This window comes from Puma concolor, chromosome C1, assembly GCF_028749965.1.
Source record: "Puma concolor isolate L17-30 chromosome C1, mPumCon1.1.hap2, whole genome shotgun sequence".
In the NCBI taxonomy this organism is placed as follows: Eukaryota; Metazoa; Chordata; class Mammalia; order Carnivora; family Felidae; genus Puma; species Puma concolor.
Window position 1 is genome coordinate 62841173 of NC_141674.1, and position 144179 is coordinate 62985351.

At 36.4% G+C, this 144179-nt stretch overlaps 1 long non-coding RNA gene across 2 annotated transcripts; it reads right to left on the reverse strand.

Annotated features, from left to right (window-relative positions):
- Positions 1-7707: 7707 nt before the first annotated feature.
- LOC147578102 (uncharacterized) lies at positions 7708-105659 on the reverse strand. Of its 2 annotated transcripts, none has more exons than XR_015254198.1 (4): positions 105324-105659; positions 65246-65328; positions 48995-49103; positions 7708-7874 (listed from the first exon to the last, which is right to left on the reverse strand). It is a non-coding gene; the product is annotated as an uncharacterized LOC147578102 (long non-coding RNA). The 2 variants fall into 2 exon arrangements; XR_015254197.1 differs by having other exon boundaries at positions 7834-7874; positions 48948-49103.
- Between the last annotated feature and the right edge of the window lie 38520 nt (positions 105660-144179).

Consider the following 144179-nt stretch of genomic DNA (forward strand, 5'->3'; position numbering starts at 1 on the left):
ATAATTAGGTCTACGCAGAAAGAAATCTACATGACATAGAGGGGTAGGAATTGAAATAAGCCAGATAATGAAGATACTAAGAATTGAAAAGAGGATGGACCTACCTGTACTAAAGTCAGAGTTCTTATTAAAAATGAAACAAAACAAAATGAACGAACAAAAACAAAATTCATGAAGTATGCTCTGACTAGATAACACTGATGGAGGACTTAATAAAGGATATTAGGTGAAGGATTCTCAAGGCTAAGGAATAAAGCCCACCAGTTTCTCCATCAAACCCCACCAACACCAGGAACTTGACTTCACTGAAATCACTGAAATCAGCCAGTGATACTCATGTCTCAGAAACCCTACAAATCCAGGAAAATTATCACCACTCCTGCTCCTACCACCTTCACCAGAAAAACCGTAAGCTTCATTTACAGCATCTCACTCAAAAGCCTAAGTCAAAGGTAACTTAAGTGCAAGGGAAATTTGGCATTTAAGTTATGATATATCCCTTAGGGAAGAAGCAAAAAGGGGGGCTCAAACTAGACCAAAGTGAACAATAGAACAAATGGATCAGAGAGGAAAAAAAAGGGATTGTACTTTTGAGACAGAAAGAGATTTTTAACTCTATGGAGGGGGTTAGTGAACATAATAATAAAAACAATCTATTCAATCTATTCAATATGACTTGATCTAATCAAATCTATTTTATCAATTATTATATACCACACACTCTATATACACTATTTCTAAGCTTCATAAAAATGCTTTATGGCAGGTGCTACTATCTCCATGTTATAAATGACAAAAGAAGAATCACCGAAGTGAAACAACCACTATCACAGAGCTAGTAAATGGCTAAGCCAAGACTTGAGTGTAAGTCAGTCTGATTTATTACCCCCTCTATGCTCTTCTGTCAGAATGCTATCTACATAGAATACCTGTAGTTAGGTAAACATTTATATATGAGTAGTGTCATAAATTTATTTACACTTTAACTGTAAATTTTAGGGTTTTTTTTTCCTAAACAATTACTTTGATTCTATAAACCACAGTCAGCGACATCTGTCTTGGATACTACTGTAAAAAAGTGTCTAAGCCCAAGTGAATGCCAATGAACAAGAAATCAAGAAATGTTTCCATTCAGAGATGGCCACAGGGTAGACAATGTCACACAAGTGACTCTAGACATGGAGGTACATGGAGATTTGGCCTAGGAAGGCTACAGAACTACATCCTCCTATGAATGGGAACATTGAACCAGGCCATCATCCCACTCTTTTGTACTCCTACAACAAAGAAGATTTTTCCTGACCAAGGAAGGCCCTTCTGATAATACACAATAAAATGGTCCTGCCATTTTTAAAACTTCCAACAAGTTTATCATCAGAATATTTTTTTACCTTCTGAACCTGCATTAGTTTTTTTCTGCCAAAGAGTTAAAAGATATGCTTCTGTGTTCTGGCTGAAATATAATTTTGAGAAGGTTTATCATGAGAGTAAATCCACATGTGGGAGAATATGAAGGCAGCAAGATAATTCCCTGGTCTGATTCTGCCACATTTAAATTTTTCTAATCATCCTTGAAGATTTCAATAATGTGGACTTATTTCTGTATAATGTGTGTGTGGTAAAAATGATTCAGTTCACATGAACAACCTTTTCTTTATTATCAAAATAAAAGCATACTTGATGTGCCTCTATGTTTATTGCAACATTATTTACAATAGCCAAATTATGGAAACAGCCCAAGTTTCCATCAACTGAAGAATGGATAAGGAGGATGTGGTATATACATACAATGGAATATTATTCAGTCATAAAAAAAGAATGAAATCTAGCCATTTGCATAGATCTAAAGAGTATAATGCTATGCGAAATAAGCCAGTCAGAGAAAGACAACTGATTTCACTCATATGTGGAATTTAAGAAACAAAGCAAAGGAACAAAGGGGAAAAAAAGAGACAAACCAAAAAAACAGCCTCTTACCTATAGGGAAAAACAAATGGTTACCAGAGGAGAGGTGGGAGGGGGGATGGGTAAAATAGGGGAAGGGGATTAAGAGTACACTTATCTTGATGAACACTGAGTAATGTATGGGACTATTGAATCATTATATTGTACAACCAAAACTAATATAACATTATATGTTAGCTACACTGGTATTAAATTTTTTTTAGAAAATAAAAAAGCATACTGGAGTGATATATTTAAAAGTTAAATTGGATCGTGTGACACCCTGCTTAAATCCCTTTCATTGCTTTTGTAAGAGAATCCAAACTCTTTGCCACAATGAAAAAGGCCCTACATGCTCTGACTCCTGCCAACCTCTCTAACCTCTTCTGGCATCACACCATGCTTTAGCTCTATAGGTCTCCTTTTGATTTCTCAAAAGCACCAAGCCCTTCCCCACTCTAGGCTTTTACATTTATTTTCTCTCTACTTACAGTGCTCTTAGCCACCTCTCTGCATGACTGCCTTTTTCTCAGCCTTTGGGATTCATCTCAGATGCTGCCTGCTCAAAAGGCCCTTCCTTTATCACCCTATCCCTAATGTTCTACTCCCTGTCTTCAACATCACCTAAACTCTCCATTACTTAGACATTTCAACAATAATACCTGGACATTTCTCCTGAAGAACTTATCTCAATAGATTTATTTGTGTATTTGTCTGTTTATCACCTCTCTCACCCAACAGAATACAGATCCATGACAACAGGGATATCACATATTTGCACTGTTGCATCCTCAGTACACCTGGCAAGTAGCAGTCACTCAATAAATGTTCACTAATGGAATAAATGAAGCAATGAAAGAAAAGAATCAGTGTGGTTTGTGCTATGCACCCTTCCTTAAAGTTGTATAGCTTTTTATTCTATGCCACAGCTTATTATCCTAGTCACAGCTAATAAATGTTCTTATACTTCCTGGTTGGTTTTTAAGCCCTGTTTCTTCTATCAGTAAGAACATCTATCCTGGTTTGACTCTTTTCCTCAAGGCTTGCAACTCAAAAGCTACTGAATCCCTATTCTACCCTCAGCTGTTTGGAGAACTTGGGAATTTATTCTATGGTCTACCCTTTGTGCCAGCTAGAATTTAATGCACTCTGTGATGTGATCTGTTACTTCAACGTAGCCATTGTTAGTCACTGGCAAGGCAGTAAGACTTCCCCAAAGTCATTTCATATGTAGCCTTGGTACCAAAAAAATGTCTCAGGAGTGCTGAGGAATTATTTCAGAGGCTCCTTATAGCCACAGATTTGGGAGTACCTTGCTTATTTATTCTGAATAAATTAGTTCCTTGGGATATGAAATCATCTAACAATGAAAATACAGATTTATTCATACAGGTAAGGATTTTTCTTTTCAATAGTTGGGCAAGAAATTCCTTTTCATAAGTCCTACTCCCTTAAAAATTAACCACTGTGCCCACAATGCCAACTATGAAAATTCCCATCAGGTAATTATAGCTTTAAAAAAATCTCAAATGTTATGAGGGAGAAGCTAAACTAAAGAGTGCAGAGCAGAGAATGCAGAGCAGAGCATTCTTGTGCATGTGCTTAATGGCACTTAGGGGCATGGCTTTTCATGTAGTATAAAGCTTATTTTCAAAATAATTTCCTTAATTGTACTTCTACTTGAAGGGACAAATTATATTTGATAAATGATCTTCTTGTGCAAAACATCCCAGGATAGGTATTCAATATCATATAGCACTCACTCTCATGGTATCCACTCTTTACAAAATAGACTAAAACAGTATTTGAAAGAAACACCTCCTCATCATGGCTGAGAGTGATTTTAAAATGGCTACCAGACAACCAAAATCTGTTCTTTCTAAAGAAACTCAGTGTTTGCTATGTAAGATAAACGTTCAAAGTTCCTAATCATAAGATACATATTCTTCAGGTATATAAAATCCTCATTTTTTACTTAAGTATGTTTGTAATGGATAACAAGTGTTGTATGTTGTATACTTTACGATTAAAATATACAATAATGATTTCCAGTACTGTCACATCAAAACATCCCTGTCCTTAGTCTAGCTACTGTGAAAACACAACATATATCTAGCTTAAAAACTAAAAATCACTTAAGGCCTTTCGTTCCTCAACCCCCACATGTCCCCAATCATTTACTGACCCCTTAATATTCCAAATGCAGTTGCAATTCACAGCAGTGTGTGTGCATGTGTGTGCACACACGCGCGCGCGCGCGTGTGTGTGTGTGTGTGTGTGTGTGTGTGTGTGTGGTGTCTGGCTGGATAATGATGAGCTAAGCTTAATTACATCATTAGGCAGGAGGCCGCAGATCTCCTGCTGCCTTAAGGGACTGATTGGAATTTTAAAATATTATTTTCACTTAGTGGAATTTAAATTAAATAAATAAGTTCCATTAAAAGAGAACCATGGTACATTTGTTGTTGATTTTTGTCCGTTTACAATTGTGCTAGAGGCTGAGGTACCCAAAGCGGTATACAGTTATCGTCTTACAAACTCCTAATTACACCCTTTAAAATATAACTGACAAGACTTTTTCTGTTGTGCCAGAATAAACTTATATTTTAAAGTATCTTCCTTTTATTTCATTCTAATGTATTTCCCTAACATTATTCTGTACCTCCCAAATTGCTGTTTAATGTAAGTCATTACTGTATGATGAATGTGTTATGTTTTTTTACATTTTTACATATTTATTTCATGGTGCCATTTATGGCCCTATCCCGCCAACCACTGCAATCTGAAGAACACAGAGAGCTAACTGTTTTGTGCTGAGTTATTTCTAGGTAAGTCATGAGAAAGGTGAAAAGATAGGAGAACTTAGAAATCTGACTTTTGGTCCTGAAAAGCTGAAAGCATTAGATAAGTTCCCTTAGTACTCCCATTCAGAGTCAGACTACTTCTCCTTCATGTAAGCAAGGTTATAAAATTGTCTCTATCCTTCCTAATTAAAGACCTGAGAAACATGAATTTTAGGTTACTTAGAGAGTCGGGGTCGGGTTTGAGGCACCACAGGCCACCCAAGGAAAATCCAGCTGCATCGCATTTGAAGCTGTCCTATCATAGTCTGGAAAAAATGTTCCAATCTTAAAAATATGTCTAGACCACTTTATTTCACCCCTATGTGACTCCCAGGTGAAGTGAGGGTGGGGTGGGGATGGATGGGTAAGATAAGGGTGGCAAATGAGCATTCTACATGAAAAGTCTTTTCCAAAAGGAACCCATCAGTCTCTAAGAAAGCTGACTTATATTTAAAAAAAAAAAAACCCCTGACATTACAGATCATGTGTGTAATCCCTTCATCAGTCTGTGGTAGGGAGTTTCATACCCTGCCTACAAATGAAGCATATGGCAAAGGTCCTCCTCTCACTCAGGGATTCAGGAACGGCTCCAGGCACGCTGGGGGCAGAATGTCTTTACAGTGGCCTCACTTCCCCATAGGCATGCCCCTCCTTTTCAAAGCCTGTGCCCCTATGATCCCCAGATCTTCAGATTCTCATGTGCAGCAATTTGCGTGGGTCTGTTCTCCCCAGCAAAACTACCCCCAATTTAGGATACATCGATTCTCTATGATGTCTTATGAAAACTTAACTGCATTCACTTAAGATCCTACTTAGATAAACTTAACCTTTCTGTTTAGGGACAAAAATGGGTCTTGGCTAAAAATGCCTTAGAATCTTGGACTTTTGGGGAATGGGACCTCAAATGTTATTTTACAGATGAGGAAGCCAAATTCCCAGATAAGGTGTCTAATTTCCCCAAGGTCACACAGTTACTTAATAATTTAGCTGGGGCTAACATCTCTGTTTCTCAATTCCTAATCTGTTGTTTTTAATCCATGGCATCAAGCTTCTTAATTTTTCGGCCTTCTAGGGAAATCTTATCATCTATAGAAAGGTTTTCTAATTCCTTGACCAAATGAATATGAGATGGGAGATTTAGGCTCTGATACACACCCTTAAGAGGTAATGTAACCAATCCTCTGAGAAATTGTCTCTCTACAACAAATCTTTACACCACACAACTTATTTAAATGAATTGCTTTGCATTCCTTTTCATTTGTGGCTGGCAATGCCATCCCTTAATCACAGGAGAGGAGGGAGGGACTGCAGGAGTTTCTTCTAGAAATACTGGTAAAAGTCACTCCCTGAGAAGCAGGGAAGAAACACTGACTCTGCTGTTTGGTTAAGTGGGTCACTTAATGGCCGAGGTAGGGACTACCTACATATCCCCTTATGCCATCCCATTAACACACAAGAGTGTGCATGAGTGCAGGAGGGTGTCATTAGGGTAAATGAACGGGGTTTAGGGATTAGTGCTGTTAACGCTGCTGCCTGCTGATAGGAAGACAAGGCAATCTCAACCTGTTAAACAACCTACCACCTGGGAAGTTGAACTGCCCACTGTCAGCAGAGACCGGCATGGTATTGAGAATGAGTTTCAAAAAAAAAAAAAAAAAATCTGAACCACAGGGATATCATTTAAAAAAAAAAAAAAAAAGGATGCAGAGATATTTTTCAAGGAAGAAAGAAAAGATGGGAAAACCAACAGAATTAACATATTAAGCTATTTATAAGACTTAAGAGTACTGTGATATGATTTGGTCCTAAAGAAAGTATTTGATACAGATATGAAGTATTTCAGCTTTTCTAATATTTCTATTATATAATTTGAGAAGGTCACCTTGTTTGGGGGTTTCAAGTAGTTTTTAATTGGTAGTTTATTCCAAAATATCTCTGTACTACCATTCTTACGAATATATTCATAAAATATATATGTGGCTTCCCAACAAGATGGTGTAACACCAGAATGTGAAGTCCTTTCCCCAAAATCAACCCTGGGGAAACATGGGTCAGAATAACTATTATAAAAACAATGAGGAAACTCCTAGGGAGAAAGCTGTAGAAACTGGTGTATAGGGTTGCAGCACCCTGGGGCAAAGGCTACTGTGTCACAGCATTAAAGACTGGTTTAGGGAGGGTTTTAAAACTTTGTTCTTATCTCTGGATGGTCACCATCTGCCCCTTCACCAAAGAATCCACAACAGCAGTTCAGGTCATTACCATGGGGTAATATCAGGGCAAGATAAAAGTCCTGCTAGAGTGAAACTACAGTCCCACCAACCAGTCACATGACATGAATCCCTCCTCTACTTCTTCCCTGTCTAAACTCCCTAAGGGGATTGCTCTTCCCCAGGAATATAAAGCAGATGCATGGTGGAGTGCCAGTTAACCAAAATGTTCTGTAAAAATAAATCCTAATAGTGATTACCATAAATTTAAGTGGGTTTAATACTACTTAAAAGGCAAAAGATTCTCATACTAATTTTTAAATTAAAAAAAAAACATTTAATAACATGATGTTCATAAGAAGTACCATTTAAATAAAATGATACAAAAAGGATGGCATAAGGTAATCTGTCAATTGTTCAAAATTCCAAAGAAAGCTGGAATTGCACTTTAACATCCAACAAGATGAAAGTTTATGGGAAAAAAATCATAACAAAGAGGATGATTATATGTTGATATAGGGAATAATAGACCAAGAAGATTTAGGTATCATGAACTTAAATGTACCTAATAATACAGGTACATTGCACTGAGGGGAAAAATAGGTAAATCAAAAAGTATAGCTGGAGACTTTTTTTTTTTTAACGTTTTATTTATTTTTGAGACAGAGAGAGACAGAGCATGAACAGGGGAGGGTGAGTGAGAGGGAGACACAGAATCTGAAACAGGCTCCAGGCTCTGAGCTGTCAGCACAGAGCCCCACGCGGGGCTCGAACTCACGGACCGCGAGATCATGACCTGAGCCGAAGTCGGACGCTTAACCCACTGAGCCACCCAGGCGCCCCAAAAGCTGGAGACTTTTACACACACCTCCTGAAACTGATAGATCAAAATAAATAAATAAATAAATAAATAAATAAATAAATAAATAAATAAGATTATCTTCTAGCTTCTTAATTGGATTGCAATAAAACTAGAAGTTTAATAAAATTTTCAATCTCATATGTCTTAAATTTACAAAATAGGTACTAAATAGCCTATGGAAATCATAAAAGAAATAACAAAGTATTTAGAAATGAACAATGAAATTAGTACTATATGTCAAAATTTGTGGGGCACATCTGAAGCAGTATTTATGGAGAAATTTGTAATTTTGAATACACTTATTAAAGCACAAGAAAGATTGAAGAAAAATAGAGCTAAGCAAGAAGATGAAAGAAAGAAAATATCATCCAAAAGGAAACAAATAATTTTCTTAAAAGTAAGAGAATTCAAATAAATAAAAAATTTAAAAGAAAATAGAATGGATCATAACACTAAAACATTATTTTAAAAGATCAATAATGATCTTCCTCAACCAGGACTAACTGAAAAAAAAAAAAAAAGAAAGATGAGATATAAATCATACACAATATAAAAAGAGAAATAACTATAAAATCAACACAGATTTATAATAGTAATAATGAAATAGTATTATGAAATGTGAAAATTTCAATAAAATGGATGTTTCTGAAGAAATATAAAATGCAAAAGTACAACCAGAAATAGAAAATGTGAATAGAAAAACTGGCATTAAAGAAATTTAAGTGGTGAGCAAAGACTTTCCACAAAAGTCTCCCTCCCATGTTTACAGTTGAGTTCCACCAAACTTTCAAAACTTATAAAATAGAAAGGGAAATAAGACTGACCAGTTCATTTTATGAGGCTAGTGTAATCTTTATTCAAAAACTAGGTAAGGATTAACCAGGAAAATAAAATTATATATCATTTCACTTTTAAGTACAGATGGAAAAATTCAAAACAAAACATTATCTCATGAATCCAACATTGTATTATTTAAGTGCCGTATTATCAGGTAGAGTTTATTTCAAAAATGCAGCAATGTTTAACAGAAAAAAAAATCTATCAATGATATATATATATATATATATATATATATATATAACCAAATTAATAGACTAAACAATACAATCATATATTTTTAAAGAAAGAAAGAAAACTGAAGGTTCAACATGTTATAAAAGGAATTAGCAGAAACTTCCCTAACTAGGTAAAGGTTATGTATACAAACCCTTCAACTTTCAATACGTTCCCTTGAAGCTTAGAAAAAAGACCAAAATACCTATTGTTTATGCTATTGTTTAATCTCCTACAGTAAAGTATTCAAAGCAAAGAAAAAACTCTCATTATTTGAAGACTTTCTATACAAGAAAAACAAATACAAAGCAACATATAAATGATACTATTAAGAGAGTTCAGGAGGTAGCCAGATTCAAATTCAATCTACACAAAATCAATACTATTTCTCTGTATCAGCAATAAGCATCCAGAAAATATAATAAAATGAAGACACCATTCATGAGAGTAATAAAGACTATACAATTTCTATGCATTAAAAAGTACCCAAGGTTTTATAGAGATAAATTTAAACTCTATTGAATACCATAAAAAATAGAGGGATATTTATTCTCTACAGTTGGAAGAGATAATAGTTTAAAGATCCAGTTCTTTTCCATATTAATTCATAAATTTAATTAATTCACAAATTCATAAATTAATTCATAAATTTAAGAGGCTTCAGGTTCCAGGCTCCAAGCTGTCAGCACAGAGCCCGATGCAGGGCTCAAACTCATGGACCGTGAGATCATGACCTGAGCCAAAGTCAGATGCTTAACCAACTGAGCCATCCAGGTGCCCCACAAGTAGATAATTTTAAAGTAAATCATTTTAAAATTGGTTTCAAGGAATAAAAATCTATGATCAGTTTAAGGTAACTTTGGAAAAGAAGAGTAAATAAAAGAGACAGTATAACAAAGTATGGGAAAAATAGATCATAGAACATAATGGAAAACTCAAGACAGACACATACAAATGTGAGAACATTATATATAATAAAGTTGGCCCTACAAATCGTGGTTAGGAAAATGCATAGATCAGAGTTTCTGTTGCAGAAACATAATTGATTGATGGCCCCAGATGCTCTCCCTCTGCATCCACAACCACATTTAAGCCAAGGCCACTTCCTGGAGGGTGTTCCCAGCCAATGACTGAGCACATGGGCATATTAATTCCCACAAGATGTGATACTCCTATGAAAGGCAGCTTTGGTTTGAGGACTCCCCACTGGCCTGGCCAAAACTTTCTTAGAACTCTACGGTAGTTTGAGACTCTTCCTATCTAATCCACCTTCTGGCTTTCTCTCCTTCACAAGTGTTAGACATATAGGAGTGGTCTTCTGGGCACTCCCCTTTATCCTTCACAGGTGTTTCCCCCAATTAATCTCTTGCACATCTAAATCCATTCTGGCATCTGCTTCTAGGAAGACCTGAACTAACATATAAAAAAATGATGAAAAGATAGATTGTTGAATAGATGTTATTGGGAAAATTGCCTCCTACATAAAGAAACATATAATGCATCCCTGTCTTATACCATAATTGCAGATGAATTCCAGATAGATTTAAACTTATATACAAAATGTATAACTAAAAATTAAAAGATGTTAGTCATCTAGTGGTAGTGAAAGATTCCTCAAACAAAACTCCAAAAGCACAAATAAAGCAAAAGTATTAATTTGAGAATATTGAAATTCAGGATTTCTGTTCACTAAAGACCAATGTGGTATGATGGACTGCTGTCTCCCAAATTCACTTGCCCGTCTCTAAACCTAACAGGACTCCTTAATTTTTGGTGGAAGCATGGTCACCTGGGTAAAAGACTACATTGCTTAGCCTTCCTTATAGGTAGGTATGGCCCTGTCACTACTCTCTGGCCAATGAAATGTGAGCAGACTTCCAACAAATGCATGTAGCATTTATGTCATGCCCTTAAAACAAAGGGACTTACTACACTCTTATCCTTCCTTTCTCCTTCTCAACAAGCTGATAAGAACCACCTTGCATCATGCTGAGAAACCACCTTGCATCATCCTACAAATGGTAGAATAGTAAGACAGAAGGATCACCTCCTCCAGACTACTACTTGAGAGAGAAATAAACCTCTTTCTTGTCAGAGCCATTGTTAATATGGGGCTCTACTACAAATGCCAAAGTTACCTCCTAAATAATATAAACACCATGGACAAAGTTAGTGGACAGAGGACAAACTGGGAAATTATATTGGCAATGTCTAAAATAAAAAAGGTATAACAACTAAAATAAAAAAAAAAACAAAACCTCATTTAACCAAGCAAACAAAAAATGAAAATCAGAAATGTTTAAAGCTATTAACATGCAATAAGAGGAAACCCAAAAGACTAAAAAGCATATTAGGAGATGCTAAATTTTACTAGTAATTAGAGAAATTAAAATTTAAATAATGACATATCACTTACACTCATCAAAATAGCCAATATTGAGTAATGCCAAGAATTAAGGATATAGGTATGTAATGTAAGGATATAGAGATATTCTTGAACTTTTGGTGGGAATGTAAATAAATACAATTTGGAAAGCAGTTTGACAGAACCTAGTTAAATTAGGTATATATATATATATATATACCCTTTGGCCCAGCAATCTTACTCCTGGGTAGATATCCCAAGATATCCTTATACAGATCCAGAAGAAGATACATAAAAAACCATTTATTACAGGGCTATTTCTGGTCGTAAAGAAATGGAGATATTGTAGCTCTCCTAAAGTCAACAGAAACAACATATATCTAATATACATTACATAGATATTAAAAGCACAGTGCTAAATAAAACAAATGAGAAACAGAATGAAATTTATAGCACTGGATCATTATAGACATAAAAAATGTGTGAACATAAAAATAATAAAAATAATAGATATTTATAATAAATAGATAATAAAATTTATATTTTACAAAAACACAAAACACACATAAAACAAACCACATTAGAATGGTTAAGAAATAAGAATGAAGGGGAAAACAAATAAATAAAACAAGCGAGAGTCAAGGGTGACTTGGTGGCTTGGTCAGTTGAGCATCTGACTCTTGATTTTAGCTCAGGTCATGATCTCATGGTCCATGAGTTCGAGCCCCACATTGGGCTCTGCACTGACTGTGTGGAGTCTGCTTGGGATTCTCTGCCCCTCCCACATTCTCTCTCTCTCTCTTAAAATAAATAAACTTAAAATAAATAAATTAATAAAAACAAGAGAGAGTCATTGCATGGACTGGTGACAACAGTGTGCCATGCCCTAATATAACTCAGACTTCTGCACTCCAAGAATGAGAAAAATGATAATAAAACAATATAAAATGCACACAAATATTCTGCTACGAAATTAAGTCTGCTTTTATTACATATATTATTGCTTCCTTTGTATACTCCTTAAAGTATTTTTCTAATATAATAAGCAATCCTGGGAATCTTGTGAAAATTAACTTTCACAAGTCACTAATCTAGGAAGTTGGCCAGAGGGTAGGGGTAACAGGAATATGGGAGATACAGAGAAAGTAACTGTGTTATCTACTTACCTCTGAAAATGTGAGATAGTCTTTTTTTTTTTTTAAGACAATTTAACATTTTTTTAATTTTTATTTTTGAGACAGGGAGAGACAGAGCATGAACAGGGGAGGGTCAGAGAGAGGGAAACACAGAATCTGAAACAGGCTCCAGGCTCTGAGCTGTCAGCCCAGAGCCCTACGCGGGGCTTGAACTCACGGGCCGCGAAATCATGACCTGAGCCGAAGTCGGCTGCTCAACCGACTGAGCCACCCAGGCGCCCCGAAAATGTGAGATATTCTAATACTAGGTCCTGGTGTTATCTTCCTTCATCACCTTAGGCTCAGTAATACAAATCTGTTTCCTAGTGAACCTCTCTGTATTCGCAATTACCAAGCCAAAAAGGAAATGGAAAGGAGGTTGACAGGAGAATCAGAAAAGCACCAGAAGAGAGGTGAAAAAAATATATATGACTAGCGAAATAAGTATCTGGCTCCACTCAATGTAGAGTCCTATGTCTTCAAAGTTAGGAGAATAAAAGGAAAGAACTGAGTAGTGTAGAGCTTGGTCTTTGCATCAGTGAGACCCCCAGCCATTCAACAGAACCCTTTTATGTTTGATCGCCTTTTTAGCCAGCTAACTTTTCTGCTCTATACAGTTCTCAATGGCTGCAAGAGAAAATTGGGTTTTTTCCTCCATGTTCAATAATACTATTGATACCCATACTTATTTCCTATCAGAAATGAGGACATAGCTGTATTTTCAAAACCAGATTTGGCCTTTTTTGAGTCTCACTTTGACAATTCTTTACTCTAAAAAATTGAACTTCAGGGCACCTGGGTGGTTCAGTTGGTTAAGCACCCGACTTCAGCCTAGGACAGATCTCCCCATTCCTGAGTTCAAGCCATGCCTAGGGTCTGTGCTGACAGCTCAGAGACTGAAGCCTCTTTCAGATTCTGTATCTCTTTATCTCTCTCTGCCCCTCCCCACTCATTCTCTGTCTCTCTCTCTCAAAAATAAGTAAACATTAAAAAAAATTAAAAACAAACAAACAAAAAAACCCCTGAGCCTTGGCTTGCTAACAGGACACCCTCCAGGCCATACGACAGGATCTGTGTTCTTCTGTAGTGAAAATCAGTTCTCCTACAATGACGTGTTCTATCAGTTATCTTGTAAAAAGAAAATCTAAAACTAATCCTTGCTTCAGGTGAATAAGCACTAATCCTTCACTCTACTAGGGCAAATATAAAAAGTAAACAACTATGCTTGTTTACTATGCCACAAAAAATGCTTAGGGAAAGAGGGTCAGGGCCACAATGTGGATATAAAGGTCTACTATGCCCTCTTTAATCAAATATATCCTACTTTCAGGACCAGCTTCATGGGATGTGCAACTGGTGAAGTCTCACAGGGTCTCATGCTCAGAAGGCCCCTGCTTGGGTTTAATGCTCTAAGGTGGCTATCTTGAAACTCTCCCAGCTCTGGCCCTCAGCCACTGCCACCCTCTATCTAAGATATAGTTTGAACTGGCTAAAGGAGGTCACATCCCCTTTGTCCAACCACCCTCCCTATTCCTTTGCATGGAGTTGGGCTCAGGGAGGTTCTGGGTCAGGTATGTGCCTGCTGAGTCTCTGGCTGGCAGAGAGGCAGTGCCTTCAGGGGTGACTCCATGCACTCTTTCCCAATTCCACAGAGGTATCAAGTAAGGCCTGGTGCTGGACCCCAGTTGCAGTAAATTGAGCAGCAGCAGATATGTGCCAAAGGGAGATTGATTTTCTTGTCCCTGGCTGGGGCCCTACATTTTCATTTTGCCATTTGCCCTGGGCCCTGCAACTTATATAGCCAGTTCTGCCTAAATCCCTCCAGGATCGGTACTGAAAGGAAACTTTTCTGATGAGAAAAAGCAGCTTAACAAGTAATATGACTCTGTTCCTGTGCGTCTGACCTTCTTGGTGAAGGTCTCTCACTGGGGGCCCTGGTGCCACCATCACATTGGTGCACACCTCTCTTAAATACTCTGCAGATTCAAGTAATCCTCATTATACCACTTTATGCAACTGAACCAAGCCAGAAATTTCAGATAGGTTTATTAAATAGTAAAGAAAACAAGAAGGAAAATAAATGCACATTACACAAGGAATAGAAATAGTAAATCTGACAGAATAAAGACTGTGGTCCTAGGATAGCGAACTCGTTCTTAGGAACCCCATGACTCAACCACATAACAGTCCTTTCTACTCCCTTACCTCTCTAACTTTCCTTTTAAACAGTTTTTACTTCTATCAGATAGTCATAGTTTCCTTTAGAGAGACTTACCTCTTCCATGGATGACTAATAACAGGAATTAAGTCAGACTTGAAAGGAAATGCTTTCTCCTCAAAAAAATAAATAAATAAATAAAATAAAGGTAGGTTTAGCTTTGTAGGCCTACCAGAATAGCCAAATCTTAGTAAAGCATAAAATTAGTTCATTCCTACACTGGGAAATAAGTGATATAGTAGCAAGGACATCATTCTCTAATGTTGGAAATGTTAGGATTATTTTTGTTTTCATTTTAAATCCTTTCTATTCAAACAATGATGTGTTCTATAGGTTCCACTAAAAAAATAACATGGATATAGTGGTAATGAAAATAAAGTACCATGTTTAAGCTTCTTTCTAGAGCTCTGACCTTCACTGTTTCTAAAAGTTTTCTTCTATTGTTTTAATTCCTGATTATTATTATTAGAGAGAGAGTGTGTGCATGCATGCGTGTGGTGGGGGACGGACAGAGGAAGAGTGAGAGAGAATCACAACAAGCTCCATTCTCTGTGTGGAGCCAGATGTGGGCTCCATCCCACGACCCTGGGATCATGACCTGAGCTGAAATCAAGAGTTGGACGCTCAAGCAACTGAGCTACCCAGGTGCCCCAATTATTTTTTTCTAAAACGTGGGACATAATTGTAAGACTATTTGATAATTTCTTTACTTGTGGTGTCATAGCTTGCTAATTGCCACCCCCCTACTTCTTCCTCGTGTAATTGGTTGATGTGTGGCTATGACAGACTCTTTGTACCAGCTTAAATAATAAAAGGGAAATTCTGCTAATTTCTAAGTTCTCTTAAGCTAGCAGATGGCTAACTTTTGGATTTCACAGGATATTTTTAAAGTGAAGGTGAAACCCATAAATGCCAATTTTTAAAAGTTTTACCAAGTAGAGATTTTTAAAAGTAAAACATACTAATAGTATTATTTCATAAAAGAAAGGACATTTTAATTCTGAAGGAAGTCCTTTCACTGAACAAACTGAGCAACGAACTCACTGAATTCTCATTTCTCTGAGGAACACTTAAGAAGACCATAGAGGGGCGCCTGGGTGGCCCAGTCGGTTAAGCGTCCGACTTCAGCTCAGGTCATGATCTCGCGGTTCATGAGTTCAAGCCCCGCGTCAGGCATCTGTGCTGATGGCTCAGAGCCTGGAGCCTGTTTCAGATTCTGTGTCTCCCTCTCTCTCTGACCCTCCCCCGTTCATACTCTGTCTCTCTCTGTCTCAAAAATAAATAAACCTTTAAAAAAATGTTTAAAAAAAAAAAAAAGAAGACCATAGAGATCATTACCAGATAACCTCCTGAGTCAGAGGTTGGCAAAATTTTTAAATTATTAATAAATATTTCCCTGCAAACTTTTCAACTATTTTGAATATTTCTATCAGTTTTATGAACTTTTATGATGACCATGTATGAGATTCAGCAGTATGTACTCTGTGGGTTTTCAAAGCCACCCTAAATTTAAAAACCTCTGAAGTAAGCATTTCATTATGCTTTTTTTTTTTATTACTAAGAACACGAAACAGAAAGCGCTGTAAAGTGCTATTGTCTTCTCTTGAATTGCTCCTTACACCAAAAATTTCAATTATAAAACAATAGAATACCACATATTACATGATTGAGATATGCCATGGGTATTTTTAACACCAAGGACATAACTTTATAACTGATAGCCTGTTTTGATAAAGTAGGCCTGTAGTCTTGTCACTTGTTATCAATATAAACATCTTCATTCTTAAGAGGCTCTCTTCTATATCTAATTCCTCTTGGAAAACATACTTTAGATACATTCACATAGATAAAAATGTGTTAGGAATTTAAAAACTTCTGATGAAGATATTTGCTTAATAAATGTTGCATTAGCATGGCTGTTTAGAATTTTTTCATTAACTGCATAGAAAACGGAACACTATATAGAATTAATAAACCCTCACCCTTCATTGCATAATAATCAATGTAAGGATGTTATAAGGAAGTATTTATTATATTAAAACAAAGGACATTATTCTGATAGCTGTTGGGTCTAAAATGTAACATTTGACTTTCAAAGCAAGTAAATCAGCAGAGCTCCAAATAGGGAGACTCAACCAACAAAGGATCATAAAGTTAAAAAGTCTCTGTTAATCAATGACAAATTTAGTACTTGTTGCTACAATTACAAAGATAATAGTTCCTTTATGTCAGTGCCTTTGGTTTTGCAGCTGTAAAATAGCTTTGAAATTCAGCATTTCAAGGAATAGAAATTAATAGGAGGTCATTTCTACCAGAGAAATTTTAGGGGCCCATCCTCTCTAATCATCATTAAAAACTAAATCCGTAGGAGAAGAGGCACTTTACTGATTGTCAAGTGGAAGCTATTATTCATTTGATGAAGCTCTTGGCACTGTGCCATTGATTCTGCACTACAGCCTGCTGCTTGTTCGCCTTCATCTCGTGCAATCAGAGTTGTTTCTGCCTGCCAGGAGCTATTTATAGAGCAAAGGGTGGGGGGAGAAAAGCTGATATGTTCTCCTTCTTGAAAAACAACTTTCAAACTTTGTAAGTACAAATCTGTTTTTCTTGTCATCAGACTGTCTGCTTTTTCCTTCAGTGTAGAAGATAAGGAAGCTGACTTCAAGACAACTGCCCTTCCTAATAATGACTGTGAATTTGGTGGAGTCGCAGGCTACAATCACACTGAGTCTGACTCCCTTGGATTAATGTTCCTCAAAACTACATACACCGTCATATGTCTACAGTAATGCTTTCATTTCTATACTTCTATGTCCATTCCAGTTTTCTATCTTAAAAATTTCTAAAAGATACCCCCTGCTTTCTTATACTTATTAAAAGCAAATATATCTTGCAAAAAAAAAAAAAACCACTAAAAAAGAAACCTCAAAATATAAGTATAGGAAAATATTTGGGGGCTCAATTATTTAGGAGTTGATTCAAAGTGAATTAAGTGTTGGTGAAATTGTTTTTCCTATAATTGCAAAAGAAGTTGGATTTTCATAAGTTTTACTTAGAAGATTCATTGTCCCACAGCAATATAAATCTCTGTTAAAAGTTATCCACATGATATGAACATGGCATTCTCAAAGTTATTTGCAACTCTCATTGTCTTGGGTTGCAGTTGTGAACACATTTTAAAACCTAAACTATTCAGAATCTTTATTTTTGGAAAAGTTTCAGGCTTTATCTCAGCAGTTGCAAAATCCACTTAAAATGTTTCATCCTCTAAAACAATAAATAGAGAAAATTAAAAAAAATAGTATGCACTTAAAATACTTCAGGATAGCAATAGCAATACTTCTGATTGCTAAAATTTAATATAATGGAAAGGAATTGTATTTGTTGAAATGCAAAACAACAAAACCAAAACCTGAACCTTTAAAACATATGGAAATAAAATCATATGGCTATGAATTGCCTGATGTAATTTTTTTTGAGAAATTTAGTGTCAAATGTTTTAACAAAGTGAACTTTTTTCTTTTTTTTTTTTTAATGTTATTTATTTTTGAAAGAGAGACAGAGAGAGAGAAAGACAGAGTGTGAGCAGGGGAGGGGCAGAGAGAGAGGGAGACACAGACTCCGAAGCAGGCTCCAGGCTCTGAGCTGTCAGCACAGAGCCTGATGCAGGGCTCGAACTCACAAACTGTGAGATCATGACCTGAGCTGAATTTGGATGCTTAACCAACTGAGCCATCCAGGTGCCTCACAAAGTGAAATTTTTTAAAAAGTAGCCACAGAGCCACAGCATTGCCAGTAAATGTTTGATTTTAAATAGAACTCAAAATACAACCTTAATCAATTGAAAATACAATAAAAGATCAGCCAAAGTAGTTAGCAAAACAACTTGAGTTAGCAGGGTGGAAAACAGACCATGGATTTGTTTTGTTTTGCTTTAACTTCATAGAAGACCCATATTTCAGCACACCTTTTAGATTGTGGTATTTTCAGAGCCCTGGCTTGCAGCAGGAACCAGAAAGGTATATTTACCAGGGATTCTATAGTGTCTTTTCTCCTGAAACTTACATGCCTTACCACTAAGACATTTACCTAGAAGAAGCTAAGATTAGATGAAACGCTCTGTTTCAAACAAACCTATAGGATATCAAGTGGAATTAAGTATTGTGGATCCAGGTATTTTAGAAAGTCAAATGGAATAAGAAAATTAAAAATCCATTTGATTCTGAATTGCCCAGAGTAACTCTGCATAGCCTGAACTTCTGAATAATTTTCAGCTCTTCCTCCCCTTCACTTTTAGTTATCAAAATTTTCTTATAGTCTTTCATTCCAAACCATAAAAAATTGAGGCATTTTTTAGAATAGTATTTTGAAGGGAACCTGGGTGGCTCAGTCATTGAGTGTCCAACTCTTATCTCAGCTTAGGTCATGATCTCACAGTTCGTGAGATTGAGTCCCTTGCTAGGCTCTGCACTGACAGCAAGGAGCCTGTTTGAGATTCTCTCTTTTCCCTCTCTCTCTGCACTGCCCCCCACCCACCCACTTGCACTCTCTGTCTCTCAAAGTAAATAAACAAATTTTAAGAAAAATAAATATAATAGTATTTTGAAATCTCTGCCATTAATTCAACAGATTACACTGGGCTCAGAAGGTTAGGTTTGTGGAGCTAATCTCCCTCTTGCACATTCAATAATTCACTCAACAAACAATTTATTGAGTACCTATTATTTCCCGGCACCATCCTAGTTGTCAAGATATATTTAGGAACATAAAACATGCAAAGTTCCTACCTTTATTTAATTTATATTACAATGGAGCTTCAGCTACGAAAAAACAGAAATCAACCTCAAAAGACATCTTTCTTTCGTGAACATGGTCCTATATTTCTCAAAATTGCACAACATTCAACTGAAGGGCAACAACTACATAGCAGTTACAAGTTTTTGAGCACTGACCATATATGACGGATACTGTGTTGAACACTTTTTCATGCATTATCCCTCTTAATTAGTGCCTTTTAATCTTCAAAAAAAATTTCCCATATTGATAAAAGAAATGAATGAATAAAGAAATGAATACTTAGAAAAGTTAAATAACTTATTAAGCTTGCACAATTAAAAGGGCAAACAGAGGTCTCTCCCGTCTATAAAAATAATTTCAGGCAAGTCTTCTACTGAGGACTTAGTAGCACTTATTCATTCATTCATTCATTCATTTGGCATTTATTCAACAAATATTAAGACCGTCTCATATGTGCCAGGCACTGTTTTAAATACATGGGATACATTAATGAGCCAAAGAGGTAAAGATCCCTGTCCTTAGGGAGCTTAAATCTTAGTGAGAGGAGACATACAATAAAAACAAACATAATAAATAAGGAAATACATAATACATTAGAAGGTTAACATCCATTCATTGGGAATTATATAAAGTCTAACTTGTTTTTCCTAACAATTTGAGTTCTTAAGTTAGAAATAAAGATAACTTTTAAAATGAAAATAAAAAAGGGGGCGCCTGGGTGGCTCAGTCAGTTAAGCGGCTGACTTTGGCTCAGGCCGTGATCTCACGATTCGTGAGTTCGAGCCCCGCAACAGGCTCTGTTCTGACAGCTCAGATCCTGGAGCCTGGAGCCTGCTTCGGATTCTGTGTCTCCTTCTTTCTCTGACCCTCCCCCACTCACACTCTGTGTGTGTCTCTCTCTCAAAAATAAATATTTAAAATTTTTTAATTTAAAAAAAGAGCTCAGGAGACCAATGACAAGCACCCCAAGAAGGAAATGCTACAGCAGAACAGTGTTGAAGAAATGACTTCATACTGGGGAAACTGACACCTTTTTGCCACCACTGTAGAGTTGAACTTGTTCTAAGTCTTCGTTATTTTGATCATCAGATGCTTGGAAATAAAGGGCAGAGCAGGGCATCAGTAATTGCCCATCTGGAGTACAACAAACACACGTAAATCACTGGAAAATCACGTGCGGTTCGATGACACTTATCCACTTTGGTTTCCACAGACTGGTATGCCAAACCCCAGACACCAAAATGACTAAGGTTGGAGAATAAATACCCATCATTAAATTTCCAGTGGTTTAATAATTATCCCTCTTCCTGGGGACATGATTAAACCTCACACAGCAGCAAAACAAGAAACTAAGTTGCTGGGCATCAGAGGTGAAGAGAAAGTAAATGAGAAAGAGAGAGTGAGAGTAACAAGGGAAGTGAGAGAAGACGGGGGAGAGGGAGGAAGAGCATAGAAGGGAAAAACCTCTTTGGTGATTACTCTCAACTATCCTTGCGCTTAAGACAACCACCCACAGGCACTAAACAAGTGATTGAGCTGCAAGCTGGATGTGTCCCTCGTTCTCATAATTCCAGGGGCTGGGGCACGTTGCTCCACCAATGGGAGCAGAAAGTGCAGTAATACGGGAAACATCATCCCACTCCAGTCAATGCTTTTCTCCTCGGGGTAAGGCTGAGCTTGATCCCTTTAACACAAAAATGGTGAATCTTCTCTCTTACTGGAGTACTGACTTTCAATATTGCTTTCTTAAGAGGGAAAAAATGGAAGCTTTCTTTTAATAGTATGTTAAGTGGTCCCAGAGTTATAACTGACGTAAACCTCAGTCAAAGCTCCTTGTAATGGTTAAAAAACCCAGCATACCTTCCTATCCATGGAGTTTCCAGGCACAGACTAAGGAAAAATTCCCAATTGCTGACTGGAACTAAGAGAAATCAGTTGGATACGAGATGACGATAAATCCCATTTGAGATAATGGTACCAGGTGTTATATATAGTAACTAAGATCAAAGTCAATGCTCCTTAAGTAGTTTACTTCCAAATTTTTCCTTTTATAAACTGAAAATATTCTAGCAGGCCAACTCCAGAAACATGTCTATATTACTCACCTCTGTATCTCTAGTACCTTGCACAGAACTTAGCAAATGATAGCACTCAATAAATGTTTTGACCAAAAACAGTACAAATATATGAATATATTATTATTATTATTTTACCTGGAGTACAGCTGAGAAACAATGTTACATTAGTTTCAGGTGTACAACATAGTGATTTGACAACTCTGTGCATTATGCTATGCTCACCACAAGTGTAGCTATCATCTCTCACCATACCATTGACCATCTTCCCTACGTTGTACGTTTTATCTCCATGAATAATTCATTCTTTAAGTCTATGCCTCCACTCCCCTTTATCCTTTGCTCATCCCCATGCTTTTCCCCTCTGACAACCCTCAGTTGTTCCCCTCAGTTTGTTCTCTGTATTTACAGGTCTGCTTCTGCTTTTTTTGGTTCATTTGTTTTTTAGATTCTACATACAAGTGAAATTATATGGTATTTGTCTTTCTCTGGCTTATTTCACTTAGCTTAATACCTCCTAGGTTCACCCATGTTGTTGCAAATGGCAAGATCTCATTCTTTTTTATAGCTGAGTAATATTCCATTGTGTATATATGTACCACTTCTTTATCCATTCATCTATTGATGGACACTTGGGTTGCTTCCATATCTTGGCTATTGTAAATAATGGTGCAATAAACACAGAAGCGCATATATCTTTTCGAATTGATGTTTTTTTTTTTTTTAATTTCTTTGGGTAAGTATCCTATAGTGGAATTACTGGATCATATGGCATTTCTATTTTTTAATTTTTTTTTTTTTGGAAACCCTCAAACTGTTTTCCACAGTGGATGCACCAAGTTACATCCCCACCAACAGTGCACAAGAGTTCCTTTTTCTCCACATCTTTGCCAACACTTGTTGTTTCTTGTCTTTTTGATACTACTAGACATTCTGACTGGTGTGAGGTGATAGCTCATTGTGGTTTTGATTTGCATTTCCCTAATTATAATGATGTTGAGCATCATTTTTTTTCCTGTGTCTGCTGGCCATCTATATGTCTTCTTTGGAAAAATTTCTATTTGTTTTTCAGTTTTGAGTTATATAAGTTCTTGGTATATATTGGATATTAACCCCTTATAGACAAATCACTTACAAATACTTCCTCTCATTCAGTAGGTTGCTTTGTCCTTTTGTTGATTGTTTCCTTTGCTGTGCACAAGCTTTTTATTTTGGTGTAGTCTCAATAGTTTGTTTTTGCCTTTGTTCTTATTTTTCTATCTTACAAGAACATGGTAGCAATTTATATATAATTATTGGGTTCCCTGTGTTAATTAGGCACCCTACAAAGTATAAAATGACTCTTAAATTTTATTATATTTGTATGCCTCATTTTTTACTTTTATATATGTTATTTTATTTTATCTTATTAAGCCAAAATTCCAGATAACTCTCTGGCCAACATATGACAGGAAGGGAAAGTAGCTAATATTTATTAAGAATTCATTAAGACTCACATGTACCACACGTCTTCATTTGCATTTTCTCATTTCTTAATTTTTTTTTACATTTATTTTTGAGAGAAAGAGAGACAGAGCACAAGTGGGGAGGGGCAGAGAGAGGAGACAGAATCTGAATCAGGCTCCAGGCTCTGAGCTGTCAGCACATAGCCCGACGCACGGCTCGAACTCACAAACCGTGAGATCATGACCTGAGCCAAAGTTGGATGCTCAACCAACTGAGCCACCCAGGCGCCCCTTTCTCATTTATTTCTTGAGTCACTCTGATAAGTTAGACATTATTAGTCTCCTCTAACAGGGAAAGAAGTATAGGCTTAGAGAGGTTAATTAATTTGCCCAAGGTTATACAACAGTAAGCAGCAGATGCAGATTCCAATCTAGGCCCTTTTGACTTGAAAGTTCATACTCCTTCTTTCTATCAAACTGCCAAAGGAAAACATATGCAAAAACATATTTAAACTGCAAAATCAAGCACCTATCTATCAAAAGAGAAGCTTGGGGTGTGCCTGTGCTGGCATGGGTGTGTTTCCATTATGATAAACAATTTCAATAAAGGAGAAAAGTGTCAATTGCCTCCTACCACCAAAATATCTTTTACTTAGAGATTTTATTTTATAGTAGTAGATTAAGAAATTATTCTTCTTTCTCAGGGGTTATTTCATTAAAAATATTTATTTCCCTCTTGTGTTTTAGTTTGACTTACCTTTAGTCAGATCAATAGGGAAAAATGTAATTCAAAGAAAGTCACAGATGGAAGCAAAAAACACAGAAGAGAATTGGAGAGACCCTGAGCAGCATGCCTATAAATCCACTAATGTCCACCCGGAAAGACATGAAAAGCAAAACTTTCTTGATGAATACCAGTTTCCTGGAAAAGGGCAATTATGCTCTTCTCTTCCAGAAAGTTACTTAGAAAAGCCAGCATGACCTCTGCTTAAGTCTCCTGTGAATAAGTTCTGGAAGACATCCATGGAAGTGTAATCCTATATAAAACTGAATAATCTTGAGGCAATTAGACTGATAGTGAATTTGAGTCTTAGTGGAAAGAGTCCTACAATGGTAAGTGAAGTAAACATTATTGGTGTCTTCCCCACTCATATCACCTGCACATATACATTGACACAGCACACTGAATTAATAATTACCAGAGTTCAAAAGATGTTTGTTTGTGTATGTCTGTGTATCTCTTGAGAAGAGAAAACTAATCCTTAGGAGGGAAAAAGGCTCATTTTTCAACTGACTTAATATGGAAAACTCCCTGCAATAAACATGTGTTGAGTTAAACAGGAAATCAGCAAAATTTATAAAGAAAAATCAGTTTGATAAACCTCTGGCAGCCTCAGATTCAAAGTGCTCTGATTATCTGATCAAAGTTTCAGCACTGAGTATTGGAAACGTCTGTAAGTGAGACCCTGTCAAAAGCAGATATTAGACCATAACCATTAATAATCAGAATCTTAACCTATCAAATACACAGTACTGTACCTCACTTTCCAGTCGCCCTAAAATAGAGTCTATAACAGGCAATTCCTTTATAAAAGAAGATATAAACAACATCAGTTCTAGGCATAAGAAAATATCTGTGGTTTATTTTGAAGGATAGCAAAAGGTCTACATGTCCTCAAAATGTACCATCCTTTGCCACACACTACTTGTCTCAAGTAAGAAATTCACCTTTAATGACATTTCTTTGGACTAGAACATAATATATGTTAATTATCCATTCACACACATGCCCTTTCCTCTGAGAGTAGAGTATGAGGGAATAGACAGAAACCAGGTTTATTTCATAGCGGAAAGAGAACAATTTGGAACATCCATGGAAAAAATCAGATCATTAAATACCAGTAAGTAAAGATGCCAGAAGATATGACAATAGAAAGAGTGAAGGTAAATTTTTCTAATATAATAACATAATTCATCTAGCTCACCTTACCCAGGAAGATTAAATCATGTATGCAGAGCTCTCTGAACTCCTTGAAAAAGAAGCACAGACATACAGAGAATAATTATAGCTGCATTTTCTAGTACCTAAACAAGTCTTGGCTGAATGCCCCATTAGGTCATGCATATCATCAGACTACCATTAAGTAAGCCAAAAGAAAAACTCCTACATGCTAGTCAAGGAGCCAAAGAGTAAAATGCAGCCTTCAACAGCTCTGATTCCAACTAGAGTTCAACTTGGGCTCCAAGAATAAGAATCTGGTTCACATATTTTTAATGGGCATCTTTCAGATACTTAAGGAAGAAAGAAATTAGTAAGTTCCCTCCAAAACCTATCCCTAACATGTAAGGAATGAAGACTGCCACCTGTCTAGGATTTGAGTTTCACAGGCATGTTCACTACATCAAAGCATCAAGGGACAGGCTTTGAGTGAAGGCAGACAAGATCAAGAGACTTGCATATTTTAAATAAGACACAGAAATTACAACATAAAAAAAGGATCAAAACCCCTCTTTATTCAAATTCAGAAATCTGAGGGTCCTTACTGGGTTAGGCTTAAATTTACTATATGTCCTAGAAAAAGTACCTTGTTTAAAAAGGAAATTTAAGGAGAAACAAATGTATTTCATGGAGTTTTATAAATTAATAAAAGTATTCTACAAGGTGCTTTGAGATTCAGAGATTAAAGAAAACTGTGAAGCCTAATAAAGCATTCACTTTCCCTAATGCTGTGAGACTGAGTGGCTTTTCTCAGCTGTTGTCAAAGAATTTTTCCATATTTATTATTTCCTGATGCTATCTATACCAATAGCTATACCAAGAGCAACAATGTCTTACTTTTAATTAATTAAGCTTTAAAAATTGAAAAGGAATATTATATATGGTATCTTTTAAGATTCTTAGGTATATTGTGGAGATAGTTATTTTTACCTCAATTTTACAGAAAAAGCAACTAAGATTAAAAAAAGAAATTACCAATTTACTCAAGGTTACACAAGAGCTAAGTAGTAGAACTGAGTGTCAAACCCATGTTTTTGGACTCCAAATCTATGACATTTCCTCCCACCAACCTAGATTTTCCTACCAACTAATGATATAGACAATTCTTGTTTTTATTCACTGCTAATTTCACAAGGAAGACCTTCTAATCAGACCTGTTAAAATAGTTGATCTTATTATTAAGGCAAAATTATAGTAATTTTCATCACTGAGAGCATAGTGAAGGCGCAAATTACAACTCTTTTACATGACCCACTCTAAGCAAATAGATCGGAGACTTCAGATTATTCTCAGATCAACCTAATGCAAGGGGATTTCTTTATTCTGGACCTTAACTTGTGAAACTGAGTCTCCAAAGTGTTGATGCAATCCACATGTAGTGTTATGAAAGTCTGCCTGAGCCCCAGCCCCAGGGGCAGGTGGTTCGTTTGATCTTTATAGTTGTAAAGGAAACATTTGGTAATCAGACTGAAAAAGTACTCTAGAGAAAAACAGGAAGGCATTTGTACAGACATGAAATTCTTCTTTTTCTGCCTAAATCTCATTCTGCCAGCAGTAAAAGAATCTGAAGAAGAAACCTAGGAGAATAGAAAGAGTTTTAGAAGCACTTATTAGAGTGGTTCTTGCAATAGCAATAAAAATAGAGGTAAAGAAAAAAATCCAAAATAGTTCTTTTTGTCATAGTTTATTACAGAAAGCCTCCATAATAGTGTATTTCAATTGGACTTTGCTGGGTAACAAACCACCCCTAAGCCAAATGGCTTAAAACCTTTTTTTATTACTTTTCACTCCTCTGAGGTGGTTCCTCTTCTGACCTCACCTGTAACTTAGTCACGTGTTGTATTCACCTAGAGAATCAGCTATAGTGAAGGCGGGGAAATAGACTCCATCTGTTAATGGGAGAAGTCACATTGCAAAAGCTTATGGACACAGGAAGGCATAATTCTTTGGTGTCCATTATGACAACAATCAATTACTCGGCGGTCTTTAATTCCAGCTGTATATAGAATCATCTGGGATAATTTTAAACAAATACAATTGACTGGGTCTCACTCCTAGAAATTCTGATTTAAGTGGTCAGAGGTAAATCCCGGTCATCAGCAATTTTTAAAGCTCTCCAGGTGATTAACACTAAGCAAGATTTAAGAACAACTGTTTTCTATTCCAATGACTGAATTATAGTAGTTGCAGAATAAATGAGAGTATTTCACAATAAGAATTTCATTCTCAGGTAAATGATCAAGGGTAATAAAAATAGAAGACAGAAAAGTATTGGATCACAGTCAATAACAGAACCAAAACAAAGACACTAACTCAGTCAAAACTAGCTATGGATTTTTATCAATACCCTAATGAAGGGAGATAGATAATTAACACCAGACAAAAACTGATGAGCCATATAGCTATGTGTTATATCTGTAATTTGTTATATACATATTTATAGATATGCTTAACTATTTAAAACTTAGTGCACAGTTCATTCATTGGTATTGTTTTAGTTTTCACCAATTAACTTTTAATTTTCCTTCTAACACACCAGTTCTCAACATAAGTTGAAGCTAGTATAGTTTTAAAGAATAATGATGCAAAAGCCCAAATCCAAGTATTCTGATTTAATTGCCCTGGAACAGTACCAGGCATCAGATACCTGGTGATTCTAATGTAAAACCTAGCTTGAGAACTATTGCCGTAAGATATCATTTTTTTTTTAATTTTTTTAACATTTATTTTTGAGAGACAGAGAGAGACAGAGCATGAGTGGGGGAAGAGGCAGAGAGAGAGGGAGACACAGAATCTGAAGCAAGCTCCAGGCCCCGAGCTGCCAGCACAGAGCCTGACATGGGGCCCAAACCCCTGAACCGTGAGATCATGACCTGAGCCAAAGTTGGACGCTCAATTGACTGAGCCACCCAGGCGCCCCAAGATATCATTTTAAACAAAACTTTTCAAGTATTGTTAAGGAAAGTTTGGCATTAACTCTGACAGACCAATCTATATAATATTTTCCCTTAGGGTTGAACATAGTTCTCTGAAGACAGGACCTATATCTTGTTCAACTCTGTATATCAGTAGCCTGGCATATGTGTGGCATAAGACATAGAATGATAACTGTCTTACAGAATGAGTACCTCAACCTACTGTTGTGTAAATTTGGATGAGAGCTAAATATACTACAGTTTCTAGAAACATCAAATACCTTGATTCATTAAAAAAAAAAAAAAAAAAAAAAAAATACTGGGGCGTCTGGGTGGCTCTGTCGGTTAAGTATCTGACTCCAACTCAGGTCATGATCTCACAGTTTGTGGGTTCAAGCCCCACTTTGGGCTCTGTGCCAACAGCTCAAAGCCTAGAGCCTGCTTCAGATTCTGTGTTTCCCTCTCTCTCTGCCCCTCTCCTGCTCTCCTCTCTCTCTCTCTCTCAAAAATGAATAAAAGTTAAAAAAAAAAATTTAAATACAAATGCACAGTGATAAAGCACTGTGCCAGTTACTTAATGTATGTATTCATTGTATTAATTCCAGGCCATTGAAAATATTTTTTAATGCAATTGGCAGTTATATCTAAGGTAAGCTAGTGATTAGAAAACCTCCTATTATTTGAATACCCAAAGATTAACTGAAATAGTCCTTTCCATCAGAGACAAAACTTAAAACAGAACCCATTAACAGTCAATATTCCTATACTCCAGAGCCTCTAATACAGTAAACTGGCATCCCCAGAGACAACAGACTTGGCACGCCCACTCTATACTACACAATTATCTTTTAAACTTTTGATACTTATCTTTAATCCTTGCTCTTTACTCCTTACTCTGCTCTTGCATTTATCCAACTCCTAAATCTTTCTGGCTTAACCTTCTTTCCTGACTGACCATTTAGTCTTTGGAGTTTGATTTTTCTAGTTTCAACCCTCCATCCTCTCTAGAATACAACTGAGACTGACTCTGACTTTTCTTACTCTCAGCCGATATCAGAAAATCATGTCAGTGGATCTTCAGTCATGGGGCACCATCCATGATGTTCCATTGGCCTATGCCCTTTGTAGGCTTCACCCTCCTTCCCAACCCACATACTTCCAGGTCAACCACACACTGAGACTGGCCCTCTCAAATCCCTATTTAGGATACGTGGACTTAGGGGACTTTAGAAATCAGAGATCACAAACTAATATTGGTCATTATCCTAGAGAAATATATATATATATATATATATATATATATATATGAGAAATTCTGGATTTAGGAAAATCAAGTAGATTTCTTTAGTGGAAGTCTTCATAGAGCTTTTATATACATTGCATTTCCAGCACTGGTAACTTGAAAAATTCTGATAATTCTCACTATCTCAAATTTGGAGACAACTAAATTGAGATGAGATGATACTCCTTCTCAACCTCTGTCTCTCGCACACACATACACACACAATTAGCTTGGAAGAAAGGGTAGGAGGTTGGTATGGAGAGGGATGGATTAGAGACTGGTGAAATTAGAGAAATTTTTAGGGCTATCTGTTGGAAACAAAGGCTCTGGAGCTCCATACTGAATTAAAAGAGTTACTTCAAGCCCTAAGGTATCTCCTCACTATGGGAATGGGATATGTTCATGATAAAATAGAGTGAATTTTGATATACTATAGTTTGCAATGCCTCAGAAGATCAAATCTCAGAGTATTACAGTACTTCATATAATTTTATCTTAGCTCTAACCAATTCCAGAAATACTCCCATACTCTCAAGCTACAGTAAAATGGATGGAATACAAATTGTCCAGCCTAAAAATTTAGGTTTAGAGAGAATAATGAACCAAATCAAGAGAAATCATCTATGTTATATCAAAACAAACAGAATGTCTCGAAAAGTTATACCTACATTAGACATAAACAACATTTTGGAGAGGAAAATGGCATAGCAACTATAGCATATTGCACTATAGAAAAAAACCAGTGGACAATAAGGGTGTGCAAAATGGAATCCAATAGTCTATTCTGAAACAAAAACCTAAATAATGGAAAAAATCCATTATGAATGCATTGAATAGAAGAGCATAATAAAAAAGATTAAATTTAATAAAAGTAAGCTTTTCATCAACCTAAAAATGATATAAAAAAGCAGTAAGATGAGAAGAAATAGGAGATTGAAGCATTAAAAAAAATAGCACTTTAAAAGACCTACTAAAAAAAATAAGGGCACCTGGATGACTCGGTTGGTTAAGCGTTCGACTTCATGATCTTACGGTTGTGAGCTTGAGTCCCACATTTCTGCTGTCAGTGGAGAGCCTGCTTTGGATCTTCTCTCGCCCTTTCTCTCTGTCCCTCCCCTGCTGGTTTTCTCTCTGTCAGAATAAAATAAATAAACTTTAAAAAAATAAAATAAAGACCTACTAAATAACTTAGAAGAAGCAAGAAACAAAATAGAATTACTAATACAGAGGAAATGCTTGAGATAATTATGCAAACATGGAGGAAAAAGCCAAAACAATTAAAGCAATTAGAGAAAAGGTAATGGATATGAAGGCCAACCTGAGACAATAAAGATATAATGAATTATTTTGAGTTCTATAACCCCAGAACTATATGCAAATACATATCCAAAGATACAATACAACTATGCACAAAGGACAACCTAAGTTTGCATATCAAAAAGACATTCTGTTTGAAATAAAACAAACACAATGATCAGCAAAAAGGTACATCTGATAGTTACTGAATTTCAAAAATAAGAAAAAAATTTTTAGAAATTCCCTGCAAGGGGGAGAAAAAAAGTCATATTGGTTTCAGACTTCCCAAAACAATGATTTCCAAAAAACCTTGGAGCAATAGCTCTAAAGTTCTGAGAGAAACAGAGTATGGTCCAAAAGTATTACATCCAGCTAAGACATCTTACCAAAATTAAAAAAAGATAACTATTTTAAAATGAAAAACTCAGAGAATACAGTAGCCACAAACTACTTTTTAAAAAACACAAAAATATCTAGATCATTAGTAGGATAGAAATGTTATAATAAATATATAAATAAATGCATAGATTAAACAAACAAATAAATGGAAATACTTATTTGAAGTTGAGGGAGCAGCAACATACACTTGTGAAGAATTTTCATTGCCCAAATTCAAGGAGCACCATTCATGTTCTAAACTAAAACACTCAATGTGGTGGCTATAAAGTTTCAATTTAGATTTACTTTTATTAAAATCAAAGACAAAATTAAATTATCTTATTTATAAGAACATGAAATTTATGACTAGTATATTTACCAAATTATTTCTACCTGTCTGCCTATCTATGCCTTTACCAATAGGTATGCATAAGAATAGATCGTTGTTTACTTGTTCTTAAAGATTATTATGGAAGAACGTTTGGATTTAACTATTCAGTAATGATTAATTTAATTACATATAGATATGGAGCAATTTATAAGTAATATTTGGTATTACGGGGAAACTATGTAATTGTCCTAGTCCTGGATTTTATCACATATCCTTTTCTCTGGTCAACCTGATTATTTTTCATCCTTTTTACTCCTTTTTTTTTTTAAAGTTGATTTATTGGGCGGGGGGGGGGCGGCGGGTAGAGAGAGGAGATAGAGAGAATCCCAAGCAGGTTCTGCACTGTTACCATGGAGTCTGATGGGAAGCTCAAACCCAAGAACTGTGAGATCATGACCTGAGCTGAAACCAAGAGTCAGACACTTAGTCAACTGAGCCACCCGGGCACCCCCATTTTACCCTTTTAACATTCCATTCTGTCCACATATGTCTTAATCCTCAAGAATAACCCAGCCTAGGTAGGTGTTATGAAGATATCAAGTCCCACATACCTAATTCATTTTTCTGGATTTAATTTCCCTCTTAGAGAGCCTGAAAGGAGCTTTCCTATATGCCATATGTCCATAGCACCATGACTACCACACCTTGTTAGAGAAGCATGGACACCAGTTCCAAGACCAATTCTTTGCTTAGCCACAAATAAATGAAAAATAAATACACACTGTAGTAATTAGTGATAGGACTTGAATTACATAATCAGGGCCAGGACAGTCATGTTGGACCATGTAAAAGATTAATAAGACAAAAATCTGGTTGCTGCAGAGAGGAAATAATTAGACATGTTTACAGAAGCAAAAAGAAGTATATGCCACTGCTCTAGAAAGAAAGATTCCACCTTCAGTTTGGGGGAAAGGAAAAAGAAGGAATAGATAAGGATTTAGGAAATAAGTTAGGGAAGAATTTAAGAAAAGGTAGCAAGGAGTCTTATTTTGGCCTTAGTCTCAACCATGTGCCCCAGCTTAGTTCAACCCATATTTAGGGATATATGATACTTAAAGATAAATCAATATATTCATACTTTATTCCTTGATGAGCTGCTATTAACTCTGTATAATTCCTTTAGAGAAAAGAATAATAAGTGATAGCCTTCAGGTAACTGAATCTTTAAATAAGTAATAGTCATGGCCCCTGACCTTTAAGGGGTTGAAAAGTTGGTATGCACAAAATTAAAGCCCTCCTAAATTAAAAAGTCTATGTTATAAGAAAGAGGAAAAGTATAGAACTGAATTGTCCACCTTATGTAAAATGAGCAAACACCAAAAAGGGAAAAAAGAGAGAGAGAGAGAGAGAGAGAGAGAATGTGTGTGCACAGAGATAAAAAGAACATCTTTCAGGGCCACCTGGGTGTCTCAGTCGGTTAAGCATGTGACTTCAGCTCAGGTCATGATCTCACCACTCGTGGCTTTGAGCCCCACATCAGGCTCTTTGCTGACAGCTCAGAGCCTGGAACCTGCTTCATATTCTGTATCTCCCCATCTCTCTGCCCCTGCCCTGCTCATGCTGTCTTTCTCTCTCTCTCTCTCCGAAATAAACATTTAAAAAAATGTTTTTTAAATACCTTTTACTGCTAAGACATATGGAAGCAGGCTGTTTTTCATTTCTTGTTTTTAAATGTTCCTAAAATCACCCTCTATATCCTCACAACAACTCTCCTTTATTTGGGCTAGCTTGAGTTGGTTTGTTTCTTCACAAACCAAAGAGCTTTGTTTGGACAAGTAAAGGGTAATTCATGATGGCCTATTATGTTGTTTGGGTTCCAGAAACACCTGTGTGGCCTGTGATTACCAGTAAAGGTAGTGAGGAATAGGTATAACAGACACATGAATCCAAGCCTAAGATTTTAGAAAATGTGAAGATTAAACCAGGAAAACTGAGATGAGTAGACAAGATTAAAGTGCAAGAATAGGGACACATGGGTAGCTCAGTCAGTTGGGCATCCAATTCTTGATCTCAGCTCAGGTCTTGATATTGGGGTCATGAGTTGGGGCCCTTCTGAGCATGAAGCCTACTTAAAAAAATAAAAATAAAGTGGAAGGGAGTAAAGAGCAGGACTGAGCCTAGGAAGAACTGAGTTACACTAATGGCATTAGCTGACAAGGCTGGTTAGGTCAACCTTAATGCCAAGAACAACTAGAAAAAAGGGAAACAATTTTTAATATCAATTAGAGAAGAGACTTCCAGTTTTTAGGTCCAGATACAAGGAGTGTGGGACTTGTCATTCTTCCCTAACAACAAGTAAAAGTCTGAATGAACTGAAGAATCAACAACTCTTCTTGAATTCACAGAGAGGGGAAAACACAGAACAAACTGCTGTCCCCAAAACTGAAGAAACAGGCAAATACAGACAGTCACAGTTACCAGAGTAGAATTTACAAGCAGAAACTGCCTCAAGCACCAGTGCCAGGGTAGGAAACCTGTATTGTAATTGATGAATTACTGAAAGCTAACTATCGACAACTCTGAGAGTCAAAAACTCAGGGGAACCCAGTCAGAGTAGGGCCCCCACAGTATTGTGAGATTTACCTCCAAGAGCTCAACCAGATTCCCACAGTGAACATCAGAGAAAAATCCCCTTGGGCAGGGGAAGGGGAAAAGGAACCATTTTGGAATATACCAGCTCCCTCTGTTCTCAGTAAGGCCTGCCCTCTGGGAAATCTAGTTTACCAGAGCATGAGTTGCTGGGGTATTATGAGAGCCTAACTGACCTGGGAGAAAGAAAATACCCAAATCCAGTCAGCTGTAGCCCTCCACATGGAAGAAAGGAAATACCCAACTCCAGCCTACTGTAACCTTCCCTTCCTACCTAAGGGGGAAGAAAAAATCCAGAAGCATGTGTGATGTTCATAGTCCAGAAGCACAGAATCACTGAAAGACTGAGACTTAATCATAAGACTATAAAATGCTTCTCTCCCCCTCACCACTAAATTACTGAAGGCCTATTTATAGAGATTCCTTTTTTAAATTATTTTAGAGAAATAGAGAGAGAACATGGGAGGGGAGAGGGGCAGAGGGAGAAAGAGAGGGGGAGAGAGATAGAGAGAGAAAGAGAAAGAGAGAGAAAGAGAGAACCTTAAGCAGGCTCCATGCTTAGCATAGAGCCTGATGTGGGGCTGGATCCCACGACCGTGGGATCATGACCTGAGCAGAAATCAAGAGTTGGACATTCAACTGACAGAGCCACCCAGAAACTCCTATAGAGGTTCCTTTTACCTGATACATCACGTCTGGCTATCCAGAAGAAATTACAGGGAATATCAAAGGGGAAAGGCATAGTTGCAAGACACATAGCAAATATCAGAACCAGACAGGAAGTTGGCATTATCAAGCTGAGAATTTAAACAGCAATGATTAATATGCTGTAGGCTCTAATGTATAAAGTGGATAACATGCAAAAACTGATGAATAGAAAAATATAAACAGAGGGATAGAAATTCTAAGAAAGAACCAAAAAGAAATGCTAGAGACCAAAAACACTACAACAGAATTGAAGAACACATCTGATGGGCTTATTATAAGCTGGACATGGCTGAGGAAAGAATCTCTGAGCTTGAGAATGTATCAACAGAAAACTCCAAAACCAAAAACCAAACAGAACAAAGACTGAAAAAACAAAAACAAAAACAACAGATTATCCAGGGACTGTGAGACAACTACAAAATATACACATAATGGAAATACCAGAAGAAATATAGAAAGGAAAAGAAGAAATATTTGAAATAATAATTACAGAATTTCTCCAAATTAATGTCAGAAACCAACATATCCAGGAAGCCAAAAGAATATCAAGCAAGATAAATGTAAAAAACAAAAACACAGAAAAAAAAGAAAACAAAAACAATAAAACAAACAAAAAAAAACTATAACTAGAAGTATAAGTTTCAAACTATACAAAACCAAAGGTAAAGAAAAAATCCTTAGAGTAGCCAGGGGAAATAAACACCTTACCTATAGTAGAACAAAGATAAAAATAATATCCAACTTCTCAGAAACCAAACAAAGAAGAAGAAAGTGGAGTGAAATAATCAGTATTGAGAGGGGAAAACCCCACCAACCTAGAATTCTTTACTCTGTGAAATTATTCTTCAAAATGAAAGAGAAAGAAAGGCTTTCTCAGACAGGAACTGACAAAATATGTTGCCAGTAGACCTGGCTTTTAAGAAATGTTAGAAGAGTTCTTTAAAGAGAAGGAAAATAATATAGATAAGACACTCATATCTACATAAAGAAAGGAAGAGCACCAGAAAAGGATTGGTAAGTGAAGGTAAAAGGAAAAAAAACATCATTCTCATTCTTAATAGATCTGTTTGTTCAAAATAATAGCAGCTACACTACATTTGATTATGTATATAATATATATATATATATTGCATATATACATATATACATACTAATGTATGCAAGTGAAATACCTATATCCTACAGATAGATATATAGATACATGCAGTGATACAAATGGCAGGAGGGAGGAATTAGGATTATTTTATTAATAAGGTATTCACACTACCTACTAAGTGGTTTAGTGTTATTCAGAAATGTCATTGGATTAGTTATAAATGTATATTGCAAATTCTAGGGAAACCACTAAAACAGGTTAAAAAAGTAAGTGATATGCTAACAAATATGATAACCGATAGCTAAGAAAGAAAATAGAATCACATTAAATTGTCAATGAAATATCAGTTAGACAGTATTAGAGACCAAGGCAGTGAGGATTTGTGGAACACTAAGAAGAAGAGAGAAGCCAAGAAAAGGGAGCATAGATATTAGTCACTTTTTGCCACAAGTGAATATTAACATCAAACAATAGCCCAGTGGCTAAGAGGCTGAGCAGCTGAGCAAAGCTTTCAGCACTTTCATGATTCAGAGAACCAGCTAATGGTTCCAGGACTTCTAAAAAAGTGTGGCCCTGTTAAAACACCTCTAGTGGGGCGCCTGGGTGGCGCAGTCGGTTAAGCGTCCGACTTCAACCAGGTCACGATCTCACGATCCGTGAGTTTGAGCCCCGCGTCGGGCTCTGGGCTAATGGCTCAGAGCCTGGAGCCTGTTTCCAATTCTGTGTCTCCCTCTCTCTCTGCCCCTCGCCCGTTCATGCTGTCTCTCTCTGTCCCAAAAATAAATAAACGTTGAAAAAAAAAAAAAAAAAAAAAACACCTCTAGCATTTGGTTAGGAATCTGAAGGGCTACGTGGTAAAGAGTAAGAAGTAGATCAGTCCTCAAAAAAAGTAAAGCCCAGCTTTGAATCATTTCAGCTTTTACTGGATTATGGTGATCTTCCCTGAACTTGATTTTCTGCCAGAAGTAAAATTAAATTGTCTCTGGAAGAAGATACCATCTAGAGCTTGAACTAGTTTGTCATTTTTCATGCACAAATAACAAACAGAAAATAGAAACATACAGGATACCTCGATACTGATATTTTCAATACATGCTATAAAATCACTATGATTAATATGTTCAAGTAATTTACTAAGAACATTCCATGAGAATGTTGGAGAATTCCATGAGATAAATGGAAATTATGGAAAAAGAATCATATAAATTCTAGAACAAAAATTAAGTTTTTGAAACACTTGGTGATGGGCATCAACATAGCTGTAAAGAGTATTAGTCAATGACATGACATGGCATAAAAAGGAATCCAGTCTGAAACATAGAAAAAAAGAGAGATGGAATACAGTGTAAAGTTTAATATATCTGTGACTGGAATCTCAGAAGACAAAGGGAGAGAATGAGAGCTAGTTAGAGAGAAGAGAGGGAAGAGATAAAAGCAACATTTATAGATACAATGTTCAAGAATTTTTTTTTTGAAATTGATTAAAGATCTCAAGTTACAGATTCAAGAAGCAATCCAAACTCTATCCAAAATAAATAAAGAAAACCAAATCCAAGCCTATCTTATTCAAAATGCTAAAAACCAAACATTAGGAGAAAATCTTAAAGGCAGATAGGAAAAAAAAATGTTAATACTTTAAACAGCAACAGTAAGACTTACAATAGACCTTTTCAATGGAAATAGTGTTCAGTTTTTATGTTTTCTTATTATTCACTGGATTTTTTTTAAGAGGAATATTCTGAATTCTGAATTCTCTGTTAGACTGTTCATGTTATCTCCATTTCTTTAGGGTCTGTCATTGAAACTTTATTAGTTTCCTTTGTTGGTGACACCTTTCTTTGATTATTCATGACCCTTGTAGCCTGAGGCCAAGGAGCCAGCCTAAAGTCTAACTCCGTGGGGCCTGACACTGGGGCTTGCCAGAAGCCTGGGGCCACAACAACTGGCCCAGTGATAGGGAGGGGTCAGGAGCCCACAAAAGGTGGTCTGGAGTCTAGGTCAAGGGGGCCAGCCTGAAGGTGGAGTAGGCTGGAAGCCTGTGGGCATGATAGCTGCCTAGGCTTGCAGGAAGTGGTCAAGCATGGCTGGTAGACTAATGCTGTCAGTCACTTACTTTACATTTCAACCCCTCTCTTTGCTGGGCTGCCCAGGCTTCTGGGAGGGGTGATGGGGTAATATGAAACTGCCTTTCCTACTCTCTTCAATGCATCTTGTCTTATTTCTGTGTAGGTTCTGTTAACCCTCACCTGGAATCATTAGCTCTTATGAAGGTATTTTTATGCCTGGATAGTTGTTCAAACTGATGTTTCTGGGAAGGGAAGAGCTCTAGAAACTCCTATACAGTCATGTTGCCAATGTGACTCTTAATAACTAAATAATTTAAGGAGAACTAGAATTCAGTTCTGCAGAAAGTGGCTCATTAAAACCCAATAAGAAATTTAGAATCTCCAGCCTCCTGGCTAGGATTTAAAGTTAGACTTCATATTCCATGAAAGAAGAAGCAAAGGGAAAGTTGGTAGAAGATCCAAATTTCAGATCATGGGCCAGGGTTGATAAAGCAGACTAGTCATATGTAATGGAGGTTATGGAAGTTACTGAAGCACAAGACAGTGAATTCTAATGCATTAATTACTCTCCAGGTCCTTATATAACTGTGAAAAATGCTGGAATAGTCTCTTTTCAGGTCCTATTTGTAAGTGGGGAGAGAGAGAATCAGAGAGAGAGAGAGAGAGAGAGAGAGAGAGAGAGACTGAATCTCACTGGACCGTGAACAGCCTGCAAATGATATACATAATTATAAACCATGGGTGGAAGTAGGGCAGGCAGGTCCTGACCAAAGTAGTATTTCTTCTGAGCTAAGTGCTACCTGGAAGACTTTCTCCTCATAACTTGAAATTCTTTTTTTCTAAGGTGGTTTCTTGTCTCTTAATTTTCAAGTTTTTCTCAACCATCTCATCCCCACCTGAGGTCTCTTCTCTTTAACCACTTAATTCCCACAACTTATAGGCTACAGAATTTGTGTTAAGGCTAAGAAAGAAGGGAAAAAGAGAGCTGAGCAGGCTCTAAGCATAAGAATACAGAGCCCAGAGAGAAACACAGATTAACTAGCCATTAGAATCCGATAGAAAGAAAAATAGAAACTGACCACAAGGGGATCAGGTGGTAGAAACCCTGACTATGGAAACCTGAACTATGAAAGATACTGGATATATAAGTGCATATCATAAGCTCTAAGAATTTAGCAAATGCTGGCTTATTTTGGAAGAATGATCAAGAAAAGGAAAAAATGTGAAAGTTGGCTGGACTTATACCAGTAAGCCTAATAAGAATCAAGAACTTTCACATACTATTTAGAAATCCATGGTTATGTGGTTAGAGAAAGCTTAAAATGCTACATGTCAGTCATGTGAAATTTTGGATAAATTTTTCCTGTGGGTAGGGAATTTAAGTTCAAGCTGAACTTTTATGAGGAGAAATTGGCTGGAATTCTTTACCCTGCAGCCAAGAGAGGAACTTCAGATATGCTAGGCAGTGATGTATTTATGAAAAATTTGAATCTAAGGAATTTTAGCCGGTCTTCATAAGCTAAAGTCACAGATAGAGCTTAGTTTGAGCAAAAACGTAAGTTTGAGTTTTATAACCCCTCACTTCTTGTATGTCCGCACCCTATCTCCCATTACCTTTCTTCTCTATCCTGAATATCCAGGCCCTTCATACTTCAGTTCAAAGCTGAATTCTGTAAAGGCCTGGATTCTTTCCAAGTGTCCTACATACTTAACTTCTAATCTCTGGTTGTCAGGTGAAAAAAAATGCTCAGAGTGGTTAAGTGACTAGCTCAAGAAAATACAGATTATGGGGCACCTGACTGGCTCAGTCAGTTAAGTGTCTGACTTTGAGTCAGATCATGATCTCACAGTCCGTGAGTTCGAGCCCCGCGTCAGGCTCTGTGGCTAACAACTCAGAGCCTGGAGCCTGCTTTGGATTCTGTGTCTCCCTCTCTCTCCGCCCCTCCCCTGTTCACACTCTGTCTCTCTCTCTCTCTCTCTCTCTCTCTCTCTCTCTCTCTCAAAAATAAACATTAAAAAAAATTTTTTTAAGAAAAAAAAGGAAAATACAGATTAAAAGTTGTAGTGTTAACGTCCAGGTATTTTGACTTCTTTCCATCTTTGGTGAATCCATTAATTCATTTATTCATTTCTTTAACAAATATTTACAGAGATCATTCTATGCACAAAACACCCAACTTTTACACAAAATGTCATAACTTTTTTATATACTTTTCATTTAATCTCCATAGTAACTCTCTAAGACAGATAAGTTGTTATCTGCATTTTACACGACATGGTCAAGGTTCAAAGAGGCCAAGTAATATATGTAATTAGCTCAACAGACTTATTTAGTTCCAGTGCTATGATTTGAATTGGGGTCCTCTGATACAAAGTTCAGTGAACTTCCCCTTAAACAGTGCCAATGACACAAAGATGATAAAAACATATTTTTCCTACCTTCACAAATTGTGTCTAGTTGAAAAACAAAGACAGATTAAATAACAACATAAAGCAATATAGTCACACAAAAACAGTGTTTTAAGTGCCAACTAAATTATGTAGGCACTAAGTGCCAAAGATTCAGAGAAGAGTCGCTGATAACTGAGGGATCCTGGAAAGCTTCACAAAAGGGGCAGACACTGAGATGGCCTTGAAAGTTTAAGATTTTTGGCCTCCACAGATACCTTCTTAGGTGGCTGCAGGTCCCCTCGCACAAGAAACCAGCAAGGACCTTGCTGGCACCACAAACCCCGCCCCTGCCCTTCTTGTGGATTCACCCCTTTAATATGTCCTTAGCTGAACCCCATCCAAAGTGGTGTCACAAGTCTGGCAGTGTTCAACCAGCCATGACAGTAGGCAGCACCACTCCAAAGTGACTCCTGCCCTGAGGAAAGGGGAAGATAACCACAAGCACCAGTTTGACTGCAGCCCCTACAGTGTGCTGGAGGCAGACATAGGCTCTGACTGCAGGCCACCAACAAAAGCTTCACAGGGAACAACACCCGGAAAGTACCCTGCAGCTCCATGGTTCTGCATTTCTGGCAAATGCTTGGTCTGATTCAACTGAAGCCCAAATTGGTGCCAGACTGGCCTACTAACCAAACCCTGTCCACAACAAGCAAGAGAGCCATTGCAGACAACTGGACAGAGATCAAACATGGCTTAGCCACAATAGTAGGTACCTAACACATATAGGACATGCCCCTGAAGCACCAGGTTCTGGTAAACAGAGGACACTGCAGTGTGGGGCACTACAGGACCTCTTCTTCATAAGGCCATTACTTTCAAGAGCAAGAGATGTAGCTGACTTTCCTAACACATAGAAACAGACACAGAGATCTACACAAAATGAGGACAGAGGAATTTGTCCCAAACAAAAGAATGGGACAAAAATGACAGCAAGAGAGCTAAATGTAATGGAGATAAGAAATATATGTGCCTGACAGAGAATTTAAAGTAATGATCATAAGAAGCACCTGGATGGCTCTGTCAGTTAAACATCTGACTTTGGCTCAGGTCATGATCTCAGGGTTTGTGAGTTCAAGCCCCGTGTCCGACTCTGTGCTGACAGCTCAGAGCCTGGAGCCTGCTTCAGATTCTGTGTCTCCCTCTCTCTCTGCCCCTCCCCTGCTTGCACTCTGTCTCTCTCTCTCAAAAATAAATAAACATTTAAAAAAAATTTTAAGTAATGATCATAAAAATACTCACTGGACTTGAGAAAAGAGGGGAGGACTTCAGTGAGATGCTCAACAAAGAGAGGGAAAACATAAAAAAAGAATCAGAGATGAAAAACACAATAGACAAAATTAAAAATACACTAGAGGGAATAAACAGTAGACTAGAGGAAGCAAAAGAACGATGGATCAGTGACCAGGAGCACAGAGTAATGGAAAACAATCAAGGTGAACAGGAGAGAGAAAAAATAATAATGAAAATAGATTAAGGAAACTCAGTGACACCATCAAGCATAATAACATTTGCATTATAAGAATCCCTTAGAAAAAAGAAAAGAGAGGAAAGGGGGCAGAAAATTTATTTGAAGTAATAATAGCTGAAATTTTCCTAAATCTGGGGAAGAAACCAGAAATCTAGATCCAGGAGAGACAGAGTCCTCAACAAAATCAACCCAAGGAGGTCGACACCAAGACACATAGTAATTAAAGTGAAAGAAAGTAGTGATAAAGAAAGAATTTTAAAGGTTGCAAGATGGGGCCACTGGGTGGCTCAGTCAGTTGAGTATCCAACTTTGGCTCAGGTCATGATCTCGTGATTTATGGATTCGACCCCACGTCTGCTTTGCACTGGCAGTGGGGGACCTGCTTTGGATTCTCTGTCTTCCTAGCTCTCTGCCCCTCCCCCACTTCTACTCCCTCTCTCAAAAATAAATAAACACTAGAAAAAAAAATTTTTAAAAACCATAAAGGTTGCAAGAGAAAAAAAGACAGTTATATATAAGGGAAACTTCATAAGTTTATCAGCTGATTTTTCAGGAGAGCCTTTGCAGGCCACAAAGGAGTGGCATGATATATTCAAAATGCTGAAAGAGGGGTGCCTGGGTGGCTCAGTTGGTTGAGTGTCCAATTCTTGATTTCAGCTCAGGTCATTATCCCAGGATCATGGGATTCAGCCCTGCACCGTGCTTGCTTAAGATTGTCTCTCTCCCTCTTCCCCTTTCCCTGCTCCTCCTTTCTCTCTTAAAAAAAAAAAAAAAAAAAAATCCTGAAAGAAAAAGAAAAACCTGCAACCAAAAATACCTATCCAGCAAGGGTATTATTCAGAATAGAAGGAGAAAGAAAGAATTTCTCAAACAAACAAAAGTTAAAGGGCCACTAAACTAGCTCTACAAGAAATGTTAAAGGGGACACTTCGAGGGGAAAACAAAGAACATAAGAAGTAGTAAGAAAAGGAGGAAGAAAGCAGTAAAATTAAGCATATCTATAACAAATCAGTTAAGGGATCCACTAAATAAAAGGAAGTAAATTTAAAAAAAAACATATACATAAAACATGGGGAGGAGACAAGTAAAGCATGGGTTCAAACTTAAGTTCCCATCAACTTAATATAGAGCACTATATGCACAAAATAGTATATACATAGTGGTATATACCTAATTGTAACCACAAATCAAAAACAAGTTAAAAATGTGCAAAAAATACAGAAAAAGGAATCCAAGTATATCTCAAAAGAAAGCCAGCAAATCATAAAAGAAGAGAGCAAAAGAAGGAACAGAGGACAACTACTTAAACAACCATAAAATAAGTAACAAAATGGCAATAAATTACTATCAATAATTACTTTGAATGTAAATGGACTAAATGCTCCAATAAAAAGATACAGAGCAATGAAATGCATAAAAAAGCAAGACCCAGGGTGCCTGGATGGCTCAGTCATTTGAGCATCCAACTCTTGATTTTGGTTCATGTCATGATCCCAGGGTCATGAGGGAGCCTGCTTAAGATTCTCCCTCTCTCTCTCTCCTTCTTCTAGGCCTCTCCCCTGACCACATTCTCTCTTTCTATAAAATAAAATAAAATAAAATAAAATAAAATAAAATAAAATAAAATAAGTCAAACCCATATATATGCTGACTACGAGAGACTCATTTCAGACCTAAAAACACATGCAGATTGAAAGGGAAGGGATAGAAAAGTAGTCATCATGCAAACGTAAGTGAAAAGAAAGCCAGGGTAGGTATACTTATACTGGACAAAATAGACTTTAAAATAAAGACTAATGAGAGACAAAGAAGGACACTATATAATCATAAAGGGAACAATCCAGCAAGAAGGCATAATAATTGTAAATATTTATACACCCAACATGGAAATGCCCAAATACATAAGGTGGTTAATAACATAAAGGAAGTAATCAATAGTAATACAATAATAGAAGGGGAATTAACACCCCACTTACATCAATGGATAAACCATCAAAACAGAAAATTAGCAAGAAAGCTTTGAATGACACATTGGACTAACTGGCTCTAACAAATTTTTCAGAATATTCTATCCTAAAACAGCAGAATACATCTTCTTCTCAAGTACACATGGAACAGTCTCCGGAAGATATCACATGTTAGGCCACAAAACAAATCTCAACAAATTCAAAACGACTGAAATCATACCATGCATCTTTTCCAAACACAACTCTATGAAACTAGAAATAAACCACAAGAAAAAATCTGGAAAGAACACAAATACATAGAAGTTAAATAATATGGTACTAAACAATGAATGGGTCAACTAAGAAATCAGAGAGGAAATTAAAAAAAAAAATCAAAAAAGAAAAAAGGAGCACCTGGGTGGTTTATTTGGTTAAGTGTCCAACTTTGGCTCAAGTCATGATCTTGTGGTTCGTGAGTTCAAGCCCCACACTGAGCTCTGTGCTGACAGTTCAGAGCCTGGAGCCTGCTTCAGATTCTGTGTCTCCCTCTCTCTCTGCCCATCCCCTGCTCTCTCTCTCTCTCTCTCTCTCTCTTAAAAATAAATAAACATTAAACATTAAAAAAAAACAAAGAAAATAAAAAAAAAACATATGGAGACAAATAAAAATGAAAACACAATGGTCCAAAATCTTTGGGCTGCAGCAAAAGCTGTTCTAAGAAGCAAATTTATAACAATGAGAAGTGAGAAAAATCTCAAATAAATGACCTAACCTTACATCTAAAGGAGCTAGGAAAAGAAAAACAAAACCCAAAGCCAGAAGGAAATAAAAATTAGATCATAAATAAAAACAGAAACTAAAGCAAAACAAAACAAAACAAAACAAAAGAACAGATCAATGATACCAGGAGCTGGTTCTTTGAAAAGATCAACAAAATGCATAAACTTTATCAAACTCATCCAAAAAAAGTGAGAGGACTCAAATAAACAAAATCACAAATGAAAGAGGAGAAATAACAACTACTCCACAGAAATACAAAGAATTATAAGAGAATAGTATGAAAAATTAAATGTCAACAAATTGGACAATCAAAAAGAAATAGATAAATTCCTAGAAACATATAACCTCCCAAAACCAAATCAGAAATAAATAAAAACTTTGAACAGATTGATTACCAGCAATGAAGTTGAATCAGAAATCAAAAAACTCCCAATAAACAAAAGCCCAGGATCAGACAGCTTCATAGAATTCTAGCAAACATTTAAAGAAAATATATTCTTCTCAAAGTATTCCAAAAAAATAGAAAAGGAAGGAAAGCTTCCAAATTCATTCCATAAGGCTAGGATTAACTGATATTAAGACCAGATAAAGACACAACAAAAAAAAAGAGAGTACTGGCCAATATCTTTGAGGAACATATATGCAAAAACCTTCAACAAAATATTAGCAAACCAAATCCAACAATACATTAAAAAACTCATTCACCATGATCAAGTAGGATTTATTCCTGAGATTCAAGGGTGGTTCAATATTTGTAAATCAATCAACATGATACACCATATAAAGAGAAAGGATCAAAAACACATCATCATTTCCTGCTTCAGATTCTGGTGTCTCTCTGCCCCTTCCCTACTCATGCTCTGTCTCTTTCTGTCTCTCAAAAATGAATAAATGTTAAAAAAAATTTCAAAAACATATCATTTCAATAGATACAGAAAAAGTATTTGACAAAGTACAACATCCATTCATGATAAAAATCTTCCATAATGTAGGTTTAAAGGGAACATACTATACCATAATAAATTTCTAGAATATGAAATTCATATAAATATATGAATAATCCACAGCTTTTATCATAGTCAACAAAACTGAGAGCTTTTCCCTAACATCAGGAACAAGACAAAGATGTCCACTCTCAGTACTTTTATTCAACATAGTATTAGAAGTCTTGGGGCGCCTGGGTGGCGCAGTCGGTTAAGCGTCCGACTTCAGCCAGGTCACGATCTCGCGGTCCGGGAGTTCGAGCCCCGCGTCAGGCTCTGGGCTGATGGCTCAGAGCCTGGAGCCTGTTTCCGATTCTGTGTCTCCCTCTCTCTCTGCCCCTCCCCTGTTCATGCTCTGTCTCTCTCCGTCCCAAAAATAAATAAATGTTGAAAAAAAGAAGTCTTAGCCACAGCAATCAGATAAGAAAAAGAAATAAAAGGCATCCAAATTGGTAAACTTTCACGATTTGCAGATGACATGATACTCCAGATAGAAAACACTAATGACTCCATCAAAAAAACGAGTAGAACTAATAAGTGAATTCGGTAAGGTCACAGGATACACAATGAATAGACAGAAATCTACTGCATTTCTATACACTAATAATGAAGTAGCAGAAAGAGAAGAAAACAATCCCATTTTAAATTACATCCAAAAAACTAAAATACATAGGAATAAACTTAACCAAGGAAATGAAAGACCTGCAGAAAAAGAAAGAAAGAAAGAAAGAAAGAAAAAAAGGAAGGAAGAAAGAAAAAAGAAAAAGAAAGAAAGAAAAAAGAAAAAGAAAGAAAGAAAGAAAGAAAGAAAGAAAGAAAGAAAGAAAGAAAGAAAGAAAGAAAGAAAGAAAGGAAGAAAGGAAGAAAAGATCAAGATGATTTGTATAGAAAAGTGGAAAACACTTTCCTGGCATAGTGGAATGAAATGAATATCAGCAAGGAGGCAGAGATAAGCATTACGTGTTTAAGATATAGTAAGTAGAGTATTAATATAATAGTCACCATTTATTGAAAGGTAACATGGCTTAGTGATTAAAAGCATGGCCTCTGAAGACAGACTTCCTGGGTTTGAAATATACTACTACTTACTAGCCATTAAAATGGTAAGTTAATTAATTTCCCTATACCCCAGTTTTCTGTTCTCTAAAATTAAGATAATGATATTACCTATTTTAGAGGGTTGTTACAAGATCAAATGAGTTTACAAAGTATTTAGAACAGTATCCAAGCACTTTGTAAGTAGAGTTAGTTAAATGAAGTACTGAACGTATTGTAAATATATGGTATTCCAGGCACTGCACTAAGCACATAATGTTATTTCATTTAATCTTTATCATCTTATAAGATATATATTATTATGTCTGTGTTATTGGTGAGAAAACTAGAAGAGAGAGTTAAATTTCTTAAGATCACACAGTTGGTAGTTTTCAAAGCTATGATTCAAACAAATGCAAAGCTTGTGCTCTAAACCACTAACCTATATTTTCTGAATTTAGGTAGCAGTGGAAAAATAAAGCAAAACAGGTGAGGCCAAATTATGTAGGCCTTGAAAACATCAGGCTAAAATAATTATATCATCTACTATAGGCAGTGAGAAGTCACTGAAGGTTTCTGGGCAGTGATGTGTTTTAGAAAGATTTATCTGGCCACAGAATTCTGGATGGATTATAAATCCCTGGGTCATAAAAGTATCAAGCAAACACAAACATATCTGAAGTGAACTTGCAGAAAGTAGGCCATTTTTTTTTCCTTCAAACTCACCCTTAGATATTCATCCATCTACCTAATCCCATTTGGTCTCTAAACCATAATCAATACTAGCAGCAGCACCAAATAACCAAAGAAAAGTTGAGACTGCTATTGGCTGATTCCTAAATCCACCTACACCCAACAACAGTGTTCCATTCTACTGCCTAAATGCAGGTGCAGACATTCATGTATATCCATAGTCTCTTTGTAATCTACAACTGAAAGGTATTTAACAACTAGAAAATGAATCACATGTGTAATGCCTCTTGATTTAATAGCCCAACTCATCTCCCCAGATGCTATCCCCAACTATAAAGCATTGCTGGGGAAAATCACACAGCCAGGGTTGCTGCTACTACAAATTCATGATCTTCAACCTCAGCTGGGCCTGAAATACTGCCAGGCAGCTCTAATCAGACATTTCTCCTATTCCCTTCAGTGGCTGCTTCAAACTTTCACCACTTTTAAGCATTTTACACCTCTCCCCCCATCCTACCATCACTGACGCCTCCTATTCCACACACACATGCTCAACAGATGATTTTTTCTGTATTTTGCCGAGGAAATAAATTTAAGTGCAATAATGTAAGAATTCCTCAGCTCCTCACTTGCCACCACCAGGATATTTGTTTGTAAACCCACTTATTTCTATGTCTTTACCTCCTAGATCAGTAAAAAGGTGTCCTTCCCTGCATCTAGAGCTAATCATTTCATCTGTACTCTAGACTCCCTGCCAACTCTATGATATCACTCCACCAACCCATTTCTCTCATTTCTAAAGTTTCAGTCTTCCTTCTCTTCTGGTTCTTCCTTTTCTACTGCCTTTTCCCTTTATCACATTCCTGTAGGCAGCTCTATTATTTAAAATTCTCTTTTAACCCATATTCTCCCCTCCCCCAACCCCCTACCTACTCTTTTTCCATTCAAAGTCAGACTACTTGAAAGAAGAACTTTATATTCCTTGAATTCCTTCCTCTCTTCATCCATTCTTTTGATTTTTCCTTGGACCACATGTTCATAGAATGGGATTAGTCATAACCCTTGGTTCATGACACACTCATCACTGGTTCATGCATGGTCCACTTTTAATAATTAAGTTGGTAAAACTACTTGCTCTCTCCCCTTCTCCATCCTGCCTTCCACTTTCCCTTACAGGTTTTATCCTCAAGAAGAGCATTCCCTTAATGAATCTCATGACCTGAATCTTCATAAAAGACACTGCTTCTTGGAAGCCTGACCAAAGACACTAAGGATGATAGAACAGAAAGATAAAAAGAGCCTGAAACACTGGTGAAATCATGGAACTACCACACTAATTCTGGACTACTTAACTCTGGGCTCTTTTTACTTAAGAAAAATAACTATTTGGTTAAGCTCCTGTAGCTGAGTTTGTTAGACTTGCAGTTGAGCATAGTCCCTAAATAATCCACTCCTAAACCTCACTTCTCCAGTTCAGACCACTCTTAGAAGAAATTCCAGACACACGCATCTAAGTACTTTCCTAACACCTTCATTTAGTACCTCAATCCCAATTTGCCAAAAACTGGACTTCTAAATTTCTCCCAAAATAGGCATTTCTTTCTGTATCTCAAACAGTGGATGTCACCTCTAACTGTTCACTATCCCAAACAAAATTCTAAATGACAAACAGAGCCCTTCATCCCCTACCAATCTTTTCACACCTCTGCTCTATCATGTTCCCCTATACCATTGGCCCAGATTGATTTAGTCACTGAATCCACTCCTGAGGATTCCCTCTTTGAAATATATCTCACATATATTCTTCCCTCACCACTTCTCCTGCTAATGCCACTGCCTTACTTCAGGTCTTCAGCATTTTGCTCTTTGAAAATAGCTTCATACCTGGTGTACTTGCCTCTTATCTTGATGTTCTTCAATTTATTACTTACCCACACTTCCATCAGATGGACTTTGTTTTGCAGGAGGCAAAAAGTATTTTCCTCTCTTCCCACAAGTAGTCTTCATGGTAGAATAGGATAAATTTGAAGTGGTTGTTTCCTGAAAGAGAACAGAAACAAAAAGGAAAAAAAAAGGAACTAAGTTCTACATCTGTTTTTACACAATAAAGATTAAGAAAATGTGCAGGATAAGGAGAGAATCCATACAATAAACTAATTCAGCAGATGCAGATGCTTTGAACCAGAAGGGTCTATGAAATCCAACAACCCCCTTCTCTTCCCTGTTCTTCAACCAAATCTGTAGAGATTGGGAGGAACATGTGTGGTTCAAACTTCAAGCGAACTTCATCTTACTACCAAATGTCCTTATACTTTGCTGACTGCTGAGTTACTGCCCAAATCTGCTATCATTCCTCTTAGAATTTTTTAATGATTTTCTTCAGAAAAAAAATGTGAACATCTAAGTCAAACCCTATGATCTGGCTATAGTAAACTACCCAGAGTTTACTATACCAAACTAACCAAGTAACACTATTTCATGCTTCCACGCTTTTTTGCATCCTGTTCCCCCTACATGTCACACCATTTTATTCTACCCTTTGCTCTTAATTAATAAAGTTCTATTTATCCTACATGATGCAGTTCAAACCTTTCATAACCTACTAAGTCTAAGTCTAAATGCCCTGCAGATACTGGACTTCACTATCACTCTAGGTGAACTGTTGAAGCATTTCTTTTTTTCTTTTTTTTTAACATTTATTTATTTTTGAGAGACAGAGACAGAGTGCAAGTGGGGGAGGGGAAGACAGAGAGAGGGAGACCCAGGATCCGAAGCAGGCTCCAGGCTCTGAGCTATTAACACAGAGCCCTACACAGGGTTTGAACTCACAAACTGCAAGATCATGACCTGAGCTGAAGTCAGAGGCTTAACTGACTGAGCCACCCAGGCGCCCCTGTTGAAGCATTTCTAAAACTATGTAGTAATAGTTAGCAATGAACTCCTTAGGGGAAGAGACTACAATGTTGTAACTCAAGAATGAATCTGTCCCTCATACATAGTAAGTTCTTCCTCCCCAAAATTTGTTTAATGTGATACTTCAGAGAAGTATGTAATCTTCTCATGGGCACATAGCTGGGAACACAACAGGTCTTCTGACTAAATTTCATGTTTCTTCTTCTACATCACAACTGTGTCTCTTGAAAGATCAGTAAATACAAAACCCACAAGCACTCATATAAGCACACAAAATTATATAGCAGTTACTACTCTCATCAACCATTAACATGTAGGTCTCTTCCCTCTAAACGCTTTCCACCAGTTTTCCTAAATTCATTTCCCTCACAGGTCAGAGAATGGAATTTCCTAATTTCAAAAGTATTGGTCTTTACAAATACTATCACTTATTTAATAAAATATTTTCTTGCATTCTTCCTGAATTATGACCAACAGCAAGGCAACAAACTGAATCATGTGAAAATAATTTAGAAACAAAGTGTCTTTACCATGTCCACTAGAAGATAGCACCGTAAGTTCACTGAATACTTACTCTCTTATGTTTACAACCTGCACTACTGAAATTTAAATAAAGTGTGTTAATTTAGGGCAATGTAATCCATTTTAGAGATTAACTACCTAACAACTGTTATGATCCTCAATAAAGAGCCAAACAGACCTTTTGAACCAAACTGAAATATGGTTTAGATACTATTTTTCTGTGAAGGTGGGAATAAAAATGAAAATTTACAAGAGCTAGGAATGCAACCAAAAAAAAAATTTTTTTTTTAATGTGGTGTCTTGTTTTGCTGTTGTTGTTGCCATCATTAACTGATTAACTTTCTTTTTCTTTCTTTCTTTCTCTCTTCCTTTCTTTCTCTTCCTTCCTTTTCTCCTTTCTTTTACATCTTTCTCTTCTTTCTTTCTTTCTTTCTTTCTTTCTTTCTTTCTTTCTTTCTTTTTTTCTCTTTCTTTCCTTCTCTTCTTTCTCTTCTTTCTTTCTCTCCTTCCTTCCTTCCTCTCTTCTTTGCAGGTTCTGTTGCCTAATTTCCTTTGGACTACCATGATTTTACTCAGTCTTTGGGCATACATGTGAAAACTATTGCACATATCTCAATTGAAATTCTGCATAGTTTTGTTGGAAATCAGATACTTTCATATTTAAAAAAAATATAAGATACTTAGTGAAGTAAAAGGAAGAAAAAGAGAAAAACACAAAAAGAGTTCATCACACATGAAATATTTGGGGAAAATAAGTAGCCATGTTAGTTTACTAACCAGGAGAGCTAGAATAAATCAAAACTGAAAATAATTGTACCAAAATAAAAAACCAGGTAAATTTGAAGCTTCAGAACCCTAAATCCACTACTCAAAATAGCCCAACACCAACTGAAATGGATGTCCAGTCCAAATATACAGCAAGAAGTAGATGTATTCAAATAGCATTTAGTCTAAAGCTGAGTGTTCATTTGCCAGGCAGACAGCCCATTAAAAAACTGTGGTTTTGGGGTGTTTTCAACTGAACCTGAGTTTTAAGATGTATGAATTAGTTTACCTCCTTGGAAAGACATGATTTCCTGTTTTCAGGAGAAATGCAAGCCTCTAAAAGCTTATTTAAAAGGTTCAAAAGGCTACTTAGGCATCAAATAACTATTAGAAACAATATTTTGACTATTTAAGTGTAAACGAATCAGAAACATATGGATTAAATTTCCCTTAAATTGCACATGCTCCAAACTGAAGAGTATAAGCAATGGGTGAAACCTGTTTTGGATTTCAGTGAGCCCAAAACATTTGAAAAATCATATGAGATGTTCAGTGAACTCAAGAGTACAGCTGGATTCACCCATCCCTAATTCATTCCTATCCTATGCTTCTGGTCTTAATATAAGGAAGGGTGTTAAGTACACAAGTAGCTTACAGGTAAAACGTGTAGATCTAAATATAGATGTGATTTAAAAACAGAGAGAGAGAGAAGAACTTTTTAAAAAGTATTTTAAAAACCTGTGTGTTAAAAGAAAGTCTTCCAGGGGCGCCTGGGTGGCGCAGTCGGTTAAGCGTCCGACTTCAGCCAGGTCACGATCTCGCAGTCCGTGAGTTCGAGCCCCGCGTCGGGCTCTGGGCTGATGGCTCAGAGCCTGGAGCCTGTTTCCGATTCTGTGTCTCCCTCTCTCTCTGCCCCTCCCCGTTCATGCTCTGTCTCTCTCTGTCCCAAAAATAAATAAACGTTGAAAAAAAAAATTTAAAAAAAAAAAAAAAAGAAAGTCTTCCAGTTTTAAACAAAATCTAAAATAGCCTTTAGACTCTTCATACAATTTTATTTTGAGTCTTTTCCTAATTAAAGACAATTTATATAACTCTAAGATGGAGAATAAAATAAACTAAAATTTTTTTTAGCTTCCACTATGTTCCAGACACTGTGCTTGATATTTTTACACACATTATTTCTTCACCCAATCCCACAAACCAGTTTCATGTGCCTATGCACAGAGATAAGGCATTTGTATTTCACTCGATTATTTTTCTCTTCACCTTGAGCAAGCAGTCTGTTTACAATAAACAGCCAGAGTCTAATAAGCCAGCTGAAAAACATTATATTTCCTCATCAAATTAAACTGATAATATTAAGAATTAAAGTCCTTAGCTACCAGTTGAACTACATAAAACTGAATAAGAGCACATGTTTTGGGATAAAAAATTACTTTATATTTTTGTACCTTCTTTGTATAACTGGAAAAATAATACCTACCTTATAGGATCATTATGAGTATAGACTGGGGAGTTGTATGTAATATGCTTGAGAGTAATGTGTTCAATAAGTGATAACTATTACATAAGAAATATGTGTATATTGATGTATGTGCTCAAAACTTCTTTTCTCCAACAACCAGTCAGATCCAGACTGTGTAACTGCCTATCACCCTTATCAAAATGAATCCCTCTGATCTCTCTCCAGACTCTCTGTGATAAACAATTCACCATTCACTCAGTAGATTATGAATGGTCCCCACATATCCTGAAGAGGTTGCTTGAAACCACCTCCATCACAAGTTACAACTCTCCACAACATGTGTGGACCTAGAGGGTACTGTGCTAAGTGAAATAAGTCAGACAGAAAAATATAAATACCATATGATTTTACTTATATGTGGAGTCTAAAAAACAAAACAAATGAATAAACAAGCAAACAGAAGTAGACTCACAAATACAGAGAACAAACTGGTGGTTGCCAGAAGGGAGGCAGTTGGAAGGATGGATAAAATAGGAGGAGAAACAGGTATTAACTTCCAGTTATAAAATAAATAAGTCATGGGGGTGAAAAGTACAGTATAAGGAATATAGTCCATAATACTGTAATAACTCTGTACGGTGACAGAACTAAACTTACCACGGTGAGCATTTTATAATGTACATAATTGCTGAATCACTGTTTTACACCTGAAATAAATACAACGTTATATGCAAACTGTACTTCAATAAAAAGTAAAAATTAAAAGAAAAAAGTTACAGCTTTCCACCCCATGGTGCCCTGTAAAATGCCATGCTGGTATCTTGAAGATGGAGGCTATCCCCACACCTATCAGAAGTAACCTGTGTCAAACAGCAGGTCCTGCCATGACCCAGCTCCTGCTAACTGAGGTATAGCACTACTTTTACACGAGTCTTCCTTTCCCCATCAAAATCCAGCTGACTCCTCTTCCACCAGTTCAAGGAGTTTACTTGGGCTCCAAGAAGTCATAGCTCTTTCTTTGGTATACTTCAGCTCCAGCACTCTGCTCATCCACTCTGCCACCACTGGAGTAACTGGCACAACCCAATGTGCAGGCATATTCAGTGTAGCCCCAATGCTCAAACACACTATCTTTGAGAAAGAGAAGATATACTGACAGCCCTCTCCCTACATACCACTCATGCTGTCTTATCTGAGGGTCATGCCTCTGCCCCCTCATGACTTTTACTCAGAGAAACAGAAATGGGGTGGCTAGGAAGAGTTTCCAGAACCATATCACAATTCCACACAGAAAAATGACCATCAGACAGTTTTCGTTGACTGCTCCCCCACCTTTAACACCAGCTTGCATGCCTTTTTTTTTTTTTCCCTTGGAAAAAGATCTGATTCCATAGCATGGCAGCCTATGAGGTTTCCAAAAGTCCCTGTGCAGGTTTTAAACTTCTGAGTTATATTAAACCTTGTCACATTTGCTGGTTAGTCAACGTTCCATTGCCTGTCAGCAGTGAAAACCTTACCAGGTTTCACACCAAGAGGTGTTCTTGCCAGCAGGGATCTTTGAGTCACTTATCTCCATGAGGTTTAATGAGTTGCATTAAGTCAAGCACTCTGACAAATCTGTACATACGGTAATTGGTTTTAAATGCCTAGTGAGAGGTTGCACACGGAGCAAAGGTGTTGAATATTGTGTACTCACCACAGGTAATAATTTTAAGAGCGAACCTAATGGCTTAAGAGCCTTCTAATTTTTATTAGGTCTCTCTTTGGTTGGGTTGCTCTTTGTTTGAGGTTAACAGGACCAAAAACTAGTTTTAGATCATACCTAAGAAGATGAAAGTGACTGGCACTTAATAGAGGGCCCACCCTTCAGCTATGTGCTCTCTGGGAGAGGGAGAAAGGGAAATAATGGGAAAGTATAGTAGTCCTCCCTTATCTGTGGTTTTGCTTTCCCTGGTTTCAGTTACTCACAGTCAACTACAGTCCAGAAGCAGATGACTCTCCTTCTGATATATATCAGAAGGTTAATAGTAGCCTAAAGCAACATCACAATGCCTATGTCATTCACCTTATTTCATCTCATCACATAGGCATGTTATCACTTTATATCATCATCATCATCATCATCATCATCATCATCATCATCAGAAGGGTGAGTACCATACAATAAGACATTTTGAGAGAGATCACATTCACATAACTTTTATTATAATATATTATAATTGATCCATTTTATTATAAATTATCATTAATCTTTTAATATGCCTAATTCATAAGTAAACTTTATCTTAGTCATGTATACATAAGAAAAAACATAGTACATATAGGGTATAGTACTATCCATGGTTTCAGCACCCACTGGGGGTCTTGGAATATATCCCTTGGAGATAAGGGGGGACTACTGTGTACCCTTCCTTCCTGCAGCTTCAGTGATATTAAATAGTAGTTCATCTGTCAAAGACAGGGTTAGAGGTGGCAAAGTAGAATTCTGTGTGCTACTTAAGCTTCCAGGCCCCTTTTATCCATAGTGTCATCACTCAGGCCAGTTTGGGACAGGGCTATAGGGTTGTCAGCAGTATTGGGTTACCAAGGAAGGAGAAAATTCATTATTGGAGCTGCTGGCCTGGTAATAGAAGGTGAGTGAAGCGAAGCGAAGCGAAGCGAAGTGAAGTGAAGTGAAGTGAAGACATAGGTCAATGTCATACACCATCAGGCACAAGGCTCTCAGTACCAAGAGTACATTTGTCAGGCTTAGCATGGTAGAGAGGGATCTCAGCAGGAATTTACACTGATGTCCTGGTGTATTGTAACTGTGGTTCAAGGAATTCTGTCCATATCAGAGAGATCTCCAGGCCATGGAGGTGGTGACTGTGGGCTTGTGTCTAGGGGTACAGTTGTAGCCCTCAAGGAGACAAATGAGATTGTCAGGCCCCTGCAACAGTCTGAGTTCAGGGGGTGAGGGGAAGCTAGATCTCTAGGAAACTTGACTAGAATACTAAGAAGGGTAACCCTCAGACTCTTCTCTTTCCCATATTTCCCCCTCTTGTTACTTGCCTTAATATTTCAAATACCCAATCAGAAACCTAGGCACCATACATGATACTTCCTTCTCCCACTCCTTCATATCCAAACCAAATAACAATCCTTTGTTCCACATCCGTAACGTCTTTTAATTGTCACTTCTTTCCATCTCTACTGTCATTACCTTAGTTCAGGACATGATCATTTTTGACCTAGATTACTAGAGTAGTCTCCTAACTATTCGTCTTGCCTTCCCACCAATCCCCATTTCCTACCACTACCTCCCTTACAGTCGTGCTCTAGCCCTCCCTAGTTACTTGTAGCTCCTTGCATGTGCCAAGTTCCCTCTTATTTCTAGGGTTTGCACATCTTCATTTGGTTAATTCTTACACTTTTACTTTCTCAAAGAGGGTTCCCAATTCCTCAGGAATGGCCTCAGTGCTCCACCCCCATGAAACCACAGAACCCTGTAATAAGGGCTATTAATACCATACTGCAGTGTCTCTTTTCTTGCTTTTGTCTTTTTGATCAACTCTGTACCACCAGCTATTAGTGCATTGCCTGAAACACAATATGCAATCAGTGAATATTTAATTAGTAGACTGGATTCTGTGACTGGTGGCTATACTCCTGACGTATCTGATTGTGAATCTAAATGATATTATAAAAATATATATATATATAAAGATATTACAAAAACAAATTAGACAAAAAGTTAAAAATAGAACTACCATATGGTCCAGCAACTCTATATATAGGAAATTAATCATTATCTTGGATATATCTGCACTCCCCTGCTCATTGTAGCATTATTTACCATAGCTAAGACATGAAAACAACCTGTATCCATTGACGTATTAATAGATAAGAAGAATTTGGTGTATATACAATGGAATATTATTCATTCATAAAAAAAGGAATCCTTCCATTTGCAACAATATGATGGCCTTTGAAGTCATTATGCTAAGTAAATCAGATAGAAAAAGATAAATACTTCATGATATTACTTACATATGAAATTTTAAAAAGCCATACTCCTCCTGTTAGTCATTCTAACACTGAGTTTAGACCAATATTTCCTCCAAGCTGATCATAAATTCTCTTTGCCTTTCCACCCCCATGTATAAATCCTACCTATCCAAATTGAGGTTATCCCAGGTACAAGAAAAACAGGACCCAACCTTGATAACAAGAATTAAGATGTTAGTTTGCTGAAATGAAATCAAACCTTTCTTCACATATAGAAAGCTGATCTTTTTTATATAGAAAGCTGATCAATTGAAATAAAACAGCAGTTTTACATAATAAAAAGCAAGGATCTTCAGGTCACAGTAATGTTGCATCTAAGGTTGGTCAGAAAGTAAGGCTTCCTAACTCTGTTTTCATTAATTAGCTAGTCAAAACACTTTCTGTTGATGTACTTGATACTCTCACACATTGAGACTTGCCAGAATCTGCTAATCCTGATCCTTCATGTATTTTCTGTAAAGACTGGGAAGCTGGATCCTGTATGAATGTGAAGGTTGCCTACCAGATAAAAATACCCACCTAAAACAATGACTAGGGTCTGAAATCAAGCCTAAACTCTGCTCATCAAGCTTTGTGTCCTGGCTTTGGGGCTTGCATCACCCAGGGGACACGATACCTTTTTCTAATCCATGCAAAAGTACTTTGTGGGTGGTAGGGATCCTGCTTGAAAGCGTTAAGATTCAGCACTGTCACAGCTCTCAAGTAACCCTAGAAGACCAAAATTCTGAATTATATGTTCCAGAGATCCCAACGGCATTCATCAGTCTCAGGATATACCATTCTGCCCTCTAATCATCATGACTTTGAGCCTGAACCATCAAATGAATCCACTCAACCTCTGCCCATCAAGACCTTGGCTTATAGTGGAAACTGCCAGACCTTTAAACCATGCAGAACAAACAACAAAGGCTATAAAAGTCAGCTTGAGGCTAGGAAGTAAGCAAAATCTAGTCTTCTGTTTATATTTCAGACCTGCTTGATTCTAAGTGCTTTGAGCACACTTGCATCTTTGGCTGGTAGTGCAATATCTCAACTTTCTGGGAACACCATCTTTGTTGGGACTTAGCCTCCTAGATATCAGCCTTCTGACTAACTTCCTGGATATGATTTTGGGCTCCTGACTCAGCCTTTCTAATGCTACTCTCCCCTGAGGCTGACCACCCTTTCCACTAGTGATGAATGTGATCCCAGGCCCAGCATTCAGCCCAATATAGATAATGATATGGCCCAAGTGATGATGCTAACAATATGGTATGTTCCATGGGCTCCAAAATACCAAACTTCACAAAAGCGGGGGTTTTCTACATATTATTTCATTATCTTCCTTCACTACTCATCATAAAAATCTCATCCAGTAAGACCAAAAGGGCTCATCATATTCTTATCTTTATCAACAATAATAAAAACAATAACAAATATCCACTCTGGTGAAGACCATAGAGCTAAGTTATAGAGAACAAAGATTTATGAAACCCAGATCATATTCTTGAATGTTGCCCATCAGTTATGTATTGTGTCTCAGAACAGCTCTCATTGGTGCAAAGTTCTGGCCATAACCAGGATGCCAGAGGAACTGCAGAAGGGCAGCAAGAAAGCAGGTGTAGGCTTCCTGGCAGAAGCTTTCTTCCAGGCTAGCAGACTAAATCTTTAACCCCTAGTGTTTCTGAAGGCTGGCTCTACTGCTGAGCCCTCTTCCTCCCTTAGTAGATCCCATCGAAAATCAACCTGATCTCCTCCTTACTGTCTGCAGTCTTTCCTCACCCACATCTCTGCCTATTCTCCTCTAAATCACACATTTGGTTTCCATGCCTGCCTTTAAACTCTGTCTCTGGAAATAAAAATCCACGCTGACATCACTTAATTTTCTTGACATCACTATTTTTGGCTGCATCATTCCTGTGACCTGCATGTTACTATCATTCATCTTGCCCTACTATGGTTTTATTGGTCTCATAACTCAGTTACAGTTTTTGTTGTCTGAGGGAGGAGGATGATGGAGGTAGACGTAGCTTTAGGATAAAGCAGATGCTGTGGACAGCAAAGAGAAAAGAAGGAAAAAACCTGGGTCTCTGATGACTTTTTAAAATTGTGGTAAAGTACATATAACACAAAATTGGCCATTTTAACCATTTTTAAGTGTACAATTCAGTGGCATTATATTCACAATGTTGTGCCACCATCACCGCTGTCTATTTCCAAAACTTTTTCATCACCCCAGAGACTTTGCAACTGGCCATTCAGCAACAGCTCCCATTCCCCAGTCTCCCATGCCCCTGGTGACCTCTAATCCACTTTCTGTCTCCATAAATTTGCCTATTCCAGATATTTCGAGTAAGCGGAATCACACAATATTTGTCCTTTCGGTTCTGGATTATTGCACTTGGCATAAAGTTTTCAAGGTTGAAGGTTTGTGAAGTATGGTACCCATTATCAACAGTGTAGTCCTGATTCAATTCATATTTTGTATATGGTTATAAATCTTATATAGCTTTTAACTTGACACTTAATATAAACCCATTTGATTTGAATATACAGGCATAACTCATTTTATTGCACTTGTCTTTATTGCACTTCACAGATCCTGTGTTTTTTACAAATTGAAAGTTGGTGGCAAACCTTTGTCAAGCAAGTTGATTGGCACTATTTTTCTAACAGCATTTTCTCACTTTGTATCTCTGTGTTTCATTTTGACAATTCTCACAACACTTCAAAATTTTTCATTATTATATTTGAATTGCTGCAATCTTGTGATAAAACTTTAATGAATGAGGAGTTGCTTTTTATGGATGAGCAAAGAAAGTGGTTTCTTGAGATGGAATCGACTCTTGGTGAAGATGCTGTGAAGATTGTTGAAATGACAACAAAAGATTTAGAATATTACATAAACTTAGTTGATAAAATAGCAGCAAGGTTTGGGAAGACTGACTCCAATTTTAAAAGAAGTTCTACTGTGAGTAAAATGCTATCAAACAACATCTCATGCCAAAGAGCCTTTATGAAAGAGAGAGTCAATCAATGTGGTAAATTTCATTGTTGTCTTATTTTAAAACATTGCTGTAGCCACCCCAACCTTCAGCAACCACACCCTGGTCAGTCAGCAGCTGTCAACATTGAGGCAAGACCCTCCACCAGCAAAAAGATTATGACCCACTGAAAGCTTAGATGGTAGTTAGCATTTGTTAGCAATAAATTATTTTCTATTTCAGGTACATAAATAGTTTTCAGACATAATTCTATTGCACACTTAATGAATTATAATATGGTAAAAACATAATTTTTATATGCACTTGGAAACCAAAAAAAATAATTTGACTCACTCTATTGCAATACTTGCTTTATTGTGGTTGTCTAGAACTGAACCTGCATTATCTCCAAGGTACATCTGTAATGTATGTAGTACGTGTATGTGATTTGTGCACACTTTAGTTCCATGAACCTTGGGAAAATGATTCTACAAATATCATATATAGATATAAATGTATAGTTTTGTTTTTTTTTTGCAAAGTGATACATTCTTCTTATTTATTAAATCACTAGTTTCAGTGTTGTATAGAGCTATTTGTGGAACAATTTCAGAAAAGAATTAAAATATTGTGAAAATTTCAGCTTAATAAATATTTATATAAAAACTTCAGAATTTCATTCTTTTTTTACTGCTGAATAGTATTCCATGGTACATATATACATTTGTTTATCCATTCATCTGTTGATGAACACTTGAGTTATTTGCACCTTTTGGATATGATGAATAATGTTGCAGTGAACACTGACATACAAGTATCTGAGTCCCTGCTTTTTATTCTTCTGGTTATATATTTAGAAGTGGAATTGCTAGCTTAAGGTCATTCTATGTCAAGCTCTTGGAAGAACTGCCAAACTGTTTTCCATAGGGGTTACATTTTACATTCCCACCAACAACATAAGAAGATTCCAATTTCTCCATATCCTTGCCAATATTAGCTATTTTCTTTAAAAAACATATTATTATAGCCCTCCCAATAGGTGTGAAGTGGTATTTTATTGTATTTTTGGTGTGCATTTCCCTAGTTCCCAATGATGTTGAGCACTTTTTCATACACTTATTGGTCACTTGTATCTCTTCTTTGGAGGAATGTCCATTCAAATCCTTGCTCATATTTTAATTAGGTTATTTGTCTTTGTGTTGTTGAGTTATAGTAGCTCTTTATGTATTCTAGATATAAACTTTTATCTGTGATAAAAAAGATTTACAAATATTTTTTAGATTTCTTTTCACTTTCTTGACAATGTTCTTTGATGCACAAAGTTTTTCATTTTGGTTTCCAATTTATCTATTTTCCTTCAGTTATTCTTGTTTTTGGTGTCATATCTAAAAATCTATTGCCAAATCTAAGGTAATGAAAAGTGCCCCTATGTTTTCTTCTAAAAATTTTATGGCTTTAGCTCTTATATTTGGGTTGTTGACCCACTTGAAGTTAATTTTTATATATCATGTGAGGTAGAGATCCAACTCTTTCCTTTGCATAGGGAAATCCAGTTGTTCCAGCACATCTGTTAAATAGAAAATTCCTTCCCCATTGAATAGACTTGGTACTCATGTCAAAAATCAATTGGCCATAAATATATGGATTTACTTCTGTAATCCCAGTTACATTCTATTTGTCTATAGGTCTATCTTTATGCCTTTCATGATTTTTTGAGTTGCTGAGTTAACAAACACTGAAGGTTACTATATTCATTGTATATTGCTGCTATAACAAATTTCTAAATTTGTCTTAAACAAAAATGAAGTTATTATCTTATAGTTCTAGAGGACAGGGTTCCAAAATGGGTTTCACTGACATAAAACCAACATGTCAGCAGGGCTGCATTTCTTTCTGGCAACTGTAGGAAAGAATCCATTTCCTTATCTTTTCCAGATTCTAGAAGCCACCCACGCTCCTTAGCTCATGGCCTTCTTCCATCTTCAAAGCCAGCAATGATAAGTCAAGTCCTTCTTACACTGAATCACTCTGACTTTTGCTTCATCATCATGTTTCTGTCTCTCTCACCCTTCTTTTGCCTCCCTCTTCTACTCTGTGATTATATCAGACCCACCCAATAAGTCATGATAATCTCCCTATTGTAAATTCATCTGATTAGCAATTTCAATGTCCCTTTACCATGTCATATAATATATTCACTGGTTTTGGGAATTAGGACACAGACGCCTTTGCGGAACTATTGTACTGCCTTTCATAGCCATTCTGGGTCTGGACTTGTAGTCATTTGATACAAGAAAGTTTCCTATAGTTAAAGCCTATATAATTTGAGGCTGGGCCTGATTTATTCACCAGTCTCCCTATCACCACTCAACACAGTGCCTGGAATATAGTATATGACTGATAAATACTATTGAGAAATGTATTTACTGATGCTACTAGTGCCCAGATAGTTTTTTTTTTTAATTTTTTTATGTTTATTCATTTTTGAAACAGAGAGAGACAGAGCACAAGCAGGGGTGGGGCGGAGAAAGAGGGGGACACAGAATCTGTAGCAGGCTCTAAGCTCTGAGCTGTCAGCACAGAGCCTGACACGGGGCTTGAACTCAAGAACTGCGAGATCATGACCTGAGCCAAAGTTGGATGCTCAATGGACTGAGCCACCCAGGCGCCCCAGTGCCCAGATAGTCTTTGTCAATGATTTTCAAACTAAGTCCCATAGAATTCTAAAGTTTCATTCCTGTGCCTTGGGAACCACTTTGAGGTAGGAAGTAAAAACTGCCGAGGAAGAAGCTGAGCCTTTCTTCAATCCAAGCAGTTTGCCTTTATCTATTTCATTTTTTGAGATTCTATGTAAAATTATAAGAAGTCTACTGATATAGGAAGTTAAAAAAAGAAAAAACTGGGATTAGCTCATTGACAATATAGCACAACTCCAAAATGTTTGCTTCATGAGTATGTTGATTTTATAAGATAAACTGAACCAGCTGTCTAGGTGAGTAACCCCTGTAGCAAGAAGGACGTGCTTCACGTGGTGCCCAGCTGAAATTGGGTTGACTAGAACTAGAGCATGAGATAGTCTCTTCACAACTCTGCATTCTAAATGTAGTTTCCTGTTCAATCCCCCAAATATTTCCTTCCAATTAAGCAATTCCCTTGGCCCTTAATTTCAGAAAGCTCCTTGGAGTTCAGTTGGTAACGAAGAACTGCCTTTTCCAAACTATTCACAGAAGAAAAGCAATTGTGAGCATTATTAAGTGCTTACTCTGTGCCAAGCACTGTGTTGAACAATTTACACACATTATTCCTCATGTGTATGTACTCTTTGCCATAATCCTGCAAAGTATACCGTATCTCCATTTTACTGATAAGAAAACTGGGAGAAATAAATATCAATCTACCTAATGCCACAAAACTTGGCAGGAGATCTTTTAATATTTCCCCCACATGCTATTCTCAAAGACACCCATAAGAATAAGTGAACTTTTTCCTTGCTGTCCTAAGATGGCCCTTTCATCTACATAATGTCCATGGAATTCAGAGATTCAATCATGTTTAAGTGAAAAGTAAGCTATAAGCAGTGGGAAATCTGGGTAAATTCCACATCTTCAGTAAGATATAAAATTTCTAGTTGACTTAGGAATAACTAGGAAGTTATTTGTTGAAATCTCCACAAAAAGTCTAATATGCTTCCTGAGTGAAGCACAGTAAGCAGCTGACTAGAGGCAGTTTAGTTACCGCCTGCTCTGAAGGCAGCCAAACTTGGGCTTGGGTTTGAACCCTGGCTTCAACTGACTGTGAGACTGTGGACAATTTTTAACTCTTCTAAGCTTATGCATTCTCATACACTAAAAGGGGGTGACAATAAAGGCATGGAGAGGATTAAGCAAGATAATGACAACTGGAAGCGTTTGAAATAGTCCCAGTCATACAGTAAACAGTAAATATTGGCTATTGGTATAACTGTAGGATTTATAAAGCTTTTAGATGTGAATTTTAGATGTCAGTTCTCATATAACAGTAATAATTAGCAGCAAAGATAATGAATCAGTAAAATAACAATAATAACTGTTCCTTCCCTTCCCTGATGGTTGATATTTTCCATCTACAGGAATGATCCCATCAACATCAAATCTGTTATAACATATATCATCTTAAAAACAACTCTCCTGTGTACCACATTTCCCTGTAGCTATCATCCAATTTTTATGCACCCATTACAATAAAAGTCTTCAAAATCACGTTGACACTCAACTGTCTGTACTTCCTTTCCTTCTGTTCTCCTTTGAAATGACACTAACAAGGTTTTGAACACCTTTTTGAAACCTCTTTGAAACACCTCTTTGAAAACCACTTTTGTCAAGATCAGCAATGACCTCCTCATTGCCAATTCAATCCTCATTTTGTCCTTTAAGCAGCATTTGACACAGATGACCACTTTTTCCTTTTTGAATCATTTTCCTCACTTGGCAACATACCAGCACTGTGTTCCTTCTATCTTCTCATTTCTTCTTTCCAGTCTTTTCTACTGGTTCCTACTTATCTTTCAGAATTCTTTTACTAGAATGCCCTTGGCCTCAGATTTCTCTGTGCATTACCTAACACTCTCTAGTAATCTTATCCTGTTCTATGCTTTAAATACCATATATAGACCAACAGCTCTTAAATGTATATCTCTAACTGCAGCCTTTCCTTTGAATTCCAGATTTGCATATTCAATTGCCTACTGGACATTTCCATTTGGATGCCTAGTAAGTATCTCATATATAACATTTCTCAATCTGAATTCCTATTTTCCCATTTTACCCTCCACTTTGACCCTTCCTTAACTGTATAAATGGCAACTCTGTTTTGTTTTGTTTTGCTTTTCAGTTGATCAGGTCAAAAACTTTTTTTTTAATATGAAATTTATTGTCAAATTGGTTTCCATACAACACCCAGTGCTCATCCCAACAAGTTGGACAAGTTACTTTGCTTCCTTACACCTGTTTCCTCATGTGTATAATAGGAAATAATATCTATTTCAAGGTACATTGTGAAGATTTAAAGGAATAACATGTGAAGAGCTTTGTACAATGCCTAAAAGTTATCTAACATTAATATAAATAAGAAAAGTAAGAATCAGAAAGTTTAAAATCCAAAGTCAAACAGCTAGGCTATAAAAATAGGAGAGGGCTGGATAAGGAATCCAGAGCTGTAATGCTGGAAAATTGGCTTATTTGTGTTTGTCTTAATATTCTTGAAACTAAATCTAGACAAGCAGCTTTTTCTCCTCCATTTGGTGCTAACTCTAAAGAGCAGAGTGAAGCCTTTGTTTTCAAGTTTTAGGAGATCCTGTTGATGTGTCCTGTTTTCTGTAATAAGTACTATCACTTTTCTATTGTTTACTCACACAACAAACATGAATAGGAATTTATAATCTACTTGGGAACATAAGCCACATGTTTTGATAACAAGGAAGTTAGGAGAACTGAAAAAGTGCTAAGGAAATTCAGAGGTGAGAAGCATACCTTTATTTCTTCGTAGGTGAAAACACTCTCCTGTTCCTTTCCTCACTCCCAATCCATAGGGCAGTTTCTTTGTAAACTCCTTGCTATGGAAACAAATATATAAGAATGATTGACATGCACACATACTTTTCTCCTAAGTGTTAAGGATTCCTGTTTAAGTTCCTAACATCAATTTCTCAAAACAAAAATGCATAGACAATCTTTGGAGGAGTTAATCAGAGTACTTTTTATTCATCTCATTTGGTTTGCACACCTAAGTGGTGCCTCTGGGTATGCCATAAAAAGAGCTTTAATTGAGAGCAAACAAACTTGGGTTTTACTTACCTTGGATCCACTAATTAGACTCAAGATAAAGAGTTCCTTTCAGGGAAGGGAGTGTGGAGCAGATACTTGTTTTTCCCAAAACTTTTGTCTACTTCTGCAGTTATATATTTTTTAAAGCACATATATTGTGTAGGATTATTTACAACCTCTGGAGAGAACAAACATGAAGCATTAGTGTGCATGGATACTGTCATGTGTTAAAAGAAACGCACTAGCAGTGGGCCTGTAACTACAGAATTCTGAGGTTGAATTTCAGGGTTTATTGGGGTAAGGGAGTGATTCATAAGGATGTTGATATTTTAGCATTTTCTATTCAACACGGGAATTTAAAGATTATCTTAGGAGAAATGAAGGAGAAAGCTATATGTCTCAACTCTTATTTTTAATGAGGGTGAATTTGCAGAGATGTCAAAAATTGGATAGTTCATCTGCCAAATCTCTGTTTTACATATGCACTTTTTTTTTCGCCACCTTATTCTTGTCAAAAGGTGTTGCCAAGAATCATTCCTGTCAAGGTGTTTAGTGCCAGCACTGTCCAAATAAGAAGCAATGTGAGAAAGAACTGACTTTAGGGGCACAGATGCTATATTAGTGTTGGAACTATTCCTGTGTGGAAGCTTCTCTGCTTCACACTGAATAAAACTATGATATTTACTACCATTTAATCCAGAGACCCCTTCTCCCTTCCCCTTATAGTAACAGCACTGTGTGGTTGTTTTTTTAACTACATCTGGACTGCAAATATAAAAAATGCATCAGCTGTAAGTAGAGTTGTGACAATAAGACAAAATTCTTGCCATTACTGCTTTCACTCAAAGCCCTGAAACTCTTGCTTATGATTCTGTCTCCCAAAGTAAAACCCCTAAGTAAACCTCTCTAAGCCTCAGCATCCACACTAGAAAATTAGGAATTATAATACCTACCACACACACACAAACACACACACACACACAAAGTTGCCAAGGTTTAAAATTATAGCCTTCACATACCATTTAGCACATACAGCATAGGAGACATAAACAATAAATGCTATTGGAAGGGAATTAGAGTGCGGAGGTTTGTCAACAAACACACCTAATTTTGATCCTGCTCTACTACTTATAAACTGTGTAACCTTAACTTTAAAATGGCCAACTTAATTTTCCTGAACCTCAATTTCTCAGAATGAATCAGAATGATATATTACCTAGTTCATAAATGTGGGATAATGAAGTGTGATAATACATCTAAAGTGCTCACCACAGTGCCTGACACATTCTAAATACTCTACATTAGCCATTATTATTAATTAATTACTTTTTGAATGCTTGTAAAAATAACATATTTTAGCATACGTGCAGGAAAATCCCTGCCAAATAAGTTCATTTATTTTCCTCTAAGAATGAACCCTCTGACAGAGAAGCCTCTATATAAGTAGAGAATTATAGAGTCCTAAAAATAGTAAATGAAAAAGTATTATTAAATTGATTAGATCATCTTAAAATCTCTCAATCTGGGAATATCCATCCTGGCATAGAATTATACATATATTCCTGGTCCACGTCTTATTGAGAAGCTCTTTGAGCTTCCAACTGTGTCTTCCCCTGGAACAGGGTAGATATCTAAAGGAGAAATAGGTCTTATCTTGCCCTTTGGGATCTTGGCCCCAGCTAGACTTATCTCCTAAACCAGTTCTTTTGGCTACTTGCTCAACAGCTCTCTGGATCCCAAATTTCATGAACTCACATCTCCTTCTGCTGGAGTTAGGCTTTTATCTCTAGTTCTTCTGGAATCTGGAGTCATTTTATCTCGTATACATGCTTGTTTTCCTATTTCTAGTTAATTCTGAATAAATGATTACAGACCCACAAAAACTATCCATCATTCAATACAAGTACACAAAGAGACTCCCACCAAAGTGATCCAATGCATGCAGTCAAAACAATGGGAAGGAAGTCACTGAAAATGCAGTTGGAATCACAAACATTTCAGCACCAAAGAGATTTTATGGTTGTTCCTGTGTTCAGTGAAGGATGTGACATTCTGAAATGGATATGTGTGTGTGTGTGTGTGTGTGTGTGTGTGTGCGTGGGCACGCGCGCGCACGCACGTGCATGCATGTGTGTGCGAATACACTTTCTGAATAGATCACCACATGAAAATCAATTCAGGAATATTTAAGTTCTAAATATTTTTTCAAAAGACATTTGATTCATCAATTCACTTCTTCAACAAATATGTGGAAAAGTAAGAACAATGGCTAACATTTATGGAGCATTTTCTGTGTCAGATACTGTTCTAAGCACTGAAAAATGACAATCATAATAGGAAGTTAATAATCATAAGAGCGCCACCTTACTAAGTAAACTGAGGCACAAAGGGGTAAAATAATTTGCTCACAGTTACAATGGATACTAAGTGATGAAACCAGGTACTTACCATATGCGAGGCACTTTGCCAGAGGTAGAGCATACAAAAGGAATAATATCTAGTCTCTGCTTTCATGAAGTTTAAGTTAAAGTGAAAAAGTCAGACAAAAAGAGTAAACAAAATAATTTCAAATAAGCACTATAAAGGGAGTAGAAAATGGGATTGTGCTATGTTATAAACTAAATTGTGTCTCTCCAAAACTCCTATGTTGGAATTCCCCAGTACTTCCAAATGTGACTGCATTTGGAGATGGGGCCTTTAAAGAGGTCTCTAAGGCTAAATGAAGTTATATCAGTGGGATCCTAATCCAACTTGACTGGTGTCATTTTGACAAGAGAGGTTAGGATACAATCAGACACAGAGAAAAGAGTGTGTGAGGACATCTGAAGAAGACAGCCATCTACAAGCCAAGGAGAGAAGACTTAAAAGAATCCAACCTTGTGGACACTGTGATCTCAGACTTCCAGCCTCCAGAACTGTGGAAAATAAATTTCTGTTTAAGTCATCCAGTCTGGGGTACTTTGCTATAGCAGCCCTAGAGAACTAATATAGTAATCAAAGAAGGTCTCTCTCTGAACTGATTAAGACTCACAGAATGAAAAAAGTAGAAGGAAGTCCCAGACAGGCAAAAAGAGCAGAGAGAGAGACCTTGAAGGAAGAATTAAACACTTAAAATATTCTACTAATCTCAGAAGTCATCAAAGCCACTTCATTGAGTGATTACTCACAAAACACTTCATAATTGGGGAAGTGTTTTACAACATTGTTCTCAATTAATCATCATAATAGTCACAGGCAGCAGATATTAATAGATTAATCTTACATATGGAAACTAAGGCACCAGAGATGCCAAGTGACTAGAACTTGCACCTAGTTCTTCTGATGTCAAAACCAATGTTCTTTTCATTATACCAAAGTTTCTTCCTAACTAAGATCACTCCTATTTTGTATAAAAGTCTCTAGTCATCATAAGGCCATATTGCACAGGGAAGGCAGATTAAGAGTTCAGAAATTATAAACAGGGTAGAGTTCTTCATCTCTTCATGTTTCACATCCCAACCCCCACACCTTCCTCTAATTGTCTTCAATAATGATTGTGCTATATAAAGGATTTTACTGTTTTTTTTAAGGTTACTTATTTTGAGAGAGAGACCAAGGTGGGAGGTTCAAGGAGAGAGGGTGTGTGGGGGAAAGAGAGAGAGAGAGAAAGAGAAAGAGAGAGAGAGAGAGAGAGAGAGAGAGAGAGAAAGGATCCAAGCAGGCTCCACAGCCAGCGTGAAGTCAGATGCGGGGCTCAATCTCATGACCACCAGATCATGACCTGAGCCAAAATCAAAAGTCTGACCCTTAACTGACTGAGCCACCCAGGCGCCCCTTATTGGTTTTCAAAATCTGTTTTCATGAATAAAATATTTTAATTGCTTTAATTCCCCTCTTCACTTAGACCGGGTAGACGCATGAATTCTCTTCAAAATGCCTTTGAGTTTAACTGTAGCCTTTGCAAAATGGAACCTCAACAAGTACCTACAGTGCTTGCCAGCAGGACATGGGGAAGTAGTGCAAGCAAGGGAGATTTCCTTATAACACATGTGTTCTAAGTACAAAATTACAATAATTAGAGATGGCAAAGACTGAGAAGTCTATCTCCAGGAAGGTCAATGAAAGATTATGAAAATGTTTAGTCTAGGCTGGTCCCATTCTCCTAATAGTACATACAGTGAACAAACCATATATGCATTCTCTAGCAGACTATTACATGATCTAATCAAATGTAGTTTTAGCATATTTGTGCAATGTCATGACCCATAACTCTATCATATTTCACAATCAGTTTTTCCCACTGAAGCATTTGGGAATCTGAAAGTATAAACAAAACAGACTGATTGTCTATTAAAAGTTATTCAATAAATGTTTTTGAGAATCTGTTTTGGAGACGGCCTTCCACTAGAACTGTGAAGGTTATAAAAATAGTTAAGAATAAGACTAGTCCACAAAATGAATATAAAACTCTAACAGAGATGTCATCCTTACTTATACCTATAATTCAAAGGCAGGATTTGTAAATTGTGGAGAAAGGATTGACAAGGGGAAAGGGGAATTTACATCCAATTGTGAACATTTCCCTTCATGGAAGAGAAAGTACTTAAACTGGGCCTTGAAAGCTGGTTAGGATTGCAACTGGTATAGATGAAAAAGGGTTGACTTTCAGATTAAGGGGCGGGTGGGTGGGATGAACAAAAATAAGAAAAAGTGAAGCCATTTCAGGGGACAATTTGATGAGAGTTTGCATATCAGGCTGAGAAGCACTGGATCTATTTTGTAAACAATAGAGAGCCAGCACAGGCATTTAAATAAGAGGAAGTCCAACAGTGAATGCCTACCGTGTACCAGGCACCAAGTCTGGCCTATTACATATGAATTTATACTTTAGTCTCCACAATCCAAATACAACACAGTAGGGTGGAGAAACTGAGGCTTAGGAGGTTAAACACAGAATCAGCAATGGGAATGACACGAACAGAACTATGCTCCAGGAGATGAGTCTTGCAACCATTTAAGAACACCCACTTATTATCAGAAACAAGGAAGTGAGGAAAAGATGATTTAAGATCAGGATAATGACATGCTGACTTTGAAGTGAGTAAAAGACAGTGAAGTGGAGATTTCCAAATAGCAATTTTAAACAAAAGGATGGAACTGATTTGAGAGGTCAGAGCTAGATGTAAATTTGAAAATAATACTACAGAAATGATAGCTTAAGTCATGGAAAGCACAAGACAGCAAAAGAAAATATTAAGAGACAATGATAGAAGACACAACCTTGGGAAACACCACCATTTGGGGGGGCGGGGACAAGAGGAAGAAGGCATGCCAGTGAAGCAGAGAAAAACAGAAAAGTGAAAGAAATATTAAGGTGAAGAATAGCAAAGCTCAAATTCTTATCATATAATAATCACAAATCTAGTCACAAAGTTGGAGATGAAGATGAAGGGGATGAAACAAAATAAAAGTGGAGTAAAGGAGCTTGAGAAAAGCACAGAAGATTTTTAGAAGGTGTGGGAAACGCAGCAGGGAGTCAATCTGACAGGAATCTGACAGGAACTGCTGGCAAAAGCAGCAATGAGGTCCAGCTAATGTCAAAGCAAAGAGGGAGAGGGATACTGGGACTTTATCTAGGAACACTGATAGTCTATGAACATAACCAAAACAAGGAGTGAAATAACAAGAAGTCAAGGGGAAAGGAGAATGGATGGTTATAGAACCCATCATGGAGCCCAGACTGAGAAGAAAGACAAGTGAATTCTGCTTTTTCCTTTGTCTCTGCCATTCCAAATGCCACTGAAATGATTTTTTTTTAATGCAATGATCAATGGCACCTTATTTTGAATATTTAAAATAAGGATCTAAACCAACGTTAAAATCTCTCTTGTTCCAATTCCATAAACCCAGAATCAAGTGCCCCCAAAATCCTTTTAGAAATATCTTTGACACAAAATGATAATTAACTTTGGAGTAGTGATAGCATCACTCCACTCCCTCCTAAGTGTTGGCCAGGACTTTCTTTTATTAAAATCTTGTTATTGTCCACTCACAATGACATCTCATCTACTCTGAACTCCTTCCTTCCTCTGCCACTTACCCCTTGGTTTCCTGAGATATTAGGTTAAATAATACCAATAGGAAACGATACATTATCAATCTTTGTTAATGCTTATGATAGCTACTGTCTTCAGAGTACTTTACCTTTTCTTTTCTTTATAAATCCTAAACATGTTTTAGGCAGTACAGCAAATGGCACACATAATACCATGACCTGTAATGGCATGATACCATGAGCAATGGAAGGATTTTCCATGCAATGTTCATATATTTTTAAAGCACAGGGAAGTGTTGAAGCCATTTGGATTTTGAAGCTTGACACATGAGGAAAAGAGACTGTTTTTGTCAATCATTTGATCTCTGAGATACCGGCCTTCTTTGATGGTCATATTGATTGAGTGAATACATACCCATGGTCCTCTTAGGGAATTATTATGAACCAAGAATGTTTTTATTTTGTCTTTAAACTTCTCTTTCTGGATATGCAAAATATTTTTCTTAAAATCTTACTTTTGTCATCTTCTTTAAGCACAGTCTTTAATGAAAATAGAAAAAGGCTTATTCTGATTCTGCAAAGAGAACTAAGACAATCAGGTAAAAGAACTCTAGAATTTTAATTAAAGTTAAACCAAGTGTGTGCTTTTTGGCTTATTTGAATGACTGAATGTTTTTGGTTTTGTTATTAATCTTGGCCAACACTGGTTTTGTTTGTCTGCAAAGCCCAAATTTTCTAGACATTTGCTAACTCTACAATTCACTTTATGTAATAAATAGTTAAAACCACACAGATAAGGCTTCTGAATTTTCATAATAAATGTATTTTTAAACAGTGTAGGTTCATGATTGGAAAAAAAAAAAGAAAGAAACCACTTGTGCTCTTATTGGTCAACAGCTCTGTTTCCATCTTTGTGTAAGAAAGGCCTGAAGGGGTGCTTGGGTGGCTCAGTTGTTAAGTGTCCAACTCTGGGTTTGGGATCAGGTCATGGTCTCATGGTTTTGTGGATTGGAGCTCTGCATGGATTTGAGCTCTGTCAGTGCCAAGCCTGCTTGGGATTCTCTGTCTGTCTGTCTGTCTGTCTCTCTCTCTCTCTCTCTCTGTCCCTCCCCCAGACAGACTTGTGCTGTCTCTGTCTCTCTCAAAATAAACAAATAAACTTAAAAAAAGAAAAGCCTTAAAAAAAAAGGCCTAAAAACTTGAACATCTACTTTTTACTTATCTTGAGTTATTTTGGAAGAACTATTTACAAATTCCCTAGTACAAGGAATATACAAATTTGTATATTTCCAAAAGGGATGCAAAGGATCAGAAAATAGTTTTGCTATCCTCTTGTGTCTTTGTAAATGTTCTTTCATAACTACATATGTCAAACAGTATTCAACACACTATATTACAGTGTTCCTTTGTCTATTTTATAGGGAATGATAGCTGCTTACCATATGCCAATTGTGTCCAAACATCCCATCAGTTTGCCACCCAGTAATTCACTAAAAGAGTTAATGGAGAAGAAAAAATCTGATACTCAGTTACTTAAAACACAAGCTGCATTTCAAGAATGATGAAAGATGGCTAAGAGAACGTAAGGCATGCAAATGTCTTCTATTAGTACAAAGGAAATGCAACACATATATCCTCAAAAAGGAGATAGTCAGCTACACCCAGTACTGTCTAATTCAGGACTATCTGAACTTTTTGGTTCTTTTTCCCACTCTCATCCCACTTGTGGAAAAGAATCTATTCATAGTGGAGGATAAAGGTTACTAAATAAGACTATTATAGAAGGTATATAATTTAGACTCATTATATCCTACACCTATATAATTTCTATAACTGTTTAGTATAAATAATAGAAAACACTTCAGTATGTTGGCTCTGTGTGTTTCCCCATTATACCATTTGTAAGTTACAATCATTCATTTTTAGCCTAAACTTTTCTTTGTACATGGTATTAAAAACCACAGTCAAGTTAGATTGTTGGGATATACTTTATGCAAGGGTCATCTAGAAGATTAAGTACACAAACACAACCAACCCTCAGAAGCTAACTCATGTAATTATTACTTTTCTAGCTTCCATAACTTGTTACTAGCATGCTATTTCTTATCTCAAAATTCTTGCTAAAATCACTTATTTAGGGACAAGAAAATCTAACAGATGTTTTACGTTCTTCCAGTGTACTGTTCACATTCCCATTCCTCAAAGAGGGCTCTACAGCCAATGAAGTTTAAATATACTGTAAAAAGCCTAGGAATATGGAATGTGATTTGCCACCATTACATTCCACATGACAGGCAAGCCGACTCCATGGTGAATTTTGCATCAGCCAAGCAAGAGACTAATTGAGAGAACACTTCAGGTTTTAAAAGTCTACTACAAATGCATATGTTTATCAGTCATATTCTAAATGGAGCTGAACTCAGAGAGAATGACATGGCTATTAAACTTTATTGGGCTGTGTTATATAATGCAAAGACATCTGGATCTGTAGCCAAAATAATTAAGTTTGAGTCCGTCTCCACTGATATACTCTGTAGCCTAAAGTAAGTCTTAACTCTTAAACTCTCTGTATCCTAATTTCTCATCTGTTTTTTTTCATTATCAAATGAAACTCACTTACAAATAAGATAAGATAGGTGGACAGCATTTGGAAAATTTGGAAGCTCCATACACGTACAGATAACTCCTATTGTTATTATCTAGGCATTTCAAGCAAAGGATTCTTGGCTTGTGCTGCAGCTATTGGCTACATATGTATTTACAGACAATTCAATAATTTGCTCAATTTGGTGTTTGGAGTTTGAATTATCTGAACAATGGCAGGACTTGCCTCTTCTAAGACCAGTCTGTACAACACAAAACAGAGTAGAACATTTGTATATAGAAATCTCTAGGTGGCCAAACTCAAGCCAGGCTAGAAAATCTCACTGTGAAGTTCCTTGATCATTGCTTCAAATATCCCACTAGTTTAAGAAACCTGGCCATCGTTGTCCTGATAATTCTCATCCTGATTCATTTATTACTGAAAAACTTGGTGATTGTCTTAGTCCATTCAGGCTGCTATAAAAAATTACCAAAGACTAAATGGCTTATAAACAATACAAATTTATTTCTTCTAGCGCCTGGGTGGTTCAGTTGTTTTAGCATCCAACTCTTGATCTCGGCTCAGGTCATGATCCCAGGGTTGTGGAATTGAGCCCCATGTCAGGCTCTGCACTGACAGCCCAGAGCCTGCTTAGGATTCTTTCTCTCCCTCTCTCTCTCTCTGCCCCTCCCCTGTTCACATGCTCTCGCTCCCTCTTTCAAAATAAATAAATAAACTTTAAAAAATTTATTTCTCACAGTTCTGGTGACTAGAAGTCCGAGATCAGGGTGCCAGCATAGTCAGGTTCTTGTGAAAGGATTCTTCTGGGCCTTGCAGACTCCCAAGTTCTCTCTGTATCCTCACATTGTGGAAGAGGCTAGAGAGCTCTGTGGGGTCTCTTCTATGAGAACACTAATCTCATTCATGAAGGCTCCACCCTCAAGACCCAATCACTTCCCAAACACTCAACCTCCTAATAACATCACAGTGGGCATCAGAATTTCAATGTATGAATTTTGGGAGATACAAACATTTACACCATAGCACCTTTCAAATAAACTGTAGTCATAACAAAAAGAAAAAACTGGAAGTCAGAATTTATAAAAGTTGAATAGTTTCTCAGAACAAGAGACCTATCTAAAGATTCTGTCCCCTCTTCTTCCTATTCCTAATATCTCCATTGGCCAATTTTTTCAAAACTCAGTGTCTGGTCATATTTCATCATCAACCTACCCAGCAGAGAAAACACCTGCTATGGCTTTAGAAATACAATATGAAGAAAAGTTAAGAGATTGTAACTAGCCAGAATACTTATTAGAGAGAGAAAACATTTTAATATCCCAGGAGTTACTTTAGTTCTCTTCACTACAGAATAAACCACAGTGACAGCCCCATATTATTAGGTATGTACATAGAATCACTGGTAGATTTTGAGTATAAGCTCTATATATGATTAAAACCCTAAGAGAAGAATGATGTCTCAGGCCCAGTGTAATATCAAAGTACTGCTCCAAATTCTAAGACCAAAAAAATGATAGAAATAAGCTAAGTGGCTTCTCACACAAAGCTTAAAAAAAAATGGTTACAAACTCCTCTAGAATAGCAACAGCACTCTGCTTCTTCTGACTGCCTCCTTACACCTAGTCTGGAGATGTATTACAAACTTTTTAAATGGCTATTGCTGGCTATGGTACTAAATGGCTACTAAATGACTATGGTCTGAATGTTTGTGTCCCCCAAAGCTTACATGGTGGAATCCTAATGCCCAATGTGATGATGTTAGGGGGTGGGGCCTTTGGGAGGTAATAAGGTAATGAGGGTATAGTCTTTATAAATGGGATTAGTGATGGGGCACTTGGGTGGCTCAGTTGTTTAAGAGTCTGACTTCAGTTCAGGTCATGATCTCATGGTTTGTGAGTTCCAGCCCCACATCAGGGTCTGTGCTGACAGCTCAGAGCCTGGAGCCTGTTTCGGATTCTGTGTCTCCCTCTCTCTCTGCCCCTCCCCTGCTCATGCTCTCCTCCCCCATCCCCGCCCCCACCCTGACTCTCAAAACATGAATAAAAACTTAAAAAGAAATTTTTTTAAGTAAATGTGATTAGTGCTCTTATAAAAGAGACCCCACAGAGCTCTCTAGCCCCTTCCATCATGTGAAAATACAAGAAGTCTGCAACCAGAGAGGAGCCCCATTTGACCAAGCTGGCACCCAGATCTCAGACTTACAGCCTCCAGAACTGTAAGAGATAAATTTCTGTTTTTTAAAAGCTATCTAGTCTGTGGTATTTTGTTACAACAGCCCAAATGGACTAAGACAGTTACTGTCTTATGAATGAAAGATACCATAAGCAAGATTTCAGAAACTGGAATTTGCATAGATTAGAATTAATGTCATCTGAAATGGATATTCTAATTAATCAACAGCTTGGATAAAAAGTGGTATGTATCCCATACAGTTTAATAACATTTGTCAAATCATTAGAATATGTTAGAACTGTCCAGAACAAGTTGGATTTTTATTTGCCAGATAATATGTATTTATGTATGTATTTATATGCATTAACTAGCTTAAATCTTTTTACAACCTGTGAAGAAGATATTACTATCCCAGTTTACAGTTGAGAAAACTAGTCACAGGGCTTGGCCTAATTCCACAGCTGATACTTAGAACTATTACACTATAATCTCCTGCCTTTATGAACCAATGTCTCTGAATACCAATTGCTATTTCAATGTCTTGAAATGCAGTTATAAAAACACTTGCTATTGACAGAATGCTGACGAAGTAAGTTTTACTGTTCCAAAGTCTGTGTCCCTGGAGTTCACAGGCTGGTGGAACACCCAAAGGAAAAATCTCTGGTTAAATCTGGCTAAATGAGGCACCTGACAGGGCTGCAATCCAGAAAATGTTGATCCAATAACCTGCCTAACTGTCTATAGCAGCTAATATTCCAGAAGTATTAGCTGACTGCAACTCTGATGTGAAGCAGCTGTGTAAGGTTGCTTCTGGGTAGCCAAATATCTATTATCTCCCTTTTATAGAGGGAGGCAGTAAACTGCCCCATACTCTAAGGTCAGCAGCAGTTCTCAAAGACCTTTCTAGCTACTTCCAGGCCAACTGGCTAAGGACACATGACTAACAGTGCAAACTAAGCAACTTGAACATAGACTTAAGAGCTAGAGTGTGTTGCTTAAAAGAATGCACATCCACCAAACTTCCAAAACAGATGTGCGAGCACACAACCATAATACAAGAATTGTTTTCCCCTGTTCTGCATGTTCTAGCCAGGCAGAAGAGCATTGTTGCCAACAACAAACCAGCTACCATGGGTGGAATGTCCAGTTACTCTAATCTGAAGAAATATTTCAGAACACTTGTTTCACTGTTGGTCCGTTTCCATTAGTTATTTAGAAGCTTCCTAGCTAAACCTTCATGGATGCCTTAAAGAAAATGTTATTGATATCTTCATATTGTGAGCTTAAAAGTGACCTTAAAATCTCTTTTAAATGAATGTGATTTTTCCCTCAAGTGGAAGGAAAAATAAGGACATCAATAGGATAAAAAATTCAATTCAAAATACCACTCTTTAAAATATTAAATACAACTACACGACATCAATGCTGTCATTAATGAAGAAAATGTAAATTTGTTTGTATGTGTCAATACTATCAGTGTATGCATATTGCATAATAAGAAATAAAATTTGCATTTCTTTTTACTTTCTTGACCTTGACAAATATGTTTCAATTCATGGTGTCTCCAAGCTGTATAAATTAACGTCATTTCCTTAAAATAATTTAAAAGAATATCATATGTACATAAATATTTTATATGAACTCCAGAGCACAGCATTTTTCCCTAAAAAATTTAAAGATGATTGTATTTAATGCTATAATCCCAAGTTGATAAATTTGCAATTATAAACATCACCAAGAAAATCATAATTTTCTTAGAGAAAATAAACCACTTTGTTATAACCATTACAACACAAAATCAAGAAAAATATACTTACCTTGATTTTTTAAAATTAATTGTTTAAAAACACCCCTTATAAAACAATTCCCATTTATTCATCCAGTATACTATTATGTAAAAGGCAAATTCTTAGCATTTTAATTCTTTTTATCCAAAAATCACTACAATTATTCTATCCAACAGAAATACTCTAAGTCTACAAATCCCTCTTACTTTCATCTTTACATTTAAATCTCAAAAATAATTTAATATGATGTCCGAGCCCCGTGTTCCCAAGATGTCTGATCTCCCTCTAACTGGTCAGCTTAATAAACCAGCTCCAAAGATTTCTCATAGTGATACCGATAAAAGATCTACAAAGATGAAGAAGAATATACACTCATAGTGCCAAAAAAATGTCTCCACCAAGAGAGTCCTTCAAGATTAATTTAGTCTGTCTCCCTACTCCAAACTCTCCTAATTCCTCATATTTGAGGTAGCGATCAGAAGAATGTGGTCACTTCACATGTCTCTACAGTGAGAATTCCTGGGTTTGAGCACCAGGTTTGCTGCTTACTAGCTGGGTGACCTTGGACAAGTTGCTTGACCTTTCCAACTTTAGTTTCCCCTGCTGTAAAATGAGGGCTAACAAAAGTACCAACTACATAAGGTTTTTGTGAATATAAAATAAAATAATGCAAGTAAAGCACTTCATAAAATTGCTAACAAATACTAAGTTGTGACTGCATGTAGATTTTATTGTCTCTATAAGATGACCCAGGAGGGTTAAGTAAGGCATACTTACATTATGCAAAGTAGAACAGATGGGAAGAATAGGATTCAGTCACAAGTTTCAACGTTGTTTCTAATGACATACAGTAAGTACCTTTGAATAATGTCATACAAAAATGAATTCAAAATAAAATTCTCTGCTCACAAGACAATCTGATGTTCAGATCCACAGAATTTAACAGCATTTCTGGAAAAGATGATGTGAGACAAATGGGGCTAGGAATCCTCAGAGGGGTGCATTTTTCATTAGTTTTGGTATAACTCAATAGGAAATATGCAAAAGGAAACACTTCTGGAATAGTGATGAAAAGACCTCAGAAAAGCCACTCCCGTGTAAAAACAATGCAAATACTGGAATAATCAAACTTTTTCAGAACTCTGGATGTTAACTAAAGTCTTGCAACAATTCAAGGAGAGTTAATTTTCAAAAAGACAAAAATTCATTGACAGTTAACCCAACCAAACAGAGACATGAGTGGCCTCATATCATAAATAAAACAAATTTTAGGTAATTAAGCCCAAAAGTCACTTAGCCAACAGAGATAATGAAAACCAACAGCAACAAAAAGACCTGTGGAGGAAAGAATCTGATCTCAAGAGTTGTCACATTATATCATTTTAAGTATCTAGTTTTGAAAAAAAAAATGATGAAAAATAGAAAAAAAAAACAAAACAGGAAAGTATGGACCATGCACAAGGGGAAAAAGCAAACACAGAAACTTGGCCTGAGGAAGTACAGATGTTGGACTTACTGAACAAAGACTTTAAAAAACTACCATAAGTATGTTTGAAGGTCTAAAGGAACAGACTAAAGGACTAAAGGAACAGACTAAAAGGAATAGACTAAAGAATTAAAGAAAACCATGAGAACAATCACTTACAAATAAAGAATATAAGCAAAGATATAGAAACGATTAAAAAGAAGCAAACCAAAGTTCTGGAGTTGAAAGTATAACATCCATTAGAGGGTCTCAATAGAAGACTAAGCAAACCAGTAACAGAATGACCAAACTTGAAGACAGATCAGTTGAGATTATCCAGTCTAAAGAATAGAAAAAGAATGAGGAAAAAATGAATAGAACCTCAGAGACACACAAGAAATCATCAAGCATACCAAGATATGTATAATGGGAGGAAAGACAGAAAGCAACAAAAAGAACATTTGAGAGGAGAGAGGTTCGATGGCAGAGCAGCATAGAGATCCTTAGCTTGTTGTGTCCCTGAAACACAGCTAGATCAGTACCAAACCATTTTGGACACCTAGGAAATTGATCTGAAGATTAACACAAAAATATGCATAACTTGAGCCACAGAACCAGCAGGTATGTGATGCAGAGAGGTGAACTGGGAAAGAGAAAAGCCACAAAGGGTAGGGAGCTGGTTTTGTGGAGAGAAGACAGAGAAAGAGAAAGGGGGAGAGTGTGGCACATCAGGGGTGCAGGAAAAGCACTCTCCTGAAAGTATCTGGAGAGAAAAAGAGAAAAAGAGTGAAAACATTCACAGGGGACTGAACAAGAAATCTGTTCCACAAAACCATTGATAGGAAGAAGAGAGAGGGTTTCAATACCACCAGAATTATATAAACAGTGGAACACCGACTGTGAAGTTCTGGAGCTCAGTGCCTGGCAGTTCTCCGATGAGAAAGCAGGGAGAATCCCCAGGAGCAGGCACTAGGGTCTGAGGGGTCCATATGCTACATGGGGAGAAGCAGTTCCCTTGCTTGGACTGCATTTGGTAGAGACAATATGGCCTTCCCATGGGCAAAGGTCCCAGCAGACCCCAGAGAGCAGCCACATTTGCTCGTGTTGGAACAAAGACACCAGAGGGTTGTGAAACCTGGCTCTGGCTGTGTGTTGTGATTTGCCATAATCACTGAACCTCTGTCACGGCAATCACACGAACATTTTCTGGGGCAAGCCAACATCTGGCCATTGCTCAGTGAGACCCTCCCCCAGAGAGTTGTTGCAGGTCCAAGCCATAGGAGTCTCTGAAGTATGGGGTTTTGAAACACAACCCTATCTGAGATAAAACTCTGGAAGGAGGGGCCGCATGGTAGGTGGGCAGCTTGGACACTGACAGGGTGAAGGTGGGGAGTGGACAGAGGCCTGAGACAAAGGAGGGGTGCTTGATCGTGGGTCAGTGAGAGTGAAGTTCCTGTGCCAGAGACTAGGGACCTGAGTGAGGCTATTTCCACCTCTCCCGCGCAAGCACACACTTGCAGACACATGGGGCCACACTGATCCACCCCAGTAAGCTAAGCAGCACCACCTACTGGAGAATGGAGCCATTACACCAAACCCCACCCAACAGCTCCCTCCGAGCACATCTCCTAGAATACCAGTACAAGTCACTACACCTGCTTAGAGTATGGCCTTTAGAGGGCTTCATGGTTTCCGTTCTAGGGGAAACTGGATGTAACTTAATTCAGGTTTCATTCTGTTTGCTGGTTCATTTATTTGTACGTTTTCTTTGCTTCTGCTTTTGCGTAAATTGTTTTCTTTTTTCTCTTTTTTTTCTTTCTTTTCTTCCTCATTTTTGGATACAGAAAGAGAAAAATTAATTTTTATTTTTATATATTTTTTCTTTATTTTTATTTTTTAATTTGTCTATTTAATTTTATTTCATTTTATTCTATTTCATTAAATATATTTTTTAATGTTTAAATTTCTTTCTTAACTTTTTTTCCTCTTCTTTCCTTTTTCCCAATTCTATCAAGCTTCTTTAAACAAGCAGATCAAAACACACCTATGACCTCGCTTCCTTTATTTGATTTTTTCTTTTGTTTCTAATTGTTTAATTTATTACTTTTTTTCTTCCTCCAAAATGACAAAATGAGGTAATTCACCCCAAAAGAAAAAAAAACAGGAAGGAATGACAGCCAGGGGCTTAAGCAACACAAATATAAACAAGATGTCTGAACTAGGATTTAGAACCACAATAACAAGAATACTAGCTGGGGTTGAAAAAAGGATATAATCCCTTTCTGTTGAGATAAAAGAAATAAAATCTAGTCAGAACAAATTAAAAATGCTATAACTGAGATGAAATCTCAAATGGATGCCACAATGGCAAGGAGGGACAAAACAGAAGAGTGAATCAACAATTTAGAAGCTAGAATTATGGAGAATAATGAAACAAAAATAAAGAGGGAAACAAAGGCAAAAAAAAAAAAAACACAATACAAGGCTTAGAGGAGAGCTGGCTCAGTTAGTTAAGCATCTGACTTCAGCTCATGTCATGATCTCACAGCTTGTGAATTTGGGCCCCACATCAGACTCTGTGCTGACAGCTTAGTGCCTGATCCCTGCTTCAGGTTCTGTGACTCCCTCTCTATCTGCACCCCCCTTCTCATGCTCTGTCTCTCTCAAAAATAAATAAACATTTAAAAAAAGACTTAGAGACCTCAGTGACTTATTAAAAAGGGATAACATCTGAATCATGGGAGACCCATAAGATGAGGAGAGAGAAAAAACGGCAGAAGGTTTATGTGAGCAAATTACAGCAGAAAACTTTCCTAACCTGGGGAAAGACACAGACATCAAAATCCAAGAAGCACAGAGAACACCAATTAGATTCAACAAGAACTGACCATCACCAATGCATATCATGGTCAAATGCAGAAAATACACAGATGTGGAAAGAATTATGAAAGCAGCAAGGGGAAAAAAAAACTCAACCTGTAAGGGAAGATAGATCAGGTTTATAGCAGACCTATACATAGAAAGTTGGCAGGCCAAAAAAGAGTGGCAATATATATTCAACATGCTGAATCAGAAAAATATGCAGCCAAGAATTCTTTATCCAACAAGGCTGTCATTCAAAATAGAAGGAGAGATAAAGAGTTTTCCAGACATACCAAAACTAAAAGAGTTCCTGACCACTAAATGAGCACTATAAGAAATTTTATGGGGGACTCTGAGTCGAGAAAAGACAAAATAAAACAAACAAACAAACAAAAAAAACCCAAAAGCAACAAAGACTAGAAAGAACCAGAAAACATCACCAGAAACACCAACTCAACAGGCAACACAATGGTGCTAAATTCATATCTTTCAGTGCTCACTCTAAATATCAATGGACTAAACGTTCCAATCAAAAGACATAGGGTATGAGAATAGATAAGAAAATAAGACCCATTTATATGCTGCTTACAAGAGACTCATTTTAGACCAACAGACATCTGCAGATTGAAAGTAAGCAGATGGAGAACTATATATCATGCTAATGGTCCTCAAAAGAAAACTGGACTAGCCATATTTATATAAGACAAACTAGATTTTAAAATAAAGACTGTAACAAGAGATGAAGAAGGGCATTACATTGTAATTAAGGGGTTTATCTACCAAGAAGATCTAACAATTGTAAATCTTTACACCTTCAACGTGAAAGCACCCAAATATATAAATCAATTAACCACAAACACAGACTCATTGATAATAATACCATAATAGTAGTGGACTTCACCACCCCACGTACAACAATGGACAACTCATGTAAGCAGAAAATCAACATAGAAACAATGAACTCGAATCACACAATGAACTAGGTGGACTTAACAAATATATTCAGAACATTTCATCCTAAAGCAGCAGAATACACATTCTTCTCAAGTTCACATGGAACATTCTTGGAATAGATCACATACTGGGTCACAAATCAGCCCTTAAAAGTACATAAAGATCAAGATCATACCTTGCATATTTTCAGGTCACAACACTATGAAACTTGAAATCAACCATAAGAAAAAATTTGGAAAGAACATGAATACTTGGAGATTAAAGAACATCCTACCAAAGAAGGAACGGGTTAACCAAGAAAATAAGAAATTCCAAAGTACATGGAAGCAAATGAAAATGTAAACACGACAGCCCAAAACCTTTGGGATGCACCAAAGGCTATCATAAGAGGGAAGTACATAGCAATCCAGCCCTTCCCAAAGAAGGAAGAAAGGTCTCAAGTATACAACGTAACCTTACACCTAGAAGAACTGGAAAAAGAACAGCAAAAAAAGCCCAAAACCAGCAGAAAAAGGGAAATAATAAAGATTAGAGCAGAAATAAATGATATCAAAATCAAAAAATAGTAGAACAGATCAATGAAATCAGGAGCTGGTTCTTTGAAAGAATTAACACAATTGATAAACCCCTAGCCAGAATAATCAAAAAGAAAAAGAAAAGGACCCAAATTTTAAAATCACAAATGAAAGACGAAAGATCACAACCAACACTGCAGAAATAGAAACAATAATAATTGAATATTATGAGAAATTATATGCCAACAAACTTTGCAATCTGGAAGAAATGGACAAATTCTAGAAACATATAAAGTATCAAAACTGAAACAGGAAGAAATAGAAAGTTTGAATAGACCCATAACCAGTAAAGATATTGAATCCATAATCAAAAACCTTTCAACAAACAATAGCCCAGGGCTGGATGGCTTTCTGGGGGAATTCTACCAAATAATTAAAGAAATGATAACACCTATTCTTTTGAAGCTGTTCCAAAAATAGAAATAGAAGGAAAACTTCCAAACTCATTTTACAAGGTCAGAATTACCTTGATTCCAAAACCAGAGAAAGATCCCACAAGAAAGGGGAACTACAGACCATTTTCCTGATGAACACGGATGCAAAAATCCTCAACAAGACACTGGCAAACTGGATCCAACAATACATTTAAAATATTATTCACCACGATCAAGGGGACCTATTCCTGCGATTCAGGGCTGGTTCACTATCTGCAAATCCATCAATGTGATACATCACATTAATAAAAGAAAGGATAAAAACCACATGATCTTCTTGATAAATGCAGGAAAAGCATTTGACAAAATATAACATCCTCTCTTGATAAAAACCCTCAAGAAAGTAGGGATAGAAGGATCATACCTAAAGATCATAAAGGTGGGTATGAAAAACCCACAACTAATATCATCCTCAATGGGGAAAAATTGAGAGCTTTCCCCCTAAGGTCTGGAACACAAGGATGTCCACTCTCACCACTATTATTCAACATATTGTTGGAAGTCCTAGCCTCAGCAATCAGACAATACAAAGAAAAAAAAAGGCATCCAATTGGCAAGTAGGAAGCTAACCTTTCACTCTTTGCAGATGACATGATATTCTATGTGGAAAACCCAAAAGACTCCACCAAAAAACTGCTAGAACTGATACATGAATTCAGCAAAGTCGCAGGATATAAAATCAATGTACAAAAATGGTTTGCACTTCTACACACCATATAGTGTGTATATGTTAAGCTATGGTTTCTTAACAAGAAAAAATTAATCATAGACAAATAAACACTTTTCTTCAAAGGACACTACCAAAAACATATAAAAACATACACACACACACACACACACACACACACACACACACACACACACATACACATATATATGATATTCAGCCATAAAAAAAGAAAGAAATCTAGGGGCACCTAGGTGGCTCAGTCACTTAAGTGTCCGACTTCAGCTCAGGTCATGATCTCACAGTTTGTGAGTTTGAGCCCTGCATTGGGCTCTGTGCTGACAGCTCGGAGCCTGAAGCCTGCTTCAGATTCTGTGTCTCATTCTCTCTCTGCCCCTCCCCAACTTGTGCTCTGTCTCTCAAATAAATATAAAAAATAAAATAAAATAAAAAGAACAAAATCTTGTCATTTGCAACAACACAGATGGACCTAGAGGGCATCATACTAAGTGAAGTAAATCAGAGAAAGACCAATACTGTATGATCCTACTTATATGTAGGATCTAAAAATATACCAAGCTCATAGATACAGAGAAGAGATTGGGAGTTGCCAGAGATGGGAGGTAGGGGTGGGAAAAATGGGTGAAACAGGTCAAAAGATATAAACTTACAGTTATAAAAAAGTCATGGGGATGTAATGTATGGTATGGTGGCTATAGTTAATAATTATATTGCTTATGTGAAAGTTGCTAAGAGACTAGATCTTAAAAGTTCTTATCACAAGGAAAAAATTATAATTATAGATGGTGATATGTTAACTAGACTTATTGTAGTGATCACTTTACCATGTATACAAATATGGAGTTATTATGTTGTACACTTAAAATTATTATAATGTTATATATCAATTATACCCCAATTTAAAAAAAAAAAGTAAACGGAAGGTGGTTGATCTCTGAAAGTGTGAATAGATGTCACAGTTTGTTCTCATTCTTAGCCCTTTTTGACAAAAAGTCAGACCGATGTAAGTCAGGCCCTAACTCGACAAAGACAAGCAGAGAGAAGGAAAGCAGGAGGGTTGCACTTGAGTGACCTGCCGAAAGCATCTCCATCCAAAACCTCAATCACTGGTCTCACTTGACAGATTCAGAAAACAATTTCTGGATCCATCCAAAAACCTGGAACTGTCATGACAACAATTTATCCCCTTTACCTTTTCCTAAGAGAAATTCTGAACACAAGAAAACCAGATTGTTCCATCCCAGAATAGGCAAACAAACTTTCCTAAAAAACAAGATTGAAGGAAGCTCTAGAAACAGATCCAAGTCATCCTAAAATGTTTTAGTGCTGCTGCTAGCTACAAAAATCACCTTAGCACCCATTTTCCAATTTGTACTTATCAGACTCTCGTCTCAGCTCTATTAGTGGAAAAGGGTAGAAAAGCTGGTGGGCTTAAAACCCTAGATATACCACACATCACTGTGTGTGACCAGGAGAAATCTTTCAACCTCTCTGGAATTCAATTTTCTTCATTCCTAAAATAAGGATACACAAGGTCTGGTCTGCCTATGAAACCAGGTGGTTTGATAATCAAAAGACAATGTATGGGAAAGAACTCTGTAAACTGTAAAATTCCACATAAAACAAAGCAGTGGAATTAGGTTGTAGCTAAGGTATCTTGTGAAACTCTGCACTTTGCTTTATTAAACAAAGGGAAGAAGAGGAAGGAGTTCCTAGAAGAGGAAGTTTTAGTAAGTCTGAGAGAAACAATAATAGAAGAGAAAGAAAAAGGCAGCAGGTAGGCTCCTTATGGAATTCTCTGTTACCACTGAACCCTGGCATAAAAATTTTCCCCCCAAAATTCAAGTCATAGTCTTCCTTTCTAAGAGTCAGGATGTTTAATTGTATATCTCTGAACTCCTTTACATTACATTAATAATTCTTTATTTCTAAATCTATGTTTCCATAGATTATCTGGCCAGCCAAAATGGACTCCAGTCCTTTAAACTCCTACATATATCAAGCACCTGTGATTGTCTTATGTTTCATTTTACAGTGAGATGTTCCAAGAAGCAGAAGGCCATGGCTGAAGGAACCTGGACTAGTTGACGGGAAGAGACGTGGAACTCTGATCATAATTTACTCTCCAACCTTGGGCAAATCACGTAATCCCTTTGTTTGAGTAGCATTACTTATAAACAGTACTAATTCTATCTGCCTTATCTGTCTCACAAAATAAAGGTAAAGCTATGTGAGATTTTATGTGAAAACAAGTCCTTTACAAGAGAAAAATAATTAGTAAAATGCAATGGACTAGTATTATAGGGTTTATAAGTGAATGAATGAATGAATGAACGAACGAATGAATGAATGAAAGAAAGGGCAAATATCAAACATCACTCTGTATAAGTTCTACTCATGCATCCCTTCCAGGGCAATACAAAATAAGTTATCTTCCACATGGCAGCTTTTTATTTATTTACTGTTCAGACATTTATTAAATAGTACAAGCCAGATATGTTCCTTTAGAGAAAATGGAAACAATGAGCTTCAAGGAAGAAGTACCCCAGTGAGTTGGAATTCATTGTGTGACTTTGAACAAATAACAGAATGTCTCTCACTGTTACCTCTATTGAAAAGTGAAAGAATACTACCCATTTTGCAAGATTGTTGTTGCATCTTAAAGGAGATACTACATATAAAATCACCTAGTAGAGCCCTGGCCCATAGAACTGTTCACTGAAAGTGGCTCTTATCATTATTTAAGGTATATTTTCCCATATCCTCCAACTTGAGAATTCTTAATCTAGATTCCATGAACCATGAAACTTCTGTAATTTCATATAAAATTTTACATATATATGCAATGTGCACTGTTCCAGGAGAAAGTTCATAACTTCCATCAAATTCTAACAATAAAAACAGGGGCTCCTGGGTGGCTCAATCAGTTAATCGTCCAACTTCAGCTCAGGTCATGATCTCATGATTTGTGAGTTCAAGCCCAGCATTGGGCTCTCTGCTGTCAGCACAGAGCCTGCTTTGGATCCTCTGTCCTCCTCTCTCTGCCCCTCCCCTCCTCGTGTGCTCTCTCTCTCTCTCTCTCAATTTCACTCTCAAAAATAAACATTAAAAAAATTTTTTAAATAAAAACAGTAAAAAGTTTCTTCAGTGTAACCCTTAAACGGTGATATCCAGCATAGAACACAATATCACCAAAGGTGACCTACCAATGGGCAAGGTTGATGTCATTATCTTCCTTGGTACTGCTCCCTCCCACACTCATATAATGGTAATCAATTACTAAACAATTTTCCACTGAGCCCCAAAGCAAATTCACAATTCTCAAAAAATAGCTCTAGGAAGATACTACCATTTTACCAGAAGAATCTCTAAAGGTGAAATTAACCTGACATCTGGATCTGGAATCCACCTAGGATTTTCCACCTAGGAAATTCCCCTAGGATCCACCTAGGATCCATCCTAGGTTCCACCTAGGAATTTCCCCTCTTTTCTTTCATTTCGCTCATTTTGAGCTTTTGGTCATCTAAAACCCTTGTGTCTTTTTTAAAGGAAGTGTCATGCCTTATAGACCCCCTTATAGACTCGTCCTTCATCCTATTACTTGGAATTAACTTTTAAAACAGTATTAAAATGTCAAATTTGGCTTGAGTCTTTTAAGATCCTGTTAAATTGATAATATAGTTATCCATTCACTTAAGTATTCATCCATCAGATATTTATAGGAATACCCACTGGGCACCATTAGTCACTGTGTCACTGTTAGCCAGCTCTTCCAGCTTTAAGTCCTACATAAATTTGATTTATATGCCTCCAAGTCATTGATAAAAATAATATTAAAATAAAAATATTTACTGTAACCAGTATGTAGGTGTGAAGCAAGACACCCACAAAATTTCTAATTCAGGTTACTTCCTCGATGTAAAATTAATAGAAATAAATATGTAATATTTGGTGTTCCAGTTACCAATTTATTCCTTCTCAGCTCCAAATCCACCTTTCACTGTCTACTCTGCAACCCATGGATATTTCTCCTTTGCCAGCTGGCACAGTGTTAAACTTTGTCATCAGAAGATACTAAAGGAGTTTCTGTATATAGTTCCAGTGTACTCCTCTTGGAAGGCTCCTGCAGTGTGCAGTGTGAGCAGCCACTGTGGCACCCAGAGACCAGTACCACGTGACACATCCCTGTGAATGGCCTCATTCAGTGCCCTCTAAGGTGACTTCCGCAGTGCTCAGCTCCTGAAGGACATGAGGCTCAGCAGTACCTGGAGCCAGCAGTACCTGGAGCCAACAGCACCTGGCACCACCCAAAACGGCTGACGCCCAGGGTGTGTAATGATTTCCAAAGTAGGACACATCTCTTTCAAAGGCTTTCTTTGGCATCTTTTGCAAAGCTCAGCAATGGGTTTTGAGACGTGCCAGCTCTCCACAGGTACTTTTCTTCAGCACTCAAAAAGCATATCAGGATGTACTGCTGGCCCGCAGCAAAGCCCTCCACTATCCAGTGAACTGCATCATTTCTTGTAAGTTCTGGATCATGGTCATGTTTGGCTTGTTAAGTTTAATAACTAATGTTGTTTCAGGAAATATAAATAAATTTGTTAGTAACAAATAAATAAAAAGTCTAACCCCTAAATTCTGGGACTGGTTCTCGTCAACTCTTGGTACTCTAGGCTCTTGGTTTTGTCCTCTACTTCATTTCCTGTATTTTATAAGTAAGGAGCTTCCTGCCCATTGTAAGTTGAGGGCCCAGAATCCTCTTTACATTTTGAACAGTGTGTCTCTTTAGTCCAAGTGGACATTATTTCTTTAAAAACTTTGTGGGCTTCCTGTTTATCAAATTATAGTCTACACTATGACAGAAACAACAAACCTACATGTCTTTTTGACAGTCTTCTCTTTAATTTGGATTGAGAGTCAGGGTGCTTATGGAAGACCATTGAAGATTCTTACAGCTCTTTTTTCTGGCTGTGAAGGTCTATGGGGCATTGCTTTTAATTTTTCTAAGGTATCAACAAAGGATTCTATAGCTACACCCTTGATCTTATTTTTACCTTGAGGTCATGTTTAATGATGACTCCTTGAATTTAATCTTTTCCCTGAGGCAAAGTTTGGGCCAAAAGAAGCTAAGAGAGAAATAGTTGTGTCTGCATAATCAGCAACTCTCACTTTTATATTTCCTTTAAACAGTGCTTGAAAACAACTAAAATAGTCAGGAATGAGAAATGGATGTTTATCATCACACCTTTTTAACAGATTGTAGCTAATGGAGTAAGACAAAGAAAAGAGACAACATATGAAAGAATTAGTATCTAATAAACAAAAATATCATTATTGCAGATGATATGACTATATACCCAAAGCACACAAGAGATATTAAAAGTAGTAAGAGTGTTCAGGAGAATTGCTGGACATAAACATACAAATATCAATAGAATCAAAATGTTAAAAAAAAAAAAGCTGGAAATAAAAAAAAAATGTGTGAAACCTTAATGTGAAATCAAAACATTATTCATGGACAATAAAAGATCCTTACAAATGAATACATGCTGTCCCAGTATATCAGAATCAAGGCAAGGATGTCCACTTTCACCACTCCTATTCAACACCATTCTGGAAGTCCTAGGTAATGTAACAAGACAAGAAAAGGAAATAAAAGGTATACATATTGGAAAAGAAGAAATAAAATTGTCTTTGTTCACAGATGACATGATTGTCCATATAGAAAATTTTTAAAAATTAACAACAAAAAACCCTCCTAGAACTAATATGCTAGTATAGAAAGATTATAGGGCACAAAATTAATATAAAAATGTTTAAAAAGTCAATTACTTTCTTAAATATCAGCAATAAACAATTGGATTTTGATGTTAAAAACACAATACTATTTACTTTAGATTCAGAATCAGAAGAAGAAGAAGAAGAAGAAGAAGAAGAAGAAGAAGAAGAAGAAGAGAAAGAAGAAGGGGGAGGAGAAATACCTAGGTATAAATCTAACAAAAAAATATATAAGAAAATGTTGAAGTAATTCTCCCTAATTTCATCTATATGGTAAGCATTGCTATAGACAAAATTATATTTTTTTTTCATGGAACTTAAATCTACACTAAAATTCCTATGTAAGTATAGAGACCCCAAAATAACTGTTAATTTTGAAAAAAAATAAAAAATAAAATGAGGACTTGTCTACCCAGTTTCAAAGCTACCTATAATACAACAGTAATTCTGACAATGTGCTATGTACAGGTAAGTTAACAAAAGAAACAGAATGAATTAAAAGGTCCATGTGCACCTAAGTGTAAGACCTGAAACTATGAAAATCCGAGAAGAGAGCACAGGCAGTAATTTTTCTAATATTGGCCATAGCAACTTTTTTCTAGACACATCTCCTAGGCAAGGGAAACAAAAGCAAAAATAAACTATTGGGGCTACACCAAAATAAAAAGCTTCTGCACAGCAAAGGAAACAGTCGACAAAATTAAAAGACAATCTACTGAATGGGAGAAGATATTTGTCAATGATATATTTGATAAAGGGCTAGTTTCCAAAATGTATAAAGAACTTATAAAATTCAACACCCAAAAAACAAGTAATCCCATTAAAAAATGGGCAGAAGACATGGACAGACATTTCTCCAAAGAAGACATACAAATGGCTAACAGGCACATGAAAAGATGTTCAATATCACTAATCATCAGGGAAATGCAAATCAAAACCACAATGAGATATCACCTCACACCTGTCAGAATAGCTAAAAAAAAAAAAAAAAAAAAAAGAAAAGAAAAGAAAAGAAAAGAAAAGAAAAGAAACAAACAAGAGTCTGCAAGTATGTGGAGAAATAGAAACCCTCATGTACGGTTGGTAGGAATGCAGAGTGGTGCAGCTGCTGTGAAAGACAGTAGAGAGGTGCCTCAAAAATTTAAATATAGAACTACTGTATGATCCAGTAATTCCACTACTGGGTATTTACCTTAAAAAAAACATGAAAACACTAATTTGAAAAAAATATTTGCACCCCTATGTTTATTGCAGCATTATTTCCAATAGCCAAATAATGGAAACAGTCCGAGTATCTACAGATAGATAAGTGGATAAAGAAAAAAAAAAAAAAAAATATATATATATATATACATACATAGATACACACACACACACACACAAATACATACAGTGGAATATTACACATCCATAAAAAAGAAGGAAATCTTGCCATTTGCAACAACATGAATGGATGTAGAAGTTATACAGCTAGGTAAAATAGACCAGTCAGAGAAAGACAAGTACCATATGATTTAACTCATATGTGGAATTTAAGAAACAAATGAACAAGGAAAAAACAAACAAACAAGCTAAAAGACAGACTATTAACTATAAAGAACAAACTGATAGTTACCATAGGGGAGGTGAGTAGGGTAGGGGGATGGGTGAAATAGATGAAGGGAATTAAGAGCACACTTATCAATGGTGAACACTGAGTAACGTACAGAATTGTGCAATCACTATATTGTACACCTGAAACTAATATAACACTGTATGTTAATTATATTGTAATTAAAATTTTTAAAAAGGCCCATGTGCATACATATAGATAATTAATTTATGACAAAGGTGACATTACGAATCAGTGGGAAAAGGATAGTCAATTAGCTATCCATATGAACAAAGATAAACTTTTGTTTATGTAGCTTGCCATACAAAAAGGTAAATTTTGAATGGACTAATATCTAAATGTGAAAAACAAAACTATTATAAAAACCTACAGAAGACTTTCTTCATGGCAGAAGAGACTGTATCAGTCAGGGTTTCAGTCAGAGAAGTGTTAGAAGGTACACACACAAATACTTGTTACAGAATTTTGACCTTAGGTGATTGTGGAAGCTGATTAACCAGTTTGTGCTAGCTTCCCATGTGATGTTGGAGCTTTAAACCAGAAGAGCAGAAGGTAACATGAATGTGAACTGGGAAACAGCAAGAACAACTTGGAACTCAAATGCATGAGCTGGAACGAATGAGGACTGGCTAAAATATCTTTCAGTTCTTGTTGCCTCTGATCTTGATGAAAAGTGTGTCGTATAGAAACTGTGGGGCTCTTCTTCACAGAGCTGAAACACATATAACTGGCCAACGTGTTAGAGGAACTAAAGAAGGATCCAGGAAAAAGTAAAGCAATTACAGCCTGACAGCCGCTTCCTGCCAATGAAATGATCTATCAGATGAATGATAAAAATATATGAGCTACAAAATGCCTGATGCTTAACTTCAGCCCTCTAAATCTCACACAAGAATCTCTTTCTTGGCCTACCTTGCCAGAAACATACAGAAGAAAATTTTGGGAAATATGGTTTAGCCTAGCAGAACTGACACATTAGAAAGCCACTATAATTAGGAAAGCATTTCCTATGACCACCAAAGAAGGGCATAAATCATTTGAGAGAAGATAGGTCACCATGAAAATTATAAGCTCCATATGTCAAAAAGTACAATAAAATTAAAAGACAATCCTCATACTGGTAAAAGAAATTTTAAATCTTTTTAATCACAAAAATATTCATAACCAGAGTATTTTAAAAGTTCCTTCAACTCAATAAGAAAAAATCAAGCAATCTAACAGATAAGTGGACAATTCAGAAAAGGCAAATCTATAATGGACAATAAACAGATGACCAACCTTACTAATGAATTAGAAAATAAAAATGAATTAACAGTACTCTCCAGATGGGCAAAATGTAGTAAATCTGAAAACACCAAGTATTAGTGATGATTCAGGAAAAGTATAGTTCTTATAGGTTGCTGTTAAAGTATATATGGGTAAAACCAATTTGAAGAGGTTGTAATTTAACAATATGTAGTATATGTGAAGGTATATACACTACAGATCACAGTATTTCACTTCTAAGTTTCTAAAAAAGAAACTTGCACATATATACAAGAAGACATGAAAAAGGATGTTTAATGGGATATTGTCAGCAACAAAAACGTAACATCAATCTAATTAGTCCTCATCTGGGGACAAAATAAATTGTGTTTATTCATATAATTTAATACTATTGCCAAATTAATTAAATAAGCAGGTCATTTGGCTGAAGCAGCTTTAATGCCTTAGCAGCCTACTGAGCAAACCAAAACCTAAGCCTGAAATGCCTCAAGGTTAAGAAATAAAAAATGGACAACCAATCACAAACAACCAAGTAGACTTTTGCAAAAAAGGTAACCACTTAAGCTATAGCCAATCAAATCATTTCCTTGCTTTACTTGTGCCTTTTGTCCATAAAAGTCTTTCCCCAGCACCTGTTGGTAGAGCACTTCTAACCGCTTCTGGCTTGGTGCTACCTGATTCAAATCAATTTGTGCTTTAATAAACACTTAACAATTTTAATATGCCTGTTTATCTTTTAACTCTATATAGCAATCAAAATAAATTAACTGTATCTAGTGTATCATTATGGATACATTTTTAAAAATAATGTTAATAACTAAAATTTCAAAAGGATACATAGAGCAGAATAATATAAAATTCTGAGTATATATCAATAGCATATATATGCATAATATCTGCATGTATGCATATATATTCTGGATACATACATATGTATACATACATACATATATATGTAGTAAAAATACACATAGAAGTAGTAAATGCCAACTTCAGAATAGTACTGTAGTTCCCTTTGGTGCAAGAGAGAAAAGAAAGTGTTAGGAGAGTGGAATTTCCTGTCTACTTCCCTTAATGAATGAGTTAAATTTTCAATACATGTTCATTTTTATATCTGGAAGGATCATAATTTCATTTTTGTTAATTATCTTTTAACACACTGTAGGGTAACAGAATGAAAGGGGTACATTAAAAGAACAGAAGAGACAATTCCTTTATGGCAAACTTCACTTACTGTAATATTTTACTTATAGGAAGATTTCCTGCCCTGCTATTCCAAGGAAAATTCTAGTAGTGTAGAAAGCTCAAGTGTTCAGCTCTTTTTTTTTTCTTAAACTATATCAATATATCAATATAAATGAAGGGGAGATATCTGAGCAGCAATCTGGAGAATAATCAAAATTAAAATTCAGAATCTTTTCTCTTGGCCACAGGGGCACTGCCCAGTTTATCCAAATACTAGTTATATAATATTCATAGGCACAACCTAGAGGCATGTTTTCTTTTCAAATTCTGAAATCTTAATAGCATTTGTTTTCTTTTAAGATTTTTTGAAACCTTGGCTCATTTCTAGGAGGTTCCTTCCAGATCAGCTTTGGCTGTACAGCCTAATATCCATTCACAGGATTTGGGGGGCAGGTTGTAAATACCAGACTTTCCAATTGGGAAAGTTTATGTATACCATCAAATACCTTCATCCTACACTCCCCACCACCCCCCCAGCCCCCACCAAATTCAGGAGTCTTGTTTCTATACCAAGGGAGTCACAAAGGCATGTGGTATTTCTTTGGTTTCATACTAGTATGGCAGTATGACAAAGAAGAACCTATTTCTATAAACAATGCTAACTAAGCCACAATTTTATATTTAACACTCACCTAGCTGCTTAAGATAGCAAGAAATATATAAACAATGCTAGTTTTCACAAAGTATCTAATTAAAGATTTTTGAGACTCTGCTCTATACTCCCACCCCAAATCTGCTTTCTAGAGTTACTTTTAACTGCAGAGTTTTTACAGTGAACAGAAAAGAGAAACGAAGAAAGGATTTGTAAATACACAGCCACAAAACTCTGAGTTCATCCCCAATGACTCCTGGGCACACTCTTGGAGAGGGGCTGGTCCAATTAAGGTGATTGTGGAGGTCATAATCACTATGAGCTTGTTGAGAAGTTCATGTGAATATTTGAATATCAATGCATGTAATATATGCAGAATGAATTCTCAGAAGCCAGACTACATTGTTTACATAGCACTAGAAATCTCTTCACTGCCTAGCTTGTGTGCACGCAGTTCTGAATACAGAAACAAAAGGAACAGTAAAGATCATATTTAATGGGGTCTTAAAAGAAAAATGTTCAATGGAAGCAGACATGATAAAAAGAAAAAGTAGCAATTTTGCTTTTGGTAAAAATATTTTTTTTCTTCTAGATTCTCTTTATCTCCCCTTTCAGCTACCCATTCTCAAAGATCATTTGGTTTTTGAAGTTATTTATCGTTCTTTTTAAAATTAAACTAAATTTTACTATTTTATTTCACATTTTATTCACTTCATGTTTTAGATGAGAAAATTGACCCACAGAAGGTAAATCACTGGTTGGTCAAAGGTCACAAATGACAGGGTTCAGGTTTGGATTCACATATTCTGGCTTGGTTTTGTCTGTCAGATACTTCCCTAATGTAATTTTGTTGAAATATCTTTAGTATTCTCCTTTTAGAGGTATTTGTATTTGGAGAATCTTATCCATTGCAGTGTGGCACCTTTCCATGCCCACACGCAAACAGCTATCTATTGCCCCAAAGTACATTTCAAATTACCCTAGTTCAAGATATTATCATCTCTCACCTGAACTACTACAATGGATTTCTAACTAGTCTCCCTGTTTCAGTCTTCCCTTCCCTTCATTGTTTATTCTTTATCATAAATCAGATTTTATAATGCTACTGGTTAATTCCTTCAATGATTTCCCATAGCACTGAAAATAAAATTCAGGTTTGTGACCATGATGACCATGACTTACGTAACTTGACTCTTGGCCCATTTTTCCAGTATTACATCCCAGTTTGTACTACTCCCACCAGCTATTTAGACTGCAGTCATGCTGGCCTTCTTTTTACTCAATAAATACATTAAATCAATTCTGTCTAGGGCCTTTGCACTAGGTGTTTTAATTTCTTGCCAATTCAAGTTTTAGGTCAAATACCATCTCAAGGAAGACTTCCTCTCTATCAGAGTTCCTTATTTTAATGTCTTTATAGTGCTTATTACTATGAAGTCTCATTCATTATTTATTTTCTGTCCTCCCCTTTTAGAAGTCTGTCTTCACTGTATCCTTTGCTTATGAAAAATTCAATAAATATTTGTTAAATATATGAATATGAATGGACAAAATTAAATTGCCAAGGTCCTATTGGTTAACATTTCACAAATAGCTATGTCTGTTGGTGGGGAGGTGGACATCAAGGAAGAGATTTTTATTCTTAACTAGGAGATTGGCTTGCCAGAATCCTTGAGAATCCATTTATGAACAAACTTTTCACAAGCAATTCCCTGAATTCCCTCTTCCATGACTCCCTACGAGGCCATGGAACCCAAGTTTAGAACCCCTGTTTCAGTGTTCGGTCCAAATACATTATCTTGGCTTATGTGATGCTAAAGAATTTGACTTTTGTTTAATTCTCCTCCTTCCCCCTCTTCCTGGATTATTTTTAGTTCTAGCCTCTTACTAGGATTTTACTTGCTTCTGGACTTTGCTCTCTATCTGGAATCATCTCCAAATCCCCAACCTTCACTTTCATCTAACTTTCACTCATTTTTTAGGTCACTAGGTAAATGTCATTTCCTCTGGGAAGTCCTCCCTGATCATTAAGTTTGAATTTGGAGCCTTAAAGGAGCTCTCACAGTTTATTCTGTACTTCCCCTATTGAAACACTTCCACAAACTACTGGGATTGTCGGTTTATGTTATTCACACCTGCAAGTTCAGGGTATATGTCTATTTTATTCACCACGGTATCAATAGTGCCCAGTATAATACCTCACATGATGAAGAGCCCAATTAATATCAGGGTTAAAATAAACTCATTTTTCTTGGACCCCTATTTATTTCTTATAAGTGGTGGTTATTCATATCAGAAAACAGATGTTATTATCATCAATCATACTTCCTAGGTCCTTCAAATTAAAGGTTCCAAATTCACTCACAAATTTTGTTTCTGACTTCAAGAAAAGTCTTTTCAGAGACTAATATAGGTTGTGTCAAAGTTTAAATTGTGCCTTTAAAATGTTTTGAAATAGGAAAATGAAAGGTAGTAAAATAAGTAATATGTGTAGTCACAGTAGAATGTAAGTTTCTCCACTATCACATTCATATTAATATCAAATTTGCCTGCCTGTGGAATACTTATTGCCATTTAACAAAAACCTGAGAGGCTGTATAAATTACTCAGTCCGCTTCTAAACTCAGCTAGGTTAAAGATTTTTGTAGGAAAGGTGGAATAAAGCAATAATATAGAATGAATGTATGCTGGGGGAGACCAATGAACCTAATGAATTAACAGTGTGATCAAGAGGCAGAACTAGCAAGGAACTTAGGGTAATAATAAATGTTGGTACTAATCTCCTCTAATGGCTTCCTCTGTAGTCTTATAGTAGTAAAAGGACTTTTAAAGGCAAAGGATCTTAGTACTCTACTAAGAAAAACTCCTAATAATACTACACTCTTCTAGCCCCATTCATCTCCAGAAGAGCTTAAATATACTCCCCTGTTCTCATTTCATATGTACATGGGAACTTCAACCAAAGACTGACTCTTTACTCAAAATTCCCCATGCAACAGTTCTAGTATTATGAAGGAGACCATCATTTTGGAAAAACATGTGTGATTCCTAAAACAATTCATTTTTTAGTTTATATGAGAACCAGAGATGAAATATGAATATGAGCAAAATAAGCAGAATCACAATTCAGAGATATGGCTTGGAAAAACAAAATAAAAGGATGTGTTTACATAAATTATAAGCACTCCAGGGCTGGAATATTATTCTTTCTCCAGCACTGTCAACCATTTATAGAGCATTGTGTACACTTGTGGCAATATAGAATGAATAATAATAATTAATACAGTATGTTTATCCCGAATCCCACAGACTTTTCCTTATCAGATTCTTGCAGCCTCCTTTTTTTTTTTTTAAGTCAATTCATAATTGACCATATGTATGTCCCAATCCTTGCCTGTTAGGCTTCTTTCTCTCTTATAAACCCACTAGTGATTATTTTGGACAAATATCTGCTATATCATTACTAGCGAGGCATGGACTTCAAAGAGTTCAACTTGGATAGTGTTGAAATGATTGGAATGTTGGCCAAGAGCTTTAACCTCAAAGGGGTGTGATTTCAGTGATTTCTGGTTTCAGATGGCTCAGAAACAGAGAAAATAAAATGGAGAATGGGGTAGGAGAGTAAGGAGAAAGAGGGGTTAGAGAAATTAATCATGAAGCCATACCACTATTCTTTAAAATACCAAAAGATCAAAATTCAAAGGTATCTTTTTTTACCTTAGGCATTTATTTGTTGAAGGAATCAACAAATGAACATGGAGAGTCCCTGATGAAACAAACGGCTTTTTAACTGGTTTCCTGACCCAAACCTTTTTTCCCTCTTCAACCTATCCCACATGCTTCTGTCAGAATAATCTTCCAAAAGTATAGTTCTAGCAATAATCTTTCTTTAATTTTAAAAGAAAATCAAGTTAATCACTGTCTGTATAGTAACTCCTTAGCATGGCCCTCGGAGTCCTAGGACTACCTTTCCAGCCTAATCTTCTACTGCCCTCCACACATCCTGTATCCACACAATATATATCCTCCCTGAGTTCCCTCAAACATTCCAGCTCTTCAATATCCAGTCCCTTTGTTTTTATTACTTTATAACACTAGACCTCACTTTGTGAACCTGGAGAACTGAGCACTTAAGATACAGAACAAATGTCACTACCTCCATGTTATCTTTTCTGCCTGTCCTCTTAATAATATAGATGCTTCCTCCTCATCAACTCTTAGCCCATGTTACAAGCCACTAAGCACATTTGTGTGTTATTTGCTTTATATGGTAGTCTCCTTCAACAGACCAAGTTTATGGGCAGAGATAATCTTTTGGAGCCCTGAGTAGAGATGATCTTATTCAGCCCTGGGTCAAGGATAGCGACTGACTACATGGTAGGTACTCAGTACATGTTTGTTTAATAATAACACTGAAATAAAATATGAAAATCATATTTTCTTAGCAGGTAATACAATGAAATTTCTGGCAATGCTAATCACCTGCCGTCCTTAGCATTTGCCTTTAATTAGAATAATAATAAAAAATGTCTGGTAGAAACAGTTAGTCTATAAAGCAGGTGCTGGCTCAATCCCTCCCTATGTTATATATAGAGGTTCCATTCTGGGTTTCATTTAGTTTGTAAAGCCCAGAAACAGACTGCCACCCCCACTTCAGCAGTAGGCATAAACAATACCAAGAGCTAAATCCAGCAGCCTGTAAGTGCACTTAAGTCCCATTCAAAGTCAAGGGAAATTATGCATACATGAGAAGTAGAAGGGGAGGGGAGATAAGAAAGATGGCTTGCTGCTTCTTGGAAAACAGTCAAGGAAAAGACCACAAAGGTTCAGTTCCTGAGAAAATTGTCACCTATTTGCTGTTGCTTTTTCATCTTCATAGGAATTTATTGGATTAGGAAAGACCTTTGCTACTCCACATTATCCCAAGCTCCCAGTTGCCTTTGCATTAGTTAATGTCTGAGCTTCCTGGTTAATTGTGGCAGGCGAGCAGCAGGCTGCACAGATGTCAGATGTCATACTCTATCAGATGAAGAGGTTCCTGCCTCAGGCTGTTTATATATGACCTACCAGGATTTCCTGCTGCATGATGAAATAATTAGGGGGCCGCCATGCAGGGAATAATGTTGCAGCTAAGTTGTAACAGCATTACATTAAAAAATGAAAATGAAACATTTGTCCTTATCTGCATCAGAATCTTCCTAAGGTTTGTTATGAACATGTTGTTCCTTATTTTTATAATATTCACATGGGTGCTAATTTTAATGTTCACTGGAGAACACAATGAGTGTAGTAAGGCTTTCTTTATTGCCTGTGCTGCAATTTGACTCAAGAATAAACAGGTTGGGAGATGTCTTTTGTGTGTGTGTGTGCTTTTCTAAATAAAGTTTGTCTTTTGCCTCTTATAACGAACCAATTTTACAGACTCAACAAAGTCTAAATGATTTTTAACAGAAGTCAGTAATGTTTTCTAAATTGATTAATTCCTAAATCTTATTGAATTCTAACTTCTGACTTTCTGACCTAGAAGTATACATTCTGTTTATAATGTAATATTTTAAAATATTTTTTCCATAAGAGCACATTATAAGACTATAAACTCTTACTCACATCCGGTTTCCATGATTCAGGAAATTATCCCATATACAAAGGTGATTCATGATTAAGAACAAAAATTCTAAGCGACTTTGACTGTTAAAAGGTTAGCAATCTCCTGAATTCTAGCAACACAGCTGGATAAATGGGACCAATCAGACCAAGCTATAATAGCATGCTTTTCACTATCATCCTATACATCCTTCTGCTTTAGTTCTTAACACCTTCCCTAATAAGACTGTAAATTCCTTGAGGGCTGTTTGTCTCATGCATTTTTGTATCTCCTATTCCTAATACATTACTTAACACAAGTAAGTACGTGGTAAATTTTTGTTAAACTGAATTATATTGTGTATAGTGAGAAATGGAGAAGGGATTAAGAAAAAGATAATGATCATGATGATTCCTCACTTCTCCATATTTTTTTTCCTGTGTGGCTAAAATATCATCATTCTTCCTCCTCAACATCGCCTCTGCTGCAATTTTTCTAAAGACATTAATGTTGTTCCCTCATCTCACCAGTGGAATTCATACTATCTATTTATATACAGGCGTATAATTCATATAATTTACTAAATAAAATAAAAATCCATCTGAATGTCATTGCTTAAAGATCATATACACCTGAAAATGGCCCAGGTCAATTCCTGGGGAACCCAGGGAACACAGTTTTAGAGCTGAAGGAGGGTTTCCTATTATATTTCTAGAAACAGTTTAAGAAAAACAAGGAATCTCTATGAGATATATAAGAAGAACAAATAGTTTTTGTCCCAAGTGTTAACTGTGATCCATTAATAATAGCTACCACGTAAAGAGGTAGCATCCAGGTTGTGCAAAAAAGTGCCTGTCGTTGATTACCTGTATCTGCCTTGGTCTTGGAACAAACGACAATATGAGTACTAATTATCTGCCATACCAGCACCTTTTCTTAATGACCCAGCAGGCTGTAGTTTTTTTCCGGAAGGACTAGGGAACAAAGAGACATTCAAACAAGTATCTTTGAAGCAAAGCAAAAGTTCATTTAGGTACCATTATACCCAAGTGTTGCCCTCTTTATCTTGTTTAATAAACATTTATTGAGCACTTATCTGTCAAGTAATGTTCTCTAGCCTCAAGGAATTAATGGCCACCTGTAGGAGGCAGACAAATAAATAGGAAATTTGAATACTATGTGATTAATAACATAGATGTCTACAAAAAAACATTAAAGGAGTTCAAACTGAAGTGGCTAACCCAAGCTGAGGTGAGGGTGAGGAGGGGATGTCAGGAAATGTTTCCCAGAGAAAGGAGTCATCTGAACAAGCCCTTAAGGATAAGTAAAAATTAACCAGGCTAAAAAAGAAGGAAGAAAGAAGAAGAGGAGGAGTGGTGGGGGTCGGGAGAGGAGAAGAAGGTGGTTCTGGGTAAAGGAAAGGCATTTGGGGCAGCATATACAATGACATTCAAATAAATGTCCTTAGTTCAGTTGCATGGCATAGTTTGAGTGCATGTAGAAGATTAGAGATAAAGCTAGAGAGGTAAAGAACAGTCAGAATTCAAAAGATTTTGTATGTCAAGGCAGAGAGACTGGAGAATTTTGGGCAGAAATCAATGGCTTGCATCTCTTTGTTGGCCTGTATCTACTATCCCTTGTCTACTATCTCTGTTCCTTCAATATATAAACATATCAGTGTCTTTCCTCCTTGAAGAAGAAAATCTTTCTTGATCCGACATTTCTGTATCTTTTCCTCTATCTTTCCTTCTCTTTCCAACCAAGTAGCCAAGCTTGTGAAAATAAGAATCAATACTTTAGGTCTCCATGTCACATTTACTGCTAAATCTACTGCAGTATGTCCCCTGTCTACCTGCTTTTATGAGAAGTCTTCAATTAACTCTGTTGTCTTTTCTAACAGACATGAGCTTTAAGTGAGCCCTTAGTGACATCTGACATGACTGATGAGCACTCCACTGATGCTGTCCTTCTTGGCCTCCAGGACTCTGGACTCTCTTGCTTTTCTCCTTGTCTCTCAGATCTCCCTGAGCCTCCATTGTGAGCTCTGCTTCCTCTACACAGATCTGATGCTCCAAGAGCTCCAACCTCTCCCCTCTCAATACAGACTGTTCTTTACTGAATTCCTTTCCCATTCTTTAAGATCCAAAATGTCATCTCTTCTGTAAAGCCTGCTCCTCAAGTTCTTTGCCTACAACATTTACCACAACATTTTGCACATATTCTATATTAGCCCCTCCCAGTAAACAGTAAGACTTTTGAGGGCAAAGCCCATGCATTATCCAGTTTGTATCTATAGTGCATACATGCATAGATAGGATATATCTAAAGATTATATCCATAATCTTTCCTTGTTGCATGAAGAAAAGAAGGGTTAGTCAGTGGTGACTTTTGCAGAGAATTTTCATCCAGTCGTAGACTTCTAAAGGGTAGTAACCCCTCATGTTACAAATGGGGAAACAGATTCAGGATGGCAAAGTAGCTGACCTAAAATTGCAGAGCTCCTCAAGGACAGAATTTCAAAATTCTAGTTTCCAGTTCTTTCATTGTTTGCTCCATTTTAAGTAAAACACTCAAATGAACAGTATGAAAATTAGGAGAGTATGGAATCAACAGTTCTGAATTTATGAGTAACTGAATCACAGAGGCAATGAAAACAATTACTTTGTACAAATTCAGGTGCTTTATGTTTCTCAGGAGTGTAAAAGCTGAGCAATGTCCCACCCTGCTAAAAGATGAGGTACATTTCTAGAAGTAACATTCCCATGAGTTACAGAAGCTTCTGTGAAATATGTTTAATCCAGTCAGGAGATACTCAGAAATGCAAATTGCCCACTTGGAATAAGAAGGCACCTATTGTTTAGCCTTGATTGCCTCTGCAGGCCTACAGGCAAGGGGGAAAAAATCCTTGAAGGAGGAGGCAGTCTAAGTAAACTGCACACATAGAGGAAAAATAAAAATGAAGCCAAACTCCAACAGGGCTTCCATTTAACATCTGCTAAGCAAGCAAGGACTACAGAGCAAAAACCATTTATGATTCTGAATCCTTTATAACTTCACTATCTGTGTTCCTTTTTGTTTTCCCCTATTCTCCCATAGACATTGATAAATCTGAAATCTTTAATTTGTCCTGTGGGGTCCTACCTCACCATCAATGAGTACATAGAATGAGAACAATTAGAGATGTCCTTTAGTAATATAAAATACTTTATACCAAGAGCATATACTTATAGCAATAGGAGAAATAATAGCTCTCACTTTTGTCCTTCATTTAGACATGTCCTTTGTTTAAATTTTTTGTTCCTAACTTGTTTCTATAAGTTCTGTTCTTTTGCTTTGGAGGGAAATATGCTCGTTTTTAAATTTTATTGCTAACTAGATTTCTTTTTGTAAGAAAAGACTTAGTCACAAAAAAAACTTCTAAAGTCTGATTTTAAAACATAATGAATCTTTCAGGAGAAAATAAACAAGGTGCCATTTTTTTAAAAATAATCTTCATCTAACCTGTTTACCAGCTGAGAAATAAAAGACCTCGGTATTTAAATTTGAAACTTTCTTCCTCTCTTTATCCCATCTCCTTTTCATCTTTATAAACAGAAGAAAGTCTATAATTACTATACTAACAAAGACTACAGCTGAACTACACACAGGTTAAACCATTCTAAATAAAGTAGAGAATAATAAATAATAGAATAGTCAAAGGAGCTAGCATAATAAACACATGGAGAGTAACACCACATCCTACAATGTAAGATGTCTCCATTTCTAAGTATTTAAAACTTATGGAGGGGAAAGCGACCTTAGAAAGTATAAGCTAACTATCTATTTTCATAGAAATTAGAGAGATCATCCAGTCCAGTCTTTTAGCTAAGCTTAAAATTCCCAGTAATAATAATAATGATAGCAGAAGTGATGGAGGCGATGGTGGCTGTGGTAGTATCGATTACCGTTCCTCAAATATTTGCACTGTGTCAGGTACTAGGGTAACCGCCATACCCATATTATCTCACTTAATCCTTACAACAGTCCAGTCAAATGACTATTATCTTCACTTTACATGGAATATATAGGTACATTTCTGATTAGTGGTGGGCTAGCTTCTGCTGGAATATCTAGTGTTAGGAAGTTTATTACCTGATAAGACAACCCTTTCTATTTTAAAAGCTGTGGTTGAATATTTCTTCCTCACATGGAACCCAAATTGCCTTCATGAAGCCTCCATCCATCCATCTTAGTTCTGTCTTACAGAAATAAGTAAGTTCGGGGCGCCTGGGTGGCGCAGTCGGTCAAGCGTCCGACTTCAGCCAGGTCACGATCTCGCGGTCCGTGAGTTCGAGCCCCGCGTCGGGCTCTGGGCTGATGGCTCAGAGCCTGGAGCCTGTTTCCGATTCTGTGTCTCCCTCTCTCTCTGCCCCTCGCCCGTTCATGCTCTGTCTCTCTCTGTCCCAAAAATAAATAAACGTTGAAAAAAAAAAATTAAAAAAAAAAAAAAAAGAAATAAGTAAGTTCAACATTTCTTCCAATCGATGACTCTTCAGATCTTTTAAAACTGTCATCATGATGTCATTTGGGCCAACGAACCTGTCTGTTTGGTGTCACTGCAGCTACACCTATCCCCAGAGTTAGTCTAACCAACTTAATTCTCACTTCAAAGCCCAGTTTTAAGCCAAATTCTGGGACAAAACTAGCTAACTAGGAGAAGTGTAGAGAATGCCACAGCCCTTACTCTTTATGACAGCCAGTTAGCCCTTTTTCCAGTTTATGGCTCTGGGCCCTATGACGGATCCCCTGGCTTAATTTCATTCTACTCTGAATCCCTGGATAATTTCTAATAAGAAACGTAAGGGATTAGCAAACTCTACGGGGCAAGTAATTTGAGGTATCACTCTTGAACTCTTTAAATAGTTTCTTGCTGGCGATACTCATTGCATGTTAAAAGAACCGGAGTGCCTACTGTTATTCTAAGCACTTTACTTCTATTAACTCACTTAATCCTGGCAACAATCCTATGAGATGGGTACTGTTATTATCCCCATCTTAATAATGAAGAAACTGAGGCACAGACAGAAGTTGGCTAACTTGTCCAAAGCCCTATAGTCCTGAGGGAGTCAGAAAGCAAATCCAGAAAATCTGACTTTCAGAACTTTTAATTGCTACATCATGCTGCCTTGCAGTAGATGCTAAACTCTTCCCAGGCTGGGATCTGGGAATTGTTTCCTGTAGTTTCCCATGTTTCTATGTGTTAGTAATTTTCCAGGGAAAAGAGAAAGAGCAGCAAAGCCATTTTCCTGGACCTTGCCACTTCCTCTTTTGTAACTAAGGCATCTTTCTACTTAGAAGGGTGGCATTGAGTGGGCTGGGAGCAAGGAGACTGACTCTAAATTCAGGGATCAGGAATGCGGGCTGACGAACAAAAGACTCTGTAGGAACCAGGCCTTCCTGAGAAATAGAGGGGGAGGGATAGCACAGCTTCTTGCGTATTGAAGATGCAGCTTCTAATACATAGAAGATGCAACTTCTAATACACTGCCACAGGTAGCTAGGCTGCAAAATGAACACCCACTGGTCAACTATGTCTGTATTTGGTTCAGTCTGTATCTTTTCAGCTCTGTCTCCTGTCAGTTATAGCCAGGAGATTAGGTCTGCTTTGCAAACTCATTCTCCTGGATCTGAAAATACAAAAAGCCAGTTTGGCTTGGAATGTTGCCCACTTGAGTTCTATAGTCTTGTTCCAAGCCCAAAACTAGATCTAGTATAGTTGTATAAACTAGAGATATTTAACCTTATGGCCTTTCTTATCTCAACTGTGAGGATACAATATAAGAAGATAAACCCAGCCTTTCATATTCAACACAGTTATGGAAATTGAAGAAAAGAAAAACAGCTCTTTATAGAGATCTGTCTGTTCACTGAAGGAAAAAAAACAAAAAACAAAAAACAAAAACAAAAAAAACAAAACAAAAAAACAGTAAATGAAAATTAAGACTATTTTTAAGATATCTCACCTTTATATCACACTCAAATGTCAACACAACTGTAGTAAAACAATGTAATAACTATCTGTATAGTTAGAACTCAAAGGAAGAATTTATCTACTTTGATCATCCTAATTATAACTGAATGAGTGGCTCAGCTATCTTAAGAGAAAGTTTATAGTGAACTATTCCACACACAGGCAATTTTAACATAAACCTTCTCTCAACCTAACTAAGCAGTGGAGATACTTATTTTAGAATGGAATGAATCTTCCAGATCTTGGCTCTGTCTTTCCTTCTTGGCTCCCTTCTAACTATTTGCAGCCTGTTGTTGGTTACTTTTTTTCCCCTTCACATCCTTTCCTCCACTCCCACTCAACTCTAACCCCTGAAATACAAATCTTTCTTATACATCAGTCTCCATTTGGCAAGCTAGATTACTGATTCGGTCTTTTTTTCTCTGACTTAAAAAAATCACTTATCAGTTATTTTTCTGTCCCTAGATCCCAATGCTATGATAGGGAATAATGAGGATACTTTATTCTCCCATTATCTTTTTTTAAAGAAAATCATGCCTAATTATCCTACATGTGTACACACACACACACACACACACACACACACACACACAAATAGCACACCCTAAATCCCACAATCTGCTGGAGTTTCAATGGACAATAATTTATTTCTTCAAACAATACAAATATATCTTCACTTTAGAAAGAGATATGGACAGTTTATCCACATGTATCTTTGCTGCTAGTGAAAGAAGACAAAGTATATTGAGAATTGAAGAACTTTCTCCATCTTTGTCATGTGATAATTGTGAGTAGTCCCAAAAGAGCAGCTTTTTCTCTATACACATCTGTGTTGTAGCTCTGGCTACATGTGTTCTTGTAATATTTTTTTCATTCAATATATCATCCTCCCAAATAGTTTCTCACAGCCTATTAGCACCTCTCCACAAATTTTAGCAACCCACAGCCCACAAAATATTCCTAACCATCACAGTAGTTGGTTTTTTACCCAATGTATACAAGGTTTCTTCATCAGCATTTACCTTCTGGAAAACAGCAAATAAAACAATTTCTCTGACCTATGGGATACAATTAGGTTCATGAAAATCTGTCAATATAAATCCACCAGCTTCAATGGTAAAAGGCACTCAGTAGTGGAAAGTATTGATGTTCACCATTCCCTGGTATATGCAACCTTATTTGGAAATGGAGCCTTCTCTATTCAATAACCCAGAAATTTTTTGGTCCCTTTTTCTAAGTAGAGAGAAGTGCTGGAGGTTCTGAGAAAACCATCTGTTATGGCTACAATTATCTTGAGACAAAGCAGGGCTTCTGCCTATGGAGGTGTAGGTTGTACACAAAAGTACTCAGCTAAAGGAGAAGTAGGGTGAAAATCCATCTTTATTCAGCTGGACAGACCCTGTATCCTCAGACTGTGACCGCTGAAAGGAGGTACTTTTTACTGTTTCTGCAAAGGTACTAATGTGGGCTAGTCGTGACTCTAGCAACAAAGACTGTATGTATCTGCCTCATCTACTGCTATATCTTCAGCATTTCAAATAATGTATGCACCATAAAAGCAACTTAATAAGTATCTGAGGAATGAAGGAAAAGAAAAGAAAGAATTGTGTATGTGAAGTACCAGAAAGTGTAAAACTCAAGCAAAGAGTCTGAAATAAGTGCTCCTTTCTTTGGCTCTAGAAGGTGCATTGTTGGATCTGGAAAGTCAGAGAAAAAAGAAAAATGAACATCACACATTGCCATTATGTTTTTATGCACATATCCAAAAAATTATGACAAACATAAGTTGTATTGATGTGAATTAAATTACAGCCTAATTTTTATCATCCTGATACCCTGCTACTCTAGCCAAATGTTTTTCTTATGCCAAGAGTATATAAGACTCTTCATTATTAAAAAATGAAGAATGTTTTAATGTAACAAAATATCATATAACCTTACAAGATAATAATGGATTTCATCAAAGGTACAAATGTAAACTTTCCACCTGTAACCCAATACTGAAAGAAGTATTATGGCTTTTAAGTTGGGGAGGAAAATAAAACTTCCGCAAACCTACACCTCCTGTAGTAGTTTCCTGTGACCACTGCAACAAATTACCACACACTTAGAGGCCAAAACAACAGAAATTTATTCTCTCATAGTTCTGAAGGTCAGAAGTCCAAAATCAAGGTGTCAGAAGGCTGCATTGTCTCTAGAGGCTCTAGGGAGAATCCACCCCCTGCCTATTCCAGCTTCGGAATAGGTTTGTGGCCACGTCCCTCTCTCCACTCTGCCTTCACATTGCCTGTCCTCAGTGTGTGTCTTTTCCCTGTCTGTTTAATCTCCCTCTGCCTCTTATAAGGACATGTGATTGTATTCAGGGTCCACCGGTAATTCAGATAAGCTCATCCTGTCAACAAAATTGATTTAATCATATCTTTTGACAAATAAGATAGTATTCAAGAGTTTGAGGATTATGAAATGACTGTATCTTTGGGGTGCCATTTTTTTCTGTCTACCACACCAAAATATTATCTTTTACTGCCATTATATTATCTGAGTAAATGTTTACATTCTTCTTCGTTTTCATGATACTGTAAACACATTACAGTAGTTTCAGGGACTCTCTTGAAATAGCAAGGATTCCTTATTTAAGATACTAGAATTTTTCATTCAAAATCTTAGAGTCCCAGGGCTCCTGGGTGGTTCAGTCAGTTAAGCATCCGACTCTTGATTTTGGCTCAGGTCATGATCTCACAGTTGTGAGATCAAGCCCTGAGTTAGGCTCCATGCACGGAGCCTGCTTAAGATTCTCTCTCTCCCACTGCCTCTCTCCTCTGCTCAGGCTCTCTCTCTCTCTCTCTCTCAAAAAAAAAAAAAAAAAAAAAAAATCTGAGAGTTCTAATTCAGTTATAATGCTTAAATAATATGTTTTACTTATATACAGTGAATTTCCTCTATATATTCTGAACTAGATAACTGTACAATTTTGAAACATTTTCTTCATAGGCACAATCATAAGTTGCATTGTTATATAGTTATTGTTGAGCTGATGATGCCAAAATACTAGGTAAATACACAATATGACAAGCCAGCCCTTTCTTTGTCAAATTCACCTCACATCTCAGAAAAATTTAATGAACTGAATCAATTAGTACTTGGCCAAAATTGTGTGTTCAAAATAAAATTTTATCAAATAATGGTGATGGTAGAATCTACTCACTATAATGACAACTACAGTATAATGCTTTCAATTGTCTAGAATGAACTTAAATGAGAAATTAGGGATAAAAGGAGAGGTGTTAGCTGTTCATACATATTTTAAAAATGGCTGATCACACCAATATCTTTACCCTTGAACAGATTATTGGTTAGTGTTGTTTTCAGCACACTAAGTAAGAGTTGAACAGTCTCTAGAATACTGGTTTAGGCTAGCTAAACTCACCAGAGGCTGATTCAGGAAGCGACCTCTTCATTTACAATGAGAAACACAGTAAAACCTTGTACTGCAAGTAATTTGTTCTGTGAGTGTTCTGTAAGACATGCAAAAATTTCTAATACATTTTACATTGATAAATGAACAATGTTATGAAATGCAAGTAGTATGTGAGGTTGAACATTACATGATCACAACTGAGACAATGGCTCTTCTCTCTCTCTCTGTCTCTCTCTGAGGGATTGTGGGTGATCTTCTCCCACGCTCGGATGCTCAGTCTCAGGCCACAGTGTTTGGCAGAAATCAGTGATTTTTCAGAATGTTGGAAGGTGCCCACAACTGGCACTAATGCATTTTTTGTCACTTCAAAGCACCTATGGACAGTCCTTGGCTTTTCCATACAAGAGTAAGCTTAGAAATGCTTTGTTTCATTCTAGGTCAGGCTGCCTGCAGATAAAGACCCTTTCCCTTGCTGCTTTATTGCCAGTTACAGTAAATACAGTATATGACAAGACTTTCTTAATACTGTACTGTAGTCAACATCTGTGCAAGTGTATGCAACGACCTTCCTGCAGAAGAAGGTTGAAAATAAAGGTGGTAAGAAGGAGATAATTATGGTGGAAGTTAAGAAGGAAATCATGGAGAAGTATGAACGAGGTATGCAAGTGGCCAAAATTGCAAGATTTTATAAGAAGTCTACGTCTGCATCTCGTGTGTAAAGGAGAAGAAAAAGGCAGAGGAATTCCTCACTCCAAATGAGATTAGGGAGATGTGAAAAATGTGGGAAAAAATGCAAAATTTTGTAGAAAAGCACCACAAGGCTGTAGCAGTGCAAGTGATGGATCTGTTTAGTGACAATGCAATGTCACATTTCCACGAAATCCTCAAAAGGAGGCAAAAGCAAGTGTCATTGGATAGGTTCTTTGTTAAAGTTGCATGAAAAGAAAAAGATTCCATTGAGCCAATACACAGCAGTGATTCCATTAGTGATAGTGAAAGTCATCCTACACAATAACCCTCCTCTCTCGTCTCCCTCGCACCAGCCATAAAGGTTTTCAAAGGTAAGTGCAAGTTAATTTGCTTATCTTTCTTTATATGTTGTATTTTATTTATTATTTTGTATTATATTACAGTATTGCAATCATTTTATATGAATATTTTTTGGGTTGTGGAACGAATCATCATAGTTTCCATTATTCCTTATGGGGAAATTTGCTTTGATATACAAGTGCTTTCGATTACAAGCATGTTTCTGGAACGAATTATGCTTGCAAACCAAGGTTTTACTGTATGTTTTTTCCAGTGACCATGGACACAGGTCTGTCTCTTATTTAGGGAAATAGATCTTGCACATCAAAATACCTGGAAGACTGACTTATTAATCAGAAACTAGCTTTGTAAACAAGGAATCTGAGCAACTTGAGTTTGGAAGGTTATTTGACCTAAACCATGGACAACTTCAAACACATAGTAATTGTTTCTACAGACAGCTACCCTTTTGATGACTCTTACTTTACTTTCAAGTTTTAGGGGCTCCTCACTTGCTCCAGTCCACTGAATTAGTTGGGTTGCAATCAAATAATGGAGTTGGGGTTTTCTTATGCAAGTGTTTGGCAGCATTAACAATACTTCTTGAATGATCAAAATAAGTTAGTAGATTCCACTGAAGGTTAACATGAAAGCTAAAATCACCTCAGCTAATCCCAATAAATAGCTTCAAAGTACTTCTTTTGTCTTTGACATTGAGTTTGTTAGTTACTACAAGCTTAATAAAATGAGGCTAAATCTACACTTACAACAGTTTTAGTAAATTCCAGAAAGTGTGCAGATGATATAGTGAGGAGTCATAATTCTGAACCAGACCTAAATTTAATGATTCCCAGACGGAAGAAAGAGGTGTTGTTTTGTTTTGTTTGGTTTGGTTTTCAAAAGGAATTATAAAATTCTATGGTTGACTTTATAAGAATAAAGAGGCTATCCTTGTCATGCGGTCTTATTTCAGTTCACAGAATTGTTCTTGCTCCTTGTTGTTGTTTCCTTTCCCACTGGACATAACACACTTTTTCTTTCCATTATTAAAAAAAAAAAAATGCCTAAGGGCATTAGGGTAGTGCTAGTTCAATGAAAGACCAGGCATTGTTGAACCATATAGGGATGGTTGGGATGGTTCACTAATTTGTTCATAAAATATTTTGAAGTGTTGGGATGAACTTTAAAAAATAAAAAGTGTTATTTTCCACTGGTAACATAAACTTGCACTTTTAAGAAAGGAACAAATCCAGGATCTAGCAAAAATACATGTATGCTGACCTGAGCCATATTCATTCATTCATTCATTCATTCATTCAACAAATATTTATTATATGCTATGCAATTTGCTAGCTGCTAGGGACATAATGTGAGTAAAAATATATAGCCCCTGTCTTCATGAAGTTTACAGTCTACCAAAGCATTAAATTCAAATTCTATCAGATCACCGTATATCTGTATTTCTAAGTCACATTTTGAGACTGCTTTCACAATAGCACAGTAAGGCAAAATGAAGTCCTAAAGAAGTAGACTGTGGCAATAAATACCATCTGTGAATAGCCTGGATCTCAGTATATATGTGGACATTTAAGGACTGCCATGTAGAAGCAAAAGTAGATTAACTATTTGCCACTGTAAAGACAGAAATAGATGGATTACAAAATGCTACATTTTGACTCAATACACACACACACACAGAAGAAAATTAAAAAACTAGAATTGCCCAACAACAGAAATATTCAAGTAAAAGATAAACAGCTATCAAAAAACTACAGAAAGAATTACTTTATAGAAGACAGTATCACTGCCAAAATATCTTCCAGTTTTAATATGGTAGGGTTCCATGGATCAGTTTTGGTTTTATGGATAAATCAACAAAGGTAATAGTTACTTAAAAATAATAACATTTTTTGTAATACCTGCATATTCCAGACTGACTCCTTATGAACCTATTTCATCCATCAGAAAATATTTTACCTCTACCTCATTTTTGTGTAGATTCAAACTAGGTACATTAATTCACTGTTCAAGCTTTTTAAAAATGGAATCAAGTTCCTTTTCATGCTCAGTTTTCTGCCTGAATTCATCTTCAACAGAGAAATTTTTTTAACTGAAAGATGAAGAATTTTTCTTAACATACCCTTTCACTAAAATACTAAAATCCAACTTAATTTCTTTACATATTATTAAGCTGTTCTTCACCACTCATAATTTTTAGTAAAAAGTAGACAATTTTCTTCCAAAAAGGACATAAACCTTCTTTTCCACAGCTACACAACTGTTATGTCTCAAGTCCTAAGGTCATATTTCAGTGAAACTATTTTCATTTTATGGCGGTTTGGGTTCAATATTCTGTCAGATTCCATTATTGTCAACATATTTCTAATCGTCATTTCTATGGTTATATTAGAATTTCAGCAAAAGTAATTTATATCACTAACTAGGGTTGACCTGAGTGACTAACATGATATTGCAGAAATAATAGTATGTAACTGCTGATGCTACGTCATAAAAGCATTACAGCTTCCACTTCGGTTCTTGGATCATTTGTTGTGGGGAAAGCTGGTCATCATGCCCTGAGAATACTCCACCAGCCCTATGGAGAGGACCAGGAGGGGAGGCACTGAGGCCTCCCACCAATAACCAGGGCTAACTTGTTCAGCCTTTTGAGTAAGTCACCTGGGAAGTGAATACACCCTTGTAAAGGCTTCAGGTGACTTATACAGGCCAAGAGACATTTGACTACAATCTCATGACAGGGCCTGGGCCAGAACCACCAAGCTAAGCTGCACTTAAATTCTTGCCTGGGAGAAACCATGAGGGATAATAAATGTTTACTGTTATTTTAAGTCACTGAGTTTTAGGGTGATTTGTTTCATAGCAATAGATAGCTAATACACAGCATAGCCCATATTTATGCAATCATTAATACAGAAAGGAACATATACTGCTCACCTTTTAAAGTTGATTTTATAGTGTTTTTGTTTTAGTTTTTTTAAATTTTTTGATATTTTTTAATGTTTTGGGTTTTTTTTTTTTTTTTTAGAGAGAGAGAGAATATGTGCAAGGCAGTGGAAGGGAACAGAGAGGGAGACAGAGGACCCAAAATGGGCTCTATGCTGACAGTAAACAGCCATATGCAGGACTCAAACTCACAAACTGCCAGATCATGACCTGAGCTAAAGTCAGAGGCTTAACTGACTGAGCCACCCAGACACTCCTCTTTTAGTTTTATTTTTAATTCTCTTTTGGTTCTTATAAAATTCAAATATTTTGAAGATTAATTACACAAGGAGATATTCAAAGTACAATGTTAAGTGAAAAAAAGCAAGTTACACTCTATACAATATGAATTATTTCAAAGTATTAATTTATGCCAAAGTGGTTAGATTACACATAATTTTCTCATATATGAGCTAATTTTTGCAGCATAACAAACCATCCCCCAATTTAGGGCTTAAAACAACCATTTATTTGCTAACAATTCTGCACTATAGACTGAGTTCAGTTACGCAGCTGATATCTGTTCAATGGTATTAACTGGGCTGACTCATGCATCTGCAGTCACCTTGCAGTTTGACAGGAGCTGAAGCATCCAACATGGTTTCATCCACTTATCAAGGTCCTATGCTGTTATGGCTGGAAGGGCTAGGGTCTCACTGAATCTCTCTTTGTAGTCTTTCTGCAAAGAAAGACTCTCTTTCCATAAGACCTTTCATCCTCAAATAAACGAATTCAGTCTTCTTTATGTGGTGTCTCAGGACAGCAAGAAAATGTTGCAAGACTTCTTAGGACCTAGACCCACAACTTGCACATTCCCACTTTCACCACATTCTATTGGGCCAACAAATCATAAGGCCAGCCCAGACTGAATGCAGGAGAAGACTACACAGGGCTTGAATTCATGTAGGTGGGGTTCCATTTTGTAACAAATTACCACATATAACATCTTTATTTTACAAGTATTCTAAAAAAAAGTACATTTTATTTCGATAAAACAATAATTTTGGGGCACCTAGGTGGCTCAGTCAGTTAAGTGTCCAATTCTTGGTTTCAGCTCAGGTCATGATCTCACAGTTTGTGGGTTTGAGCCTGCATCAGGCTCCCCATGATGATGCAGAGCCTGCCTTGGGTTCTCTCTCTCTCTCTCTCTCTCTCTCTCTCTCTCTCTCTCTCTGCCCCTCCCCTGGTCTCTCTCTCTCTCTCTCTCAAAAATAAATATATTTTTTTAAAAAACAATAATTTTTAAAAATTTGGTGGCCATAAAGCTAATGTCTTGGAATAGGGTAACTGCTGAACCTGGTTTTGAGAGAAATAAGTCTTTAATCTCCAATGCCTCACCCAGGAACAGAGTTCCTTTGGTCGATGAAGACTTGGGGTTTTTGCATGCTAGTTTGATATGAACATATTTAAATAGTGTTCTTATACCAATTCCATGTTTAATAGGTATATGTAATGCCTAATTTAAGAACTTGTAGGGATAAAAGACTTCAATTCAATTACTAGTCTATATGCTTTGTTTTGTCTGTAATATTTGTGGATGGGTATAAGCACAGTGGTTAGGGGTAGGAAAGCTTTGGAGTAACCCATATTTTTATAATTCTCAAAAAAAAACCCTCATAAAAAGGTCAAGTCTTCAGGGGAAATAGAGATTTTTAAATCAATTAACTTTTATGTTAAAACTCATACATGCAAGACTCTAACTTAGGCACCATGGGGAATTCAAAGCAATAAAAGGCAAATCCTTGCTTAAGTGAACATTTAAAAAATAATAATCAGAGAACTCTGATGAGTCTTAAAAGATTGCCACATAATAACTTTATAAAGCATTTTGTTGATATAAAAATTATAAATATAACAATCAAATTTAACAACTTATTTTCCTTCTTAAATAATAGAACTAATGGACCCATGACAGATGGTCTTTGCAACAAAAAGCATGCTGGCCCCATAGGTTGTGGTGGCTATAATAATGGTACCAACTCTTGGAACAGCAGAGGGATTACTGAGTTACCCTTTTTTTCTTTTCCTTTCCTCACAGGGGGCCATTAACACTTTTGTCTTTCCTGTAGCTCAGAAGCAGCAATCCTGAGCTATAGACTTGGCTTCAGTAGGATAGTGGCCCAGAAATCCAGCATGGTAAACTTAAGCACACCAACTTCCAGCTTCAAGTCTCCTCATTTACCCCAAACCATGTACCAACTTATCATAAGATAACTAAAGTCAACATAATATGATCAAAAAACAATACTAGAAAAAATTGACATCAGAAATAAAGCATAAGAAGTTTATACTTTTTTTAATTATGAAATGTCAGGAATTAAAAAGCTTAGAATAAGGTAATATAACCATTGTGGCCACCATTTATTGAACTCCTGCGTGTATCAGTTATTATTATTACAACCCTTGTCCCCTTTATATTATGAGGAATCTGTTTAAATGACTTGCCCAAAGTCACCCAGGTTTTAGTGGTACAGTTGGGATTCTAGCCCAGGTCGGCCTGATGCTAAGTCAGGGTTCTTTGCACGTATGCTATATAATACCTTCTTAATTTAAATAAAGAATTCTCTCAAAAAGCAACCCACTGGATGCAAAAACTACTGTTTTAGACATATGAATCAATCTGACATTCTAAATTATTCTACTTGTTTCTTGGGCATATAAATTGGGCATATAAACATCCTGAGAAGCTCTCTACATTTCAGATAGATAACAAGTGTTTTTTATCTATTATTTCTTGGTCATCATCAATATTGTCTGTTTTGTAACTGCTCCCATAAGACAAAAGGGATCAACTGAAATCTATTGATTGTATTCATAAATTCTATCTTTAGCTTTTTAGCAAATAGTATGAACTTAGAGTATCCATTATATATTAGTGATTATTCTAATTACTTCAATTAACGAATATTCAGAAACTAATGAGGTTTGGTGAGCTCCTAAAGGATTTTTTTCAAGTCTAAAGGTTTTTGAACTTTAAACTCAAGTCCGTTACAAATATTTTTGAGTTGCATATTGCTGAGATTTACCTGTATGTTATCTTTTTATCTTTATTCAGAATCTTTTTACTAAAGCTATAGGACTCGAATATATTTGTCCTCCAAGTACACTTGAAATTCTCAGTCCATCATGTTTTCTTATTAAACTATATATTTTTATTAAACTTCTTTACATGATAGCTTTACATATTTTATTGGCTGAATCTGAGGAATAGTGAGTTCAAGAAATAAACTTGCTAGAAACTACATTTAAAACTAGCATAACTGTGGTGAAGGAGTAACTTCAAGAGCAAATTTCCAGGTCATAGAATTGATTTGACCGAAATGTTAGAGGAAATCTATTCCTAGTTGTCCAGTTAATAAAATCTATTTAAAGACTAGTACTTGGTATGTCAAGGGCAAGCAGAGGGGGCAGGGAGAAGAAAACTAGCCTAAAGGGGCTGAGTCCTCTTCTTTTTCTAGCCACCTTTAAGTCATTTCTGAGAATCCACTGCATCCTAGATTTTGAGTTTGTCTCAGTTTGCTTCATTCAGTATACTTCGAAGTCTTTTCTTGATAATAATTTTATTCCCCTGTCTGCTTGCTTTTGGCAACAGCTGACCTGGCTACAAGCCCAAAACATGGTAAATGACAAATCACTACCAGATGAATCTGCAAGTTTTACATAGAGTGTTTCCTCCAGGCTCAGAACACTTTGAGGCCCAATAAAATTACTGGAATGATTCAGAATCACAGTGAGATCCATTTTTTTGTGGAAATCCTCTAGTTCTGCTAGACAATAAAGCACTAATGAAGAGTCCCATTAATTTTCCAAATCAGAATATAGAAAATAAATTATGACAGGCAAAGAAAAATTGTAATGGTGACTAGAAAGAAAGTTACTAAACAAAAGATATCATGATAAATTCTCAGCTTTTAAATTATTTTCCTAGTTTTTTTAATAAAAAAATACTATCAAAATTATGCATGATAATTCTGTATTGAAACAGTAAAAATCAATTCCTCAAAAATAAAAAAAATCACACAATCTGACCATTAAAATGTTTGACTATATATATTACATATATAATATACATTTTAAATATTTGTGATGATACAGTATTGGTGTATATTACTTTTATTTTGTTATTTTTTTATGATAAGACTTTTTAAAGTTTTACTTTTTAAGGCTGCATTATTGGGTTTATGGATAAGTTTTTAAGGATAATTTTTCTAGGATCTAATGAACTAAAAATAAACTAAAATAGAAAATTCAGGTCTACGACAAATCCACACACAAAAAATAAACCTACCCATCTGAATTAAAAGTAATTCTTCTGGATATTTATAATATGCAATTTTTCATCTCTTAGGAGTCTTAAGAATCTACCTTTCTCGGTCCCTAACCATAAATATTAGATTTAAAAATCTTACTTTATCAAAACTTGTTCTGAAAAATGTTTGGAAACCACATCCTAAATATATGTGGTATAGTTTGGGGGAAATGTTTATGACATATTGATGGTCATGTATACAAGTAAAAATGTCCAAGGTCTATCAAAACGGAACATCTGTAAAATGCTTTGTAAAAGAATGTAAAAGAAAAAGTTATAAATCAATTTGTGGGAGTTTAAAACAATGCATATTTGCCCTGTGTTTTGCAGATTTGATTTATTCTCAGACTGAATGATGCTTACAACATTTAGCCTTTGGCAAATCTCAAGAAACCAAATTTCTCTATAATTCCCTTCTCACTGAGGTATCCTCATTAAATTTTGGTTTCCTGGCAAGCTCTTGCAATCAGAAGGCCCAGGTTTTAATCCTTTGCCCTTCACTAACTACACACATTTAAAAGTGTCATTAAGCAGGGGCACCTGGGTGGCTCAGTCAGTTAAGTGGCCAACTTCAGCTCGGGTCATGATCTCACAGTTTCTGGGTTTGAGCCCCACATAGGGCTCTGTGCTGACAGCTCACTGCCTGGACCCTGCTTCGGGGATTCTGTTATCTCCCTCTCTCTCTGCCCCTCCCCACATGTGCTCTCTTTCAGAAATAAAAAAATAAACATTAAAAAAAATTTTTTTTTTAATTTTTTTTTTTTTCAACGTTTATTTATTTTTGGGACAGAGAGAGACAGAGCATGAACGGGGGAGGGGCAGAGAGAGAGGGAGACACAGAATCGGAAACAGGCTCCAGGCTCTGAGCCATCAGCCCAGAGCCTGACGCGGGGCTCGAACTCACGGACCGCGAGATCGTGACCTGGCTGAAGTCGGACGCTTAACCGACTGCGCCACCCAGGCGCCCCTAAAAAAATTTTTTTAAAAAAGAATGTCATCAAGCAGGAGCCTCAGCTTCTACACCTTGAAAAATTGAAACTTGGTAATGGCTACTTATGATAGCCTATTTAAGAAGGATTACTTTTAGGATCAAATTTGAAGTGAGATTATACATTGGCAAAATGCTGTTTGAAAGTATGCAGTACTCCATATGATAAGAGATCCTATTCCTAGGGCTGTTTTCTATGGCCTAGCAATATTCATGCTGCACCCTCTCTTCCATTTTCACCTCCCTGTCATAGGAGTTGATTCAAAATATCACCCTTCCAAATCCTAGCACTCAGTTCAATTATGTGATCACAAGAGACCTAGAACACTACCTAAGAAAATATAAGCGCAGTTCTCGGGGCTTTCTAAAAGCCCTGTTCTCGCCATGTTGTCTAACTGATTAGAAAGGTTACCCCTTGGAATTAAGGCCTTGGCAGAAGAACTGTAAAGACCTACTTACAAAAGGCTTTTGCAAACTGCCCACTTCTATCTTTCCCCTGAAACTAGAACCCAGACAAGGCAGATGTGAATTTGAAGTGAATAGACCTCATTCCTACAGTAGGAGGAAGACATAAACGGGAGTTACCGACATTAAAAAAACAAAATGGGTATGTAAAATGAAACACGAAAGTTTATCCTATTGTCAGTAAAAGAACAAATCTAGAATTACTATGCCACTCCCACTCTATCCCCTCTACCCCCCATCCCTCTCAAAAGGTACAGTTTGGCTATGAGACTAACTGCTGAAAGTTGTCATTTTTTTTCTAGGTGAAAGTCTAAAGGAGTTTCAGGGTTTATTCAAGTTACCATTTTTTTTAACATTGTACTCACAATGAAGAAACCAAAGACTATGCTAAACACAGAAATAGCAACCCCTTATCCACAATCTACTGTAACCATTGGGAGAAGTGGGGTACATTATAGGGGATGAGCATTTTCCCTAAAATTATCATCTTTTTTGAAACTTTGCCCAATGTACTAATATCAAGAGAATTTAACTGTATTGTCTTATAGGGGTATTGTAAAAAAAAAAAAAAATAAAACCAAAACAATGCAAGCTTTTTAGATTAGTTAAGAAACTGGCTGGAGCATCATCCTTTTCTGTCATTGATTATTACCAGTTTTAAACTGCAAATTTGCAATGAATGCTCTATTCCTCAGGAAAAAAAAAAAATTACTATTGCATGAGCAAGATAAACTCCCTTGGACCTTCCCAGTTTGCAAAGTTCTCTTCCCAGCTTCTCCCTGTCTTCCTCCCTGGCTTGAAGCCATTGCCTGGGGAGGGGCCACCCAAGACTGACACCAAATGAATTTCAGGCAAATTCCATAGGCCAGCCTGACTTCTCTAGTACAGAGTACTAAAGTAAATGGTTATAATAACTAAAGCAGGATTGTCCACAGGCTCTGAGTGTTTAAGGTTGATGCCCCTCCAAAATGAAATTTCAGTGAGCTGAAGATAGAAGTAAAAGAAACTTCAAAGGGTCACGTCTAGACGACACCTTCCTGTCTCAGGGAATTGCCTGCAACCTCCACTCAGATGCAGATGAGAGAGAAGGAAAGCCTGTCAAACCTCATTGACCATAGGTAATGGTACAGGGTAATTTCTTCTGATAATGTCACCCAAAAAGGAAATCCCACAGACTAAACCGATTAAGACCTCAAGGGAAATATCATATGAACAAAATTGTTTTTTGTTTTTTACTTTTGGGAGATTGTGGGGAGGCGAAAGCGTTGTGGATGGGATTTTTTAAAGCTGATTCACGTCTTTTTGTGCAGACAAAGAAAATGGAACTAAATTTGAGAAAAAAAAATGTGATATGTAACAACAAATATGCCTTTTACAACCCCCCCCCCCCACATTAGATATTTATGAACTCTCAAATCTTTGGTTCCCCACAATCACAAACCATGGGCCTTTTCTAAGACAGTTATTACTTTAAAAGGAAATAAAGTTGATTTTGGTAAGTTGGGTAAATTAAATCTTCCCATGTGTTTCTGAGATGAGATAGAAAGATAGGACTTGTGGGGCGCCTGGGTGGCGCAGTCGGTTGAGCGTCCGACTTCAGCCAGGTCACGATCTCGCGGTCCGTGAGTTCGAGCCCCGCGTCAGGCTCTGGGCTGATGGCTCGGAGCCTGGAGCCTGTTTCCGATTCTGTGTCTCCCTCTCTCTGCCCCTCCCCCGTTCATGCTCTGTCTCTCTCTGTCCCAAAACTAAATAAACGTTGAAAAAAAATTAAAAAAAAAAAAAAAAAAAAAAAAGAAAGATAGGACTTGTGATTGAACTGATTATATTCGAATATATATTTAACATGAACATATTTATAGAACACATGTATTCATCTATAGTGACTAAAGAAATAAGTAGGAACATTTAATTCTAGTATTTTCAAGTTAAGATATCTTACGTGAGTAGATGTTTATTATGATACTACATATTTTTACTTGAAATTGATTTTTTAAAATAAGACATGGGGCATCTGGGTGGCTCAGTCGGTTAAGCGCCTGATTTTGGCTCAGGTCAGGATCTCACCGTTCGTGAGTTTGAGTCCTGCATCGGGCTCTGTGCTGACAGCTCAGAGCCTGGAGCCTGCTTTAGATTCTGTGTCTCCCTCTCTCTTTGCCCCTCCTCTGCTCATGCTCTCTCTCTTTCTCTCTCAAAAATGAAGAAACATTAAAAAAAATTTTAATAAGACAAAATCTTTGTTTTAAATTATTTTATTTTCTCCTTTTGTCCAAATATCCCCTTTAAATCACCTTTTGAAAAGAACAAGTGTTTTAGTTCTTTATTATGACCCCTGATGTATTTTGAAATGTATGTGTAAACGGAATGTGCTTGACAGTCCAAGATACTACTTGTGATGATTCTATAGTTATATGAATGTGAACAGACTGTGAAAAGCTGATCTTGACAGCCATCCCTGGCCTGTTATATGGGTGGAAATAACTTTTTTGTTAAGAAATCTACATCTTTCAGACACTGTAGCTAGTTAAACCTATACTAGCTAGTCAAGTGGATCTATCTTCTTATTTACCAGGGTGGGCCCTACAGTATTCTGCATTGTTTGAAAATAGGCTTTGGTGTACCTTTCTTCTCATTCAGTTTGACATCGTACATAGTAGGCCCCATCCATGTGTCATCCTAAGACAGAGAAACAGTCACCTCTACACCTTCCCCCATGAGACTGCATTTTTCTGCAAAATAAGACTTAGACATGATTGTCACACCTCTTTTTAAAAGTTACCCATGATACTCTAGAACTTCGATTTGGTGAGAAGCATGAAACCATACTGTCAGGCACATTTGCTAGCCTTTTCTATTTGGTTTTCTGCTTTTCTTTGAGCATGTTTTTAAACAGTGTGACTCAGGGGTGCCTGGGTGGCTCAGTTGGTTAAGCGTCCAACTTCAGCTCAGGTCATAATCTCACAGCCTGTGGGTTCAAGCCCCACACTGGGCTCTGTGCTGACAGCTTTAGAGCTTGGAGCCTGCTTCAGATTCAGTGTCTCCCTCTCTCTCTGTCTCTCCCCCACTCATGCTCTGTCTCTGTCTCTGTCTCTCTCTCAAAAATAAAAAAAAAAATTTTTAATGATAAAAAATAAACAGTGTGACTCAGGTATCAACATTCTAATAGACCATCAGTTATTTGTTACTAATGAAATTATATGCTTAACCTGAAGAGAAAAGAATTCTCTCCACTGGTAAAAGTCAGATTGGAAACTTCAAAGCTTTTATTATTTTTAAGTTACTACTTTTCAAGTTATTAGTTTATAAGTAGTATATGTTATTAGGTAATTAAGGTTGACAATTTTTACCCAGGAGAAATCTTTTAAAAACTTGCTTATTAAAAATTCCTATTGGTGCACCTGGGTGGCTCAGTTGGTTAAGCACTGAACTCTGGATTCTGGCTGAGGTCACGATCTCATGGTTTGTGAGTCAAGCCCCACATTGGGCTCTGTGCTGACAGATCAGAGCCTGGAGCCTGCTTTAGACTCTGTGTCTCCCTCTCTCTCTCTCTGCTCCCTCCTGCTCATGTGTTTTCTCTCTTTCTCTCAAAATAAATAAGCTTTAAAAAAAATAAAATCTTTAAAAAAAAATTCCTATATTTTCCTGATAGTAAAAGTAATTAGAGAAACATTTTGAAAATATTTGAAAAATGGAAAAACATTTAATGAAGAAAATAAAAATCACCAACATTTGATACATTATATTCTATTCTTAATTTCCCCCATATATTATTTCACATATGGTTGAGATCATATATATGATATTTTTTAAATTATTTTTTTAATATTTATTTATTTTTGAGCAACAGAGAGACAGAGTATGAGCGGGGGGGGGGGGGGGGAGACAGAGAGAGAGGGAGACACAGAATTCAAAGCAGGCTCCAGGCTCTGAACTGTCAGCACAGAGCCCAATGCTGGGCTCAAACTCATGAACCACGAGATCATGACCTGAGCCGAAGTTGGACACCCAACCAAGTGAGCCACCCAGGCACTCCTATGTAAAATTTTGTCATTTGAAAATCTCTTCAGAAAAATAACTTTAATAACCATATAATATTCTATTCTAGAAATATACTATATCTTAAAGATTCACCTATATTGGATATCTTGCTTGCTCCAAATAGCATGCTATTAAACACAACAAAAAAAGTTGTACTCCCTTTGTACAAATCTGAGTAAATATTTAGGATTCTTTGCTCAGGATACATTTCTAGACAGCTGAGGCAAAGGGTATGGATTTTTTTTTTAAGGTCTCTCCTCCCTAATTTAAAAATAAAATAATACTCTTTGCTCAGTAATTGTAAATAAAAAAGCAGTAGGGAAAAAATACCCATAATGTTCCTCCTCATGTAACTGCATTTTGTCATATTTCCTTCCAGTCTTTTTTCTTTCATTTTATCATACCTGTTTATATACTTTTGTATCTAACCTTTCTCATCTAATGTATCAGAAGCATTTTTCATATGGCATTCAAATAATTTAGTTATTATAAATTATTGCATTATGTTCCATCATTTGAGTGAAGCATGATTTACCTAACCATATCCCTAAGAATGTAGATTATTTGCAATTTTTCCTTGTTACAAGAAAGGTTGTGTCAAACACCTTTGAGTATAAACCTCAGTGAGAATTTATATTCTCTCTTTGCATAGATTATTTAAAAAGGAAATGCTGCCTTATAAACATTTTATAAAGGTTTTTGCTACATAATGCTAAAAGTTGAACCAGTTTTTCTCCCAGAAAGGGTATAGATGAGCCTCACCCTCACCAGCATTAGTATCAAGATCTGCTAATCTGATTATTTGTATTTGTTCAGTAACTATAGTGGTTGAAAAATCATTTCATATTTCATAACCATTTGTAATTCCCCTTTTATTTTTTTTTTTAATTTTTTTTTTCAACGTTTATTTATTTTTGGGACAGAGAGAGACAGAGCATGAACGGGGGAGGGGCAGAGAGAGAGGGAGACACAGAATCGGAAACAGGCTCCAGGCTCCGAGCCATCAGCCCAGAGCCGACGCGGGGCTCGAACTCACAGACTGCGAGATCGTGACCTGGCTGAAGTCGGACGCTTAACCGACTGTGCCACCCAGGCGCCCCTGTAATTCCCCTTTTATAAAATAGTCATGATTTATGCCCATTTATTTATGAGATTTCATACTTATCATACAGAGTTGTATGAGCTCTTTATCAAAGTTTCCAATTCTTTTCCATATTTATTGCAAATTTATTTCATCTTGTTAGAAAATTTATTGTTTAGGGGAGCCCAAGTGACTCAGTTGGTTAAGCATCTGACTTTGGCTCAGGTTGTGATCTCACAGTTTGTGAGTTCAAGCCCACATCAGGCTCTGTGCTGACAGCACAGAGCCTGCTTTGGATCCTCTGCCTCCTGCCTCTCTCTGCTCCTCCTGCGCTGGTTTTCTCTCTCTCTCAAAATAAATAAATAAACAAATAAGAAAATTTATTGTTTAAATAATACAAAAGACAAATTGCATTTAACATGTCATAGTTTATATATAAATAGCACATAAAAAATTCCCTGAAGTATTTTAAGTATTACTAAAATAATATTGTGTAAATTATTCATGAGTACTCTCTCTTAAGAAAGGCTAACTTCCGGGGCGCCTGGGTGGCGCAGTCGGTTGGGCGTCCGACTTCGGCCAGGTCGCGATCTCGCGGTCCGTGAGTTCGAGCCCCGCGTCGGGCTCTGGGCTGATGGCTCGGAGCCTGGAGCCTGTTTCCGATTCTGTGTCTCCCTCTCTCTCTGCCCCTCCCCCGTTCACGCTCTGTCTCTCTCTGTCCCAAAAATAAATAAAAACGTTGAAAAAAAAAAAAAAAATTTAAAAAAAAAAAAAAAAAAAAAAAAAAAAGAAAGGCTAACTTCCATTTATATGAATATCAACTCTAAATTAGCAGTGTTTAAATTAATAAGGCTTTTCTGAAAGTAGGTTAAGTGTACTACCTATCTTTTGTCACTTTAAAGACCAGGGATGACTATAAAATAATGATAATTTTATTTTGTTTTCAAAGTTTATTTATTTTTGAAAGTGAGAGAGCGTAAGCAAGCAGAAGATGGGCAGAGAGACAGGGGGAGAGAGAATCCCAAGCAGGTTCCACACTGTCAGCATGGAGCCTGATGCGTGGCTCAAACTCAGGAACCACGAGATCATGACCTGAGCTGAAATCAAGGGTTGGGCGCTTAACTGACTGAACTATCCAGGTACCCACATAGTATTTGTTTTTGTTTTTGTTTTTAAGTTTATTTTACTAATTTTGAGAGAGAGACAGAGAGAGAGAGAGAGCATGGGAGGGACAGAGAGAGGGAGAAAGAGAATCCCAAGCAGGCTCTACACCATCAGCAAGGAGCCCGATGTGGGGCTTGAACTCACAAAAGGCAAAGTCCTGACCTGAGCTGAAGTCAAGAGTCAGTTGCTCAACCAACTGAGCCACCCAGGAGCACCCCTCTTTTTTTTTTTTTAACATAGAAAAGCCTGAGAATGTACAGAGATACCACTAGATCCAAACACTCCTATAGGGATTTCTTTTACAGATATTCCTTTACCTTTTTTTTGTTTCTTTCTTTCTTTTCTTTTTTCTCTCTTTTTTTTTTTTTTTTTTTTTTAGAAACTTTAGACTTGGATACATCAAATAAAACCAATATCTGAGGGGAAAAAAATAAAAATCCACAAGAAGGGGAAAAAAAAATTAACTGATATGGGCCATAACAGAACCCAGAGACTATGTTCTTTTAATTGAAAAATTTGAGGTGTTTCATAATTGACCTTTTGATAGAAAATGACTTATTAAATTTGCAATTTGTGGTTTTTGGTGTTAAGGTCTATAGAACAAGCTAGGAAGGAGTATAAAAGTATTTCCAGAAGGTAAGAAACAACATATAGCATCAGCTTCAGGTCCTCTACAGCATCTTTAATTATGAAAGAGTAAAATAAGCACATAATGATATTTTTAAGTGCAGAAAAATCTAAACAAATTTGGCAAAATACTTCCTTTCAGTACATTAATAGTAGGAAATAAATTTCACAAAAATACTACTTAATCCACTCAAGATTATAAAGAAAGTATTTTAATCACAAGTGTAGATATTAGGTCAATATAGGCATTTATCATGATTCAACAAAATTGTCAAGTGACAGATTATTTTTCTAGCTTCACAAAGTCTTTTCAAATAATTTTATTTAGTTATATTATAGATTTTGAAAATTATTTTATAAATTCTAGAGAGCTAATCAAATTATTACTCATGCTTCTTATTTTGATGTTTTGAGGGGTTAGCAAATTTTGAGTAAAAAATTACACTTTTAATATCTACTTGGGTAAGGAGTTGAGTCATTCATTTTATAAGTAGAATATATTTATTTTAATTTATTAGGAACCAAGCGGCCAATGAATAATAATAGCTTCTACATAAGCATCACATTACCCATAAATGATTCACTCTTGTAGAAGCTTAACCAAGCATATATATTAGAATGTATTAGGTAAAACCTTACCAAAAAAACAGATTATTTTCAGAAATAAAGCAATTCCAACTTGATTTACATCCTTTTCTTGACTGAAAAAAAAATATGATGCAAATTAAAGCTAATTCATATATTAGGAAGGGGAATAGTAAAAGGTCATCACACACATAATCTAATTTCAATATATGGGTCTCCTTAATTTCTTTATAAAAGATTGGAAAACTTCCATGTTTTTCCCTCACAAATATGCTCATATATTAACATTTCACTGACTGAAAGCACAGTCATTTTTCTCATTAACAATGAAATCAACAATAGGCATTTTGAGAATTGGTACTTGTTCCATAGGATCCAAAAAGGAAACAATCAAAAAAACAAAAAAACAAAAAACAAAAAAAAAAGGAAACAATCTTTTATCATTTAAAATGTAACCCAGTCTGCATATGAGATATTATGTGTTTTTTATTGTAATTTTACAGTAAGTATATATACATAATACTTCTGGTTAGAAAAATAATAATAATATTTAATGAGTCCCAAAACATTTTTTTCTGATTTACTTTCATGGGGAAAAAAAAAAAAAGGTTTCTTAACACAGCAATACATGTTTACATGTATTAGGGGAGAAAATGTTAATAGTCCTAAAAAATGAAACCATGAAGTCATCATATCTACTGTTATAATTAATCAAATCAAATCAAATAGTTCACAAATAATCTGGCTCAAAATTATACTTTCCTTAAACAATTGCTATAACTAGGGATCCATGCATGGCTTTCTCTTTGAGAATGTCTGAATCATCTAAGTACCTCACGATCATTGCTGTTCTTTCTTCCAAAGTAAGTCAAACATAAAACAAATCTATCCTGATTCACATACATATAAGAGCTTTGTGTCCAATGATTTGGATATCATGAAACTGCTGGAGCCATGCCTTTGACAAAACAGATGGAATGCAGCTAAGAAAATAAAAAGTAGTTTCCAACTCTAAATGCACTGTTACTTTGTCTAAACATAACTCATTATTTCAAATTATAAAATATAAAAATATATCTAGTGCTGGCATACTTTGTGAAATGCAAAAGAAAACAAAATAACCTAACCTCTTCATTGCAGTGTCTTTAGTTTGATTGAACACAACAATTATTTCAAAATGCCTTTGTCAAGGTTTTTGGTTTTTTGGTTTTTTTCTTTGACAGTGGCTTTGAACATTTTGGAGCAGATTAATTTCTTATTTGTGGTCACACAGAGAAATTCATATAAAAGTAATGCCTAAATTGTGACCCAAAATTTTAATACTAAGATGTTTGTAATGACCTATAATCTTCATTAATGAATATGTATTATATTATTGTTAACCATACATAACTATAATTAACAAAACATTACAGATGTTAACCATCTTTATAATTCCACCTACATTAAATATTATGTAATCTTATACAAATTAATTATAATTATTTAAGTATACTGATTAAAAGAATGAAGCTGCATATTCTAATAGCTTTTCATATATAAACTAGTATTTTATTTTAATAGCTTTTTATATATAAAGTAGTATTTTAATTTTTATTGTTACTTAAGAAAAGCTTAAAGTTAGGAGCATTATTTCCTTAGCTGTTTAATATGTTGTTTATCAGGAGGCAAATAAACTATTATAATTTCTACAAAGTCTTTATTTCTTTTTATTGTTTTGAAATTTCATTTTAGTAATGACTTCAACAGTCTATACACAAAATATCCAAAGAAATGTATAACTATTTTTAAATGGTTGTTTTAATATCATTTTTCCCAGAAAATATTTTACTTCACCAGCTCAGTAACAAGTTAATCCTTCAGGCCTTAATATTGTTATTTCCCTTCACAGTCATAACAGCTTAACAGAGAATAAAGATGTCAGGGGCAAAAAAAATACTGAAGGCCCTTGCTATTTTACCTTGAATAAAGGCTCACTTTCCAAATTCTTTATCAAAAACAAATAATAAAGGGCAGCTGGGTGGCTCAGTTTGTTGAGCAACCAACTCTTGATTTTGGCTCAGGTCATGATCCCAGGGTCATGGGATCCAGCCCCAAGTTGGGTTCTGCACTGAGTGTGGAGCCTGCTTGGGATTCTCTCTCTCTCTTTCTTTCTCTATCCCTCTACCTTTCCCCTGTGCGTAGGTGTTTGTGTGCACATGTGCACACTCTCTAAAATGAAAAGGAAGGAAGGAAGGAAGGAAGGAAGGAAGGAAGGAAGGAAGGAAGGAAGGAAGGAGAAAGGAAGGAAGAAATGAAGGAAGGAAGGAGGGAAGGAAGGAAGGAAGGAAGGAGAAAGGAAGGAAGAAATGAAGGAAGGAAGGAAGGAAGGAAGGAAGGAAGGAAGGAAGGAAGGAAGGAAAGAAGGAAGGATGAACAAATGAACTTGGAGCAGAGTCTATTAAAATACACCTTATTTACACTCTAATTTTGATTAATTGCCTTTATACACTCATAGATAATAAATTCAAGGTATTACTAACCAAAATTTTAAAAACATTATAATAACCTATTTTCTATAATGTTGTTATTTTGTAAACTTTTTCCAAATAGAATTACAACTCTTCATTGGGTAATTTAAATGAAATTTTGGTTATTTCTTGTGTCATTTTAGTCATTTCATAAATCTATACTTAGCATTTTTCTATGATAATTTAGGATGTTTTCTGAACAGTATTATTTAAAACATTTTTTGTTTGTTTCCAAGGAAAAGAGTTTTTAAAAATGGCCTAAAATTAGAAATGTTTTACTCATAATTTAAATTTTTCTGAGACTCTCAGCCTAGTGTTCTTTTAAAAACAAAACAAAACAAAAACAAAAACATAAAACAAACCAGCCACATTTACCAATAGATAACCATAGCTAGGCAACCAAAATAAGTTATACTTGAGTATTAAGAGTGTTTTTTTTTTTTATTTCCTCTTTCTCCCAGATACCTAAAATCCTTTCTAAAGACAAAATGCTGATTAAACTATAATATTCTAGGTAGATCTAACAGTAGTATTGGCTGAAAGACAAGTAATGGCATTTATCCATTATATTTTTATTGAACATAAAATATATAAACTAATTCCTTGTGAACACTATAAACACATCAAATACAATATTTACTTATAAACCGCTAGATTTGTAATGAAGCATTTTCTTATACTTACAGATTTATTAGGAGGAAAATGAAAAGATACTAGAGCCCTAACCTAAAAAGATCAGCAGTAAACATGTTTAAAACTGCATGTACTATACATTAGTAGCTTACCTTAAAACTACCAATATCCTGGAAAGTCTCTATTACTAATGCATAGGCCTTTAGTCAATTAGCTATTGCCACCACGACTGTTGACCATCCAAGAGACTAAGAGGTTGTCAATTGGTAAGCCTTAGATAAGCAAAATGTGAAAAGAACCTAAGCCAAAAGAAAAAAGAAAAAAGCGCCATGTAAGTCCTCGGCCCAATTGTGTTCTCTAATACTCAGTCCTCATGCCAGAGAACTATAGACTTTCCCACTTGACCTCACCATTAAAGTTTCTTCAAAACCAGAGTTCAAGCCAAAGAGAGGCAAACACCTGAAGATAGTGACATTTATTGTAAAGTTTTTAAAATTCATTTTCCCCAACAATTAAAATAGTGAGACAGTGAGAAAGGTCTAGATGAATGGTATATAAAATAGGTAGAAACCTTCAACTATCAGAGCTGAAGCATAACTCTCTAAATTTTTGGCTGGCAATATCAATAATATGTATTTACCCCCTGGATTTCATTATTTTCAGAAGTGTTCAAGTAGAGGTTTTAATTTCCTCTTCGTTCTATTTAGGACAGATGTATATGTTGAGACATTTACAAAAATATGAAATTACTATGCTTTACTTTAAAACACATAACTTTTCTCTGTTTATAACCTCAAAATTCATGAACATATTAAAATTTATTTTAATATATCCTTTATTTCTTGAAAATCAGGAAAAAGTAATCAATGAGGAGTATTTGCCCCATGTAATTCCACAAATTGGAAATTATAAGCAAAACAAGTGAACAGTAATTCAATAAAGAGAGAAGAGGCAATACCCCAAAGCAAACTCTCAAAAGCATTCCGGAGACAGTTTAAAGTTTAGCAAAAAAGAAAGTCTAAATTCTTTATCAGACGCTGAATTAATGACTGAGTTATATGCCCCACAGCTTAAAACTATTTTGTAAAGTAAAAAATGGTGAAATTGACTTGATGGTTACTTAGACATGTAAAATACTTTCTTAAATATGGAAGCTTCAGCTGCATCATGATAAACAAGCCAGTTGGACTATTATTTTTCTCTGATCTAAACTACTAGATCAGCTAGCAGCTAGAAATAATTGAGAGATGTGGAAAACCTCTTTGCAAAACAGGTTTGTAAATAGCATGTTTGTGCTGAAAGTGAGATAAGTAGTAAATACTTAAGATTATCTCAAGCCAGCAACTTTTGAATAGTGTTTGCCTTTGAGGTTTTTTTGGTTTTTTGTTTTTTAAATTCCTCCTGTCCTGTAGACAATGAGGTTTTGGTACTGTTGGCTGTCTTTTTTAAATTGTTTTTAATGTTTATTTATTTTTGAGAAACAGAACAAGAGTGGGGGAGGGGCAGAGAGAGAGAGAGAGAGAGAGAGAGAGAGAGAGAGAGAGAAAGAGAATCTGAAGCAGTCTCCAGGCTCTGAGCTATCAGCACAGAGCCTAAAGAGGGGCTCAAACCCACAAGCACTGAGGTCATGACCTGAGCCAAAGTCAGACACTTAACCAACTGAGCCACCCAGGCACCCCTGATACTGTTGCCAGTTTTTTAAACTATATTCATCAGCTCCATAGGGTCATGGCCTGTAGGAGGGAAGTAAAATTTCATTTTTTCCCACTGTATTCCACATCCTTCAGTATCTGGCCATGAATTTATTCATTTATACAATAAATACTCATTGAGTACCTACTACCAATGAGATAAATAAGAAATAAGTAATAAGAAATATGTTTTAATGGACTTTTTACCTTTAAAAAAATTCACTAAGATTTATTCAAATTAAAAAGTTTGCAAGAGTGTTTACAGTTAAACTATTTATCATAACTTAGCGTTGCTCTTAATTCTTTTGTTTTTTAATTATTTGTTTTATTTACTTTGAGATTTTAGAGAATTTGCCTATGTCTACTTTCAGGGTTGAATTAAGTTGTAAATCTTTAAACAATCAGACTGGGGCGCCTGGGTGGCGCAGTCGGTTAAGCGTCCGACTCCAGCCAGGTCACGATCTCGCGGTCCGTGAGTTCGAGCCCCACGTCAGGCTCTGGGCTGATGGCTCAGAGCCTGGAGCCTGTTTCCGATTCTGTGTCTCCCTCTCTCTCTGCCCCTCCCCCGTTCATGCTCTGACTCTCTCTGTCCCAAAAATAAATAAACGTTGAAAAAAAAAAAAATTAAAAAAAAAAAAAAAACAATCAGACTTAGCAGTAACCTTGAAGAAGAGAAACAAAGAAGGACTTTTAAGTTTATTTTGAAGGATGTAAGAAAATTCGTTTGGAGAGAAAAGATGGAAAGAACTATAATACCCTACATTGGAAAATAGGCTCACAAATATTTTTGTATTATCATCTATTCCCATGTATAGGAAAAATTATTTCAAGAGTAAATTGTTTAATGTCTATGTCAGCCATTAAGCATCAAAGGACCAGGAAGGACTATGTCTGTTTTGTCACCAGTACGACCCCAGTGTCTGTCAGTGCTTGGCAAATAGCAAGTACTCAATAAATATTTCGAGAGAATATCTTCAGGACATTTTTTCCATTCTCTTGCTGAGAGAAGACAAGGTCTACTGATGTTCTCCTCATCACTTAGATTATCTATATATGTTTTTAAAAAAAAGTTCTAGTGGCTCAGTCAGTTAAGGGTCTGACTTTGGCTCAGGTCATGATCTCATGGCTCATGGGTTCAAGCCCAGCATCAAGAACTGTGCTGACAGCTCAGAGCCTGGAGCCTGTTTCAGATTCTGTGTCTCCCTCTCTCTCTGTCCCTCCACCACTTTCATGCTCTCTCAAAATAAATAAACAAATAAATAAACATTAAACAATTAAAAAAAAAAGTTCTATCTACTCTCCCCCTTGGGGGAAGAAGAATCTTAGTGCCACAGCTTTTTCCTTCTCCATGGAAGGGTTTAGACTTCACCTTCCTAAGGGGCTGGCTGTGAAGGGAAGACCAACAATCATCACAAATCGGAGGAAGAAATGTAGTTAACCCTTAGGTATGTAACTTTGTAATTCAAATAGTGTCTGAATCTATTCGCTATTCCATGAGGACTTCCCAATGAGTTTTCTCTTAACAGGAAGGCTTTTTGGACCTCGTCATATAAACTCTTTAGAAAATTCCAAGCAGTTCCAAATTCCTAGGTTGCACTCTATCTACCAAAATCAAGTTATTTGAATTTATATATGAATTACAATAAAAACCATTGTCAAAATTCTTTGTTATGTTCCGTAAGTGCTAATGAGCCTTTATCTCTGTGGCTCTTCTTGTTTGCACTTAGAAAGCCCCCCATAATTTATGCTCCTACAAATTTATAACGTTACCTAAGAATTATTTATTGCTATACATTTAAAAAAAATCTCTGATACATTATCTCATTTGATCATCACAATGATCCTACAAGATAGTCAAACAAGTTATTATCTTCATTTTATAAATGAAAAACAGGCATAGAAAAGTCACAAGGCTAGTAAGCAGCATAGATAAGTCTTTTAACTCCAGGTTCAGATTTTTTTAAAGAAGACCTAATGCAGGGATTCCAAACGACCAATCTTCATAAGCATCTTGACATTCAAGTTTTTTTAAATCAATATTAATTTTGAATGTACATAAGCAAGGTATGTCACAGGCCTACAACTCCCTATTATATTTTATTGGGCCCCTTCCCACATTCGTGTTACTACCTGGTCACTGAAGTTATCTGCATTAAGATCCCATCAAGAAGAACAGCCATTCATTTATTCAATGATCCATCCAATTGTTCATCACAGTACAGCCACTCTTTGAAACACTAAGAATCTCTAATTTCATAAGATATGGTCACTGCCTTCAAAAAGTTTTCAAGCTAGTAAGGGACTCAGATAAACCCACCTGGACAACTGGGTAGCAGGTAAAGGAATGTACAAAGTGCCAGCCAAACAGAAAGATCAGGTATTTAAATTAGAATGTGGGGATCAGATAGAAGACAATCATTGTATGCCTAATTTAAGTCTCCATTACCTCTCTCATTTTGGCTTTCAAATGGCATTCCAGAGTGCAGCTTTCAAAATTTAAATTCTGAGTCTTTATTACCTATTCTGTCATATAGAATGAAAACTACAGAGACACCCTCAGATTAAGCTCAAATCGTTACAGATTTGTGTTAAATTTTGGTAACTGTTTTGGAGGAGAGTCTAAGGCTACAATTCTACAACATATTTAAATAGATCTTCAATGTATAATGGAAAGGCAGAGAAAAGACATGCCTTATTTCTGATCAGTAAAGGAAATTATAGTCATTGCACCTAGATTAAAGCCACCTCAAATGTTTTATTTCGCACTATGTATATACCACTGTGTTCTAAGTACACATGATCTTATACCAAATTCAGGGAAGGTAAAAAGCCACATAAGCAAAATTTACCTAAAAGGAACTTACCCAGTTTTCTATGTATTACCTAAAACTCACTAAGCTTCTAGATGTAGAAAAAATTATATATTTTTTTCAACGTTTATTTATTTTTGGGACAGAGAGAGACAGAGCATTAACGGGGGAGGGGCAGAGAGAGAGGGAGACACAGAATCGGAAACAGGCTCCAGGCTCCGAGCCATCAGCCCAGAGCCCGACGCGGAGCTCGAACTCACGGACCGTGAGATCGTGACCTGGCTGAAGTCGGACGCTTAACCGACTGCGCCACCCAGGCGCCCCGAAAAAATTATATTTTTAAAACTATTTGTTGATTTGTTAAACAGGCTCTGGCTCAACCACAACATGAAAACTTCTTAGGTTTCACGTCTCGGAATTTTTACCAAAAAACCCTAATTCAGTCACTGATTGTCATGTGACAGTTTTGTATTCAAGTCTTTAAACTCTTAGCCTCAAGGATTAGTATGTATAGAAGCGCTATGAATGTACTCTTCTTTGTTTTACACCTTGAACCATTCTCAATAAATCATTTTGGATGCTGCTCTTGGTTGAACCAAAAATATACAATTCAAGATAAACTATAGGAGTAATGTAATCAGGGAAATACAAAATCAAAACCACAATGAGATACTACCTCACACCTGTCAGAATGGCTAACATTAACAACTCAGGCAAAAACAGATGTTAGCGAGGATGCGGAGAAAGAGGCTCTCTTTTGCACTACTAGTGGGAATGCAAACTGGTGCGGCCACTCTGGAAAACAGTATAGAGGTTCCTCAAAAAATTAAAAATAGAACCACCCTACCATCCAGCAATTGCACTACTAAGTATTTATCCAAAGGATACAGGAGTGCTGTTTTGAAGGGGCACATGCACCCCAACGTTTATAGTAGTGCTATCAACAGTAGCCAAAGTACGGAAAGAGCCCAATGTCTATCAACTGACGAATGGATAAAGAAGATGTGGTACACACACACACACACACACACACACACACACACACACACACGCACAATGGAATATTACTCAGCAATCAAAAAGAATGAAATCTTGCCATTTGCAACAACATGGATGAAACTAGAGTGTATTATGCTAAGTGAAATTGGAGGAAGACAAATACCATATGACTTCACTCATATGTGGAATTTAAGATACAAAACAGATGAACGTAAGGGAAAGGAGGCAAAAATAATATAAAACCAGGGAGGGGAACAAACCATAAGAGACTCTTAAATACAGAGAACAAACAGGGTTGCTGGAAGGGTTTTGGGTGGGGAGATGGACTAACTGGGCAAGGGGCATTAAGGAGGACACTTGTTGGGATGAGCACTGGGTGTTATATGTAGGTGATGAATCACTGGGTTCTACTCCTGAAATCATTATTGCACTACATGTTAACTAACTTGGATGTAAATTTTTTAAAAATAATTAAATAAATAAACTAAAGGAGTAATGTAGAAGTACATGTTGACACAGAGGCTCTGTTTCTCATCCATTTCTTCTCCCTGTGTTAGTTTCATCCTTAGGCATTTCTTTCATGGCCTCATAATGAATATATTTGCAACATGCTTCCTTGTTTATTTTTATGGAAAATATGGACAATCCAATATTCTGGGGATCAAACAAAATTCCCAAGCATCATTTTGATCAGACAATCTTGTTTCTTTCAACAATATTTATTGATCATTTACAGCACATCAAGTACTATTTTTGCTACTGAGGATATAGCAATGAACAAAACATATTCCTTATTTTTGTGTAGCTTAATTTCCTATAACCATTCCAGAATCAATCACAGTGAGGACTAGTTTACCCCCCATTAGTTTGGAACTGGTGGACTTAGGGTTAGGATAAATCCTCATCAAACCACATGGCTACTACACGATGCTGTAAGGAATAGATATTAGTAAAACAAATGCAATCTTTATCACTCTGACCTGGTAACATTTTGGCAATGGATATTGATAATTACTTGATCAATTAATATGGAATTCTATATGAGTTGAAAAATATATACAGAATTATTTTATATGGAAATAACCTATACCTTGAGGATAATGGAAGTAATCTCCTACAGATGTGAAATGAGCTGCAAATCCCAGCCAAACAGGATGAGAAGACTTCTGTTCTACTCAGCTACTACTGAGATGTCAGCCACAAAAAACAAAAACAAAAACAAAAACAAAGACAAAAACAAAACTTTGGCCATGCCAGTGTTTTTACCACCATAATTAAAGTCAGGATTATATTGTAGAACATTTTTAATGTATATTTTTAGAATATAAAAAATATATAAAATGTGTATTTTTAGAATGTAAAATATTGGGGTGCCTGGGTGGCTCAGTTAGTTAAGTGTCTGACTCTTGATCTCAGGGTCACGAGTTCAAGCCCTGCTTTGGGCTCTGCACTGGGTGTGAAGCCTACTTAGAAAAAGAAAGAAAGAAAGAAAGAAAGAAAGAAAGAAAGAAAGAAAGAAAGAAAGAAAGAAAGAAAGAAAGAAAGAAAGAAAAGTAGAACATTATCATGCTCCAGACCAAGCATATAGTGTTCTAGTTTCCCCTTCAGTTTCTTCCATGGCCAGTCTTCATCCTTGACTTTAGTCCACTTCCCTACAAATATCCACTAAGGAGACCTGTATAGAAGATGGCCAAATTCATTATAATTATCAGAAAACAAAAAATGCATGTCATACTCATGATGGGTAGGAAGTCTTCTTGGAAGAAAGGACAGAAAGAATATGTTGAGCTTATTAACAAATGACCTATCAGATCATGTTACCAATTTCTAGCTTGGCCTCATCTGCATCATTAGTAGGGTTTATTTACACCAAACTCTAACGCTGAATTACCAAAAATAAGATGTCAGAGCTACAGCCTTAGGAGAATTACACTCAGCTGTGCCTGAAGCAGACATTAATTAAACAACCTACCAACTGCCCAATTCGATGAATATAGCTGTTCAAAGAAAAATCACCTCCAGCTTGAATGGAAATGCTCAAGAAGGCAGCATTTAAGCTAGGCTTTAAAGATTGAGGGAGAGGCACTGAAAAAAAAGAAGCCTGTTTAGGCATTTCTCATTTTGTTAGACTTGGATTCATACTCTGGGCTGGAGTCACTTAACTTTTAAGGTAATTCTGTCTAGCTTTGGAGAAGGAACTCCTGTTGGTTAGATGTGAAAATTCAGTCTCAACTTGGATTCAGTAAATAAACTATGACATGATGGTACTCTTTTTATTTTTTTAATGTTTATGTTTGTTTGTTTGTTTATTTATTTATTTATTTATTTATTTATTTATTTATTTAGAGGGGGAGAGTGCAAGCAGTGGAGGAGCAGAGAGAGAGAGAAGGGGACAGAGGATCCAAAGCAGGCCCCATGCTGACAGCAGAGAGCCTGATATGGGTCTCGAAACTGCAAACCATGAGATCATGACCTGAGCCAAAGTCAGGGCTTAACTGAGCACCCCCCACTCCCATTTTTTTAAATACTTGTTTATTTTGAGAGACAGAGTGCGAGCAGGGGACAGGCAGGAAGAGAGGGAAAGAGAATCTCTCAGGTGACCTCCACGCTTATAGGCTAAGCCAACTGAGCTACCCCAGAACCCCAACATGATGGTACTCTTAAACAGAGGTATAACCTAAAGAAAAATTTCTCTCTGAGGGACAGTCATAACTAAGATTTCAAAGGTGGTTTGAGAAAAGCTCTTGAAAATCTGTGAACAGTGATTCACCTTTAAAAACTATCAAGATTTTTCAGGGGCGCCTGGGTGGCGCAGTCGGTTAAGCGTCCGACTTCAGCCAGGTCACGATCTCGCGGTCCGTGAGTTCAAGCCCCGCGTCGGGCTCTGGGCTGATGGCTCAGAGCCTGGAGCCTGTTTCCGATTCTGTGTCTCCCTCTCTCTCTGCCCCTCCCCCGTTCATGCTCGGTCTCTCTCTGTCCCCAAAAAAATAAAATAAACGTTGAAAAAAAATTTTTTTTTAATAATAAATAAATAAATAAATAAATAAATAAATAAATAAATAAAAACTATCAAGATTTTCAATGATAACTTACTCTGATGACCCTTATCTGACCCCCCCCCCAAAAAAATTGGAGGAACTGGATCTCAGAAAGTTAAGTGATTTGCCCAAGGTCATCACACATCTAAATATCAAAGGGGCTGAAACCGAACTACACAGGTCAGCAGAGTACAAAGTCAAGAGCTTTTATTTCAGCTGGAGTGGAAGCAAGGAGTTGAGGAAAATGGAGAGGATCAGAAATGAAATGTGTGACAACACCCAGTATGAATTAACTGATCACATAAAGAGATCTGTGATTATGGTGAGACAAAATGAGATGCAATGTCCTCTAAAAGGAAAGCATAATACAGACTTACTCCAAAAACCATGATTAAAACAGAAGACAATTAAAATACAACATATCCTCAAGGGTAAACGGCATTCAATTAATTCAGTCAAATGTTTGCTCCTTTCTCTCCTGGTATTTTTCATCATTGTATATAAAAGATGGAAATTATACTCTAAAACTACATTCTAAAAACTAATCTCTAAAAGTATTAGAAAGAATAAATTTAATTTGGCTTTAATTCTTGTGTTAAAGAAACTTAACATCTATAATTTTTACTCTAAATTCCCAACAAAACTTTATATAAATAAAACTTTTTTAAAAGTCTGCTAAACAATCACCAATTTGTTTGTATGAAAAATAAACTCAGCCTTGTAGCTTTGAGATAATTAATTCTGCAAGTTAGCAAATATATGCTGGAAAAAATAGCAAATTGACTTAAATGATAGTCTTTGTAGAAGCCTCCTCTCCTTTCCTAATCACCTATAAAAATTTACAGTGATGAAAATATAAAATTATTTTGCAGTAGAGAGGGAAGTGGTAAGAGGAAAATAACTATTTTAGGTTTTAGAATTAAACCTAAAAATTTTTTTCTGGCTCAATTCAGTGTCCCACCACTATTCTTTCAGCAGATTCTACAACAGACCCAAGAATTAATTGTGATGCAAGGCTCAAAATAAGTGAGCAGATGTGTCAGGAACAGGAAGCTAATACTGTCCCCTTTCTACACATGAAAAAGTACAGAAAATATAAGTTATCTCAGAAGCCATACAGCTTTCTGGAGATAGTTCACTTTTGTTCACTTTGTGCCAAACAAATGAATGTCTTTAAAAATTTTAAAACATACAGAAAGTATTGTTGTGAGATCATCTGATACCTTACCAATACAAAGCCCAAGGAGTAGATAGAAATCATTACAGATTGCAGGGATGAACTAATTGTATTATTGTCAGTCTCCTTAATGGACTGGAAATTTTCTGAGAGCAAGGACCACCCATGTCTTAATCTTCTTTATATTCCCAGCACTGGTATTTGTAGGTGTTTGATAAATTGAACTCATAAAACATGTATATAGTGTTCTTTCAATGATTATTGACATTCATTTTGAGATCATCTCCCTTTTATACTGATGTAACTGCAAAAAATTTTTAAGAAAATACATCTAGTTACTTATTCTTCTAATCCCAGGTTTTAGTTGAGTATAACCATGAACTAAATATGTGTAGGAAAAGGCATTAGACCTTAAAGGGGCACACAGAAAATTGGTGCAAAACTCCAGATTGACTAAATCAGGTTTGTTATTTTATCCATTAAATAGTCTAAGCAGATTAATTGGAACCAGACATGTGAAGATTCGTAAGGTTTGCTTTTTTTTGGTAACATCAGTTATCAAAAACAAAATTTATAGGTTATATTTCAGCACATCTAAATTAACAGTTTAAGGAAAATATGGATCTTGATAAATAATTTTTTAGAAGTGTGTGTAGGCAAAATGTTATGAGACTGGTTCCCTTTTCCATAACCAGATTTATCTCACAAAGTACTAAATTCCAACAGTCTTGCATAAATAATGCCAATTACCTACATCACCACAGATATATTTTATATAGAAATGAAATACACCAAAACAAAGATTTGTCTTCCTAAAGAAACAAATAGAAAGAAACTACACACCTCTGAGCAATTATCTAATGGTCACACCTTTAATCATAGCATCTGCAATAAAAGCAGTATGTCCAGGTAACAACTGCAAGAATGAGACAACCTATTTTGGGCAGATTTCAATCAAAGGGAACTTCCTTGTCAATTAAAGAATACTGATTTCCCAGAATGAATGTCAGTGGCATATTAACTCAAATGTCAAGGCATATATTTCTGGGCTTATAACTAAACTGTCATGTGAAATCATTTTTAAGGCTTTATACTGGGATATACACATGGGCTACAAACAAAATAGGTAATGTATCAACAGGAGTGTTGCATTTTAGAAAAGATTTTAAAAACATGCACCATGTTTTCACTTTTTCACAATTCACTTTTTCAACCCAATTCCAGTCTTGTAATTGTACCACTATTAGCTATATATGCTTAGCCACTAAATATAAATACTTGAATATTTTTTGAATTGTCACAAAGAGCTCTACTTTTAAAGAGTTCATAAGTGGGTATCATTGCTTGTTAGCTTTTGATAATAGTATCTAAAACCTTTATGAGTGGCCATAGGATAAAAAGAATAAAAATACCACTTTAGTTAGGCTCAATGATTAAGTTTATCTGAATGTGTTACACTTAATATATATTTGATACAGTCACCTTACAATGTTATTCCACTTTATTGTTTAAACTACATTATTTTACACCTTTGGGCATAGTGTCAAGAATGCAAATTCCTAAATTTAGTATATGTAATGAAGAAATACATAAATCATCAGACCTATACATTAACTCCCATAGCCACCGCATCCAAATTTGTGTGTGTATGTGTGTGTGTGTGTGTGTGTGTGTGTGTGTGTGTGTAGCAGTTGTTTATGTGGGTGATTAGTTGATTTTAATTTAATAGTTTTGCTTCCAAATATTTTTATTTTTAACATCTTTACTATTTTAATATTGTTCTTCCTACCCAACATTTAGCTAAACTTCTGTTGACCTGCACAAATGTGTTTCTGATGTCTGTCAGCAAGTATAAAAGCATAATTTCATTAAAGTGTATTATATATGCTTGGGACTGAGAGAACATTATAAAATGAAGAAGTTTGGCTAAAGTTCAACTGGGCATCAAATAGCACTGGCAACAACTTTCTTAAACAGATGGTGTAAAATCTTGCTAACACAATAGTGTGTGCTTAACACAGGAACAATATCAAAAACAGATGTGCCACAAATGACCAAAGTACCAAACAGAAACAATAAACATGGATATATATTAAAAATGATGCCCTTGCCAACTGAAAAAAAACAAAAGAAAAGAAAAGCAAAAGCAAAAGAAAAACACCGAACAAATGCATTTCCTTGTCAAATAAGAAATGCTACTGATATTTTTCCACACCAAGCTTGGCACACACATATTTTTCCCTTTGGCTTCCTCATATGCATTGATATTATACCTCTGTCAGGGTGGCTAAGATTAAGAACATAATTTTGTTAGACATGTTAAAAAAAATTAATCATAGTAAAAGAAAATAAGAGAAATTTAGCAGATCTGTGGGCTCCTAGCCATCATTTGAAACTGAAAATACTCTCATCAGCCCAGAAAAATCTCTCTCTCTCTGTCCTCTCTCTCTTCTCTCTCTCTCTCTCTCTCTCTCTCTCTCTCTCTCTCTCTCTCACACACACACACACACACACACACACACACCTTTTAGAAGAGTGTATACAGGTGCCTGGTCAGTTAAAAGGATTTGCCCAAACATTACACAGCAGTATTAAAGTACCAAGGGACTATGACTGGCACTGAAACTAAAGCCAAGTAGAAGAAACTCGAATCCCTTATGCAGGCCCTCTGAGGCTGTAATCTTCTCCCCTCCCTGGATTCAGGTCAGGCCTAGGACACCTAGGGCCTGGCCTGCCTATGTAGACACCGGTGCCTGGAGGAAGACTCTTCCACAGGCAACTTGGAATCCGCAGCGGGTCTCGCATCTGTATGTCCCGCGCTCAGGCCTTCTTCATTCCTCCCTCGGGCATCCCGAGCCTGTCCACTTTACTGAACAGCTCAGACATACGTTGTTCTGGCCTGGTCAGGCTTTGCCCCATTAGCTTGCTTGTGGTTGGCTTGGGTTTGGGGTTTTACCTCTTCATTTAACAGCTTTCTCTGGGGTACTAGGATGTGCACTCTGGGGCTTTTGAAGACTTGAGCAAGTTACCTACCTACTTATGGGCAGATACGGCTGAGGGGAAGAAGGGCTTGTTTGGGTCTTGGGCTTCCTCAGCAAAGAAAAGTCTCAACGTCCTCTGGAAGCCAGATCTGATTCCTGGAGACAAACGTTTCGAATTTGAAACTCAACCCTCCTCCCTAGGGTCGCCCACGGAAAAGGGCGCGAGGAGGGCAGTGGTCAAACCCACCAACACGCTGAGCCTGACTCAGCCTGGCGGGGAGTAGGCATGGGAGCTCAGAGCCGCGGCCGTCCTCCTCCCCGGGTTTGGATTAGTGATGTGGGGGTTCACGCAGGGTCCCCGGCCTGCCTTGCGGCCCAGAGCACGTTTCTGGGCTTTCTCCCTTTGCTGCGCGGCGCGCGCCCACACGCTTGCG